This window comes from Varroa jacobsoni, unplaced genomic scaffold, assembly GCF_002532875.2.
Source record: "Varroa jacobsoni isolate VJ856 unplaced genomic scaffold, vjacob_1.0 contig00125, whole genome shotgun sequence".
NCBI lineage: Eukaryota > Metazoa > Arthropoda > Arachnida > Mesostigmata > Varroidae > Varroa > Varroa jacobsoni.
Genome location: NW_019214413.1, coordinates 59,377 through 203,047, shown reverse-complemented (window position 1 = coordinate 203,047; position 143,671 = coordinate 59,377). Strand labels below are relative to the sequence as shown.

The window sequence follows — 143,671 nt, the reverse complement described above, 5'->3', positions numbered from 1 at the left end:
AATTTCGGGTTAGCTGAAACGAACAATAAGTAGTGATTGTATCAGGACAACCCTGGTCGACCCAGCGTTTTCTTCGAAAGCCGTCTACTTGATCGGCTTCTGCGTCCGTAAGCTTCTACTTATAAAAAGGACTGTTACAAAGGTACATTGCAGGTGCAGCTGTGGCACGTAGACGGTCGTGATGTGTATAGACAAAATCTAATAGCAATGCGCGTATCTAGGAATTAGGTCTGAATGCATTAATGTATGACTTCTTCTAACAATGTAATTTTGAATAAATCGTACGCATATTACATATTTTATAAATAAATAGGCCCAAAAGGGGCCTTGATTGAATAAGCAAAAATATGTGAGCAATAAAGCTTAATATGCGTATACGAGTTTATCGGAAGTAGTTTATGAACGATACTAAACGTTGTTTTTATGGACGCCTTAGGTCATATTGTGTTCGTCATCAACGATCCCTAACGCCTCTGTAAAGTTACATTTTGATTAAATGCTCCTGTTAGTTAATTTGGCTAAAATAATCAAACGCACTCTATAAAAAGAGAATATTACTTACTAAATATCGAATTATACTCTCACGTAAAATGCGCCTTTCTCTGGTTTTGTGATACTCCATGAATTGTCACCTTGATCGAATCCAACGTAAAATACTGATTTGTGCTGAAATGTAGAGTCTGTGCTTCAGCGCACTCAAGCCATTGGCGGCTACTACTTTTTTGTCGACCTTTTGATTCCCTCCCTAATTTATCTAACCAAAAGTTCTAAGGGCAGTTAATTTCACATTGACCCTTGGAAATAGTCGTGAAGCTCACGATTATCCTTACGGCGTCTGGGCTTGTATCGGTACTCAGAAGACGTTTTTGTTTACACTTTAATGAAGAATAGAATCTGTTCTATTGATGGGCCATGGGCCAAGGGCCAAGCGTGGCATATTGCTTGGTGCGGTAGATCCTCAGCCGATAGACACAAACTAAAAGGAAAAGCCTATAATAGGATTTGCACTCCTCGTCTTGTTCAACGTCCCCAGATAAAATAACGCCATCCATATTCCACGTTCGTTTAATGAATCGGCTCCTATGAGCATGCTTGAAAGTTTCCATAAAATGAATCACCGAGACTAAACCTTTGGAGTTTGTTATTTTCGTTATACTGATCCATACTTCATAGTGATCTAGGCACAGTTTCATCATATTAAATGTGTACAAATGAACAAATGCGCACTGGTGCACTTTAAAAATATTTGTATTTGTATGCGAGCTTATGACCTGCCCGCTGTTTTACAAGGCGGTTGTTAGTTTCGGCTAGATACAGCCACAGCCAGCGACGTTTCGCCGGCGATACTCGAGCGTCCGGATCGTCAAGTGGGTATAAAATCAACCTGATATGGTTTAATATATCATGAGGAGTTACACGTAAGCGGCGTAAAGCTGATGCATGTTCGTTCTCTCACCTGACATGGAAGAAAAGCTTCTGCCGAAAAATTAGCACTTTTTCTTCTCCTTGGAAAGGTCGTAGAGTTTTATATATATATAACGTTAAACATGTATATAAATATAGTCTTGTTGAAGTTCCGTGATGCAGGATATGCCGGACTACAGGGGACATACATGTGCGTCTAGCAACCATATCGCACGGTTTGGACGGCCAGACGTTAATATGAAGGAGAAAAGTAAGAAACGCTGCGGAGTTAAAAGTACCTAAAAGGGCCCGCCACGAATCTCTTTGTTCGCGGCACCTGCCTCGCAGTAAGGTGCGGATGAAAGAGTAGCTGCTCCTCAGACATACACGAAGCGCGCGTGCATAAGGAAACAATTGGACAAATTTACGATTGTTTTTTTTTGTAAATTGAACAAGGCCCGAATATTTGCAAGCGAACTTCTGAGCCCCACTATGTGGCCTTAACAAAATAGTCGAGATGATTACAAGGACGAATGCTAAACAAGCCGAGTAACTTAGCTGTGAGACGAAGGTGTAGCTGGAATTAATATCAACCGCATACATGAGAAACAGCGTATAGGCGTATCGATTCGAAATAATTTAAATGAGGTACCATAATGTTTCATTAGTCCACAGGAAGGCTTGCATTGTTTGATGCTAGCTTAATGCTAAATACAACGGAAGTCAAATTGAGAGGCTTCAATGATTCTGGGTAGGCGTCCAATGGACTGCAAAGCCCCGTGAAAGACCCCATTTTGTCTTGCTACTGAGCGTCAGCGCTTATTCATACGCCCACGCTTCAATCGTCTTCTGAGTCGATTTCAATAAAATTTAACAACCTCAAAGACGATTTTTCTTGAATCGGCTATTGTGATCGTTTATTTTTTTTTTGTGTAATATGCTCACCGCGTAATACATATATGCTTGACGGGAAATGAGTCAATGTTCCTTGGCCTTTTTTGTATAGGCTGAGATTGATGTGTTTGTAGTAATCATAAGTACTGGTGATTTCCAGTTCAATTAAAACCGTGAGGAGCCGATGTGGTTTTTTCTCCGTTTTCGTTTCCATTTCGTCCGAAGCTTTTACTACCCTAATTGCTTTACTGTCAAGAACATCGCGAATTTTTTCAAAAATCTCTATATGCATTGTGTGTCGTCTGCTCTCGGCACACCGGAAACCTACCGTTCAGAAAGCCCCTCTGCTAACTGTCTCAATTATGAACAGTTTCCTCAGCAGTGGTCAAGTCACTTTAATCGAGTTTATAATGACATTGTTCCTTCAGACAGAGTTCGTATATACCTGCGCGTACGTTCTATGGTTACGACGACACTCTGCATGGATTCTGACCTATATAGTTAGTAATGCTCATTCTAGCAAATATCTTGGTAATAAATTATTCATCAGAATTTGATTATATCGTAAGTGTACAGCCCTAATTGCTTTGCTGTGACTTCAAAGCGGCGGCGATTTGGTCGTGAGTCCAACGGGTTCCGCGCTTATCCTAGCGCGCACAACTTACGTTTGTGTATACTGATATAATTAGGGGTTTTGAGTGGTTGCCTGGCCACCCGGCACGCGTTCACTCATCAATGCCCATCCACCCTACTTCATCTGCCCGTCTGATGCTACCCCAAACCATCGATTACTTAAACCAAAATTTGGAAAACAGTCATCGCTATATCGTGCAATTCGATGTTAGGAAACGTGCACGTTGGTTTCGCACATCGATGTAACAATGGCATAAAATCCTGTATCTACTGGCTTAGCGACGAAACATCGTCACATTAAAAATTAATCTATTTTTTATAAAGCTTGGTACGTTTAATTCATAGTCTTTCAGATACAATTACATAATAGCATATAATACAGTTAAGCTGTTTTTTGTTAATGCATGTTTTAGGAAATCGTGTATACACTCTTACGTAGTGTGTACTCAGTTTTTTTTTTAAATTTGCAAACGTATTTGGTTCTTCGTACAGATAGCAGGTATAGGAATATACCGCACCTAATTATGTCCTACACAATACATATTTTTCTTGATTTGATAAGCTCATTCACAACGGATTGTTTTTTCTGCAACAATTTTCATCTCTCTTGTGAGTAGGTTTATAGTGTTCTAGAGAGAACAGAGTAACGACAAATACACCATTTAATTATATTAACTCTAGTAGGGTAGTTCTACCTAATTCGGCCACATTGTTATGGCGCATACTATACTTAACATATATTAGTACGACTAGGCTATATCAGTGCGCGTACTCTCTACACCTGCAGGTAGGTTCGATACCTGAATATCGATTATGGATGATAAGAAGCTTGCTTTGCGGAGATAATTACCCGTCATTTGCTTGGCGTCAACAGCGATTCGTTGGAATCACCGTAGTTTCACAGAAATCAGATCCGCGTGTGGACTTTTTAGGTCCATGTTTAGCGCTGGTTTTTTCTATGAGCCTAACGTAGCGCACTGGTGATATAGGCCCCCATAATTGGATGCTTGCATTGTTTCATGTCCGCGTCGCCGGTGGCGTTAATGATGTGAAAGCCTCTTCTCCCTTATGGATTGAAAACACCTTTGTACATAGCAAAATGTCTGCGCCACGTCCAAACCCAATGGCAAGGAAGATAGATAGACGATAAAAGCAGGCTTCTGGTCAGAGCAATCACTTTTTATTATGTCGAGTGCCTAGTTAATTGCAATATGCTGAAGGAGACATTGTACTATCCCTGTTATTATAGGCGCCGTTATCGTCTAGCCGAAACTAGCCAGACTCACAATAGCTGCCAGGACTCTCCCCGACTTTTCGTTTCTCTTTTAGTCGTGCCATCGTCGTATGTATCTATATATGTACGTATGTGAGTGCACTGTGAACGCATATGCGACTCCTCCCTCCGGTTCCTGCGTGCAACTGCATGATTGTGCCCGCCATATGGGTAACGCATCTGTTGGAGTCTTTACGGATTGTAGAGTTTTTCGACATGGAACGTGTGCAAAAAAAGCAAGGGGGGAAAAGGGTGACGACTCGCGAATTTGCCAGTGGACGCTCCGTTGGTCGACTGCTAGGGATCGACTGGGAGGTCTGGCAGCAGCCGTGTGATCGTGTGTCATTGCCATCATCATCACGTGGTCAAAGCATGTGGCAGCAGGTCCACCGGTGGCTGTTACGGACGAGCTCTGTCACCGTACGGAAACCATAATGTCCTTTGCACTTTCTACTTCTGACTCCCACCTTTCTCGCCGTTAGAACATGAGCAAGCGGACCCGGTCAGCGCGTTTCACCGTTTCCTCGAGAACGCGCGAACTGCATTCAACTCGTTTGCGTTGGCCGTACTACCCGCGGCCTCGACTGAAAACTCACGCATCCTCTAATGGTTTGCTTTGTCAGTCACAGGCCACTGGCGGTTCTGTCCTATCGGATGCGATAGCCGTACAGAGCAGCGGCCGTCGTAACAACCATCAGCGAGCTCCGCCAGAGTCAGCTGACGCCAAGCCCCCATCGCAATCAACCTCTGACCGGCTTTTTTCTCTGCTGTTACCTCGCTATATAATACAGTAGGAGCAAGCACAGGAGCACGGCAACGGTAGCCATCTATGCTTTGCTACAGAAGCGCGATAATGCAGCAATGACAGCGACTTCAACAGTAACGACGAAAATGATGATAGTTCTGGCGATGACTGTCGCGTCAACCTAAGCATTCGCAAAAAAACAGGCAATACGTTTTTCACTGACAGTTTGTCCTAGGGAAGAAGAGTCAGTTGGTCGGTAGATCACTCGCTTAAACAACATAATCAGGCGCTAAACGGAACATCAACGGCAGGACAGATATTGCTGCATTTCCACCATAAACGACAATAATTTCCAGAGCAATAGTGGCAACAACACAATGAAAAAGAGCCCACAGTTAGAATTTAGCTCATCCAGAATAAGTCCATATTCCAACAAAGGCGGTGTCGTAATGCAGTGGGCGTCGTACACCCCTATGCCCCATCCACAACTACCAGACCCAAATGGGAACGAAGCAAAAAAAGAACGGAGTTCAGAGTATGTTTTGATTAAGAAACCCAAACAGCACTGGCGATATATTGAGCCTGTAAACAACGATACTATAACTACGGCCTACAGCAAAAGGGTATAGGCTATTGGAAAAATCATTGCAGGATTCTAGCGAGTATTCAGGCTACGTAGGCAATGTAGAATAGATTCAAATGGATTGCTGAATTGTTCAATATAGGGTTTGCTTGATCCATCCAGTTACGGTACCGAGCTCGTAGTAGCGAGTATGAAGTGAAGAAGTTTTCCTACACTTTGCGTGAAGTTGTGGGCACGTGGGTTTGGGTAGTTAGGTACTCGACTAGGTTAGTTGGGTGGCTCTCAATTATATACGCCGTGCACATACGCTTATGGGCAAGCTTTTGCTGGCTCGGTATCCTGTAACTAGCGCAAGCGAAACAAAGCTACAGTACTGGAAATCCCACCTGATCGGATAGAATAGGATTCATCTTGTACAAGCAGACACATCGCTGTAGCAACAGAACCCAGACAAAGTAGACTGACCGACCGACGTTGGTTTGTGTCGTCCCGTATCAGGATATTTCATTTAATTAACGATAGATGAAATAACGCGATTTGTTGAGTCAAAGGAATAAAGCACACGCGTAGTTTTTCTTTGTTCGCTATGAAATCAATCTGGCGCAACGTTTAATTTTACCTAACAAAATAGTCTTCAAACAGATGCAATCTAATCATGTATGCTATATGATAGTTGAACGCCGGCCGGAAACAATGTTCCCGTCGGCCGCCCGGCGACGAAATCTGGCGACGAAATCGATCGCGGTCACAAGGCCACATGTTGTCAATGCGGAAAAACACTGAGCCATTAATGCCAGCATGCCGATATCCGTCCATAAGACAGCCAAGCACTATCGTCTTATGGTGGCTTGTTCTTTGTCGTTAACGCTGTGTTTTGCAACACGGCAATAGTCGATTGGCGCAGGGTCGGGCAAAAGCACATCGAGACGTACAAATGGGTCTGCTATTGTCGGTAATCTATCGGACTGGGCCTCGTATCGGGCTGTTATTTTCGTCTTGCAGCCTGTCTAATGCTTGTGAAAGTACGCCGGTGCATTTGGATCACTGCTCGTTACTCGTGCCGTTTTTTCCGATCGCATTAAAGTTGCACGTCGGCTAATGGCGCGGCACGCGCTCATAAGAATATACAAAGTTTTGTCAGGCACAAATTCGCTATCATGATTACGTTGTCAACGTATAGTTGTTCAGCTGTGAAACGAGGTGGGGAAGGAAGTTCTTGTACATCTTCGATACGATATTGCTTGTTGGAAGTTACGTAGCTAACCAAATACACTGTTGTCCGCTAATCTTACGAGAAGGTGGATCACCATGCGTGACGCAAAAACACACGAGATGGTTAACGGTTCATATAGATTTCTCATACAAACTATTGTATAAACGAACAGAGAGGTATAACTAAGCAGGAGAGATTTGTATTTTGGCCTAGGCTAAGGCAACGTAAAAACGAGCCGATATAACGCTAACACAAGAATTTACTTTGTACAACAATACTTCTACGGAAACAATTACGTAAAGTATTATCCATTATCATTTTTTGTATGTGTGTATTCGGAATTTGTTTCCATTACGTTCGAGATGATACCGAAATGACTTAACGGTAGTTCTGGAATATATTAATTCTAGAATTAGAAGAATTACACCTTCTGTATAAACTGCAGAGAAATTAAATAGTGTTTCATACAACTACTACGTTTCGGAAACTGTCATTGGCGTCGCTAAACCTAATTCTAACAATAAAATAACATTGAACTGCCTGGTATAGCAAGCAGCCAACCTATTCAGGATGCTGCAAAAGGGCTGTTACGGCGTTTATACTATTCCATTGAGCTAACTGTGTCTCACTTACTTTAAATAACGTTTTATATCTCGTATTGTTTTTTACATTTAAGAAAAACATTTAGTTTCACCTTATAGTCAGACTTCATTTTGCTGAGTCTGTGCTTTCTTGAGAAGTTCTTGTCTATGTAATTTGAGTTTTTTTTTTTTACGTCTTTCTTATACAAAGGTATAAATCGAGTTTTACTCACATCCAGATAATGGGAGATTGTTAAGTTTTTGGTTCGCTAATCTCCAGATATGATAAGAAAATGACCTCGGCTCGAATTCCCAAACTTCATTGCCACATCTAGCCCCTGCGACTGTGCTGAGAACATTATTGCACTAATTTGCATAAAAGAGTATTTCAAACTTGACTCGAAACTCAGCTTGTGTCGCCGGAACTTCCTTCTTAATAGCTCAAAAAAGATATATTCGTAGTGCAGGTATTTGGGGTATCTAAATCTTGAAGATTTAGAATTTGAGAGAAATCGAATGTGGGAACGCCTGGCGATCCGCTCATTTCTTCTAATTTTTGTCAGTGATGTGAGTTGCCTCAGGCAGAATCTGCGTAACAGTTTAAGCTGAAGGAATCCTGTATTAATTAGTGTCCTATACCATTATAGAAATACCCATAGTAGAATAACAACACAATTGGGTATTTAAAGAATCTACACAACATTTATCATCTACAAATATTGTACAATGTTTTCTGGCTGTCCTAACCATACGATTAACCAAATGGGTGAAAGTGAAAAAATTGGGAAAAATTTATTGAACTGTGGTCCTACCCGTTAGGTTAGGTTAGGTTAGATTAGATTAGATTAGGTTAGATTAGATTAGATTAGATTAGATTAGGTTAGGTTAGGTTAGATTAGATTAGATTAGATTAGATTAGATTAGATTAGGTTAGGTTAGGTTAGGTTAGGTTAGGTTAGATTAGATTAGATTAGGTTAGGTTAGGTTAGATTAGGTTAGGTTAGGTTAGTTAAACAGCCGAATGTAGAAGGGATTAAACTTACTAGTCATTCGTCGAATTAACAATGAAGCGCTAATAGAAACGTTTGATACGAGAGCGGGAAGGAAACGGTACAGGACCTGAATGAAGATTGGTCGCTTGTCACGAAAAGTAAGAAGAACGAAGATTTGAAATATGCATTGCTCAAAATCTGTGAGCCGGTTAGTTAAGTGCCAAGTGTCTGCAAAAAGGGGCACCAAAGCATATTAAAACGATGCCTTAATCCTATGTTAAAATTGTTATAATATATATCAGCTATTGGCTAATTAATCGTATGTATATTGAACCTATCTGAGTGACTCATCCTGTGCGCTATGGGCATATCGCTCAAAATAAAATGTCACAGGAAATACTAGTAAGGCTATTAGAAAACCTTGGAAGCTGAGCTAACCAGGTAACGCTAAGTAGCTTAAGTAACTGGAAAGCTAATAAGTTTGTGCTAGCATACCTTAACGTCATGTTATATTAAAAATCGATTAGATATTGGCCAAAATACAGGACGGTTGACATAGTCAAGCATTCACTTTTTGCATTGCATTATCAAACGGTCCCAACCAGAAGGCAGTAAATTTCCCTTGGAAGCACTTTTAGGATTATGCACCTATTACACCAATCTGCGGCTGACACCCATTGCTGCGCTTAGGATATTCTAAGCACTTGCCGAAGGGAATAGCCGTGATGTTCGGATAATTACTGATACGACTCACGGTACCTTACAAAACGAAAAATTCGGAATGCAACCACCAGGCCTCGATACCTCGCCCTACAGATATTTTAAACAAACCTAAACGAATGACTCAAGTTTCTACGTTCAGCACACCCGTTAAACATTGCATTAATCAGCTACCTCTCAGCAGTGCTCATCTGACCAAACTTGCCATAACATTCGCCTTCAGGGCAGAATAATGAGCATAGCACGAATTACATAAAACCAACTGGAAAACTGCCTAAGAGGGCTAGATTTCACTTTGTCTATTTAAGTCTGAATGTTTAATGAGGTCCTCCGTCCCATTCCGCGGCTAACTACCATTGTGGGGTTCGGATATTCGTACCAACATGCCGCTCAGGGAGCCATTCCTCAGCTACAAACTACTACCGCTGCTGTTACTGTGCTATGTATGTGTATAAATGTACTTCTGTGTGAGGGGTCGATAAAGGACGCTAATCCTGTAATCGCTATATCGTCCAAGGAGTCCACTTTGAACGAACTATGTATGACTTTAACGAGGTAACTCTCCGAAGGCAAATTTCCCACCATCATGAGCGAGTGCACGTAAGCTTCTCTACCTAAATTTCTACACACATTTTCTATAACTAAAAATACGCACTTCGTGACTAAAAGTCTGCTCCTTGATTCTCTCGGGATAAGCATAACTGACGAAAAACAGTGGCCTGTAGACCTAGCAAAGGCTTTTCAAATGCCTTCGAACACACACACACACACACACACACAAACATTTTGCATACTATATAAATAGCGACTGAAAAATAAACGACGATTGAAAAGTCGACTTGATGCAAGCGATGTAGCATGTTGATACTTCCGTTGAATCTTTGGTTTGTAGGAAACTCCATTATTTGGTAAACGTAAAATCGACATAAAAAACTATAGCTTAAAGATCATATAGATAAATGAACTCAATATAGGTAGGTTGATGCAGTAATGTTCGGTTCGACTTAAGGCGAACTTTGCTTGCCCAATAAGGGTTACATATGAGTTCTGGTATGAAAAATCGTACCATCGGTTTAATTCTACACAGCTCCTGGATTACACAAATAAGTGCATGTAGTAAGCATAGGAAACAAGAACTAGGCCATTTCAATGGCTTGTACATAAATTATAACCTAAAAGGATCACTTTCTTTTATCTACTGCTACGGGCGCTACTATCAACTTTTAAATTTCCTTTGGCTCAACGATTGCGTTTGATTTAAGTATGAATGGTGGATTTTCGTCTTGGAATAAAATATAGATAATAGGTACGCATCAATGTATGTTTCGTAAACTCCAGATTTCACAAAATGTTTCATGTTCGAGTAACTTCAAGCGTGGAGCGCTATACTACTGCTAAACAGAACTTCACATACGCAAATCTATAATAACATATGAGGAATATGTTAATAAACAAAGGAGCAAAAGTATTTATTCATAGTAGTTACCTTAAAAAGTCATTACAAACAGCCACTAATACATATGCACGTTGCTCTCCGTGCACATACATATCTGATTCTTTATTATCTTCCTAACTTACTTAACAAAACCCTGACCCGTTTGGGCACCCCATACAAATCAGTTTGGATTATAACGAATCGTAGCTAAGTGACTCTCATGATGAGTACGTATCCAATACCGGCTCTGCTACGCTAACTGATCATCGGCAGTATAACGACAGCCTGAAGGTACGATCCAGTTGCAAGGATTTAGCCAGGCAAGCTTACCTTCGAACTGGCTTGCCAACTTACCGAATCTGTCAATCTACAAGTACGTCTGTCATTCAGTTGGTCATTTATCACAGCTAGGCAAGCACGGAGGCGGTCGCCATTATTTTAGAATGTGGGCCCTGATAACCGGACAACTACCTCGTACACCTATAGCTAGATTCAGCCGGCCTGCCGAAGCGGCAAATATGCTTGAAGGCAGGCTCGTTATACAATATCAGAATCAAACCGTTGGTGATATTTGCAACGCCTGAGCACTTCTGGCCCAGGCTTGTCGCCCGGGGAGTGGAGTGGAGAAGGGCGCCTCCACAACGAAGTTACCAGCTGCTTAGTGGGATGATCTAGTCGTATATCGTGGCGGTGATCAGCTTACACGATTGTCTTTCGCACGCATACCTCATGCAGTCTTTCCCAGTCTGTAAGCTGTATCCGACGCGACACCGGCGGTGGGAACAGACGGGTGGAAAAGAATTAACCTACGAACCACCAGGGCTTTGTGCATGCCTAGATTCTTCCTTACATTTCTATCCGCTGGTCTCATACTTAACCCCATCGTAAACCGAGGTAGCCTGAAATGATCGACGGTAGCGGCACATCGACTATCGTCTTTATGGTGAGCGCCACACCGTAGGCAAAACACAATAACCTCACAAATCCTTTATTTACGCCACCGTGGTCGGCGTCAAAGGAAGTAAAAGAGAAATCTCCTTATCTGCCTGCCTACTCTCTCTACATGTCACACAGCCAGGAGATGGCCTTAGTGCATGCATGTAAACAGTACCGCCCTAACGAAAAGACGGCCCAATAACAACCACGTCAGAACTTCAAATTAGAAGTGCAGGATGGTCGGGAAACTAGTTTGCGAACATTGTCTCATTCTATGCAACTCACTCTCCCGTATTTCACCTTTTTCGAGTATGTCTCCCCCTGGTCCCATCAAACGAGAAGCTGCGCAGCAGTCTCCGAGTATGGCTGTGTGTAGTGAATAGAGCGAAAGTAGGTGGCGGAAGGGACTTAAAATTTGCTAATTAGAACGAGCTTCAACTCCCGGTTACTGAAACCCCTAAGCCGAATAGGGGCGAGCGGGCGCACGCCCGGACACCATCTCAGCTTCCTCTAGCGTTCCTTCGACGTCAGTCTAACAAATCAGCTCGTGGCAGCTGTGTGCCAATAACGTTCCACTGGATCCCGAGGCTGCGTTAGGGAGTTAGGAGAAACCTACTGAAGCGCAGTGTGGCAAACCCCGTTAGAGGAAGTGACAGCTAGGTGAAATATATAATAGCATGTATATTTATGAGTAGTGGTTAATCATAAAGGCGGTTTCCGCAACGCGGCGACAGCCTGAACACAGGTGAGCTTCACCAGCATCATGGTTAAAAATGTGTGGTAAAAAGTATATGGAGTCTCTTCCTCGCATTCATTAATCTTAGGCGTAGTTGCCGCAAAATCCAAATACAACCCACATGAACGTACGCTACTTGCAGTACCCTCCCATGGCCAGTGAGTAAAACAATGTTTCATGAAAATAAATGAGCACTTTAAGCAGGTTTGTCAGACGAGAAGAATTAGCGAGAGGCCCCAATTGAGACATAGCCCTGCGAAACATTTGATGATTTCCGTGTTCTTTCTTCGCTCCCGTAAGTACTCGGCTGTAGGAACTAAATATATGTTTGCTTCCAGCTCGGCCTCCACACCGGGAGGAAACATCAGGAGTCTTGACCATGAGCTGCTGGTTAACTTCCGACCGCTGCCGACATTACTATCCTGGGGTGGCGGTACAAGAAAGAGGGCAAACAGCGCCATAAAGCGACGTCCGATTGCTGATTCCTTCCAAAAGAAGACCGCAGCGTTGATGGAGATGAAGGACCAAGAGCTCACATTGACTATCCACTGCTTTTAAGTGGAGGCCGTCGCTACTTACATCCCATCGACTCAAATAATAATGATGCAGGCCGCTGCAAGTCTTAGAATTGTAACGCACATCTCGGCGTTATATCCTTCCGCAGAGCCACTTTTTCAACATGTGACAGTTGTGTCTTATATACAAATACACTGTTTATCACACATGGACGTAGCATGGTATGTGTATTCGTGTAAGCATCTTAGTTTGTAGTAATATAGTAGCCGAGAAGAACGAAGTCATATTTGTAAACCAAGGGATGACTAGCTTGATTTGGCAACGGCTACTGCCTTGGACTTGTCGCTAACATGAAAACAACGATGGCAACGATAGCACTCATATTGAGCATGTTTCTGTGCTATTCATTTTTTTCGCGTTAACCATATATTTGGTCAAAAGTCGAAAAGTATATCCAGCTAGGAGCAGAGTAGAAAAAAACACTAAACTATAGGCCGCCATGCATCATCATGACTTTATATATAATATGAAATCCTAGTGTTTAACGCGGATGGGTATCGTTTTGCATGTGTATTGCCAAAGTTGGCCAAACCGGCGAAGTAAACCAGAAAGAAATTATTCGACCGTCGGGAGTTCTTGACAGTTTTTTCTTTTTTTTTTTTTTTTTTTTCACAGCAGGAAATGATCGCGTTTCCGCAATATTGTTCAAAGGGAAATATCTGATGTCCTGCTTAGCTATACTGCCAGCAGAAATTTGTCTCTAACGGTATCCAAATCGTCTGAACCGAAGTGCCGATTTTACGTGAGATTCATACGTGTAGACGAATATCATACGCTATACTTGTCAGCTATACGTTTTCAACAAGCTGTATTTCCGGTAGGCTTACTGACCTCTGCGTTTCCCGTAGGAGTAGTCGAGGTACGATGGTGCAATGGTAACGTATTCTAAGGATATATAGAGTGGTCTAGATCTGACATCGAACGACGAATTCAAGCTTCCAGAAGAAGTGCTTAACCGTATGTAAGATCTACTACTCTCATTTAGAAGTGGATCATCTCGACAGTCGGCAAATAACAGTCCTTTAAAAGTACTTAGCGCCTAAGTGTCAATCAGGCCGATTGGACAAACATTGATTTTTGCGAGCTAACGCTTTTCAGTTGTCGAATGCGTTGGTTGAATAGTAGATTGACATTTTCTAATGAGCCCAAAATAAAAATATCAACTAGCACGAATCCCATTTATCACCTATTAATGGTTTTTTTTAAGTAACTCGCGTCTTGTAATTCGTATTGCTCATAGTTTCCTGCGATTTACTTTAAAGACGAGGCCCTTATTATCCTATCAGAGATGGCCTGCAGACTTAAGCCACATATGAAGATAAGTCATCATGATTTTCTCGAGGCACTATTCAAGTAGCTGACGAATTTTTGTTATCGAATCGTATAGAAGCGCTCGTACCTACTACACAGGTTCTGTTCAGCCAATCATCTGAATTTGTTTTGTTTCTGTACCTTTTCCGATTTGTGTACTGAGGCTTGACTAAGCCTCACACAGGATCAGAGAAGACAAGCCAGCTGGAAGAACCTTGATAAAAACCATATTTTGAGCCATCTTCCGGTCGTCTTCACCAACGTGCTGTCACCTCCCTTCTAATGAGTTCAGCTCCAATGGTAAATGGAGTTCATCCTTTACAATAAACATGGCAACCGGCAACATAGACTGCCAGAACTCACCAGTAGACGATTATGTACACGTGTTCCAAACATCGTCGTCTTGTATATGCCCCTCCCAGAGGCCGGATGCGTATTTAACAAAATTGAGAAAAATAAGTGTCATGAAAAGACGGGTTACTATCACACTCCAGATGCAAGGCCAGGATCTTATGCGCTATATGTGATATTATAGGCTTCTTTGTGTGTGTGTGTCGACGGCCCAAGGCTATGGCGTGTCTTCTTCAAATGGCCAATGCGACAAGACTATTGACGCAAAAAACAGCTGAAGAAAAGCGTAATGCCATAGAGTTACATGAAGTCTATTATTGATCGATAACTTTAACTGCATCATTTTATCGCTGCATTAATAATCGTTTTATATTGAAGCTGGAATTGCTTGAAAATTTAGCTCAGGGCGAAATTACGGTATTGATAACACTTGGTCATGCATCATCTCTTCCAATGCCATGACGAACCGCCCATTATAAGTAATACTTGCCTCGGAGTTAACTATTTCAAACTAGCTATTACTTGGACAGTCTCATTCGGTCGTTGTAAAATTAATAGTGGCACTGGCGTCGCATAAAAGCACGAGAAGCACCTGGATGATTTAAAGGACCTCCTGTAGAAGGACTATGCAACGAATCGTAGGCACATAAAATTTCTGCATCCAGTGTGTTTTGCACAGACAGCGTCTCCCTTTTAAGTGAGACCTGGTTTGGACGTTCAATGGCTTTTGTAACGTAGAAGCTACTGCATTGCGCTGATCTTGGTAAGTATACGGCTGTCCCTGAGGTTTAGGAACCCGAAGATGTGAAGAAGGTACTGGAGAGGCGCGCTGATCTCGACAGGCTGAGCTGGTGGTGTCTTGAATGCCTAGACGCAGACTTTCACCCTGTCACGCACGTTCTTATCAGTCCACATTCAAGTATGTATGTAAAGACGTTCAACGTGCTAACAGGAAGGCCAAAAGGAAACTAGAAGTGGCAGCACATAGTCAGATATAAGGATTTCGATAGAGGTGTCTAAAAAAGAGACGGGCAGTCGTTTTTTGAAACAAACGAGAATGTACTACGTACGCAAAAAACCTACAGAACCATTCTTTGTGGATGCCGGATACATAGAGAGATCGCTTAACGTTTTAGAAAAAAATATTAGTCAGACAAGCGATTCCAGGACTAAAATATTCGGCATCTAAGGCCACAAAAAGCAAGTCCATTGACACACTCCATTGAGCCATCTGTGACTTTATCTGAATGCTGCTTCCTGTATGGATCCTTCATCCCGGGTGTTCCTGGAAAGATCACACGTTCCATGTTAAAAATTGAATTGATGTTCTGCACTAATATGCATATACGATATAACTACTGGATAACTGCCGAAACAGATTATTGGAACAGATTCAGCTACGCAACTGTGTCGCAAATGCACCATCGTTAAACATTGTGTCATAAAGTTCTTTTATAATCGCTATTTGTGTATATGCGTTGCACATAAACAACTGACAGTCTACTGATTACTTACTTAAACTTTTATTGTACGTCCCTTTTATTTTGCGTTCGTTTCAAACAAAATGAATTATATATTTTTATACTTATTTTATTGAGTTTTGGTAGACCCTTTGCTCTTGGCGGAATTCATCGTTCCGCGAAGCTGAGTAGTTTGTGGATTATCTTCTTAAAGAACGGGGCTAAAAATGGGCCAAATTCAGAATTCTTTAGCCTGACGTAACTTCCAACGGTTGATAATTTATATTGTGGCTTTCCTCTACGGCATCGATAGCACAGGCAGGACTATTAAGTAATACTCCTGCATTCAGAAATACGTTATATCGCTGGCAACGTAATGATAGTAGTCTGAGGCTGCACATATGGCAATGATTTCTCATTTGTTATTGATTATACACTCTATTTAATTTCAGATCTTTCAATTACTGAACATAAGCTATCTATCCTCAACAGCAGTAAATCTTGCCATTTCAATCACTCAGACCCATCACAATTCGACTCGCGTTAAATGTCAATATCTAAAACAAAAGTTCTAATGGAAAACATTCTTGGCCTTTCATGTCACTGTGTATTCTAAAAAACAAGTACAAGTTACTATAGCTTACTAACTATTGCAGTTAATATGTTTAGTGCAATAACAAATATTAAGCGAACAACGTTGACTGACAACGTCCCGCCAATTTAACCTCTAACGGATTAATTTATGTGAGCATACGCGACATAAGGCTTACTCTGTCTGTACGTATAGGATCGATGAAAATTAAGAAACGGGTAAATACATCCTATAAAGCACAATCATCCCGCCATCTCGTTTCGGACGGCCGAGCGCGCGTTCTACAAATAGCCCTTTCGTTGTACAGCTAGAAAAGACGACGGTGGCTGGACTATTAAAAAAAAAACAACTATGTTTGAATTCTCAATGTGTTATATAGCACACGACATGCCAGAGTGCCCAATACGACACATCCGTCAAATACGGCCATCATACAAGCGTCATAGTTTCACTGAAGGTCGTATCCCTACAGAAAAGGGCACTCTGATGATAGTCTAACCCCTCATGTTTTCCCTCCAGCCTCTGTTGTTTCTCTTTCCTTGTGGGAATGAAAAATATGAAATGTCCTCTTTCGTCCAGGTTCATGAGGAGTGAGAGCATAGTTACCATGGTGAAAGATAGCCGTAACGGTGATACAAAGCTGCAAAAAAGGCTTGAATCAGTTACTCGTACATACAAGTAAACAGCTTGACCGGTGTTGGATTTAAAATTGAACTTGTTCGTGTAATAAACGGGATCAACAAAAATGAGCGTCGTGGATATAGACCTTACGAAGTTATACAAAGACGATATCTGCAATCGAATGTTTAAGACTTTATGTTACGGACACACAGTACAATAACGCGTCATTTGGGTTTCAGAGCGATTTTAGACAAGGTTTTCTCAAGATTAAAATCCTGCTCGAAATTATAGTAAATATGGAATAGTTTGTCATTCTGTCGTCCAAAACTCAGAAATTCGGTGCAAATTAATCCCATACCTGAGGGTAAACGATGTTTCTCAATGGGATTTGTGCGAGGAGTCCCTTTGCCCCTCGCTGCTTCACCTGTTAGCCTTTTGGAAAATCGATGTGAGAAAAACTGAGCTTTCTCATTAACGGACAAAGTCACGCATCGATTTTTTAGTGATTAGGTAGAAAAGAATAGTAATATTTAACATGATGTAACTAGCATGACCTTCGACCCAAGTGCACGCAATCGCCCACTACACGAATTGCGTATTAGTTAAAAAGATTTTTACGTTTCGTTCAATGTATGTATTAGCTGATCATCAGGAAGCAAATCCTAAACCAGATTAGCTCAGCCTGATGTCTTGGTAGGATAGGATGATAAAGGTTATGGCTCATGACTTCGTTACATTCAAGTACAACGAATACACTGAATATTGACCAGCATGACGCCACTGCCCTTTTGGATTACATGGAGGTTAAGATGACAAAACGTCGGACTGGCCATAGGCCGCTTTATAACTCCTGCCTGGTCTGTACAGTATCCCTTTTCGTTGCCCTTGTCACGTATAACCTAATCCGTTTGCAGAAATAACATTTATTCGGTCCCCAATAGCAGGTTACTCGAGCTACTGCAATTGCTTTCTTTTAATTGAAATTCGGCCTGAATAAGCTGCTAGAGTTTTGTTTGCAACTCCAAGTGAACTATTAGAGCAGATTCCTATAAACTCCAAAAGATAATTCAATGTAAATAAAACAAACAGGAGCCTAAGTCCTATGAAAAGCGATATAGGCGATTGCTTGATTATTTGAAAAGAAAAAATATTCGAGCTGATGCTTGCATGGGAAGACCTTCAGTGACAAAAGCAGGGAAGGAGCAAAAATTACATGCGTGCCATTTCCGTGATATGTTTCACACATGCCTTATCGACCTCTGTGTTGCGGTATATCTGCCACGAGCTTGAAGAGAATTGCGTGACCTCATCCGATACCCGGAGTCTGAGCTCGTCTCAGCGAATCTTTGCGCGATGAACGGTTGGTCAGTATTCGTCGCGATTGTAGGATTGACGCTTTTACCGGAAATTTCGATCTTCATCTTTCTCAAAACGCCGGTACCACTCGAGCTAACCCTGACAGAATTAGGAAAAAAAATGAAGTAAACTGAATAGAAAACCACTAAACTAGCGCCACTTGAAAAATCACAAAAAATTGTATTTTTTATTTTATCGATACATTAATAGTATGGAGAAAAAACTTGCTTAGAATTGCGACAACTGACTGTTTCATTATTAAGAAGTTTTTTTCATTGTTTCATGTACGATGCAGGCTTTTCAACAGGTATCGTGAGGGTACAGATTCCTGTATATAATGTGTCCGTGCTGACTACGTGTATTACGTATTGCATCAGGAACATAATGACGATACCGCATGTATCGTGACAAAGTATAAAATCAGGCTATTACGTGGTGGGTATCATTACATCAGCAATCCGTAAGTATCTGTCTCTGCTTTAGCGTAAAAATATTTTAACTCGCATAGATAGAAAAAATGTTAGAGATTATTGTTATCCTCACCCTAGGTATCACGCAATGAATATACAGAATGAATACAGAATTGATTTCTGCTGAAACCGCTGGTGAACTAGTTAAGACTATCTACAGTGTTTATCGTGTGTGCAGTCTTTAAATAATGATATCGATTTAATTAGATCCTCAAATAGCACTTCATTTAATACTCATTGGGCGAAACCGTGCAAAACCGCAAGCTGATAATTGAACACAGTAGTGCCTTCGCTGAGACGGAGGTATGCCTCGACGAGGTCTCGTTCAAATTCTTCGACGACGTTCTTGGGTATCGACTGGTAAAAGGGACACACAGCCACAGCTGACTCTGTAAATAAATAAAGTTGAATGCTGAAGTCCGCCGTTGAATCATTCACTCGCACGCATACTGACCGTGTGGGCTCAACTGAACCCGCGTAAAAATAAAAATCTGCATGTATATTGTTCTCAGCAACCATGTGTGCCCTTTGATACCCGAGATCTTCAAAACCGCAAAAAAGATAAACTCTAATTTTTTACATTAAAAATCTGCTTAGCGTTCTTCGGATGAGTATAGCTATCATCATTTAATCAATAGCACCAAATCCACCGAGTCCAAGGAAAATATCTAACTGGAACAGAATAGGAGAGATTGTACTCGTATAAAGTTGCGTGCATGTGTGGTTTTATGTAACTCTGCGGGGTTGTCACCTGTCACTTTCTCTATAGTGATTGCTCTTCCGCATATATTCCACGATAGTTCACGTAGCTTTCTCATTCTAAACACCCTCACTTTAAAACGGACTTTCACTCAATCTGACAGCCTTACATCGCAGCGTCGATCTCGAGCAATCAAGTAAATTTGAGCGACGACGTCGCCGTCCTTGACTGACTGTCAGCAGCTTGGCCAAAGCCACGCACTGACCCCCTCGTCAGTTAACCGATCTAACATTGTACTTCCTGACAGTTCAGGCCTAAAGTCAATCCAAACCCTACCTACCCGAAGCTTTGCCACGGAGCCCAAGAACCAACTTTTATATTTCTCGGTCCTTGAGGCCTGTGAGGTTCAAAGTACGAAGCCGTCCGAGAGTTCGCCCTGCCATCCCTTCCGTTGCCCCCTCCTTCTTTAAGTCGTCCGACACTGCCTCCCCACCCTCTGTATTGCACGGCTCAGCGCGCTCATTGTGGCTAAAATTAAGCTCACTTTCAACTATGCCTAGCACCCCAAGCGAATATCCTCTTCCATTTCTTCTCCGGTTTCGTCCCCATATACTCATAGCTATAAGAAGGCCTTATCCCTTTACTACGCCCCTGGCCTGCTCGGTCCCGATCTCCAATTTTGCCCAACGCGAGGCCAACAGCTTGTAAGAGGCCCAAAGGTTCTGCTACTGCAAAGGTCTGCGCTGCGAAGGCTTACGGCAGCGGGTCAGGGGTCTGAAGCTCACAAGTCAACCGGCTCCCGACCCGTAAGTACAGAGCTACTTGAACTGCACAGACATCCACAAACTGACGTAACGGAAAAGCAAGAGAAAAACATGGAACGAGAACAAAAGGAACTGCCTAGATGGACACAGCAGACTGCAGCACGTGCTACCAACAGAGGATCGGGGTATGGGGACTATGAGAACGACAACGCCACCGCTGCCACGAACCTGACTGGCTAGCTGACCAGCTGACTGACTTTGGCAAACGGTCGGAGCTGGTACTCGGGAAACTTAGGACAAACGGTAAATAAAAGTGAAAAAAGGCGGGCTAGCAGCAGCGTTGGAAGGAAGCAGGCGAAAAGAAAGACGTCGAATATATTATCCCATCGCTTCGCTTGGCAATCGCCTCTCTCAAGATCCTCAGTTCCCTACACACGGTGCTGCCTCTAGACAGAGGGCTGGTAGCATCAGCGGGCTGCGTTCTGAATACAATGCCCTACGCTCGTTTTATTCCAGACGGGCCTCTCTCGCCAGACCTTCTTTACTAACGTAACATTCCCCTCCAGTACAGAAGTAGTACCAGCAGTAACTCTGGCGATCTCCGCACAGGCTCATCTTTCTCATTCGAGTCGGACAACCGACGGCTGGTGAAGGCAGCCGCCTTCAAAAACAAGACTGTCTGAGTACTGGCGACATCAGACTGTGAAACATGCGCTCAGATAAATATAACGGAGGTATGTGCCAGTGTGCCTGCTTCTATCGATTTCAACTACCTGAGATAATGCGGATAGATTGATGAGGTCTTTTTGCCACTTTTGTATTAGCAGAAATTCTGCTTATTCAATAGCGAAAACTATCTAATGCGGAACTTTTGTAACTGCTGCTAAATGTGCTGGTTAATATATTAAAAAGTATTGTATTTAGTTGACTGGGCTTTGCGAGTAGATTCCGTATCATTTATATCAGAGAGTAAAACGATTAAACAAAAACGATTAAATAAATCTGCGTAGAAATAAGCTACAATTCTGATGTAATTACATAGAATGCGATGCCTAATACGAGAGCAGACGTTGCCAAGCCCAAATCGAACATCACACGAACGCTGAGCTACTTTGTACAAACGTATACACTTTGATATTAAGGGCATTTGCTAATCCTTAAACTATTCACAATAGGCAGGCTGTATAAATGTACCTTTCTTTACAGTTGACATGCAACATTTGACATGTCTACGTGTTGGTTCTTCGTCAGTCAAGAATCTGTAAAATCATCTGTAAAAGATTTATCTGCGCGACCGGAGTTCAGAGTTTGTCCGGAGAGAGAGTGTAAAATACGGTTAGTTCCAATAAAATCAAAGCAGTATAATAGTTGTATATTAAGAAAAAAGCTGTATTTCTTAGAAGGATTCACTATTGTTGAATATCGTACACTGTGACATGGCAACTGGAAGCACTATAAGGAAAGGCTGCTAATAAGCAGGGGACCTTCGTACACGACCCGTTTGTGTTCTTACTAAGAATATATAGTTGAACATCGTCCCGTCTCCAAAAATCTTCGTTTAATTAAAAAAATTAGATCTTTTCCAACAGTATGTCATTAAATTCAGACACAGTACCAACATGTATACAGGAAACGTTCCTAAAGTAAACTATAATATATGAGGAAGTCAACAAGGTCGATTTTAGAATATTCCAAAATACATTCAATTATCGCAACAAGTAACCACAGATGATAACAAATAGATCCTGTGCTGCAGTGTCCAAAAATAATCCAATTTGCTGAAAAACCCGCACATTATATAGCGTTTGAACCGATTGAAGGATTCGGTCGTTTTATAGGTGTTACAAGCAGGTGTAATGACCTGCAATAGCGGGAGAAATGAGTAACTGCTAAGTCCTTGGATCTATTGCTAACGGAGTACTGAATGAATTTGAAACTGACGGTCGTCTGGAGTAACGTCTTACAACTTAAGGACTTAAGCAAACAGGGACTGAGGGCACAATTCTATCATAAAATATCCTTTCTTAACATATCAATAAGTCTATTTTAAGTGATTCGTTGGCTATCAGCAATTACAAAAAAAAGATATGAATCTAAATATCTGACCTCTAAGCGTCTCCATTGATGGATGTTGACATTCGAGGTTCAGCACTTCGCAGCTACGAAGTCCGAGACCACTGCTCGCGGCAAGTCCTTCCAGGTCTTTCTGGCAATAAATTTCACCAAACGGGATATGCGACTCATTCTGGAAAAGACGCATAGGTTCATACGCTTCTTCTTTACTGTAATTATCTATTGGGGAAAATTCGGTCGACACTAGCGAAAACTCTTGTCCGTGTCCCTGAACAGATATTATTTCTCTCAACTCATTTTTGCACGCAGCTGAAGACCATGTTTCACTTATCAGAGCGGCTTTGTTAGACCGCGTCATAGTTCCCATCTAAAAGCTTTTCAAGTATATTTAAATTGACCTTCGATTTAGCTTAAACGAACCCACAAATCACCATTTTATTATTAATGCGTTTGCCAACGATCTGAATTCATGGATATAGCCAATTCTACACAATAAGCCAACCATTTGACCAAGCCATTGTCATATCTTTGTATAACATTCTGCGTTTGGATACATAATGACAACTCTTTTCTAAGCACGACTGCCTTATCTGATGATTCAGCCCCTTCTGACGAAAATGTAAATATCTGATCAAACGTCGCTTGACGTACACAGCTCTAACAGAAGCTATGTGTTAGATACCCGCTTCATAATCTCTTTAGCTGGTAGCGATAGTATATGATAAGAAATCGAGGTACTTTAAATAGTAATTATGAGCAGGAGCGCGCGCACGGTCCCCAGCATTTCGCGTCCGTGTATAAAGACAGCAGCAACCTATGGGTAATATGAATAAGCTGGGCTAATATTATTCAACCTTTGTCATCCGGAGATAACGGTGTAATTTGACGTGTCCTGCGGAGTCACGTAACGACGATTCTGTCATTTGCTACCGTGACTGGCCGTTGCTGTTGCTAAGCTTATGCATCACGATTCTAATCATATATATATATATGTAAACAGAATGACGGAAAAATGCTTAGTAGCGATGAGTAGTAGACAAGTTACTGCTTGGGCGTTTCTTGGCGCTCTCAACTACACGCCCACGGCTGTCGCTTACCTTTCCGTTTATTATCCTGCAAGCTTGTTTGGTCAATGTTTGAAAATGCTTAATACATATGCATTACCTATTTACATGATCTTAGATATCGCATGGTTTTAATCTATGAGTTTTCCGGTTGAATTAATATAGAGAAAAGAAAGTTAATTATGTAGAAAATAGTTAGAGAAAGTCGGCGCTGGCCTTTCGTTAAAGGTTTCGTTTCAAAAGCGACAGGTTGAGCCCAAAAATGGGGCTTCCTCATACAACTCAAAGAACCCTGAAGGATTCAGAGAAAATTCAGTGCGTTCGTTCAAACTTTTGCCCATCATATTAACCTACGATCGTTTTAGTCGATATGACTTTTCATATCTTCTGTGATCAGATGTTAAGCTTCAAACCACCCGAGTATCTTTGACTCAGCTCGCACAATACTAACAAGCAAGGCTTCTATTTGTCGATTGAGCTTGTCAGATCTGATGCTGATGCGAATCTGACGTAACTCTTCAAACGTTTACTTATCTTAATCGACGGTAATGACTTTACGGTAAGCAGATCCATATACAGTAGAATCTATAATGATAAGCCAATTCGGGCATTTGGAATCAGTGGCGCGAAATGTGAAAGAATCTTGGAAACAGCAAATGTTAACTGTATCTTGCCTTGTTAAAAATAGCTTGACACATATTTAAGTAAATGTTAATTTAGGCCCATTTTTGTCGTTAGAGGGCATTACTTACGAAATACTTAGCCCATCGCGGCTTTTTGGCAAGATCGTGGTAAACCAAAACCGCAGGGTTGAGCGCCAAAAACGCGAGAAGAAACTCCGAATCGGACCTCGCTGCAACGAACGCCGGTGAGCTTTTTGGCGAGTCTTTGACAGATCGGGGGGGTCTGAGGAGTCTGCGGATATTTTTCAACGCTTTTCCAAGGTCTCGTACCCAGTGCAGTGCGTACAGGGAAAATACAACATCGAAATAGCCGTACTTCGACAACAATAATTCAGTCGATTCCCTGTAACAGAATTAAAAATCTTAGTGGTATCAGCCTTTAAATATACGCTGTTTTCGTTCACCGCTATTAGCTACATTTTTAAAGTATAAATGTTTGCTTTAAATCTTGACAAAAAGAAGAGCAAACCATTGCCTGCATAAAGTGAAAGGTTATTTCGCCATTTGTTTTGTTCTTATGAACCTTCAAAAATGTATTTGGGTTCTGTTTCTTTTATTTCGAAGACTTTATACGGGTTTGTGTTTCTTGATACATTCTGCTTATCGTCGGTAGCTCACTTGTCATTCACCAGGTCTCATTTGGGCTTGATCCCGTCTACAAGTTCAAATCGTTAGAGCTCATTGCAATCTCATCTGTAAGGTGGCTCAACAGGTAGGGGTTTTGCTCGACTTCGTCAACCATCTGCACCTATTATCGTCACGAAGTAAGATCACCACTGTTTGTACGAATCGCTTGCGTACTCTTTACCAACCCATCCGCATACAACGTACATGTAGACGTAAGGATAGACACTTGGCACCGCGTCATTTTTCTCCATCGTGGTTCCCGAAACCTGGTTGGTTCGCGTTTCGCCAAATGCCTTTCCCGTTTCCCTACCATTTGCCCCGTTTCATCGCTCCCGGACATTGGCTGCCTACAACAAGCTGCCCACCTGCCTAAAACGCGGCACCCGTAGAGGCATCATGCTTTTGCTCTGGTTCGAAAATAGAGCCCGCCCGTGCCTTGACTGCTGGATGTTGATATCACGACAAGGCCAGCAGCAGCGGTGGTGGCGCCAGCGGTGGGTATAACGGCAGGAGACGAAGTAGTGACGTCTGCTTGTCAAACTTTCAAAACCTCTGGGATTCGGAAAGCTCGTTTTACCACTCATAGCTATTTCTTGTGCTTTTGCTGCTGCTACCATTACAACAACTACTTCCACCCTGCCATGCCTTGGTATCGTATCAGATTCGAACGAACCTTAGGACCTATACTCCGCAAGGATAGATCTGCCTCTCGCCGTGCTTTTCTTTCTTCGGGGCAGTAGGAGGAAGCGTCAATAATAGCCGCATCCTTGGGGTATTACGTCCGAGATTCTTACACTGCTACTTTGAGTGGCCTGGTGCTGTTTCGAGTGCTAGACACGTTGTGTCATGTTGCCTTTCGAGTGCACTATACCAAACAGCCTCCAGCGTCGAGGCTTTCCAGCGAATCTTGGACTTGGAGGCAGTAATCGGGAAACGACCAGCGTAAGTCCTACAGCGGCTCCTCAGGCGTCTGAGGGACGTTGGGAAGTCCATGGGGGCATGGCAAAAATGGCGACATCGCCACCTCCATCGGGCGAATTGGAGTCATCGTCAGTGCCTTCACAGATGGCAACGCTAATGCTGCTTTTGCTGTTGCTTGCCAATCTATAAAAGAAGGCGGAATGGGCAAGAAACGTCGGCGGATGCCTACGCTTGGCCTGCGAACCCGTGTCATCACAACCCTGCAGCAGGCACCATCCACCGATCAGAGCAAGAAGGCACCAATGGCAACTAGTGAGCTCTGTTACCTCCGGCCCAGTTTGTTATTTTTCTATCTTATTGGCGTAAGGTTTAGCGCAACGTAACGTAGAAAACGCCCGCCAGTTTATACGGGTAAAGGATTACACATTACATTAGAGGTTATTACACGCTAGAAGCAAGTTGATGCGTTTCGGTAACGGGTAAATAAATGACACTTCTTTGCACAACATCAGCGATACGCAGCTTCGCAGCGTTGCCCTATGGCCATCCTCGGTCAGACGTATTCCATCATGAACAAGCAAGCAGCAGAGGTAAGGACTCACACCCTTAGAATATAATACTATTGACAAGGCATATTATGCTACTTTCATCGACGGTACTGGCCTTCTGAAGATGTCTGTTTCGATTAGTCAATAGGTCAGGTAGGCACGAGCCTGGCTTCTTACCCTGTCTGTCAATAGACAAATACTAAAAAGCAATACAAATAATAGGTTCACCGCACATACTTCAGCCGAGTCGAACGTACTGTGTTCAATGTGCAGGTCACGCAAACATTTCTATAACACTAGGTAATAGTATATAGCCTGTACAGAAAATCAAATAGTATATAATAGACCGATACCTAAATTCGTGTCTATTATATACTATTTGATTTTGAGTAGCTAGGACTGCTGCTTTAATTTGTGGTCAGTATATATTCGTATATATAAGCGAAAGTTGAGCAAAAGAGAACATTTTCCTATATCGATCTTATAACATACAGTTGCACATTTTAAACTAAATGATGATACAATCAACGCCCCCTGGCGATTTTACATACTATGTTTAGATGTATCGATTTTGACGTCACTAAAGGTTTTTTTTTTTTATTTTCAGATATATACGGCTACAATTAGCATTTATCAGAAGATCGCTGAAAAAAAACTTTCGAAGGCTTCCCAAAACGCGTTTTCGCCTGACTGTTATAGAAGAAAGCGCAATTTGTTTTTGCTCATTTCCACTTAAAATATAGTTAGATAAATTGCAGTTTTACTCAGATCGTTAATCTTCCTATTAGTGTGAACAATTGGCGTCAATCAAATAATACCTTACTTGTAGAAAATATGCTCGATATTTTAGTATTTTTTTTAGATAATATTTTATAAAAAAAAAATATTGGCTACACAAACTTTTGAACTGACCGATATCGGAAAAACCGCTTGGAGTCCTCGGCACAAGTTTTTACTCTACCGGTACATAGACAAAAAAAAAACTATTACATTCGTTTTTCGCCCATTTTTGTACGCAAAAAATGTTAAATGTCCATCAAGATCTATCAGTTAAAAGCATATAGCACCCTGTTAAGCTTTGAGCTTTTTAAAGGCATTTTTTACTTGACGATTGACATTTGGCTGTAGGAACATCTTGAAAGCTTCATCGCAATATATCCCCCTCGACCCCTATGATTCTTTCACATATGTCAGGATAAGTGATTCTTCAAATAAACCGTCTAAAAAGTGTAAAAAGAAAAGATGTACTTGATAGTCAAACAGATTGAGAAAGAGACAGACGCGACAAAGTGCAAAATAAATAAACTAGAATTAAAGTTGGCGTCGATAGCTCATTACAGGTGATGGAAGATACGCGTAGGGTGTACATACCGTAAAAGACTACGGCGCTGGTCGGGGAGTGACAATGTAGCGGCTAGCGGATAGGACTTTATAGCCTAAATGTGTCCGAACCAGCTGCTGTTCATCGGTCACTTTCTGACCGTAGCCCTATGAATGTAAGGGATTACGATACCAATATCTTACTATGCAATAAACTAAGCTTCCATCGGACGACCCTATACTTCTCGCGTTGACGCATTTCCGACTTTGTAATTTGCCTAGCTTTGTCGAAGCGGTCTAGCCGTATATTTCCTACACTAGCACATAGAACACTCGCATGTACAGTAACATCCTTTATCAGAAGGGACTCAACGGTTTCCTCTTATCTCGGATGCCCGGTATCTGCAGTGAGCTCTTCTGCTACATAAGTGAGGAACCGAAACATACAATTGGCTATGTCGGTCTATTTAAGTGTAGTGCGACATGTCTGAATGTTATCCCTGGCTTTTGTGACCGGTCACGAAAAAGCCTAGGAATAAGGACCATTTTCGTTTTGGTAAATTGGAATGATTCATTGGCACCGCCTATTGACATTTTGGCCCAAACTAGAACGACACACGTATTTGCTTTAGGGTCACTGAATGCAGGCATAGTTCACAATGTAAGCAAGTATTTCTACAGTTACTCGACCGTGATTTGAGAAACCTCTTTCAACGTGCGAAGTCAACTTATATAATAAATTGTTGTCTGTTTATGTGGAGAAATCTCTTACAGATGAAGGATGTCCAACCTTTCAACATCGACAACTGCCAATTCGTTCGTCATTTGTGAGGTGTCTAGCTTTTGATCGGCATTTAGCTCTTTTGACAACTTTCGTAATACTGTCATCGTTTATCTTCAAAACAGTTGCACGTTCGGTAGTTAAGTAAGTTGATTTACTTATTTATAGGAGAGTGGTTGGCCAATTAAATAACCGCCGCTATAGTTGCTACACATGGCTTCGAAAAGTGTATCATGTAGGTATTGGAGTTCCCGTCTACGTCGACACTATCGCCTACTCACACAGTAATAATTCCTTTGACGGCGCCATGTTTTCGTTCTGCACGCGCACACTAGTTCGTAATCCGAAAAAAGGAACGAAAGCATTCAATTATCGTGTTCGACTTCAAGCGATAGCAATTGGCCGAAATCGATTCCGCTAACGACCTCGTTTTTCCCCCAAAAGGAGTGCGGTTACAACTGCATCGATCTGTTACTTGGATGTAAAATTTCTTCACGAATCACACTGAGCCCTTCCACCAGTAGTATCGAAGCATCAAAATGCCTAGCCTCAAAGTCTAGTTCTATTGTATTGTATTTCTGGATCTACTTGGCAGTGCGCAGAATGCGATTGATAGGTGGTGTCAACCAGTAAGTATCCTGCAGCCTCTGCAGTTCATGATATAACTATACGCATCGTGGGACGCATAAATATGCTTTGCCGTCCCATTTGCTCCGTTAGAGGAAAAACATACGCGCTCTTTGTTTACTCGGACGTCTGTCATGATCTTCTTGAAAACTTTATTTTTGTTGTCAGTGAAATTTCGTCGTCGTTCATCACGCTCGTTTTTCGTATCTGTAATTAGATTGCCGGATCGTTTAGTGGTACCTTGGCGCCAGCAAGTAGGGCTATTCATTGGGGTGAGGAAAGATGTCCTGTCTGCTAAGTGTTCCCAGCGAATGTTCAGTGCGATGAATCCCTATTTGATGAGACAGTTAGCACATAATATAACGACTAATAAAAAATCGTCACATATTTGGTCGTTGAAAATGCGCTATAGCCGCTGCGTTAATTCAGGGTCATCCGAGTTAGTAACAATCAAAGGAAATAACTAGCGAATTTTATCAGCCATTTACCTAACTATTGTTTGTTACACTGCTCCTACGAGGTGTACGGTGTTTTTTTGAAAAATCCTAATCAGGTTGCGATCTCTGCATAGCTGTTTCCTGTATGAGCGTCAACGGTGCGAAATTCGGTTACAAACCGTGGCCCGTAAACGAGTAGAAGCAGTGGCTAAAGAGGATGATATTATAGCGCAGTTATGTTGGGGCAAATAGGGTATGTTCCTTCGAAGCGTTGCCGCATATATATAGTTCGACCTTCGAGGCTGTGACTCAGTCAGTTGTGTCTATGAGCATAGGAAGGTATGCATGCCAACTCATTGTAATAGTTGAATTGTAGCCTAGCAGTGAATTTGGCGTGTAGTCGTTCATTTTTTTTTCGGTATCGGGAGCTGTATCATTGCAAATGTCAGTTAATGCATAGGCGCCACAATGCCTCTTAAGTGGACAACCATCGTACCTTGACAAAATCATAATCTAAAGTACTATTTTCATTGTTATCATCGAAATTATTTTTACCACTCCACCAGAACGCTTAACTCGGCCTGTTATATGAATATTGTTGCAGAAAAAGAATATAAAGAAAAGCTTACGACAATATCATTTCCTACCATTTAGCCATACATGTGTGAAAGGAGCCTAAAAAGGAAGCCGTTTAAAAGGCTCATTTTATAAACGGACTCCATTGTCAAACAGATAGGTATTGTTAGTAATAATAATGGTATTAAGATAAAGATTAAAACCGGATTAGCATTACCCCTTCCTACAGGAAAGAGAAATTATACTTTTAGAAAAAAAAATTACGTACAGCCAACAATATAAAAAGCAACGATCCATATTGCATTAATAGTCTGGATAAGACTAGAACTATTTTGAGTAAAAATCGCTATTTTACTGTAAAATCGGGAGAAAGTGAAATATCAAAAATTACTTTTTAAAGCCGATTCTCTTAAAGCCTGAAAAAAAAACTGTTCATCCGATCAAAGAAGATGAACAAAGTATAGCGAGATCGTACAAGTTCTACCAAAAATTTTGCAAATTACCAAATTAGCATTAGACATCCTATAGAGGAAGGAGGTTGCCTTATGAAAAAACTGCACGAAGAGAAATGAAGATCTTTTACCAATTTTGAACTACCTCAGTGAAGCCGCTATTTTACGTAATATAGGAAGTACTTTCCAAACCGAATGCTTCAGTTTTGTAGAGTTTGATAAACAAATAGTTCTTCATCATAAACCTCCGCAATAATTCTCAACTCTTATCGAGCAAATGGTAACAAACAACCCATTTTTCTGTATTCTTCCGGGAACTCCATCTTCCGCGCACATTCCTAGCATGGGAGACTTTTCTGATCACGCCATGAGGTTTGGGTATGAAGATTTGGGCCGGATAAATCAAGGTTCAGAAATATATGGACATAGAGAGTAAATGATCCATATTACTCCTTAAAGTAAATAGTCGTAAAATACGAACTTACGTTGAACTAACATCATATACGTCATAGCAGATTGAACGATGTGGGTACGATTCGCGTGCAAATTCTACCATGGCCGGTGAGAGATCTGTGGCGACCAGCCTCTGAGCACCTAGATGCTCAACAGCCAAAGGCAAGAGCAGGTCGTGCGAACTATCTCCGCTGCCACAACCAATGTCGAGCACTAACGAGATCAATGTACAAACAAAATAGGAAAAGGAAAGTAATTAAATAGGCATTCAGTAGCAAAAATTATTTTTTAGTTTGTTATCATTAGAATAGTGTTTGAGTACTTCGTATGGGCAGCAAGAGCGTCTCGAACAATTAATAACTATTATTTTGCTTTCTTTAATTAATGTTATTAATCCAGAATTATTGAACTGCTATTAAGTTTTTCAAACTGCTGATAGTTCTAAACATTTCCGTCGAGGACACATGCTCCGACCACGTCACGCTACATGGAAAACGTACGTTTTATTGAATCGGAGTTACTATACGTAGATTTCTTTATTTCCACTTAAGCACATTAGCACAAAAAACGATGCAGGCTACAAAGGCTATGTATGGCTCCCGTTCAAAATCTGCGAGTCTCACTTCGTATGGGAAGCTCGAACGAATTTTTTTAGGACACTTAAAAGACAATTTGATATCTTCAGCAATGTTAACGATTGCTTGCCGAATCATTGAAGACTTTATATCCCTACATAATATCCAGTGACATGAAAAACTGCTGAACTGTTCTATAGCGAAGACAATATTAACATACTGACCTTGTGCCGACTCGAGACAGAGGTTTCTTTCGAGAGTGTTCTTGTAGAAATCCAGAATCATTTGGTTATCTCTCCGTTGAAGGTCGTGGGCACTCTGATACAGTCTGGGATTTTCTAGGCCGTGATTGCGCATGCGGCGCGAGTACAGTACCACCTTACTTAGCTGCCGCGCCTGATGCACAGCTACCGATAGCCACATCGTTATTTTGCAATCCTTCGCTGAGACTATTCAGTCGCTATTGAACGATACAGAATGGCGTGACGATATACCACAGTCTTCGTCTGTGCACAAACGAACTAAGCAAAAAAGGTCAGGTCGAAGGCGGTTTAAATAGCTGCAGGTAAGCAAATGCAGGAGTAGTGATTTGTTTTAAGGAAGACCACCCCGCTGGCCAAGTCGAGGAAAACTCATTATTTCGTTACGCGCCTTACTACTCCAGCTATCATATTGTGACGTATACTATAGCTAAAGGAGCGCGAATAATTGAACATTTTGGTTTAAATTTCATATAACCTTACGCTTGAGTGTCTTCAACGAGCTAAAAGTTGCTCGTCGACATATGTGGGCGTTCGATGCCTGAAATCGCTGAGGCTCTATTCTAATTATAGACAAACGAGCCTATACTTTATATCTTCAATGCACCCGATATTTCGATTGACAGGTTTTCATTCCAGCTGCGAACGTGACAATTCTATATTGTTCGTTTGGCCTATTCCATAATGGTGAATAGATATCGTCCTTCCCGCCTTGCTATAATCATCTTGCAGTGTGTTATCGATGACACACAGCATGAAGGAGGCGTGATCCTTATCATCCTATAACATATGGTCCTGCGTTTGTCTCCGACGTGATCCGAGTTGATATTGGCTCCTGTTTCATTGGTGCATACGTTGTGATAGAATGTTTACACAAATAGTACGTTGTTGTAGATACTATTTGCTTGTTTTTCGTGATTTATTTTCTAAATGACGGAGTCATTTTCATTCCATTAGTATCTCTTCAATTTCATTACATTTATATCTCTTATGTGACGATCTCGAGAGCCAGACGTACTGCTTTTTGACGGCGTTTCTATCGTTGCTAACTAATATGTGCTAGAAACGATCTGATTCGGTCCCGCTGAACGGAATCGCGTTTACAGGTCAAGAACACTGATACATTCGCCGTACGTATGCGCATATAATGTATTAGTAGAATACTAAGTATTATGAATTGAGTTTATTAATTGATCGACTGCAGAAGATTCTCATCTGTAAGGACTGATATCAGTGGCGGGTGCACATAGTACACACGATCAGTGTCGTAAAAAACGTTGAACAGCTTAACCGTGAATCGCTTAATTATTTTTAGATCAGAGATTGTTGGAAAGTCTACACTAAGAACAGAATAGTCTACAAGCAGGTTATCGCATGCTTTCGTGAGAATTTTTCAGCTGAATTGGGGTATTTGAGGAAACAAGTGGGCACAATGACACCTAAGAGATTCGGTCACGTACGTGCCTCTCTTTGTTCGCCTTTTGCAGATAGATATAATAATTATTCTATTATTTTCTATCTATAGAGGAGTCGAAACACAGAACGCGTACTGTTTGTTAAGAAGCGAGCTCTTTTTTGATAGGTAATTGATTGCTCCTAAATTAGAGCGAGATATAAATACAATTGCTTCTCAGATGTCTATAGGACAGACACTAATGGGTTTTTGCTAAAGAATATTATATATAGGAAGAAGAAGAAAGACGACGATTGTTTATTAGGTGCTCAATAACGTCACAGTGAGCTATTTTTTGTTATTAAGAAGCTATCCGAAGTGTTTATTACTTTGGCCCTGACTGCGCTGGCGACGATTCATTATATTGTGACTATTCGTGGGGCTCAGTCTTCTTTATTACGAGTACCAATAGTTGGCCAATATGGTATGACGGATGCTGACTGTTTACTGTTAATCTCACTCATTTCCTATGCTAGTCATCTCGATTTGACTTGATCCGTCTTTTTCTTCTTAAACTCTTCCTTCAATTAATTTTCCAGATCACTAATTAACCATGGCACTTCTCTTTTTTGCTCATTTCCCTTTGGGTCGTCCAACGTTAAACAATTTATAGCTAAAGTCCTCGCTAAACTTAGTGCCAACGACCACTAACGCCAATTTAAAAAGTCATCCTTTCAACGAGATGGTGCGTTTAGCTGATGCTTACGAACAAGCACCGGTGTTTTCGTCTAAAGTGAATTCTCTTTACTGATGTACATATGTGTAGCGCATCATAATAACAGAACGTAAATAAATTGCATACATTCCTATAGTAATAAAAAACTGCTCACAACAGAGGTAACTCCATTCGAGTTAGAGAATATTACGAATATTCGAAGGGCCCTACCACAACGAGGTTCGTGTTCGGTCCCTAATGCAAGATTCTAGCGAGGAAGATCGTTCAGTTGTATATAAATTCGTGCTAATCGTTCATGTATCTCTAAAAAAATCGTGACTCTTCTCTAAAACATGAAAGAAAAAGCTGCTTTCGGTAACCTTGACAAGTTTATATTATCATACGTGCAGGCATTATATATATGTATGTATATAGTCGATATGAAGAATCGAATGCTTTTCGAGCTAAGTATATCGGTATTAAGTTGTTGGAAAAGTTACGGCATTGACTGGTTTGCTAATTTTACGTTCGCTAATGATCAAGTATTATATACCGTTATAAGGTTCTTCTTACCTTCTTCAAAAATTTTACATCGCGATTGTAAGAATAAATAAATTTTAAAAAAATAATCAAAAAATAGACACGCGCAATTAAATAAAACGACGCTTGCCGCACCCAAATTTCTCTTTACAAGTTTTCGAAATATCACCCTGAATTGGTGTGCCGTATACGAGGAACACTCTAGAGCTGGCGTCTTTCTTAAGAGATTAATGCTTAAACTACTTCCGACCCAGCATAACCGGGGGCGTGAGGGGCCATTTATGGTGCTAGAAAAGCTTTTGCACTAAGAAGAAGTCCCCAAAAAATTTTGCGCTTCTCAAGGGGCTGTGTATACTAGATTAATGACTGAAAAACCGAAAACATAATTCTATCGAGCCTTCAGTTGGGGAAGATTTAATAGTTGTTCGCGTTATTCCTAATCGGCATACAAAGGCGCCCTTATTTGTAGTAGTATTCAGCTTCCTGATAGATTTTTCCTTTTTCGTACCTGTCCAAAATCGTGTTTATTTATCCATTAGAATCTGGTATACGCGCCAGTTTATACTCCATAAAGAGTCAATGTTCGATTAATATCTGAGCCATACAGAATAAAACTGGCCATGTTTTTCTTTGTACTAGAAAATAATACATTTATAAGAATTCTGACCACTCTATTATAGTAATGATTTGTGAATTAGATTGGGTGGCTTGCCACTTGATTACTTGATACTATTAAAGGTGTAAGGTTTTTTCAATCATTCCCCTACTACTTTAGTACTACCCGAGTACTTAGGCGATAGCCTTACGTTACTTAGCGCTGCTTCGTATGAAACAGTTCTGAAGGCTTCAGCTGGTCTTGGTACAGTTGAAAAGCCTCTTGAGTCTACATCCATTGGTTTTCCTTCGCGCGGCAATATTGGTCCGTAGTGGTCCAGTGTACAAGGTAATCGAATCTGGGAATAAATTAGTATTTTTATGGCTTCCGTATTAAGGACATAATACACGGGCTGGATTAGGACTCTGGGCAAAGTCAAACATCATGGCCAAAGTTACAACTCTTTCTTTGTTTTTTGCCTACTGTCAGTTGCTCACAGTTAAACGCAATCCTTTCGCTTAAGAAAGCCGTCTGTCGGGTGCTCGTCAATTCGGACTCGTTTGAAATTATAATCAGCTCGTTAATGTTCTGTACGTTTTCACGGCAGCGAGCGTTTTATTATGCCAGGAAACCCAGTACCACATCAGTCCACTCCCAGCAAGTTCATAGCGAATGCTGTCGGTATCTACGACTTCGCCTATCTGCTTTTTCGGCCCCAGCTGCAGAGAGCTGCCCGCGTGTAACTATTTTTAGTGGCAAGCCAAATGAGGCAAAAAATTGCGATATTCCCACGTGACATCTAACATTTCTTACTTAAAATAGAAAATAGATAACTAAATATTAGCCAGAACGGCTTATAGTAATGAGCGCCTTTATGTTTTGATTTGTTCTGAAACATTATAAACCTCTCGCTGTCTAAGCTTTTATTAAAAATTCATTTTCTGTTTCTTTGTGAAGCAATTCGCAATTTTTTTTGCCCTTTTTCTTGCTGTATATATATAAATAAGAAATAGCACAATTGTTTGTTTTAATTTTTCTGGTATCTCATAATCCATATGTCTGTGCATTTGCACCAGCCTATTTCACCATCCTCGCCGTCAGCACAAAACCTCGTGCGGGGCAAGACACAGAACGAATTAGGCCACGCAAATATTTTGCTTGCTCCTTTTGTTCTGATACATGCGTACCATGAAAAGCAATTATGTAGATTACGGCATACTATGGAGTCCAATGAAGGTTGTCGTCAACCAGGGACCCTGACAATCGCCCGAGGGCGTCCATATGGCGCTGATATCAAATACTCTTTGCTGGACGAGTCTGTGTTTGTACTCGCGGGATCTATGATGTATGCCCTCCTATAATGCTCGTGCTAACCAGCATTCTTCCCCTGGTCGGTATTAGGGAGTATCGGTGTGTAGAAAGAAGCAGGTTCGCGGTAAATCAGTACATTTCTTCGTAATAAATTGTTGCACTATTTCCGGCGCAAAAAAAAGTCTAGCGGGCATAATGGATAGATATAAGTTATTACCTCTTATCTAAACAATTTTTTCATTATGAAATTATTGCCCTAAGGTAACTTCGGGAGCCGTTATAGAAACCACCGTTCTCGATTTATGCCATGACTTTCCATTGCATTGGTAAGAATCGCAAATACATCCTGAAGGGAGTTCTATATGGAAGTACAAACGTTTCTTCAAAATCGAATTGTTTTTCAATTCAGTTAAAAAGATTCTCGTTTTTTAACTGTTTTTGGATCCAGTCGCTCGAGTTTTTCTAATATTGTCCCGTTTCATAGGTCTTATTGCAGGCCATCTTTCCGCTATTAGCTATTCCGCAGTTCGTATCAAAGCCACTACAGCGATTTAGTAACATCAAAAACATGAAGTCCACGGATATTTTTATTTCAGTTCTAAGCCGTAATTTTGATCTGTCTCTTATATATTTGAAGTACGTCAGAGCGCACCAAACAAAAAGTTCCGATGCCCTTATGGCCTGACATGTTTGTTCATAGACATATTATCCCTTTCCGTAAATCCTTATCGACAAAAAAGTCGCGAAGGATTATCCTTTTATGACTGTTTTGCCGCAACTCATAGCTTGTGTTGCGATGAACTTTGTCCTCACTATAAAAATACGAAACGGGTTCATTGTTTCAAGGGTTGAGAGCTTAGGTATAACTCAAGTAGGCCGATGCTGCCATCTTACAAATATTATTCGACTCAAGTCTATATTATCTACGGTTGATTAATTGTCCTTGAAGAGCGATTTCATATGCTACTAGCTGTAGCTGCTCGATCTAACCCTTTTGTACTTGTGAACAGACGAGGTAGAGTAAAAATCTTATATTTTGGATTTGCTCATATGCAACATTCAGGCCCAGTAAAGGACTACGTACACTATAGCTTGAAAGCTTAATTCGTACGCATGAAGGAATTCCATAGTCGATTTGATTCAGGGTTAACCATCTATTTAACTTTCGAGACGCTATTTCCTTGGAGATCTCTCTAAGTTCCGGCTACTAAGATACTTTTGGCTAGCAAGAAAAACCGAAAAAAACTGCACGATAACAATAGTGACATTATCGTGCTTTGTTCAGTAGAAATAGTAAAAACGTTCCTTGATATGCCTCCAATATAAAGTAGAAGTGTTGACAAGGATTCGGAATACTCGATAAATATATCAGCTTGGCAAACGCTTCTAGTTCACTTTCTGTGATTGAGACAAGATTTTCTAAAAATCATTACCTCCATTAAAGAGGTAACAATACGACGAACACTAGCCACAATTATAATCATCTTCTGCCATATTGCAAATGCCGTTCCTAATCCCTTCCTTAATCGGCAAGCATCTCCGATTTGGTAACTTCCTGATGATAAATTTAAGTAGTATGAAAATAGATACAACCTATTGCGGAAACTGGGCTGATATTATCCTACGAACACACGCTGTGCACAATGATGACTTTATCTAGGTAAGTTACGCGCTCTGTACTATAGTATATCTATTACAAGCGCTAAGGAACGAGGAAATTCCGTCGAGCCACATGCAAAAACCAGTAACTCTAGCACCTTAGCATTATTGGACGTTGCAACGGTAGGGCCATTATTCTGATCACTAACTTATTCGATAGTTCCCTTTAACCACATGTGTTATGGATGAGTCATGATATGTCAAGGGATCTCACTGCATCGACAAACGCTCTTTCACCAGACTAACTAAACAGATAAAACAGAATCTATTAAAAATATATGCTGTAAAAGCCCTGAAAGGGAAATGCGATCGAGTGTGCACTCGTCACAGCGGGATTATATCATAGTCAAGGTATTATTCATATTGTATCGTGGTGTGTACATAGGAGTGTGTGCTTTCTCTATCAGTAACAGATGTTCTGAGGCTCTTTCAAAGACCCTTTTATATGTGGTTACTTGTTCATTGTCCCATTTGTGCTGTATCTGCGAACGGCTGTGTCGGCGTCACGAATCGGCCGGGCAAGATCGTCTCAACACTGGTGCAATTACTACTGACGGCAGCACCATCGCCAAGCCTCGTCGGAGCGACACTGCAAAGACGCCGTCATGGCGACAGATGAACAGTGTACACTTGCGGTACTCGAAGCTATTTCCCTTCCCCAGAGCCTTAAGATGATGACACTACGTCAAACCGACAGCTACTGCCCAGGTGCACTGGCCCTCGAGTATATATGTCTGCTGCAGTACGCACACACACACACAAATATCCATCGTATACGAGCATATTTTTTTATGCAGCGGCTTAGCCGGATAACGGCCTTCTTGCTTGTTCAGGTTGGTGCATACGGTCGTGGTCGCAACAGTCGCCGCCGCCGCCGCCGCCGCGTGGAAGGCGACCGTCAGTTCCTTAAATGAAAATGATTCTGCTGATATAGCTGGACACCCCTGGATGCCTTTGTGGTCCTTTGGGAAGGCACAGAAACACTTATACAGCGAAGAAGCGTAGTTAATTAAAGGAAAGCGGTCACTCCTTCACAGTGTCATCTACCAGTTACGATACGAGCCAAGGATACGAACGAAGAAGCGTACGAGCACTAAAGGCTTCGCTCGCTTCGGTCTGATGATGACGTCTCTACATGGGGTGTGAAAAGATTAATAACAGAGACAAGTGGCATGCTTAGAAACCACGGCCTATTTGGTGCATTATATGGGACAGATAACAAGCCATCGTCAAACAAAGACAATCGGCGGAAACTCAGTGTATTATGACAGCGAAGTATTGATTGTAGTGTGTTTATCACTATCTGGATTTCAATTTTCATTTTGTCAGGCATACATTGCTGCCTGTAAAATCTGTAGCATAATCATGTTTGAAGAATCACTGAAGCTCGGTGATCTTCTTTGAACTGTTAAATTTTTTAGAAAGTACTGCCTAGTCTAGCGGTGCCGACAACAATCCTAAGCTAAATTTGATCAATTACTTATATTTGATGCTAACGTATATCGCACCTGAATTTTCTCAAGGTGCGTGCTATTGGTAACAATTAAATGCCGTTTCGATACTGGTGAACTTCAGCTTTCGGATTAGCTCCGGAACTTATTCACCCGCTTATATTATCAGTTTAATGTAACAATCAAGTGTGCATCCACTATTCTCGATGGCCACTTCAATTTGCGCTTCGCTAGTGTCCAACTTCATCTGAAGCAGCTGAAAAATTTTACACTACATTCCATGCGAGGCCCACATTGAAGGTGACTATTTAACCTCAATTTGCGCAATTCCAAAATGGTTGTCCAAACCTAAATGAAGAAATCTTGCCTGGACACAGCCGTCTGAGATCGAGGGGGACCGTCTCGTGAATTGGCTCAAAGGATGAACGTCTGCCAAGCGACAACGGTCACTCATTAAGTATTCAATAGAATATGCGCGCGAGTTTTCCAGCGCATGTTGGTGTTTACAATAGGTTCATGGGTGACATTGAACTACAACCACTGCTGCGAAGAGTACCACAATTATCAATCAATCAATCAAGGGACTTAGTAAAACAACAAGCAATTCAAGATACAATAAAATACGCAGGACCACCACTGTTAACAGCAGTAACAGGGCCAAGCGGAACTGGATTGTTTAGAAATTTTGTTTACGCGCATCAACGGCTATCCGTAACGCTACTCGTATGGCACGCAATAGAACGCGTAGCACAAAGGTACAACGTTACCGTCGTAGAATTATTCGTGAACGTAATGGAGGGAGGATTTATCGGAATAGATTATGTCGTAAAAAAATTATCACCGAATATGATGGAACAAATTTACCATAGTTAATTAATTATGCAACATCCAGAAAAATTCATAAATTTATAATCTCAACTGTTTTACTACAAGATTTACTACAAAGAAATAGATGATGATTAGAGATATTTAGAAGTGTTAAAATATTTATTTCGTATTACACCGGAAACAGTGGCACACCCAACAATAGAAGATATAGCAACATGTTTCAAATCATATCATATAAGATTAAATGTATTATTAAATGGACAAGGAGTTAAACATTATAATCCTCAACATAATCAATTTTTTTTAAAATAACACCTAAATATTTATTAAATATTCAAGCAGCGTCAACAATACCACAAAAAATAGCAACACCTATGAATTGACCTATAATAGAATGGCCTAACTATGCAATGCCCGATGACTCAATTCCTACATATATGTATCGATTTAAAGTAGTTATATCTATGCTAAATTTAATACTTATAAAGGTACACCAAAATCATCTATAAAACCAACACATTATGTTTAAATAAGATTTAAAGCTCTGTTTATTAACATTAAATCATTTACATTATGATAAGTAACAGTAATAGGAGTACTGTCGTTATATGTTTGCACAAGTGCATTAATCCGGTCCGATAAAAGTGGGGCTACGTTGAACCCAGGGAAGCGGTAGCAGACCAGAGGGTGAGTATTTGATGTAATGATAATTGTTTCAATCGTAAATTGGCCTCGACATTGGACGGGTAGCAGGATTTTGGAGGATATGTTGAGGAGTTCGTCCCATTGAAGCCAACCATAGAAGTCGTCCAGTATAACCGCCTCTTTCTGTTGGTAATTGTGCCACCACGGCGAACGATTCTTGTAATACAGGCTTTCGGTATTATGAATGTTTCTTGTTTCATGCTGTGAAGGCTAGAAGGTTATGATAATGGGTGTTGCATACTGTGACCTTTCCCTCACTCGATTCAGCCTCAGCTTCTAAATTCGAGCGACTATGTTCGCTTCTTTCATAACGTTACGCATCCTTTCGTGGCTACAAACCTATACGTTTTTTGATTGGAAAAGTCTATACTGAAAAGACAGTTGCCTATTGATCATGGGGCAAAAGACAGAGCGCGCTAGGGAATCACACACACTTCTAGCCAAATTCAGTGATCCGCTAGCGATAATACGTTTAAGTTACACTAAGTTAAGTAGCAGCTTACAATGTTGAGAAAACAGTACAGATGACGATCTGTTCAAACGAAATTGATGTTCGAAAATGAGGAAGCTTAGAAAACAAGGCGTCTCATAGGAAAGATTATTTCTTATTGATAAAAAGAAATATCGATAAAAATACTTTTGTATTGCCGAACTGATAATGTGAATCTTTAGATCTGTCTGACCGGTACGTACGTTATATGTTCTAAGCTAGAAATTCAAGCGGATACTGTGGATTTTTCAGTAAAAGCTGAGTATGGATAGTTGGCTACGTAGGAGATATAAAGATGAGATAATCAAATTGGTTATCGCTGTTGTTGCAGTCATCTAGTGCACCACCTCCTAATTGCCGTTATGGCTTAGAAAGTCAAAACCGCAGTGATCTAGTAACGCTGTTTCCGTGAACTGGGTCAATAACTACCCTTTTGGGGATTCATACTGCTTGACCGTGTTCCAATTTACTAAGTAGAACTGTTATAAAGTGCGGCTGGTAAACGTTAGATGTATATGAGTTGGGTGGAAGCTAAAATAGAACACACGAGGATAGTACATACGAGTTAATATCAGTTTTTTTTTTGGTAATGTTTGGATATCATGATAATTTCTAATCGATTCACATGGATTGCACACGTACAAGATCCTGCGAGGGTTTTGTCCGCGGGAAACAAAAAAAGTTCTATTGGGGGCAAACGAACGAATGTAACATATTTGTGTTGATATTTTTTTGTTCTTGCACTTACGAATGAATTCTAACCAATTGGACACCAATTAAATATTCTGGGATTATAAACATCCTAAAAAAATCGACCTGAGCCAGATGTAAGATTCCCTATTCCGTCTTTCGCTTCAGCAATGATCGCAGCCATCGTTATCTAAACAAAACACGTAGCGTAAGCTATTCTATCCGTCTTTCCTTAATTAATAAATTTCTCTAATTATTTCACTAGCTAGTAGTACCGCTTCTGGTCAGTGAAACAGTCTATGATAAACTTTTTCCTCGTAGGCCCCAACGCTGGTCCTGGAAATTCTCAGACGCACATTCCCGTCTGCAATTGACTGCAAACAGTAATTAGCATTATCATAAAATAGGCCATATCATAGTAAGTAATGCAAATGCTTAGATTCTATTAGTTTCGTCTGGTGACACAGTTATAGCTGTGCCGTTCTAGGAAAAACCACAAACGTCGTGACGGTGGGATCGTCTGTTTGTTGAAGCGCCGCTATGTACGTATGAACTTTTAATGCTCTTCGTCGTCTTCGCCTACCTGTGAGCCATGCCAACCTCTTCATAGTATTTCTTCAGAATTGCAAGGTCTTCGCACGCCTCGAAGAATTCACCGTCTTCTACACACTCGCCAGCGCACCTGTGAACGAGAGCGCGCTCTGCGTACATTAAATCAAATTTGCGGTTAAGTATCGAGTAAAGTTTCGACGATTGCCTTTGCATGTAGAACAATGACGAAGTCGGCAATTTTAGAAACGACCATTACCGTTGTCAACTAAAAACAAACTCATCATAAATAGTATAATAGATATGTAAAAAAAAAAAAAAAGATAATAAACACCAACTGCACAAGTGCGACAATTACGCGTCAGCTTAATCACAAACCTACCTATAATACCTACTACTGTATGCGCATACGAGTGTATACTACCTTGGCAATATCTTCTCCTGGAACGACCGTCGACGGCTTATAGTTGATACCGGCCTTGAAGCCAGCCTAGGACACCAATCTATAAACTGGATCGTACGTTCCGTTTTAATCGTTACAGCCGCCGCGTTGACGCCTTTCGGCACGACGTCGCCACGAGTCGATAGGCAGCAGGCCATGCATTTTTCTTGGTGTGGGCCGCATTTAACAATCTGCAGGTCAGAATCAAAGCATGCTGCGGATATCCCGGATACGCTGCATGATAGGCCTTCTTTGTGGGGAAGATAGGCGCATATGTGACGAGCCGAAAATGTATCCGTGGGTAAGGAAACAGGTTGGCCTGAAACTCTCTAGGATCGAAATGCAATGAGGCTGTTATCGAGGAGCTAAGGTTAAGGCTAGCGTAGGTCGGCCCCGTATGTCGAGGTACTTGCAGCAGGTGTCGTATACAACTTCGTTGTCGACCATGGAGGCGCAGTGCTCCAAAGTGTAGTGAGCTGTCAGGGCAGACTTGTAGGGTTCCGCAACAGCGGTCGAAATTTGCGGCCCTGAGTATTCCGGTTCCATTTTTTCCCTAGGAGAGTAACGAAAGAAACTGACAAGCCGGCCGACGAATAAGAATATAACATGGAAGTATTTCATTAGTATAGCTGCATAGGTTCGTTGCATATATACTTATATGGATAGGCCGTGCAATATAGGTACAAATAACATGTCCAAATCGGTGCATTTATTCTCACACATCTTATGCATCTGTTACAACTATATAATGTTACTGTTGTTATACGTAGATGTGTGGCGATTATAAATATACGAGCATTTGATTGAAGGCAGACTAATACTACAGGTAAATAGAGCTAACTTAGTAAAAAAGTAGGTTTTTTTTTTTTTTTTTTAAATAAAAATCAATACAAAACGACTGCATCGAACAAAAGTGATATCTACCCGAATCAATAGATGCAATCAACTAAAAAAGAACAAAAGTAGCGAATTTGCCGATGGTCTCATAGTTTTTCTAGGTATATACAACTGTTTGTTAGCTATTCTAAAGGAGCATTGTCTCATTAAAAAATACTAAGAACTACCAACGGTTAATACTAGTCAGTGGTCATTTGCGTTATGGTGTATGGACAGTGGTACATTTTTCTTTCATTTCAAGGAATTGACTAAGTATTAATTCGAAACAGAATGTTCGTAGCAGGATTTGCTGAGAAATTTAATGGACGCGGAACTAGCCAGTCACTGAATCGCAAACCTAATTGTACAAATTAGGTCCTATTACTGCTGGGGATTTGCAATAGAATACAAACAAGTTTCAAATCATTAATGTTAAATTAGACACATTACGATATCTACATACTCACCATGGTCGACCGAGAGGCGGTCGATAGGAAGAGACGTAAACCCAGAGCAAGTATTGCCTCCAAACGAGTGGAAGATCAAGAAGCTCCTCAAGGCCCGAACATAAGTCAGCTTCACTTCGAATCCTATCGAGTAACGAGCCGAAACTTCTATTACGCAAAAATACACTGATAAATAATATATCTTTGCGTAAGTAGAATTAAAAGAAGATTACGAGGTCAATGTAGTGCAGGTCAAGCAAGCTATGCGTAGTGAAAAACATCTGAGAAGTTTAGTGGGGTCGCCGAAGGGAAGTAACAAACGAATGCACCTCAGTGGTGCATTTTGTACATTCAGGCTATGCTTGAACATTAGCTATTTCGCCTAAGCTCGGCAGTTTCTTATTAGAGCTCATACATGTTGATCATTCTATGGCGTTGTATTATATCTAGTAAGTTTCTCAATGACACGGTACTGTTTTTGAACTATTGGCATTATTTTAGCCTGCATGCATTGATCAATACCGAGGTCAACATGTTAAAAATCATGTGTGCCGTACCTAACTAAACGTGTTGCTAGAGTTCAGGATATTAGCAATTTTTTCCTGCCTTCTCGCTAACGTGTCAAGCGCCATATCAATCAGCTCTTTGCGATGGGCCCTTGCATAGTTGTTGGGCAGCATCCTCTTCGGATGGAACAGTCGTCTCTGGAAAATAATAGCATAGATATTGAGAAACTGCTCTTGATAAGGTGTTGGAGGTCGTTTTCATTCCATTTCCAATACCTCAAACACATTTTTCACCACTTTATCAGAGATCAACCAATATCGCACGGAGAACATGCTTTCTGCTGCCCGTTTCCGGGAAGAGCGCGTCAAACGGATTGTCGCGATTAGACCGCGCTGTGTCACCTAGCATTTGAACGGCTACTAGAACGTGGCAAATCGTCATGTAACATGTGTCTCTGCTCATTGACAAAAGATCTATGTATCGTAACAGAGATAATGTCAGCAAAACATTTGGAAAATACAGTGTTTTTTTCACGAAAAAAAAACACAAACACCTTTTTTCCGTTTAACTGTATTCCATGTTTGATGCAGTCAAGCTCCCAGCAGCCATTGCCGATCTGGCAACCTGCCTGGCCGGCGTCATGGGAGATAATTTCACGCATCTTTAATGCTGGCTCGTGGTTCTTGCGTCGACGTAAAGACAATAGTGAAAACTCCTTAATAAACCAGATAATCAAATCGTTTATATTAATGTAAAATAAACAATGGTATATTGATACCAAGGGTCAATATTGCAACATGGAAACTATCAAAAAGTTTCGTCAAGACCGATTTTTATCGCATTTTAACAGTATCACAATATCAACATTTATTGGTAGATACGCTTCTATATATATACACACCACATGACCAAAGCAGAGAAAAGGACTTAGTTTAACAAACGCTTATAAAATTATGTATGGATTTTTTTAGCATTAATTTGCCTATTCCCAATAACACTTAGCATGTTTAGATGGTGATTTTCTAAGATGTGTAGTAACTAACCCATGTGAACATCTTTGTTTCCAAACTTCCACAATAGCAACTACTATAATAGTGATCGAAATAGTACCAAAAACCGGACCAAAAACATTCTAGTCCTGTTTCCCTATATTTGAAATTACCTCTTTTTCATAGGAATCCTACCACTGAGTAGTAGTAGTAAATGTCACATAAGGAATTTCTGAATAATTTCAAACAGCGTGAAAATGCATTTTTCTTTCTTAGTTAAATTTTCCATTTAATCGAGTATTAAAAGTACGTCAACCTCTATACGAAACATTCAATTTCTCGCCTTAATCTAAAATTCAAGTCTTGAAGTTCAACTTAGCTATAATCTCGATGTTGGGGGTGGCAGTCTCTTGTGATCCGGATACAGCGGTTATAGCCAAATCGTGGCGGTAAAATTCATATAGGAAGATGACTCTCACCAACTTAATGTGGAAACATCTTTTGAGCCAGTTGAAATCATTCGGTCTAGTGAATGCTCGTGGTCGTATTAAAGCTAACGTATATATCCCAAGGTGACAATGAAGTTAATGACAGGCTTATGATAGTATACATGGAAACGAATCTGAGGAGTTAACGTACGAAATTCATGTAATTTTATTAGCCGATCCTGAGGCGTCAGACCTATTTAGGTCCAAAGGAGTCCAGTGCGTTATAGTTTGATCATATAAACGCATTCAGAGAAGGGGTCATTTCCCGTTTTGACTCCATGCAAGATTTGACGTTTGGAAAAACATTAGGCATTAATCAGGCTTTAGATACTTAGTGCGTAACTTGAAAATAACTGTCTATAGTAACTTGTTGTTATTCGTTTTCTGCACATCTTGTAGTTAACGAAGCGTTGGTCCAAGGAAGTATCTACTTTAACGTTTGATTATAAACAGTAGTACCATGTATTGGCTTTTGCTATTAGTCGATAGGCTCAGGCAATAATTTCTCAAATCAGACGGCCAATGTTGATGAATTGTGGAACCGATTAGCCGAAAACATTTCTCAGCTAATAAATTACATCATAAGGGAAATTCGTTCGTACCGTCACGTGGTGAGCTCATGTTCGCTCTCGTAGGTACGGTCGACGTGACGGGCATTGTGTTATACTACAGGATGAACCTGTCAGACTAACTAAGGGATAGGACCCGAAAAGAATAAAGTACTCTTCCGCCTTTGGTCATCAATAACCGTTCCTCTCGCAACACAATTAAGCGCTCTTCACTACTTCATTCAAATATAGTGCCTTTTGCTGACCTACACATTTTAGTAGATGTCATCAACTCAATGAGAATACAGTCTGATGAACGATCAGTTTCATCTAAGCACGGTGTATGATACAGCGTAGGCTGTTGCGCCAGGGCTTATTTTGGTTTTTTTTTCGTCGTTCTTGGAACAAGCGCAACAGGTGCGTGCACCTGGCGAAAACGTCCACCCATTTTAGTCCATGTTCCGCCGAGGATGAAAGCAGCGATGATGGCCATAGCGACGTCGTGGGCCAGACTGAGAATCGCCCAGCGGCTCCTGACCAGCCATAGGAAGTCGGACTACGCAATCAATCTGTTACTGTCCCTTGTGCTGGTGCTGACCGAGCTGGCTCGAGTTCTCACATGCTTATAAGCTTAGGCAGTAGCCTGCAGCGCTTCTCGATAGTTCGACCACGTTGCGATAGCAACCAACTTCACATCAACAAACGTCCCGGTTTCAGCGTTCCAAAACATGAACATCTGTATAATGACGTTACGAATAGTAACGTCACTGCGCTATGCATCGTCGCATACACTGAATTTATTATGCAGCATCGAATGCGTCACGTCTACCCCCTTTGTTATGCGGTACTGCGTCTTCAGCATTACTGGTTAGTATAGGGCGATCGGCTTTTGCCTGTCAGCGTAGAACAGGGCCTAAGATTGAAGCGACGAGCAACTGCGAAGTGGCGAGGTTCTTATTTAAGCAGTGAATACTCCCTGTACGTAACACTAAACCGGTTCGAAGCGCTAGAATCGAATCTACAATTGACTTAAGCTAGGTTCATCTTTGTGCGTATACGCTAATACGGATTATAAGTACTGATGAATACAGCGGAGACGGTCAGAGTAATGCGCCCCCTATCGACCGATGGCCGATCTTCCCTGTTTCAGCAGCGGGCGAAATCGGAAAAGCGTAGGGAACAGACTCGGAGCGAATCCTGTTACGTATTTCTACTAGACGTTTTTAGAAACGAACCATAAATATAACTGTAGAACAGAATCGAATACCGTATTACTGATGAGAAAATTCGTTAATCAATTGTAATCAACAGTAAACATTAACACAAGACTGCTACTTTGTTTACTGCATATTGTGAATTTAGTTATATTTGTTGCTAACGGTGTCGATTCTTCTATGAAAAAATATTTTTTTTTAGTATAAAAATCTTTTTGGCGCACTTACCAGTTGCATGGCACCGATACTTGCTTTCATTTATTCATCTGCATAAAAAATGCACCATCAAAGCAATAGGTCACATTGAAATCTGGGTTATACAGTTAAATAAGTGGGGGGTAGGTGCAACCAGTAATGTAAGACCCCTACTTCGAGATTTCAGGACACATCTCCTTTTTTTTATACTCGCTGTTCATAACTGCCGACTAGCAGAACAGATCAGCTATCGCTTCTATTATGATATATAAATTTGCACACTTCAAGATATGAGATGTACCATAAGGTTTTTAGATTTTATGACAAATTGTATAGTATTCTTTGTTTAAAGTTTCGCTTAGTAGCTAACTCAATAATGGATTACATGACCACGGTTAATTTCGAAAAATGTAAAATTTACGTTTTGCATCAGCGGTTTTCTAGACTGTCCTCACGAAGCTGATGTTCTTCAAATGGCAGTAGCTTTATCCGGCAGCCGAAGTCAGTTTAGACAATGCGATGCAGTCCATTGTTCGAGATCCAAGTTCATAACTACAAATACTGTATATATCAATGCTTGGATTAATCTGTTTCGTCAAGTGGCGATGACTACAAACAAGTCTCTGATAGTGTTTTCAACGTGGATTTTTCTATTCCAAAGGAAAGGACCGTTATAAGCGCAAAGCGGTCTTGGGGGGATGGGAGACGTTTTGGATAACGACGTCAAACGATTAGAAACAATTATCAGTAGTTTCATCGGAGGCCTTGTACACAAACAAAAAAAAGCTTATTAAGATAGATCTGAAATTAGCAAGAAGACTATCAATGCAATTGATGCGTGTCGCAGAATCTAACGTTCTTCACTAGCACGAAAATTTCGTTTTATTGTTTGAGGCAGGCCGGCAATAGCTTGTGTTCAATTGTTTATATTTAACATAAAATAACGATACCGAATCAACTGCCGAATGCGTTTTGTTATCAAATAGATCATAAGCTAGCCCATTTTAACTTTGAGGCCATATTAGCCTTGAAGTGTTTACATTCGTACTGGTATTTTAAGTGATACACGCGGTGAATCAAAGTCCTTAACCCGTTTCTAGGATACCCATGAATCCTTGGTTCAATACCCCTGGCACACACGGACGCACGCGCACACTGTTCTTTTAATATTTCTTGTTTTCAGAGATCTGCTTTGTTTTTTTTTAACCTATAGAAAGACTTTTTTGTTCATAGTATTGAAAATAATGTGGGGAATTTGACTTTAATAGTTCGTCCTGGCTTATCATTACGCACTTCGTGATATTCGCATTTCGTTACAATTTCGTTAGACCTTAAAAGCCTATTTGTAGTTTTTCAAAAACTTTGCCCCAACCGGTGATCAGCCAAAGACAAACAGTTGGGTATTTCAAGAAATAGTTTGTGAAGCTTTTCAATCAAAAACTAATTTAAATATATTTAAATTTTGGGTTTAGCGGTAAAATCCTGACTTGATGCGAACTGCTAATGAGATTTAACATTCATAGATTAGGTGTTCCGATTTTTAAGCCGTTGAGCATTGTTTCAGACAGCATACATATATTATACGTGTACATATTAATCAGCTATACAGGATGAGCGCAGTACTCCTCCTTGGTACTCGACCAGCTGGACGATACCAAATAAGGATTAGCTAAGTATAAAGCGTACCATAAATTTTACTCTCGGCAACGAAACGTCTTATTTCTGAGTGATTCTATAGGCCAACAAGTCAGGCATATTGTTCGCAAATCAACTGGAAGCTTGCAGCTGTACCTGAGGTATCTGCGTAGGTAAGCCTCCTCGTCAGACGAGATCTCGTCAAGTGTATTTATTCCGCCAGATTATCACTTCCCTCAATTGTAAGGCTAGCCTATTTACTTAACAAAGATATTAATAATGACAACTAAGCCAACCTAAACTCGAACCCATATTTTGTTTCAAACTTTGCATTATGTTCAACATGTGAAATTATCTTGCTACACAACGCGTTCCTTCATTACTACGCTCAATTTATTTGAGGACTTGAAGACTCTGCTAGTTATGCACAAAATCTATTGAAGTTACAATGTTCTACGTGTAGCGGTGTGCACAGCGGCATAGGTGCTCGCATTGGACGGCAGTCACATGCGGCAGTGCAGCGAAATGCTGGGTAAGAATGGACACGGCGATTCTAATCCGCTCCTCACTTACGGTGATATATCGCGGGTTTAACAACAGCTCGCTGAGTTTTCCCTCCCATTTCGTATTACTACTGCTTTTCTGAGGAAAGGAGCGACTAATCCTAGAACTCTTCGATGTTACTTAGGCTTCTAGACTTGTAATTATTCGTTTATTGTTGCTACTTCATGTCCGTCGAATGTAAGGCAAAATGTCAATTCCTATTTATGCTTCCTGCTGAGTAGTAGTTTCTGTGTACGATAGCCCACGTAATCTTGTCTACACTTTTTATCCAAAGCATCGCTTTGCTGCTACGTACGGAGTGATCGGGTCTCACTCTTCATTCTGTTCAGCCTGTTTCCGTGCGTCCGTCCGACCGCTACTGCCTCTGCGTCACAGATTTACTATCTATCTTAAAGAGTGCAGGTGTTGAGTGTTTAACAACGGGTCAGCGACAAGCGAGAACAGAGAATCCGTTCGGTCGCTAAAAATCTAAGATTTTCTTGTAGATTTCTTATTCAACCCATCTTGCAACGTTCTCGTGTTAGGTTCAGTCTAAATAGATAGTATATGATGGGCCTGGACGCTACGGTGCGAAAGGTCATGACCAGCTGATTAGCGCGGCAGCGTCTACTATCCATTATCGGTTTATGAGTATGCCTTGTTGCAGCTGCCAGCAGTGGGCGCGGTTCGATTCTTCAAGTAGATAACGCGACAGTCAAACTGAATAGAACTGCCAGTATTGTTGTTATTGCTTGTGTCCGTTTTTGTCTGCAGTTCACTTACCACTGCGGGGCTCCACCTCACTACAGCGACCGCTGTCGACAGTGAACCTGCAGAGACGGCTTTGTACGAGCTACTCGTGGCCGTGTGCTTCTGTAGGACATGACAGGTGTATTGGTATCAGTGACAACTCGAACCGGTGCACGGAATTCTACCGGTAGCAAAGCAGGCAATCTAGTTTTTAGCTAATCAATCATTTCGTTATCAACTACGAGCCAGCTTTGCCAACTTTTGAATATGCTACTGGCGCTGGCCGCGGGAGTGTCGCACTGCCTGCTTTGTTGACTATCGAACAGTCGGCGGACGCTATCCATGTAGCCCCTATAAGGTGAAAGAAAGAGGAACCCCGACTAGATGCTTACATTTGTTGGTGTGTTGCGGGCTGTCCACCTAGAAGCTGTAACGTCAGAAACCTGTATGGCAGTGGCCATAGTATAGCCAACTATGGACATAACGTTGCTTGATATTGTATCGCTCGGCCGGCGTAACTCTCACCTAACTCTTCATGAACGACGCGAGCGTTTGCTCTAGAAACAATGATCACGAATTGATTTCGTCTCGATATTTCATAGATTCTTTCAGTTACCCAGTGGCCCGAATACGGTCAGTGAAGTTTATTCATTGCTTTACTCGATACCGTTCATGGAAATCATCTTCGCTGTTGAAGTGCTTTGTTGTCAGCGCCTCAGCTTTGTATGCTTGCTATATTAGCACATTATCACAAGACCCATCAAAATAACTCAAAAAAATCAAAATAACCAAAAAAATAATAATAATAATAATAAAGTAGCGTTCTAACAGATATTACATTGACAAGATTGATTAGAAATGGTTACAAATACTTTCGCTTATTCCTCAGTCGACTTTCATAGCAATTACTGACTGTGGGGAAAACGCAAACATGAGTGAACGATTCTACGCGCTGTGGCATTGTACTAGGCAGAAGGCATACACTGTTCGAGCGAGGGCATTTCGGTACGATCAATCGGGTAAAGTAACCTAAGGTTATAGGCAAAAAAGGAACGAAAGGGTATAGTCAGTTTTAGAGACCTCTTATATTACGAAATCAGCTGACCAGAATGAGGAGTCTATACGGTACGTAGATTCAGAAGGGTGGGCTAGTCGCCGCCCCGCTTGACGTGGCAAAGTATGATCTGTTTAAGGATATTTCGGCTGAATTCACGGCTGAAAAAAAAACGCGCCGTTGACTAGGCATCACAGAATTTCTAGAAAATGTTATATTAACTATAGCTCAAATATCAAACGAGCTGAAGCCGACGTACGCCTTCGTCCCAAAGGAAGATAGCTTCAGTCTGTTATGAGCTCGCCGTTTGTTATAGAAATATTCGTCTACATCGATTCCTGTCATTTGTGGGCAAGAAGGGTTAGCAGTCTGTGACACTACGCGAATGGTGCCTAAAAAACAATGTTTTTGACTATTTACCCAGTGTATCGATCATTGTTTACAGAAAATAGCAGATATCGATCAAGAAAACAGCATCGTGCTACGCAGGAACGGAGTAACGTTGTTCTTAACGTTTCAATAGGCTGGGCTTCTTCTTGCGTTCGATCGGTTTACACTATACACGTATTATTACATTTATTTATTATTATTATTAAACTTTTACCATACAAGTTGAACTAGACGTTAAGTATCCTAATAAATGAATAAATGTCAGAATTTATGTTTTTAGCTATGGACTATTATATACGGTTAGAAAGCATGGTCCTTTGTAAGTCTTTCTAACTGCTACGGATGTCTTAGCTCGATCGTTGCTTCAAGCTCGGTAACGATTCATATTCTTCATTCGTTTCATATCCTAAAAGGCACACCTATTAAAACTTCATTTAGGGCTACAGAAGCTGAAAACTAAGGAATATATTAGTTTATTAAGCCAGGTCTATAATGTAATTTGACGTACATGGTTTCGATAAGGAGCAGTGTAAGTTATGCGCCGCCTGCAGCTGGCTACGAGGCATTTTACTTGACAATGTGCATCACAACAATTGTATTTGCTGACCACTGCATGAATCTTTGTTCTTTGCATAGATTAACGAAAATAGCCAATATTGTGTCAGCCATATTGATAAAATCAGAAGCAACTGTGAGCCGCTATCCGCGCATCGCTGACCATCACATGTACCGATCACCAATATATTAATATTGCACTATTTTTACGTGCTTCTACTTTCGCGTAACGTTCGCCTTCGCCTCACAATTCTGATTTATCTTAGTTTTCGAAAAACTTTTAGACATATGGAAACAACGTGTCCTTAGGCTTATCAATGCCTCTTTTTATACAAATGGATTTTGTATCGAGCTTGCGCTGTTGATGCGAAACTATCACATATAGACAGCCATCATAATCGTCGTTATTGACAGCCACTGAAATGTGTTCCTTTATTTTTTTTGTGTTGTCCGTTTCGAAGAGTTAACCTTTTCGGTTTATCGTCGTGCAAAAGACAACAGATATAGACAAAATAGCAGACGACAGCAATGGCGGCAGATCAAACCAGGGAGGCAACCCATAGATACTGCACATGCTGTCGCTAGAAACGACATCGCACTCATTGTCGCGTTAGCGTTCGAGAGCTGCCAAACCCTATAGAAATACAAATAAACAAAGAAATATATAATAAATAAATAAATAAAGCCATTACTCGTGCGAGATTTTACAGGTAATGAGACTAGTACAGTGCTGTTGGACGATTGATTATAGTTTTAATCTGAAAAAAAAAACAAAACTAGACGGCGAAGTACCTCTGTAGTCTTCTGAGGAAGACGTCATGCGCTTTATGCGATTTTTTCTAACAGGGCCACCCGCTGTCATGTTTGGAGTTGCGGAATATTACGTGTTAAAACCATGTATGCTTGCTTTAATTGTTCCGCTGAAAGAACACTTGTTTCTTGCTTGTTATGTATTACACTGGAGGGATCCTCGTATGTCATTGACGTGCCACATATCTAAACTGTTCTGATAGAACGTCAGAGGGGCAAACAATTTCCTCCGTACTCAGGCACTTTTGTCATTCAGGTTTGTCCATGTATCCGGAATCCAACTGGTGTTGCCAAATATTTAGCCAGTGGTAGTTTAGAAAGCTTCTGAAACGCACCATTAATATACTCTGGGGAATCTTCTCTTGCGATGACAATGACAGACGGTATCTTGTCGTTCCGCAAATCTCGATTGTCATCCCATGTATGTATTAATTTTGTCTTCCGTACGTCCTCGAAGAAGAAGTCTAATAATAAGAAGTTTTTAAGGACGACCCACCAGCTGGGTCCTCAAAAAAAAAATTCTTTTGAAGAAGCGCATCTAATGGGAGCTCAGTTGTATTTTTTCTTTTTGTCACTTTTTTATTATCACACAACAGTGTATGCATATATAAAAGCAACTCAACAGAAACTCTTCATTCATACACGTGTAACAATAATAATTTAGAGATATTTAAACACCCGATTCTTGTCAGTAACAAGAGCGTGAAGCGGCAAACAGCCCTCTCCTGGTCAGTGACGCGTCGCGGCCGCTCGCTACAAGGTCTTCACGACACGTTCTTTCCCCGCCTCTTTCAATATGCATTACACTACGCGTGTAACCGTATCTAACCAGCGAACACAGTGTTCAGAAATAGACCGCTCGGCGTCGAAACAGGGCTGCGAATCGGCTTCTGTCCAGGGTTCCAACTGCTACAATATCTAAGCCTTAACAAGTTATAGGAGTCATTACGGTCTACCGTTGCACTTCGTCTAACAACAAAAACAACTTCGGCATTTCGGGATAGGTGGACTTCGCTAAGTGGACGTTTGGTGCCTTAAGTATATACCCGAAACGAGATCCAAAGGACTATACAATGGTGGTGATGGAAACAGATTTCTTGTAGGAAGTCCTAAACGGATACGCCTGTGATGCTTCTGAATTTCTCTAGGCTGATTTTTTGCTCGTACATATGCCGTTGAGCAGATCTGTTCACATGTTTGAGAGTATTTCGATGTTGAACACGGCACGCCAAGATATGCATACGGTTAATACTGACCATTGATTAAGATAGCTCAGTGAAGATTATATCGTACAAGTGCAAAAGAAGACTATATAGTGTTAACATCTATTGAAATTTCACTGTTCAAAATGTGCTGGACTACAAAAATGATTCCGGTATTGCTCTGGATGAGCGCCATGTTCATCTCCTCGAATGGTAAATGTTGACCTTTTTTTTTTTTTTTCTTTTTTTTTTGCTAGAAACACGCTTGTCGAGTGTTACGTAAGCTTAACTATCACTCACAACTAATAAGAAATTGTTCTGTACCCAGTCTTGTTCTTAAATAAGACTTACTGCATTTCGGTAACGATTAGCGATGAGTAGACTGCCGTATTTCTGACACAGGGAAATGACACGGAATGGTTGATTTCAATGAGAACTATCGAAAATGAAGGCGTTTTGATGAATGAACGCCTTTGGTTGGGTCAGAGTCGGATGATCCAAGGATCCAATTCTCCTCATGTACGTGCCTTTCAGATATTCGATTCATGACGCTTTGCTTTCTCAGCTTTTTATTGAAAGATAGAGTATTTCTCGTTTGCCCTCAATATTATAGATTCTGTATGCCAATACGCAGATAGATCTTTTTTGAACGCTTAAATTGTTTGAAATTCTGAAGTAATCATTTATTTGTATAAGTTCTAATAGCTAAAATAGTAGACGAGGTTTCGACGTCCAGTGCCTATCGTATAGTTGACACCCGGAGAAATTGTTACTGCTATTTCTTATTCGGCATAACAGCCATAAAGCGTAATTCTGTCCATCGTATTGTCGACAGAACATTTGGCCGACTTGAGAGGGTAGGGTTTTTCAAGCACAAACTCATCTCTTACGTTGATTAACTAATATCGAAATGGGCTTCTCTTCGATCGGGTCACCGTTGTCACATTGCTATTTAGCGTAACGCCGCTGGCAATTCTCGTAGAGTCGCTCAAAAGTGACAGCTTCGTTGATAAAACACCTCGCGTTTATAAAAAAAATTACAGAGCAAACAATAATTAATTAAGACCCGAAGCAGATGTCCAAACCTACTCCAAATTTGTATATATTTTTATATTATTTTAACTACTATAAGTTCTCCTTCCCTAATATAAGTATCCTGACCTTTTTGAGAATTATAAATAACTAAACAAAAAAAAAAAAGATCTGCATAAACTATGCTGGCACAAGCATGGAATACGAACATTTTACAGAAATTGAATATGAAAAGCTTTGTGGTTCTGCAGTGCGTTTCTTTATGGAAATACCCATGTGTCCATCCCAGGAAGACTGATGAAATTGAAATATCAGTACTATTATTTCAAAGACGCACGCGTATGAGAGCAACTCTGTCTTTCTATCTACAGCCATTCACGGTGCCCGAGATCTACCTGATTCTTGCTACTGTTCAGCCGAGATGTTCCTAAGAGCGATGACATTTTGCCTCTTAATGTTATCTCGGAACAGACTATTGAGATATGTACCCGTCAACGAATAAAAGGTGAAAGACTAAATTTCGTATCGGAATGGCTTTGGTGAGTCCCGCATATCGTGATATTCAGCACGTTCTAAAAGACAACGCTTGTTGCACGTACAACTACGCATTTACTACCCAAGGAAAAAAAAAAAAAAGCGACTTCGATGCGTAGCTTTGTTTGTTGTATTCGGTATGCTCTTTGCTCCATCAGCCCGAATTTAGGTCTGGAAACTTCGACCGGCCGCATTCTGAGGCGCAAAACGTGTAGGCATCTATCCATTATTGTGTGCAGATCGGAGTGATCTCTGAGGTTTTCATAAGCCTCATTTGAATGGAAGTGTTTTATCGTCAAGTTGTATATTTTGCTTATGTCGAAGGAAAGCTTGCGACAATAACCTGTAAGGAGTTTTGATAATCTCCATTTTGTGAAGTCTGCACGTAACACAAAGCAGTTACTTTTACCTCGTCAGTAATCAGTTAAGTGCATTTTTTCGCTACGCTGTAGTATTACAGGGGATCGATTTATTTTTTATTTATTGACCGACCTACAAGCGGAGTATCGACTGCCTGAGAAAGCGCCCTGTCCGCAAACGCTGTTTCGGGTTTACCGGTTCACATTCAGTTAATGCGAACATGGGAAAAATATAAATAAAGCAACGATTTCGTCCACAAAACACACGAATGGCTCGAAACAAGAAGATCTGTGAAGCAAATTATCATTTCTCAACTTATCAAATAAGCAGAAAAAAGTTGATTTTCAACATGCAGAAGAATAAATGCGGTTTAAGAAAAATGCACATCTACGTACCATCATCTCACGGTATGGGGTATATGGGGCACTTTCAGGATTAGTAAACAATATTGTTATGGTAACATTTTTTGACTGTTACATGTCGCTGCTGGCTTATCTCCGTTCCATGCTGATGACAGCTTTTAAGTATAACATGCCCGCGTTATGACGTCAATGTTTATGTTCTCAATCACCGTTTGTTATCGATACTGATTGGGTGATGCGACGAATCATTCTCATAATATCGTGGATACTCCCGACGGAGATCTATTGTACTAAGTATGACTGAGAATCGAGCTCCATCGTTAACACACAACTTTGCTTTTTGCATTGATTCAAACAGTTACTGCACGACTAATCGAATCGATAAAAAATTGTTTTTTTCTTAGGTTCCCTGTTACGGCCATTAACAAAACTCTACAAAACGTTATACGAAACTGTACGAAACTGAAGATACAATAGCCAAAACATTTTATCATAGTATTTAATAGTTAACCACACTAACCATCCTAGGCTTTATTTTTGCATAACTCGCCATCCTACCCGGACATCTGGGGTATTTATAAGGCCCGCATTATCGAAACCCTAATCTCAACAACAAAACCATAAACAGTAAGTTGTAGTGCAACATACTACAAAGTTCTCTGTGATTTGGCACCGCCCACAGCTTCATTCTTTGCGTTGCTTGACTTTGAATGGACTTCATTACTAACAAACTAAGATTTAGCAAGTCGGCCGAATCCGAAGGCCGACAGGACATAACAAACAAGGCTAATTTCGTAGTTCCTGCTCTCAGGTCCAGTCTTCCCTGTTTAATGGGTAACTATTATATCTCTTTTTCTCGTATGTTGAGCTTGTTGCCTAATCATACGTTCAAACATCTGTCTGACACTCCGTGGCTGGAAGTGTATGTAATTTGCACGCAACCTTAGGTGGACCTAAACCGCTTATTCAGATACATAGGTCAACTTCCTGATGCATAGACTTCGAACGCAGGACCTGTAAAAACGCGTTATGATGGTTAGCAAACATCTTGGGAATTTTTTTTCTTTAGCTATAGAAACCTGCGTTAATCCGTAATAGTTCCTCGAAGTATATCTGCTATAGAATTATATGTCATTAGTCTTTCTGAAAGCTCTCACCAATGACTAGGAATTTACAATTTAAAGATAAGCAAATATTTCATATTTTTTATTCAGTACTGCTATAAGGTATTGTTTCCGAAAAAAAGGTCGCCTGCAGCTTTGAATTAAAGCACCACCTAAAAAGACAACCTAGTAATGTGCCAATGAATCCTGAAATATTAAAACCGAAAATAGGGCTGACATAATGAGATACCTTACTGCACATCGTTAGTTAAATTAAATGGCCCCATTATGTTTTAGAATAATACAATAGGTTCCCTGATCCTCTGGCTAACTATTGGGGAGAAAACCGGCACTTTTTGCTGTACTTTCCTTTTTACTACGACGTTGAATTCATTTCAGAAATCAGGTGTAAGTGAGGTCCCGAGTAGGCACAATGAGGCCATACAGGTTACTGCTTTCAGCTCAACAACTGTTTCAGCTTCAGTCGTAACAGCCATACCAACTGGGTTAGTTTTTTTCGAGTACAGGAATAACTTTAGCGATTAGTCTGCGCCAGTCAAGTCCTCAAGTCACTCGTCTAATCCAGGACTTTTTTAAGGCATGCCCTAAGGTTTGCAGCGCCTACCACAAATAATAGGCGAAAGAAGGAGTAACGTGCCGTTTCAAACTGTTTCTACAAACGTGCGAAATTCCCGTAGAAGTTTTATCACTAAGGTTATGCTGCTATCTAACACATCCTGAAAATGGAGAGAATCGACCGACCTACCATGTCCAAAAGCTGAAGCAGGTGCTAGGGATCAAACTGCAACAAAAGCTTGTTTACTATGTAGAGTGTGAATTTGATTTAAGTTTTGAAAACTTGTCAAGGATTGCGTTTGTTTTATAAAGGTTGGCGTATATTTCTCCTATTTTTGCGCCTACACGTGCGAAACAGTCAGTGCAAAGTAAAACGCCACTGCGCGTGTTACTGAGGTTACTGCGATGCGTTTTCTTTGGCTAACTTACGTTCTATGAGAGTTACTCTTTTTTTTTTTGTTAGTTGACATTGTCGGAGCTCTTATGGCTTCTTGGAGTTGACGGGAACGCGGCGTTGGAAAGCCCTCGCAATGTCCTTTTTTGACCTTATTAGGTCGCTCCTAAACACTTGACCCAATGTAGGAAAGACGTGAGACTAATCATGTACTTATTATTTAGCCTTGCTTAGGCCACCTAACAGCGCTCAGTCCTGAGCGTGAAGAAGGTCTAACGCGAAACGAAGCTATTCGTACTGTATATTATATATTATGAGTATACAATAGTGGGTTTATGTCATTCGTATACCTAGGAAAATTTGTCTATTTTATATACTGACCTATACGTTAATCTTGAGATTTTTATGGTACGGAAATACACGTTCGCGAGTTCAGTCAGCATGTTGCACGACGTAGCGTCAATAACGAATTGCCAATTATAAGCTTCAAAATTATTGTCCCATTTTTGTCAATGGATTTGTACCTCATTTTTATTAATCAATCTTATAAATTACAGACAGAATGTGTATTTACGCTAAATAAATTATAGCCTCTTTGATGAAAGCATGATCCAAAGTTACCTGCGGAGCAATGGCCTGGCTGATAGATATGGCAACATATATCGTGGGCATTGTTTTGCAGTAGGATTTTATCACTGTTCGGAGCCTTTACTGTTTTTACATATAACACGTTTTTACCAGGTCCAAACCACTAAGGTAAGCCTCTTGTTTATAACTTCTTTTCACCACTATTTAGAAATCCCTCTTGATATTGCCTAAGCCACCCAAGGTTGACCCCACATTTCAGATCTTTTTTTAGCCCCCGTAATCAACCGACAGATCTATATAGCTCTACCAACGATCGGATAACACAGCCATATTAATTATTATACTATAGAACTGAGCCACCGAATCGATGGGTCTACCGAGTTGATGTTTTTCGATACATATTTTACAATAGTATGTAAACCGCGTCCATCCTGGCGTCATAACAACACATACACAGGACCACAGACCTAACGTTACGTCGGCGTTTTGCATTAAATCAGTGGCTATCGTGAAGACGAAATGCACGATCAATGTCGGTCTCTTATTGTTAGTAGCATGCTTGTAGTAGCTATTACCGCTACGTTTGCATTCGATATAATAAGCAGTCGGTGTTATATCGAATGAAAACGCTTCGCGTCACTTACCTTACAGTTACATAAACAGACATCGTAGTCTTAACTACGACAGGGGCTGCTTAGATCAGTCTCCCTATACAGTAGCTCATTCTTTCTCTGTGTGCCATACGCACATGGCATTCGTTCAAGCAATTACGCTAGCAACGCCCGACTTACGCGTAAATACTGACTGAATTAGGGAACCGCTGTGCACGAAACCGGCTTAACGTCAGATCAGCAGTGGCTAGTAGCGACCATCGCTAGGATCGCCGGCAAATTTATCAGATTCGGTTCGAAGCCCCTGCCCCACACAATGTATCACTCGTTTCATTGCCGATAGCCAACCACCGACGACGGCATGGGCAACAGTGTTCAGTTTCTTGGTGACTGGTTGTTTATTAATACGCTTGTGTAGAAACACAGCACAGCAGTCGAACAGTAAAGAGCTTGCTGATCGCAAAGACAGTTGGCAGGAATCGGCAGCTTCAAAGGTCAGTTAGCCTGTCTGCGGCTAAGCTGCGTAGATTGAATCATTGTCACCATAGCTACAGTAGGGCCGCCAAAACATTGGGAAACCTCATGCGTCTCCCATTTGCCGTCAGTCCCCAGAGGCCCCCCTCTCCTTCTATCCTTTCTTGAATCCTATTTTCGCGCTTGCTTGCTACGACGATGATCATAGATATTGTCTCAAGTGGCGTTATTAGGCTTATTTAGACCCAGTACTATTTACGTATGTAAAGCATGACACCGAAGCCGGTTCAGAGGCAAACACGTTAAGGGCCCGACCCTTAACACCGATTGAAGAATGTGCCTTTTTTTTTTTCGAACTTGTTGTTGTTATGATATTGTAGGCGTTTTAACGGCGCGATAGTTGTTACTAATGACAACATTACAGTTGTTACCGTTGCTTTCATCTAGTTACGCTGCCGATCGCGACGAAGTCGTGTGGAAAATGATATAGGCGACACTTCTGGCCTGACCACTAAGCAAACGAATTTGTCTATCCGTACTACGGCTTTGGACGAGCCCAAGCTCGCTGATTTGCCCGTAACCATGCCTACATAAATAATGAATGAATGAATGCCGTCAGGCGAAACGCGGTGCTCCCATGATGTACCATTCATCTCAACGTACGAAATTTCGTACATGCTCTTTAGCCATTAACAACAAGTCATTACGGTCTGCTCATTTACAATCGATTTCAATAGCAGTAAACTGGAATATATAATAAGTCACTGGCTGACAAGCCTTCAGAATAAGCGGGTTGAGTCATTTAAGCTCATGGCCAAGCGTCAATATTCGGGCTTATTTCGACGCTTAAATATATAATATTATAAATTTTACAGCAAAAGTAGCCGAGTCCAACAGGGGTAAATTAATATTAACAAGTGTCTGTAAATATTGAAATTACTAGATATCGAACTGAAGTGAAAAATCCGCGATTAAATAGAAGACAACACTGTTTCCTATCTACATAAAACGTATAGATAAAATGAATGCAGGAGGAACAGAATTGAATCGCATAAATATGCGCTCATAAGTTGTTCAAAGTTGAACATACGATGATAGTAGCTAACTACTAAGTTTAACTTTGCGACCGGTAGTTCTATCGTCCATACGACGAGACAAAACGGGTCGATGAATAATACTGTAGCTGTGACACGGGTAATGAATAACATCTTGATAGGACAAACAACGATAAAAACAGAACTTCTAAATCATCGAAGAGTAAGTTCAGTGACAGTATAATAGGATCAGTCTAGCGCAATATTCGCAGATGATTGGTGTCGCCGAGCTGCTTCTATCAACATAATGATAAAAATAGTTATTCCATTTTATCTGGCGTACATATCCGTGCTGCAGTGATACGGTCCCTCGGACGTTCGGGCGTACATATTCGCGGTAGAACTTCAAATTGTAGCAGTTTATAAATATATGAACGTTTTTTGAACATTTTTACAAGTCGTAACCATCTAGTAGTGGTTCGACAGATAAAACTATCGATGAATATCTGGCGACATAAGATCATTGGAAGTTACAGTGGCTTGTAGTTATTAATAAAGTGTACATTACGATCGTAGAACGGGTCGAACACAAAGTAGTCTCTAATAGAATCGTATTAGATTTTTGATCTCTAATACCGAGCCGATCTGCTTCTTGCTTCCGTACAGTCGTAGCTGCCTGTTTCTGGTGAAAATGTATTTCCGAGCGCATGTAGATGATGTTTTTCATTCACCTTGTGTCCAAACATTTCTCATACGAAAGCTAATGGCTCCCCCGTGCCTGAATGTCTCAGTTCCTTTCTCATCTTGCCAAAAACCTGCGACCATAAAATGTCTCCTAGAGGCACTGCTTTTCAAGTTATCTATCGATATTACTGCGATGTTGATAAGAGTCATTTTTCGCTTAAACTAAAATAATAACCCGTACATTTATATATCGTACTGCTACCGTAAAACTGCTATAGAAAGCGATTCAGCAAACCCAGACACCGCTTAGCAGTTGTCTATAAACCGTTTGATTTACCACCAGCAGTCCATCCAACAGCATTGACAGTAGCTCCGCCATTTACATTCATATGTCACAAATACACGAACATGTTTACTCGAAAGCAGTCCCTCGAATGAATTTGACCGGTAACTTGTACAAGGTGTACGTAGATTTCAAGTTAGCTCTTACCAACTTGCATATTTTCTATTCGCTTAAGCCTGTGATGCCAGCAAAGGCGCAGTACTGTAAAGAAAATTTGCAAAAAGGCCGGAAAACAAGTATTCCAGATTTGCCAGTAAGTATTTCACTGAGCTAAAGCTACCCACGTATCGCAGTCGACTCCGATTGGGGTTATCATACAAGAACGCTTTAAAAAAGCTTTTCAAACTGTTCGCGCTCCGCTATTTCGAGTCACTTGTTGCTATAATGCGACAAATAACGTACTCAATGAGTTAATATTCTATTTTTTGTAGACGAAACTTATCGGGCCATCTTCTATTTTCCAACTTCAGCAGTTTTCCTAAACATTCAAAAGGCGAAGCATCTTAGGCGCAATACATCAACTGCCTACAAGTAGCTATAAGGGAAAATTAACGTCGGTTCTATAACACGTTTCAGATAACAGGCTCATCAGCGTTCCGTTTAGACCCTACGACGGTTTGGTACGGTTTAGATAAAAATCGTGATTTCGCAACTTTCGTTTCGTCTCTCTCTCTCTCTCTCTCTCTCTCTCTCCCTATTATGATACACAGTATAATTTCAAGACAAATAACTTCAGTGGGGTTGGCCCGTCGTTAGTTTTCCTGCTCGCCGGCCCATTTCTACTATTTAGTTCCACGGAACGGACCTGTGCTCGCCTTTAAGTTTCTATAACGTTAAAATAGTTGAATACCGTAAACGAACACCCGAAAGAACGACGATTGGCTACAAAACTATATCATTTAGCTTACAATTGCTTTCTTCTACACATCAGAACTATAATTCTACATATCTGCTTATTCTGGTCTAGTTGTTATCCTATCGTTATCGTTGGCTGTCGGCGTGGCCGAACAGGACCATACGAACGGTCGGATAGTTTGCAACGCCTTGGTGTTTTATATAGAACAGTGGCAAAATGCTATATTCGATCGTAACGTATATATTTGTAACTTGCTGATTTTTGCATCGATTTTATGGTTCTTGTTGTTATTGTTGTGGCCACCTACAGTGCAACAAGGTATAGTAGTCCGCAACAGCGGTCTTGTTGACGAGCCGATGCTGTGTATTGTACCAACATAGTAATAATAATGATAGTACTCTACAGTATAACACTTGTCTGCTTTTCAGTCTCTTCCTGTCCTTTTTCTCGACCCAGCTCGTTGCCGCAGAGCTTAAAATGCTAGTTCTGCTTATCCGTTCTACGTATAGGGAAATCTGCAAGTTCGTCTTCTGTTTGTTGTTGTACTTATAGCTTTTAATGGAGCTAGCTGGCTTCTTTGCTAAACTCAATATTGAAAGCAATGTAACGGTGATAATGACCGTAGTATTATTAAGTGATTGCAACTGCGTTGGCTCAGTAGTATTCAGATCTACCAGCTGCGAATTGCAAAACCTCCATGCTCGAATCCTTTTCATTTTCGGTAGTTGTTGTTGTTATTGCTGTTTTGTTCAGACGAGCATTTTTTGATGTTTCCGAAATCCGATTTTCACCTATCATCGTGGCAGACCGAGTGCCTTGTCTCTTTCTGCAGCCTGCCCTGTTTCATCCCTAGCATTTCGCCCTCTGATCAGCTTTTACTGGTGCCACCAATTTACCATATTAAAGCATACGGCACTGTTATGGAAGCTGGTCACACTACCGATCCGGAGTGAGCAACATAGATGCGCCCATTTATCAGTCCTGTGCCTGTCGTGTCGTCTTTATCGTCCTGAAGCGTCGTTGTGCTTATGGTAGGTGCAACGGCGACGATAACGAAGATACTCTTGATTCGGCTATGGTTTTTGATCAATCGCCGTCAGCAATCAGCTTTTCCGACTTTTTCCTTGCCGTCGCCTAGAAGCGGAAGATCGGTTAAACTGACGGTGCGAAGCTCACCGTGGTCAGTCTGTATAGGGCACCGTTCAGACAACAACTGGAGAATGTTAGTAAAAGTAGTATATGATGGTAATGTTAAGTAGGACAGGTTCGAGCGTTACTGGTGTAGATACGTAAACGTCGCCCTCATGCCGACGAGATCAGATAATTACGCCAAGGAAGGGCGTCTATTTTTTATTTCTTAGATGCTTTTCCCTCTCTGTACGACTAATAGAAAGACGAATTTGACCGCTGATGATACTGTCACCAATACAGCAGTCATCAGTAGCGTAAGACACTCGTTCTTACAATTGTTTTTGTTTATTGTTTTGTGTTGAGATAATGCGCCGCTGAGGAGTTCAGTACCAAGCGTCATGAGCAAACAGACGTAGTTAATAAATAGTGATGAAAAATGTTGGGAAGGAGTCTACACCTGCAATCTCCCTACAGAGAAAACTAACGTAAAAGCCTTAGCCGAGCAGTAGACAATATGATACACCCTTAATGAAATGGACGGAATCTTCTTAAGATAACAGCGAAGCTTGGCAGGAGTTGATAACGAGAACCTTAAGCTAAGTTTGAATTGTTGCGTCTGTATGTACGGATTAGCCAACAACATCCGAGAAAACTTGATTTACAAGGTCGTACATAACGCGCAATCCGCTGTGAATGTGTGTTGTTTTTTTTTTATGTATGTGTAATCAAGCGGTTTTCTTAAATAAAGGACTTCTTGAATAGCCCAACATATCGCCACATGGGATTCGTAAACAAAAAAACAATTTCCTTTAATTTTCTGGACGATATTTTATAATCGGTATGATTATTAGTATTAATGTTACCATCATTATTAATAATATTAAAATTTATTTTCTCCAAGCCTAAAAGTTATGCTTTATTCTATCGAATTTTTTCAAAAGCTTCGTAATAAAGAAACAGATATTATAAATGGCAAACATAAGGAGGTCATAGCAATAATGACGACAATACTTGCAAAACGAATACACCGCTAAATATGGTGCCATTGATTGAGTTATCAAATGCATTAGAACAGGATGTTGGGAGCTCCCTCATATTTGTTCCTTAGTAAAATTGTACCACGGACATATAGAGCGTCCAAGCTAAACGACAATAGTAAACACCTACTACAAAACTAAGATTTTCGCGAATCAATGCGAAAGTTAGAGCTCATTAGAGCGATCTATTTTTGAAAATCGTTCGCTCTATTATCGTTTAAATTAGCATCTGTGTGATTGGTAATCTGTGTGCCCTACAAACGTATTGTCGCTTCGGTATCGAAATAAGATAAGTTAACCGTATATGTCCGCTTCATATTAGATTGACCTATATCCCGTGTCTCCGAAATCTGTGGAAGCAGAGGGACAACTGAAATTACGTTCAGATCATTTCGCTTCAACTGACAAAAACCTGGCTACAAATCAGTAGCAAACTGAACAATGAGGCCCGGATATGTTTGGTTGATTCTAGCCGTCGTCTTTTGAGACCTGTCATCGAATAATTTTACGACTGATCAGTGTTGTCATTACACGAAGTTCACTGAAGCGTTCCCTTTTAGAGAGAAAAAATTGTAAGCATCTATCTAGGCATCGAAATCGAATAGATCACCTGAACCTTATATATACTATTATTATTATATATACATATTATATATATATATATATTTCAACTAAGCGACATTGACGCAAATCAGAAGCAAGCATAAATCCTAACATAGGCGGTTATCTTTCAACGGCAGCTATGTAACTATTATAACAAATTACTGTTTTTCGAAGGTTAATCAGACGAACGGTTACGTATGTTACGTTGCGGCGGCAGCAGTGTAGGCAAGAAAATAGGTTATATAAATAGGCATTCTATGTAGATTCACAAAATGTACAGTTCAGCTTGAAGTTCAAATGATAGAAAGGTTACATATTTCTGTTACTAAAACGTCGATTGTTTTGCGGTGTCCCCCGCTACCAGTGACCAAAAGGCCACAACGATAAAGACATATCCGCTATAGACACTCTTTTGTTTCCTTTTCTGTCTCTTGGTACCCCTTATTTTTAGCTGGTCATTCACCAGTCAACTCAGTTTTCTGCTGTTTTACCTAGGAAAGGTGACAGATATCATTCTTATCTGTTCAGATTACCGAATTCGACTGATTTTTAGTTGGTCGTGGTGAAGAAATGGAATAGGAAGACACAGATGTACTGACCAATCTCGAACACAGGAAACAGATCCAGAAGTTATTTTGAGGGAAAAAAATTCTCAAGTATTACATACAACACGTCGTGAGGAGCTTAAAGATAAATCGGGACAAAAGATAAGAAACATATCTTTTCTTGGCTATCAATAAACGGCCATATTTACCACAAAATTTTTCGTTATACTCCGATATATCTGTCTAATTTTTTTTTGTTTTTTGTCTATCTTCTGGTTAGCATGCGGGCTTGGTACCCACTTGCTTTGCATAAAACGCAACTGGTGGCGTCCCCCATGATCTTTGGCACATCACTTCAGTGACACGAATCAGCAAATAAAAGAAAAGGTAGGAACATCTACATCAATTAAAAAAATCGTTAACAGACTTCTTGAAATTTTTAAAAGTAACGCATTTACCGCTGTTTGTACAATCTATCCTATCGTTAAATTTTGTTAGCGTTTATTAATCTGGTGTTATTATGGCAGCAATGTTCAACTAGACGACCTCGAAGGTGTTTGTCTGTTCGCGAATAAATTATCCAACAATTTACGGTGCTGACTATATTATGCAGCTGTCGAAAAAGAAATTGCAATTCTCTCAAGGTTCGACTATTGAGTTTTACGAACGATTGTAAGTAAAGGAAACGCCAGTGCCTAAGGTATGCTTCTGTTTCGACATCTGTAGGATACCAATGGTCGTTGTGAGAACATGACGCTACACAATGTCGGAAAATCAGCATAGGTAAATGGTTAATTATGTTTTTTTTTCTTTATTTTCTTCTAGAAGCTCTATTTCTGGCCATCTTAATTATAACTTCCACGGCACACAAAATCTAAACTTGCCCGCCTGCTAAAAGACGTCAACAAATTAACTTTAAAGCATCAAGTTTACGGGACACACTTAAAGGTTATGTGTGATGCTAGTACATTGATTACATTGACTAGGTCTGGTAATACCAATGCTCTACTGCACTTCGTCCAGGCTCTGAAGAACATCACTGCCTTTTAGCATTATGCCAAACGTATTTGTAATAATCCCTTATTATAGGGTGCACAGCGTGTTGTTTAGGAACGGGCCACTCAGCGTCTTGTACATATCTATCATTATATTCTAAGCTGTTCATTTATTTATTAGCTACTGACAAGACCGTGATGAGGGATATTACGTGATGCACTTAAGGTACTTCAATCAGACATTGGAGGTAATTATAATGAGCGCGTCGCACCACCTCATTTAGTGTAACGCATGTCCTTTCTTTCGTGGCAAACCGCAATCAACCCAAATGACCATTTCGGGTTGTGATCAAATGATTAATAGTATCTGTCTTCAGTGTACCAGACTCTAAGTCCTCGCTGTCTCTTCACTCCTGAAGTTCAAAAGTCTTCCGTAATAACATGTGGGATCATTTATATGGCCGTACATGAAAGCCATTTGCTCAGCTGTGGAAAATTTGTGCCCGCCTATAGACAAAGTGTTTTTGACACGACAGATTGTTGATTGTGCGGAGCGTTTAGCTAAAACATTACGCTGAATAGGTCTTTGTTTAAGCTAACTATTTATTTTGCTCACGACATATGTGCAATGATTAAATATTAGTTGCACAAAGATGACGAAATAAAAGTATATGCAGTTCACAAGTACAGCTTAGTGAAGTGCGCTTGTATTTGAAAACCTTTCGGAATATTTTTGTCGGCCAAATTGCTACAGAGAACGAAGGACCACAAAATGATTGTGAATCTCGCGATCGGACTTTCATACATGTAATATCAACGATTTTGCCTCTAAAACTAAACTAACGTTGATATCCGTTCAAGAAACTAGTATTGATTAGGTCCTAAAACATCAGGTCAGTCCCATTCTAAGTCCGCCAGAGGTTGTTTGAGTCGTACACATGTACATTAAATTAGGCCTAACTTTAGCGAGAACAGAGGCTTAAGGCAAATAGCTCCTATTTTCCATTGTCAAGTAGCAACTTGTTAACTTCATTAGACAGGTACACTGATATATCATTCGTCATCATATGTTAACAGCTGACAAAAATAAGAAAATAAATAGCAAAAAAAGCTTTTACTGATAGCCTTTGCTACCGCATACATATAAAATGTAGACAATCGATTTGACCGATACGTGACACGGAGAACAGTGGATGAGAGCTCTGAAACGTTCCAGATTTATTTGTTGACCATTGACCGTTTATATGTATTTATATCAGTTAGGAAATTGTCGTCCACGAAATTTAAGCAGAGTTTAAGTGGAAGTTGTATTAGTAAGGCTAACACAATTGAAAAAATGCAGATTTATGCAAGAGCAGTAGCGAGGGGTATCTTGTAGCATTGCGAATAATTAAGAACATAAAACTAACACGTAAAAAAAATAGGTGATTTTTGTTTGCCGACCCCTTTTAGCATTTTAAATTCAGACTGCAAACAGATATATATATATATGGTTGATAATTAGTTATGTAAACGTAAATATAATACATAAACATATGAAAGTAAAAAATCATGAACATATAATTACCGGATGCTTTATTTACCGTGTACGTCATGTATTGCAGCATAGGTACTTATTAACATCAGAGCAATCTTGCAAAAATAAGCAGATGCTTGAGGCATTCATCTATTACGTAAAATAGAATATTTCATCATAATAAAACTGCTCCAAGCTATGTTTTCTACTGGCTTGTAACTGTTACGACCTATTGAATTGATACCGAGCATAGACTGTTTTCTTATTTAATTTTCGGCTAAGGGTTCTTTTGACCGTAATAGTATTCATTCATTCATCTGTACAAATGAGCTTGTGATGTACTAACATTGTTCTGTTATTATTTCTATTCTGTGCAATATATAGTGTGTTATTTAATAGCGTTTATTTGTTGATAAAACGCGCGCTCGATTACGGAAACGGAACATAGCTTCCTCGTTGTGTCAATCCTTATCTAGTATTCGCCTTACTAGGCCTAATCAGACCGTATCTTAGCCTGAGTCAACATTGAACATAAAACTAAAATATGATAATACCTTCTATTCTACTTACCGAATAGCCACCTTCGCGGTGGTTTAAAGAGGCAACTTCCGTGAGAAGATTTGTCAGTTTCACACCGATTAGTAGTTTTTACACACCGTAACTACCCCAGGGTGTTCGACCTGCCATTGTGATGATGTGATTAAAGACATTTTGATATCGCAAAAATACGATATGAAACTCGTTTGACCCAACTTTATTTAGTTTTGTCAAACACGGCTGCGCTGATGGCTGGCCAACGAACAAAGAATTAATTACTAGAATGACGATCAGCATATATATATATGTACAAGCTGCCTGTACTATGATGTGCTCTTTATAAGGTGGTTAACTTTTATAACTCAAAAACATTTACAGGCACCGTAATTGTAAACTATCTTAGATTACATTGATGTCAAGTACAGATATTCTTATTTGTTAGGACTACTTCTTCTACTCATTTCTCCATGATCTAAAATCAGTATAAACCCACGTATAGTAATATGTCGAGCATATGATTAGGGATCATGTGCTAGGCAAGAATCTAGTATTTCTTATCGACATACGGTATTGTACATGGACAAAATAATTCAAGAAGGTTGCAAAAAGGTGTCTGTAGGCCAAACAACTATTGATTCCTGACATATTTGTTTCGGCTCGATCGAACGTGTAGCCATGCATGGCAGCGGTAAAGTACAATACTTTTGACAAATACATAGTTGGTTGTGTTAATCTGCCACGTAAGCCTTTCTATAAATAAACAGTTGGCATATATCGATCTAAACATCGAGTTTAAGCTTTACTAGGACTCCAACATAATGAAATCTACATGTACAGGTTTTCTGGAAAACTATAGTTATTCTGATTTTAAATGACAAAATTAAATCATTTTTTAAACGAGAAAGTTTCAAAAATCCGCCGTCAGGTATCCTTCCATTACTAGAAATGTCTGTCTACAATAGCAGTATCAAAGCAAGCAAAAAGCACTAGCGAAACGATACAAATAACATATAGGAAAGACTAGATGCTATGATAACCTTATTTCTTCAAGGGTGCTTAAGCTGCAGTTATGTGTATTGCTATATTAGCTTTTCATTTAATCCGATGTCTTTTTTCATGCGGACAGTATACAAAAACTGCTGACTGTATAAAAAAGAAATTTGAAGAGATACTCATAACCTATATACCTTCTCTGAGAATCAAACGCACTAAATTACAATAGTGGACTAATTCCAGTGTTGTTCTATTAATTGACGAAAAAATGTTCATGACAAAACGCAAAAGCCAGAATTTTTCGCAGTACTACTGTTATTATTACGGCTACGCCGGTGGGATTCACCGTTGTTTTTATCGATATTGTCACTGGTCCTGGTTTATGGGTTATTCATCGCAGGACTTAACGATGCTAAATGGTTAGTCGCTGCAGCGGTCGACGGATGGCCGTGTTTCGCTTCGTTATTAGTGGTCGGCTATCCACTGTTTAGCTTGACACTTTCATCTCCACCTGACTGCTTCTTCTTGCCACTGTCGTGACGGAATGATGCATGGTACAACATTTACTACGCGCGCCACCAAGACTGCTGGTGTACAGACCCGTACGTTGATCCGGGTCTGGCAAGCTGTTGCAGTTATACAACGTGGTCTTTTTGTATGCGGGCATGATATGACCTGACGCTGAAGCCGCTGCCGCCCATGGTGAATCAGTATAATTCCATAGAAAACTAAAGCACAATTGCATCGCTTGCCGTTAATCATTATGCACCGTGTCGGGCGCACGAGAAATATAGCCCTCTAGAATACACTGCACCAGACCAAGGGCGGTGATGTCTCAATTCTCTATCGACACGTACCCCTGGTTATCGAGACTGAGAGGCAGCGTCAGGCTCCACAAGCAGCCGATAGCACCGTGGGTATTTTTTAAAAATAAATAATGTGTATGCGAAATGCCGGTAGAAATACGCCGAAGACTTTACTTTTCATTGGTTCGGGTTCACTGCTGTTTTAGTCGTATTTCTTGCTGTTTGTACGGCGAATAAACTTAGATAACAAATAAAAAAACATTTGTGATGAGGGCTATTCATCTACATCTTTTTCGGTGCAGTAAACGAATACGACAGTAAAGTGCCTGCAGAAAGGACAAATTGGATGAGAATGAAGCTTTCCGTTCCTGTTGAGTAGCTGGGAAACAGTATGATAAATAAAGGTAGTCTGGTATTGATAAGGACTTTTGTCAATTTATTATTCAACCCATAATCTTAAATTATGTCTGAATAGCAGACTCATAATTTACACCAATTCTAACATATGATCGGATGATTCGATCGTCTGGCCCGTAACGATCTTCTTCTCAAAGATTATTGTTTTCACTAAATTGAACCGTGCTCTATCAAATTTGTATACAACGATTATCGTTAAGGACTACTACGTCAAGCCTTGAGTAAAAGTACGTTGGAATAGCCAAATGTAATGATGGCTGCTCCCACGACAAATTACCCGCATTTCCTACCACTCCTAGTTAGTGCAATCAATGATAAACGTCTAATTGTTGTTTAGAATGAATTGAACATGAACATAAGATGATCGAATATACAAAATACGACACGGCAGGTCCTGTCATTACCTGGAACTCGAGAAAACCGAATTCATTTTATCAATTCTGTCTACCATCAGCCGAGCAGCCATAGCCACCGATTTACCCACTGTAGTACTTCACTAATGATGTCCATATGTGACGATGCTATACATAACGTCTTTAGAGCAATTAAATGCTCGTAAAAGCGCTAAAATTCTCATTATTAGGTGATGCTATAGATTTGTCTTCCAGATAAATCGTAGATAATTTCTTTTTCGTCATTTGGGTTTGGATGTAACATACTGTATCAGCGGCAATTTTTTTACCAATAGTAGAACCAAGTAATTGCTTCAATAAAGACCAGCTACGGAAATGGTCTGGTCAGCAATCGATCGATAAGTATGAAACTGCCTTTGGATTCAGTCCAGGGCTGAGCTATTGCACGACGTACAGGTTCTCATTCAAAGGCTGTCTAACCTTAATCACCAATTATTGCTTGAGTATGCGCACGTGTTTTTACTGTTTTCGATGCTAATCATTTCCTTAATTTTGCCCTATGCCTTGGTTAGTCGAGGTATATCACAGCAAAAACGCTTTTATTTTCTAATTCGACAGGGCTCTGGTAAGCAAGAAGGCGGAATTATATAAATATACTTGAGAAAAGGTCCTTTATATGTACTTACGGTATGTGATCGAATGGTTCTGGTCAACAAGGCAAAAAAAAAGAAACGAACACTGACAACAATGGGTTCTGCCGTAGGAACGTAACGTATAGAAAACAGCGATTTCTGTTTGTAATATTCTGGGAAGGTCTTTGGCTGAAAGACCCGTATTTAGCTTTTCGTTGTGCTCTACTTCTTACCAACTAGCAATTCATTTAAGCACTTCAGCAATTAAATGAACTTTATATACTCCAGGTGTAGCAATGATAAGTATCGTTGAACAAGAAGCATGATGCACTAACACAATTAGATATATAGATGGCTTTATGGAGCTGTTCGACGTGATTCCATAGTTACTACTACCTAGCTTTTCTCTAAATCTAAATGGATTTATTGAGTTAGTGTATGAGCATTCAGTTTCGAAATGGTTAAAGAACATTCAAACAATGTTTACGGCTATCCATTTCATACACTGTTGTCTTTTAATTAACATTAAAACGCCATATTTTTCAAGCTAACAAAAACAGGGTCTGATGTACCTCACTGCATGTGTTTCAGTCTCTTACGCCTTTTTTTTCATCTTTTTCTACCTGAAGGTGTGATCCGTTTCGCAAGCGCGTCGTTAACAGCCGCAATCGACTGTAATTCGGAGGCAGTAACAACTTGCGTCAAGAAACTGGAGGCACTCGTGTCCGAACAAGAGTTCCCACATGATGACACGTTATGCGAGTATGTATTATAGTTAAACAAGAAAAAGACAAGCCACATTCAATTAAGTTGTTTCTTAGTGTCTAAGAGCGAAAAGACGAGGTCGATATCCCAGGCTTTCGAATGAAACGTGCGTCCAATTTAAACTTGGAACACGTTTAAAATCAGCATTATATTTTCACCGATCGAGATTGGAGTTACACAGAAATGCGATAACCAGTGACGTATATTTGTCTGCTTGTAGATGAGAAGCGAATCTATCAACTGGAGACGTCTCGTAAGGCCGAAACTAAGTCATACTGCTACTATAATGCGGTCTGAGTTTTCCCAAAGTTTTGTCTTTTGCATTTTTTCTCCAGCGCAGAGTTACTAGCGAATATAGAAAAGGTAATAGCTAACCCATGACATGATGGTTAGAGAGAGCTCAATAGGAATATTTGTTCGCTCGATCTGTCTGAACAGCCTGAACAATAGCCTTGACACCCTTCGTTTCTCCCTCATAGCGAATGTACAGAATGCCCTCTATCTATCTATCTACCTAATATCGAATAATGCCAATATTATCGAACCAATTTAGGTTACTGTTATTCATACAACCTAGGTTACAAACTGGAATATACCGTAGCGATGTAAACACATTGCTAGATCGAACTGTTCGATCGTGATTTGACGTGATCTGCGTGTGGTAATTTTAACGCATGTTGAAAAAAGTCATATATATTTGATGCCGTCAGGTGAAAAACAGCCTATAACAACGAGTGTTTGTTTCTATTTTTTGTTGCGTCTATCGATATACTATTACCCATTGCTTGGGTGTTTAAAATTTTAGTATATCTACTTTGAATGTAAGTGTTAACGGTATGCAGTGGCGCGCGTTTTTGGTTGAAAATAGTATTTTTAAGTCGAATTTTTAAACCACCAGCTGGAAGGCTAGGCTATTATTCTCGCCTCCAAAAAAGTATATATATATACATATATATATGTAGATCTGCTAAAATAATATGATCTTTTTTACCTGGCTGGCTGTTCTTAGTCTTATTGTGTCTCACAGTCGAATTGAATTCGATCTATGTGATACTTCCGGATGAGAACTTCTGTCCGTTCAAATATAAGGCCACGATTTTTTCAACAGCAAATTAACTAAATTCAGTAACTTTTTGTTACCAAAAGTGTTATTTAGTAATGATGGTGTTAATATTTGTGGGGCTGATATGAAAAATTAACGGTTTGTTTCAATGGTAAAAACAACCGCAGCAAATAAGTATGTGAGTAAGTCTTTCGAGTCCTTTCGAAGAGTCCATTTACAAAGATTCTCAATAAACCCGTCTCAAGTTCAATTATGAACGCTAATCATTGCGATTCATTCGGGTTGGTGCTATCGTAGGCATCTACCACAATTGCGCAGGTGTAACAGTATTTATATACGAAAAATATGACCTTTTTTCTTTTTAAGATAAACAACAATAATAATAACAATACATACTTTTTTACTTCAACATAGATATAGGGCAACGTATATAATAGTAGGCTGAATATAAGGGAAACATAAGAACCGTAAGCCAGAATGTAGCACAATTAATTATTACTATTATTCCACTTCCTTATTTTCCTTTAATGATTACCATTGTCTTGCCTCAGATTTAGTAATCTAAACACATATTTTTCTGAGAATATCATAAACCGCTGGGTATCGCTGGAACCTCTGTTAACAAAGGGCAGCAATGAGTCCTATGTGTCCTTAAAAGTCGTTCCTTTTCGTATTTATGTTTTTCGGTCGCACAATCTTGTTTATCCAAGTGTTAGAACCTACTGTTGAGATCGAAGCCTAAGAAAGAGGAGCTTCTATATTACAGCTTGCAACAAGCGGAGTAAATGCAATGCAAAACTGGCCATTACTTTCAAATCGAATCTAATATAATGCATCTATTTTAGGGCAGGCAGTGTAGTCCAAGGGTTTTTGTTGGCAATCTTATCGTTTACCCAATGCTTATTTGGTCCGCATGTCGCTTTTCGTATCAGACGAACATGTGGCATACTCAAGTCTTATAAGGTACTCAGTTGCAAAACGGTAAACGTCAGGCGTTGAGTTTAATTTTCTGAATCAACACAGTATGGCGTGTGTAATAAGTACCCGATCGTATTCATTTATAAAAAAAAAAAAAGAAAAAAAAGACAGGAGTTTTATTTCACCAATCGACATTAGGCCGTTTGATAACATAACATTAAGTAGACTACTTTGCTGTCTCAAATCGCGCGACGCACTGATTCTTGCCCAAGGCTGCGCCTGAAAGCTAGCTTATGAAATGGAAGGTCGAATGGCAAAGACAACCCTTACTTTACGGGCTTTTCAAGCGCTCTAAATCTAGCTGAACAGAATTGTACGAGGAAGATTAACTGGTCTATAGCAAAATATCTATTCGTACAGATAAAGGAAACTTTAGGAAACTATGATCTCACCTCGTTGGCTGAGTTTTTGCCCATTCACCGCAATGGACGGCAACGGTTAGCCTAGGTACAGTCAATAAGCAGATAGTTTACAGGGTCAGAACTCACTCGAATGTGTGCCACTGCAAAAAAATCTTCGTCGCAGAGGCTCAACCACTTAGAAGAAAGAGAAATTATTTAATAAAATTAACAGCATCATATTGGCGGAACGAACCGGTAACAATTCTATAAAGCTTCGGTAAGATAAAACGTCTTTTCTTAAAAATAATACCTGTCAATGTTCGAAGAGGCCATCTCATTATTATCAATAATTATAATTTTTTCTTGTTTGGATTATTAAACTATTCAAAAATTGTCAAATATTTCTCAAATACCTAATTAATAAAAAAAAAAATAGTGGTCACATGTATTTTGTCGCTAGTCGACAGAGGTTGGGATTTAGAGGTTACACTAATGAAGGTTGATTTAGATTGCTTATTCAAACGTCTGTCTTCCGCACATGATTATTTCTAAGTATGCTTTTTTGAGAATATCATTTATAGACGAAGAGATCAGCTACGTTGTGTCTATTAGGCGTATTTAAAGTATCATTTTTGACTTAAAGCCCTTTGAGTTATGGTGTTTTAATGCCTTTATTCTATCCCAATCAGTGATAGACTCCAGCAAACTCTTTGACATTAAACGCAAATATTAAACACTTCGGACTAGTTCGTTCAGTTACAAAGGTTCCCAGGTTTGCAAGGTTCCAGATCCTACGAATCGGTCATAAAGATCGAGAAAAGGGTCTAATTCAGATCACTTTTTTTAGGGATTCGATATAGATAGGAATCTAAGTGTTACAAAATGGAGGTTACACGTAGATGTAACAGCTGAAGATGTTTAAAAAAAAATTCTTTTAAACTTACAGAAGCGGAATCGATAACGCAACTATATATCATGTCATTTTACAGAAAAAAATTCTTCAACAAAAGCTGCGAATGTTCTAAGCCTTATCATATTAGGACAAAAAAGCCCTCACCCACCGCAAACCCCGTCTTCGAACGAACTTTTCTACCCGTGAAGTTATTATCGAACTTGTAGCAACAGCTTAGTTAGCTGTGTTCCGCTGGTACTTATCAAAAAGAGAGCGCCCATGCTTCTCAACATTCGGGAGGGTAGCGCTATCGGAGCAAATGATCTTACCAACTGGATCAATTTCAGCGATAATACTCGTATCCTTTATCAAGTCCTTCACATCTCCCGCTGCAATTATTCTAGAAACATATTTACTTTGCACAGCTGTCCAATTTCAATTATCACTATCAGATTTTACCACAACACCATTATGAGTCGTTCTTGCTTCGTGCGTTTTTCCTAAATTCAATGTTTCAGCCTAAATACCGACGTATCTAAAATATAATAAATTTGCATGAATATCTAAGTAAACGCAAACGCGTGTCCGGTGTGCGTATTTCGTAGAATAGCTCTATGTTCTGTCAGCTGTGATTCGAACACAAACGGACACTGCTTGATCCGGTCAAAGCGTTATCCACACCAGCAGCAAACTGTGTTAAGAACCGATTGCAGATTCATCTCGCCGATTAGTTTTGTTATAAAGTTATGCTTACATGGTTGGAACACATCACCTAAGTTCTTGAATGAAGGTGAAGTCTACAAAGAAAAACAGATTATTAAGGTGTCAGACGCTGTCGAATTAAGCATCGCAACGGACCGATGCCTAACGGGGTGAACAGCGGTTCGAGTGGATGAACGAACGGACAGCAGGCGTGCTGGGGTTGAAGCACCTGCAGAAGCCCAAGATGGGAAGATAGCAGAAAGTGAGAAAAAATGCGGCCGATATCTGAATAGCGTTTACGCGCTGTGGACACTTTTAATGCGTTCGAATAGAACCGATTTTCTGACGCAAAGTGGCTCATTTGGCGAAGTAGGTCCCGCATATAAATTTTCTCCACAATTAAAAATATTAAAATTCGTCTAGTGACAACAAGCGGCATATTAGGGGAATAACACACATAGTTCGCAGAGACAATTTGTCTAGATCGGGTTTAATTAACTGTGATTAAAAGGTAACGCCGCTAGAGAGAAATGAAGACATGCTTCAAGCCAAGGAGATTCTCGAGCCACTCTCGTTCATGTTACAATCATTTAAGTTATTTAAGTTTGCCTTTTTACTCCATGTAATAATTTATCTGTAGTCATACCTGAAAACTGGGAAAACAATTGCGATATTTCCACAGTGTATAAGTACACTGCACAAAGTTCTCTGGAAAGCTTGAAATAAACATTGTTTCCCGAATCACTGTACAATCCCTTGGGATGTTGGCTTTTGAGATCGTTTTGCCATCGTTGTGATAACTGGTTAATTTATATATACATATGTTAATTTATCGGCCTGACATTACAGAAGGCCCGTCAGAAAATAGATCAAATAGTTTCTAGTCGTTCTTTCTGCGATTAGCCAGCACACGGTTAATTGGATATCAAACTGTATTCTGCAAAATGTAACTCATATGAGACAAACCAGTTTAACTAAGACCGTTCAGTACGTTTTCGAAATAAATAATGGCAGTAATCCTTAGAATGAGCTGACGGCAACTCATAGAAGCTAAACTGTACCCGTGTATCCGTCAGCGACATTATTATTCATTGCTACACTATATGTTACATTACAATTTTTGTTACTTTTCATTCGCGCTGGACGACTCCGTCTATAAAAATTCCCGATTTCATTTATGGGACAGATAGCTTCGCATAGATACTTTAAAAAGCCCCAGAAAATCTCCGAATCGAAATATACTACCTCAGCCTACTATTGGCTCTGCACTGGTAGAACTAGCTTATTATTATTAACACTGCAAAACGTTACATGATATACAGCGGCTTTCTATTCAGGATGGATAGGCTTAATTGGATTAACTGTATTTATCGAGTAGACGTTTCTGAATTTCGAAACAGAATCATATTCTATCTATCTGAATTTCGAAATAACGCTACACGAAACTTTGGACAGACGCTAATAGTAAACATACGTTTATTTAGTCCAACTCAAAGCCGAAGTGTTTACTGTCTGAATGATATACTCATTTCGCAAAATACGGCAAGCTAAATTTTCCTTGAAACGTCTAATTGGAATTTTCGTAAAATTTCAATTAGTAGGTAAGGACAGCAATCGACTCATGTTCAAGTAGGGCTTGTACTTCCTGTTATATCAACGCATATATGGTGAATCATTTAAATTGCACAAGCCAGTAGAATTTGAATATATATAATGTTGAATCGCTGATAAATTTTTCGCTGAGCTAGCTAGTTCCATTACTATAATGAACACTCATCTAAGTTTCATGCCATTATAAGCTGTTATTAGCGTAAAAGGAAGTTAAAGCTCAAAGCAGAACTGTTTGTGTTGCTGCAGAGAAAAGGTTTCGAAATGTGTTCAGTCTCCCGATTTCGGTTGGAGCGGATTTTTATAGGCTGTGACAGTCGGGTGAAACTGATTAAGTTCATAAAGCGATTTAGGCCATGACATCTCATCCAAGTGGAAATTAACGCCAAGAGACATGGCTACCACCTTTCTCCAGCAAGTAGTCACGTAGTAGTTTACCTGACTGATGCGTTTATGTTATTATATGGCAGGAACTGCGTATATTTCGCCGGGGCGCCACGCGATGGAGGGTGATCAGAAACCTATGATGTCAGCAGAATGAGAGCATCTAATTAAAACCGAAACCTGACCCCTCATAGCACAAAGTATTTTCTAGAGTGATAATATCATTTGAATTTATTATCGTAGCACAAACGAGACCCTGTTTAAATCGTTCGTCTAGGTGTATCTGGGCATTCAAGCTAATTGGCCTATGTGTCCTTTTAAAGGATTTACCCTGCCTATAATGATAACGTTACACTGTGCAATGTATTGTAACCACCAGTTAAAAGGCACACACGCATACGTAATTCTGGAGGATGCAAATAATGCCATTTATTTTACGAATCCGCTCTTTTTCTAATTGGCTTTGATTATATACTCCTTCATATAGAATACAAGAGTACATTAGTAAAAACATAGTCCTACACAACAACGAAAATATTCTTTGCAATTGTGGGCCTATCGGTTACCTGCCTTAAAAGCAGAACAGTTAGAGGCACGCGTGTTCGAATTCGTACCACGAAAAGAATTAGTGATAATATTAAAGTTCAGTTTATATTATAGTTTACAGACCCTTTATACAAAATGCAGTCACCATTCAGGCACTTGAATAGCTACACAAGTTTGAACTTTACACTTTTTGAAGTTTTAATAAAACTTCAACTAGTCTAACAAAAATAATATAATAAATAATGAAACGTATACGAAGCTGAACCCATGTGTTTGACATTCAAGATTCATACTCGACATACTATTAGATCACTGGCATTTGGTTATATCCAAAGTTGCTGTTTCTGCCTCATTCGCATTGCGATATTTGTAGTAAAACAGATAACATGTTTCTATGTTATTTTTTTTTTATATATGAGGAATTTCGAAAAATCTTTTATACTTCAATTCTTAGTACTGCGTCTGCAATTAAACGCACTCACCTGGACACTGCAGCAGGGTCGACCTAAAGCTCTAAACGACAAATGCTTGCAGGTGCAGTTTCTGTAAAAGACTGATGGTATCAATGTTAAGTTTTTTTTTTGCTCATAGTAAAAACTTTTCTATCTTTTGCTAGACCTAAGTGTGTTCATTTTGTATGCTAATTTCAATTAAATAGATTTCTTGCCAAATCAACGCCGAAGTCCGTCGTATTATAGACAGCCTAAATCGAATATGCGTTATAATAAATACGTTGACTAGCATCAACAAACAGCAACGAGGTAGCACATCTGTATAAATGTTAGCCGCTAGAAGGACGAATGCTATATAAACCTATTACTTAGCAACTGTAAGAGTTTAAGTATATGTGCCTTTGGTGTTACGGCCCTCAAGCGTATATAACTCGCATTGCTCATAACGGCTTCGGAGGCCGACGGACGTATTTTTGATGATTCACCGATTTCTCGCTAGTCCAGATGCGTCAACAGCAAAAGATCAGCTAATCTCGCGCCTCAAATTCCCATCCTTACTTTACTATTGCATCGATGGGGTACGGGTCGTCGCCTGCAAGTATGTGCCAGCGGTGGCATTCGAATGTTCAGCCCAGCTTCAGTGCCTGTGAATAACGAAGCTATAATAGTCACTTTCTGTCTGGGGTGCTTACGTGCACAATGTTTCTAGCTAAATGACAACCACTCGAGACGCCTGAATGCTTTTAGGAATGAATAATTGACTAGACAGGGAACAAAGAAATACCTGGAATAGGCAAACGGTGAGAAGGGGCAATTTGAAAATCTTCCGACACAGTACAGTGTTTTCGATCCAGCGAGGCTGACATTATTCCAGGCATGTATTACTATACGCACAAGCGTTGTATGTACTACGAAATTTTACTTAGATCTGACATACGATATTATAGTATCCGCTAACGGGGTGCAAAAAAACAATGCAAACATTGTCCTAACTTAGAAACAATTGCTTATAGTATATTTAGTAAACCATAAAGATGGACCAGTGATAAATTATAAACGTACTATATATATATATATATAAACATACGCACTGATATGAAAAAGAACTTTGCGTTTATGCTTTGTTTTACTCTGCCAGACATGTATATACGTATTCCATATTTTTAAAGTCGTCCTTCTGAATCATCTGTGGAAGCTATATTTTTCCACATGTATGTGCCGTAACATAGTAAATCAGATTGTGTTGCGGCAAGCTGGCTTGGCCCTTTTCTCGACCCCGTCCGTTCAGTCTTCAGCTGTCAGTGGTGCGTTTTGATATTGATATGCATGTGTATTATTTAAAAGTGAGTTAGTTTCCGTACAGTTTCTATTACTTAATTAACTTAGTTCCGATCGGAATTTGAATAAGTCTGTGGCCAGATAGATGTCGACAAGTCAAACAGTGGCGCAATGGCTTTACCGGTGTGCTATAATATGTATTCGCGTTCGCCCAAAACCAGTAAGTTGAATTATCAGAGTCACAATAACTTACTGCTATAGGTTATAGTAAACTTCGTATGTGCATTAATATTCAAAGCATTGCGATTTTATTTCAGTTGCAATCTCCTTTATCCTTAAACTATATCAACTGATATATTCAATTGTACAATGGCAGGCCTATTACCAATGAAATATATATTATTGATATTCTTTTTTGTGCAATAGCAGCTGGTGATAAAATAGAGCAGCATATCACAAGATACCGCTAAGATTTACAGATAGAATAGATTCGAATAATAAATCACCTAAATAAATTTCGACTAGACACAGCCTCACTGAATCCAGCAGTTGCACTCAAAGGGACGAATAATACTTTCGGCGCTCGAACGATTTCTACGCTACGTAAGCGCGCTACGTAAAGCTACCCTGAGAAGCTGCTATTTAACGTGTATCACGACTAACTGCATGCATGACGTGTTCCTGGAGCAAGCCATTATTGGAACAACAGATATATTTAAGAACGACCTGATCGTTGTTTCGTAACGAGTCACTCGACAATTCCTTCCGACTCGTGAACGTTCATTTTTGTGCATTTTGTGTAACTGTGACGTGCAGATTAATCACCCAATATGACCGCACGCTTTTATTTGCTCGCGTAGCGAATATTAAGAAGCGCGCAAAAACTAAGTGGAACTATTTAAATCTGATACGAGTGAGCCTAATTCAATTCTCGGCCTAACAAATACTAAATACCGTGACTTTGTAAAAAAAAAACATACTTTTACCATATAGCATACGTAAGAGATCACCACTACCAGGAATATATAGAAGGAGATGTAGAAGTAATAGTATAAAATTGTGAGATGTATGACAAAATATTATCGCAAGTTGCTAGCACTTTAAAAAGCAGTGACTTACGATGATCACTATTTACGATGGATTAAAGGTGACTTCATTTATAACCCCTCACGACATCAAGCGTTTTGCCGAACTGTTCAATTACACCATATATATATATATATATATTCATCTATCAAACGAGGCGACTTTTACTTTGCAGTACCGTATCAACGCAGCAGTCAGGCATTTCTCTTTGCAACAAAAGAAACTTCATTGAAATGCTTCCTCAGCTTTCGGCAAACCAATCCTTTAGATAACATAAAAATAAAATCATTACTGTCACGTCTTTACCCAACACGACACCATTGAAGCGTTTCACAAAGTTAGACAAAAACTAAATGTAATAACTAAATGGTTCCGATAGTGTGTGTATATGCTTGGTTTCCGAGTGGATAAACTTGTTCAATTATCGCTAGTCTTTAAGTGAAGGATGTATAATAAGATCGATGATTCGCTCGCGGGCAGCACCAGTGATGCGCCAATTTTCTTGCGCCAAAACACTTCGCTTGAAAGAATCAACTAAGGGTTTCGGCACTTCAGCTGTGTATGACCATATGAAATAACATGCTCTGAGCTACAATAAACTGAGGCAAACACATGTGATACGTGTATCAGGTGATGTGTTTTCCTATCAATGTTCCAATGTAAATTAGAAGTCTTTTGTTTGTCTGTCTGTCTGTCTAGCTACCTACCTATATTTATGCATCTACCTATCTATCTACCTTTCTAAACTATTTATCTATCTGAACAAACATTGTCTTTTAGAATAAATCAGAATCAGACTTGAATACACAAAAATATTGACAGTGCTCCAATATTCCAACTATTTCATCAAACGATTTCTACTAATTATCGTATAAGAGACGTACCCGTAAGAGTTGAACTGGGCACTGGAAATAATGAGCTCGTCATAAATGTCGTAGCGATATCAACGGTCGCAGACCACGTCCATCACGGTGCGATTCGATGAGCACTTTTGTACCTAAAAAAAATATTATAACAACAACACTGTAGATTGGCTCTTGACCTGCTATACATAAAAAGAAATCATTTAGACACAGCTAATTATAATATTCAAAGAGAGACTTTGGTCCCAGAGGATAGTATTATTAGGCTTATGTTTTTTTTTTGCTACAACCTAAAAATCAAAATTGTCCCTTTTGAAATTCACCTTTTCAACAACAAAAAGGATGCTCCTTAATCCTGAGTTTGAAGCAAACTTCTTATAAACGCCCTTATTGCCTTGTAAGCTAGAACATAAATCGTTCTTACGATAGTTGATGATCTCTTTACGTCAGATTAGTTAATACATCGTATTAACAAGAACCAAGTTTCGAATTAGGGATTCCGGATCTTGCATTGGCTTTAGTAAAATTTTGGATATACCCTAATTGTATACTATGCTATTTAATAGATTTCACACAGGATTTGTTACACACAGTTAAATATTACAGATAACCTTATTGAATTGTCACGTGCACATAACGTTCGGATGAGTTCAATTACAGCATCGACAGGACATTAGGAAACCTGTTACATCTCGCGAAGAGAAGATCTGAACGATATTATTTGATGAGACCGCTTTCAATCTTTAATATTGATACTAACCTCGTCTGAGTAGGTCTGGTAGAGACATCGGCGCAATAAGTGGGATTCGTTGTTATTTAAGGCTTGCGGTCAGCTACAGTAGCCTTCGAAGATGTTCCTGTCTCAGCCTGTAATCGGGATTCTCTATACTTAACGCAATCTGAACAAACATAAGACACAACCCCCGTGTTTTTTTGTTAATGTCAAATGACTTAACAGATCCTATTTCGTCCCTTGATACAAACAGGCACAGGCATATGCTTAATGACAGAGAGCGGTTTGACCACAATTAATTTCGAGCAACTAGCTAACAGAGCAAAATTGTTAACTCTCGAGTCACAAAGTTAGATTAGTGGATTGTACTTTTCACTGACAACCTAAAAAAGGTTCCCGTAGCGTTATTAAAGTCGTACTACTACTATGTGATATACTTTTATGTACGTTTTGAAATCCATGTGGAATCGTCATCTACGGGTAAAGCACAAACCAACGTATACACCTAAGGTCATAACAGCGAGAAGTCGAGTTTACCAGTTCCTTACAAAGCCGGTTACAGGGTATCTTCCGTTTACATTTAACATCCTTGTTATATGCGGTTGATACGATTGGATAGCATTGCTATAGTGGATGGTACTTCTCACAGATAATTTCAAAATGTTTCTTCTTGGCCGCAGTGCATTAGGTAAACCCGCAATAATTCTATTAGTAGAACACGATGTACTATGGCTATTGATAATTTTATCGATTTTGTTCATTGAATGGATCACCGCAGTGCGTTTATATCAGCAATAAGGTCGTTACGACCCAAACGATAGGAGAGAAAGGGATATTATTGACACCGAATGGAGGTGTGGTAAAGAAAGCATTTAATTAAGAGACGACGCAATGACTCTCGTGTCGCGATGTGACAAGTCGACAAAAAAGGTAAACGAATATTCCTCTTACCATCTCGTAGTGAGAGGTCACTAAAGGTCGAAGCAAATGGATCACGAACGATTGCTGTACCTTTTAGGCACTTTTTATCTGCATTGCTTGAATCGAAATAGAGAATATCCAACGCTGTGGCTTTTTGAGACGGTGAAGTGACAAACGTTTATATTGCGTTAAAGGGTTTCTTTTATTGATCTTAGCGAAGATTTCCATATTGAGGTCAGTGTGAACTCGTTTTCAGTAATGGACGAATATCGTCTTTTGCTTTACAGAAAAGCCGTAACCGCAATCTGAACAACTAGTCTGAGACAGAATATTAGACACAGTCGTCACACTTTGGAAATCCAAAATTTGTAATTATGCCATTTCTTCTAATTCGAAAGCTTAAAAGTTAATTTAATTCCAAAATTAATGTGCATCCATCCTTGAATTATCCGTTGCAAACTTTACTGTATAGTTCAATCCGAATTATGTTCCTGGATCGAATAGCATTAAAAGATGGCAGAATAAAGACGAGGTTGCATTTCATAAAAATATAAACGGGCGTTTGCTAACGTCCACACCTGCCACAATTTATTCTGTAAAGAATCAAACGACTGCTCAGCTTTTGTGTAAGTTTACCTAGTCAACATGAACTACTATTTCATTATGTCTGACTCTGATATATTCTGTTGTTTCTGTATAATATGCTTAATACAATCTGCAAATATATACAATTGCACATTAATATCGCCCAAGTGTTCGTCTTTGCACCAACAGCAAACTCTTCATAGCGTTCTTATGTTGGTGCCGTCAGTAAAATATAAAAAAAATAAAGGAAAAGTACTACGGATGTAATAATAAACTGTCCGAGCGATACGGGTAATGAAAGTGATTGTATCGTTCTAAGCGATCAGGCCAGGAACACCGACGGAGTTTCAGTTAGTGACGTTGAGACGAAAATTTAGGACACGGGGTGTCCATTTAAGCGGTTGTAGCAGCATCGTATTAAGTCCGTTATTCCAAAACATATGTTCGAGTATCAGAACAGACAAAGGAAACGTGTTTACCATGGCCAGTACCGCCTAAATTGTCGCTGCTATGCATATATATATCTATGTATATAACAATCAACCAAAAATATATTATTGGCCTCTGTCAGCAGTGCAGGCATGCTTTGTTGTGTTAGTCTTTAGCATATTTCCTTTTTAAATGTAAACGTTTGGCTACCCGTTTGCAGTCGAATCCATTCACGGTTAACGGCAACATTACGTTAGCAGCGTGCTGATCGCACCACTCGTCACCATTTCGATACAACAACGAAGAAAGTGGCAGTGATAGAAAAAAACAAATTGGCAAAAATGAAGACGATCAGTTTTCTCTGCCTTACATTCAATATGCCCCAAATGCCCTCACTCATCGTCGTAAAGAAATACAACGACTGAAGAAAGCGTTTGACCATATTGATCGTTATAAGTTGACGCATCACGTATAGATGTACTCGCACACACGGGAATGCTAAGCAGGACAAAAGGACAACATCTAGGCAGATAAAGAAAGCAGATAGGCTTTTGTCTTTTTGATAGAAATAATATCGACAACACCGTTGCGGCTGTTAGCAGTGGCCAGTGGTGACTTGAAAATGATGTGGTTGGCGACGTCCTTGTCGAACGCTGTCTGATGTTTTGCCGAGTAACCGGCCAGTTACTACTTATATAGACGTTTACTAAATCGAAGCCTAACAAAGTAACTTTTCCTGACATCTTCCAGAGCTGTTGGTGCTATTGTTATTGCAGAGAAAGCACTTTTAGAGGGACTACCTTCAGCACATTTTTCAAGATTTTTCAGTTTGCACAATAAATTACGGTGTATCTATAAGTGACCCGGTTCTGTCCACCTAAACTGAACCCTCATAATTCTGATATCTTTGCCTATAAGCGCGTTCCATATAACCAAAAGAGGATACTCCGTGAGACTATAACTAAAGGAGTGGCTTTTACGCTCCGCGTAATAACCGAATTAATCCCCAAGGAAACTTGTTGAACGCATAAACAGAATTATTTATTTGTCAAAACGGGTTTCTGCTTGTCATAAGGTTCTGCAACTCGACAAAGCAAACTAGCCAAGACGCTCTATTTAGTAATACTATTTGTCCTACACAATGTGCCTCAATGTATGAAAGTTTTACACACGTACCTGCAACTCCTCTTTGTTCTGTTATGATAACGTTTGAGGAAATGTAAGCGTCGCGTGACTTTCACATCAACATTTGATCGAGCGGAGAAGACGTACCATTCAATGCGTTCCGTTTATTCTTCATTCACGTTCGACAATTGAGCGTAATTGATGGAACAATGACGATCTTGCTAAAGAAAAAAAGCACATGGATAATAAAGTTGTTTGTGCTGTGTTACGTAGAAATCGGCGGCTACAATCCGAAAAGAATAGAATACTATTCATTGAAACGGCGGCTGTTGTGAACAATCGCTTCATAGTTACTGCTTGAAAACCACAATTATTTGACACTTGGCACCAGAAATTGATGCACCAGTGTTATGTGTGCGGTCCTGAATATTGAGCCAGAACTGCAGGTTTCTTAATTACTTTTGAAAATAAAATGGCGGTAGGAAATAAGATAAAGCGAGCCAAAACAACGCTCGGTTACTGCCCGCCTCAAGATGCGCATTGTCTTACCGGAACCGCAAACCGCAGAGACTTATACTTGTTTGGGATAGAACAACGTGAGCGTAGAACTGACGTCTCTGTCAGCCCTCAGTGTTTTTGACGATGAACGATGTGCGTAATGTGACTAGACAGCGTCGAAGCCAAACAGACGTATTACACTAGAGTTCCAAGTATAATTGCTTTTCACAGTTTTTTTCGTAACGACTTCAAATACAACTTCGAGACGTTCAGGGCTGTGTGCTGATCTATTCAGGTACGCGAAAACCATGCTAAAATTTTCCAAGTATAAAAACTAAGAGGGAGAAGATTAACTCAAAAATGCCAAAAACGAATGGAAAAGTGTAAAAGGGTTTTTATTATGACATTAAAGTTCAATTCCAAATTCAAACGTAAGTTTTCGCTAAGGCACATCTCACCATATTCACGAGAGTTTCAGGTCATTTTCCAGCACCATTAAAAAATCAAAGAGATATTTTCTGAAGATGCGAAGCTCAAGAAACTTCCTTGCTGTACTGTTTCCTAAAGCTGTTTTAAGCATGAACGATCCGATTGTCGTCGACTGTTCCCTGATGAGAAACTCTTTGCCGCTGATGCAAAAGTCAGTCAAAGAAAGCCACTCTGGTCTGTCGTGTGTTCCAAAGGTCTCTTTAATTTAACCTGAGCTAAACTTTCTTCCGCGTGTTGATGTTCTGAACAACATAAACCAATAAAGACGGCATGTCGCCACACCTTCTTCGTAAAGACGAAACAGGATCAGGATGGGTTGAGAAGTTGCTGTCATTGTTAAAGGCGTTGAAATCACGAATTACCATATTCTATCGAGCAGTACCCATCTTTGCGCGAAATGGAAAACCAAGGCATAAATGAGATCAAGTCCAAAACTAGGCTTTCCATTGGTGGACTGAAGGCTACATGTTTGGAGAGCTTTACAGTCTATAATGACTTGTGTGCATAGTTATGCATTCTGTACCTGGAACAAGCCGCTAAATGCTCAGAGATGATCTTTCTTTAATTACACTGGCGGGTTCGTTGCTTCGCGTATGATGCGTTTTATATTCCTAGGGAAACGCTTGGTTCTTTGAAGTTACTCGGCATTTTGGCGGAGTGAAATAATAAAACCGTTTTGACAATCGTATCTTCATAGTACATAAGCTAAACTGTACAATGTCGCTCACGAATCTATCAAATATATTTATATTCAAACGTCGTGTCTCCTTGATCAGTCCTAAATCCTGTGTAATTACTTAGAATAAGCCATTTTACTACTCGTTTCCCCCAGTGCTTGTAGAAACCTAATCGGGGCCGCTCTAAATGAAATTAATGATAAAGTGCTGGTCGACTCGCAACAAGGCGTTTTTGCCAGCAAACAACTGAAAGATACAGAAAACAGCCAAAGGCTGTACAAAACTAAAGCTGTCGTTAGAAAAGGTTCTTCCAGTAGAAAAGGAGCTAATAAATTTGGCATCAGTAAGCTCATGCCTATTAAGCGGCAGCTACAATCCATGAAGAAGCCTCTGTTATTGATACTCCAAGCAAGACTAGTTTACATGCACTTGTCTGCTTTAGACACAAGCTTTTTGCAATATCCAAAAATCGTGTAAGACCCCATCATGCATAAAATAGGATCAATTGCATACGAGTTAACAAGAAGCTCATAGTAAATGCATAATACAAGCAAGGCGGCGAAAAAGTGTAAGAACAGATCGAGTGAAAATTTTTAGCGCGGCGCATTACTTTTTCTTAGTGGCAAAGTATTGGCATTATCGAAGTATATTTTGAGCACTTCTTCGTTGAAGCCGGCTGTAAATACAGGGACATATTTTCGAGTTACTGCAAGCGACGGTGATTATGTCATGTTGAGAAAGCAATTTTCCCATTTTTTGCTAAACTGTTTTCACGATCCTAACCGTCATTGTGCGTCAATTTCTCATTTTTCAACTTTATTTTGCAAATGCATATCCAATGTACCCTCTCTAAAGAACGGTCGTCCCTTGCATGATCTTCGCACGTTGGCTAAGATCTATTTCTCACGTACCATATTGAAGTGTAGTAAATACAAAACACGATGACGTATATCGAAGAGATTTCGCTTCAAGTATCAGCAATTGCAGGTTCTTCCACAACATTAGGTTGACGATAGAAAAAGGCCCTGCTTATTTCAAACAAAGAGGAGTATCTATCAGTAATAGACTCGGCTACATTGTGCTGCCTCCGTGACTCCTCCTTGCTTCGTTCTAACTCCTGTTTACAAAAATACGCCATTCCGTGTCTACACTCACTTGAGGTGACACTATATAGTCTCAATGATGCGCCGTGGGAAATACAGTTGTTGCCTTTTTTTAAGACATGCTGTTAAATCAAATAGCCGATTGAGCTCATGCCTAACTCAAGCATGATATTTGAATCCCTAGAAGGCTGTTCTAGGTAATTGGATAAATCATAGATTCTAGTTCTGATCACTAACATACGGCGTTTGACCCACCCACAAATGTGATTTACTTGTTCCTCCACAGTCTGTTATCAAAATATTGTCGTCTAGATTTCTCCGAAAGGGAACATTTTCAAATAGGGTTCAACAAGTACCCTAATATGACACCAAGGTTTACTATGACATTAGATATATATAAGCTCCACTATTAGAAAGTTGGTTGAGAAAAAAAATCTAGTATTACGATTTATACTAGATTTCAAATCCATATGCGTTTGATGATACTCTTCTTTGAGCGAATATTCCCTTGTTATAAAAAAGTGGTTAACATAACTAAATCACCTTCGAATTCGGAGACGCCATCCAGCACCACAGGCATAGTAAGTACCCGGCCAATGTACACATGCCGACGAAGATCATAGCAGGCTAACTGATCCCATTCCATTTAGGAAATAATAATCAAACAACGTAACCATTGATGCACCTCATATTAAAAAAATAAATGCCACCCGTTAAGATTTACGATTGTTATTTGAACAGTATAATAAAATTATTGCATCTTTTTATTGTAACTATTTGTCTTATCGAATGAACGATAATGATAATAATAATGTGATCATTATCGTTTATTTTTCATATTATCAAGTAGTTAAGTCGACATATATATATATCGACATATATATGATACACATCCGTTACCTGAGATATGCTCTTTGCGAGCCTAACGTTAATATTGTCGCTATGAACCGATTTGAATTACGACCCTACTAACGAGCCCTCTTACTTATTACTTTTTCATGTGATCTATTTGGCCGTTGTATTTTTGGCAGCGAGCTGAATATGGCTGTCGAATGCGTAAGCAAATTTGCCGAAAAATGCTTTAACGAACGCCAGAGACAAAGCTATTCGCGGTTCACAAATGGAGCAATGCAGATGATATCCGATTTCTGTGACAAACGATCATTCTTCAGAAAAGGTATAACTTCATCTCTCCTAAGGTGAATGAGTTTCGCGAAAAGGTATGCTCGACTCGTGCATGTGGACTCCTTCTTATCAGTAAAGAATCTCCACGATTAAAGGACATTGGAACCTTCATTATTCCATATGATTTTTATCATGGTAATCTTCTGATTCATTAACAGTCACATACTTTAGATTCGAGTGAGCATAAGTGTTTTTAAGAGATACAAATATTTATTGCATATTACATGCATAGATAAACTTTGTGACTCCTTGCTGACTATTTTATAATGATAATCTAATAATACTGATAAAATTATTGATAATGTTTGTTGTTGCGCGGAATCCGCACAGGCAAGCTAGGTTTGTTATTTATTTTAAACAGCTGCTATTATCTTGGTATGCTTGCAGCGTATCTCCAACACTCGAGTTGTTTCTCAACAGTGCAAGACGATTATAGGCGCTGTGCAGAAAGGCACCTCTCCACGCTAAGCTTGAATCATTCGAGTTCAACAACGGAATCGAATGATCTCGGTGAAGAGAATTTCAACCAGCGAACGAAAAAAATCTGTTGGTAAGTAAGAGGAGTCGTTTGCTATCAGTAGCTGGTAGAAACAATTGAATTTCATCGCACGTATTCGCACGCCGTCTATGGTTTTGCATGAGCGTGAAATAATTTAGCGTCTAAGCCAAAGGTAAACATACAAGCAATACCTAACGGCAGTACCTGACAGGAAATTCGAACTATTAAAAAGAAACCTCGCAACAGATCCAAACCTTAATTGTGTTCATTTAATACTCGTGACGTTACAGTATGTTCCGCGATCACATCCGCTGTACCCGGGCTATGATTGAAGCGCGGTGTGGGGCTGAGGCCGCGGACTTGGCAGACGACATTATCACTAAAGCAACGGCAAGACTTGTACATCCGTACTGTACAGAGCTACCAATTGGAGACGGAGGATGTTCAATGGCGACGCCGATCTGTCGAACTAGTAAAACACAGTGGACTTTACTCAGTGGGCTAATTCTCACATTGATATACTGGTACTGACTAATGTTAGCTCAGCTTATAAAGAGCATACGGTTGATCGAGAATAAAGTTCACAAATTAATTGACCATCCCCGACAAGTTAGCCTAGTCTAGATCTGGACTCAATATTTTTCTTGCTCTTGAAAAAATAAGAATGGCTTCCATCGAATCTGATGCGCAAATGCTAACCAATGCAGCAATTTAGTAAATGATCACATTGGAGTCGAAAATGTATTAGGTCTCAGCAGAGTAGAAAGATGAATATTGTATGATATCAGATATGATTGAGTGAAACAAAACCTGATCAATTAGTTTGGAATGAACCGTACGACAGATAATGATAGTGAAGCATTCTTGAATTTAGAGAGAGTAAAATTTTGAGTTCTATCCTCATTAAATTGTGACCGTTAATAAAACGACCACACGATTATTGAATGAGGATGGTCCGTCCAGATAGAGTAAAAGGACACATATCGTTGTATCGTTGTGATATAATGAGCTAAAACCAATGATCTGTGATGTATTTATATAGTCGTACAAGGGTATGTTTGTAAAAGGTGATGGCACATCGAACTCGCATTTTATTTTTATTATTCGAATTTATACGCATTTTTTATGTTACTCGAATGCTTGGTACGGTAATAAATAAATGAAATCTTATGTTTGATTGGCACAGCCACATACTGCTTCACTTGATAGTATGGGACATACCTAACAAAAATAGCTCTATAAAAATCAATTTTTTACTAAAAAAATTTCAAGTTGCACTAAAATGGTTTTGTAGTAGTCGTATTAGGAATCATACTAATTATATTAAAATAAATTTAGAACAGGTTAAAATAAACGATTAAAGAAAAAATGCTGGCTAATTCTCTTCTAATTCACAAATCCAAATCTGTTAATGGTTTACTTCGTTTGATAATCACTTATGTTTTCCAAGCTCACTTGTCACATAGGAGGTTAGCTTAGTCAATTTGGAAACCTGAATTACTATTCCGAGGCATAGCAGCTTGCGAAGCAGAGGGGGTTTGTGTAAGCACCAATTTCTTGCCGACAATGATCAGAACTGTAGCCTTTAAAGAATAAGAAATACGTGGAAAGCTACGGGTCGTGTTTTCCAATGCATTAACGCCATCTTTAAGTCGCGGACCGACCTCCGACGTTGCAATCCAAACCGGGTTGAAAACCCGAAGAACGTGTAGCTTCCCTTATTTCGATTACGTCAAGTTTCTAATCAGCGGTAACTGTAACTTGAGCCGCCCTAGTAGTCCGCTTACCATGCCATTCTTCGCTTTCCAGTTGGCCCTGAGTATGACAATTAAAGCGTCGTTTAAACGTCGTTACACTCACATTGACGTATTTCTCGCTCAACAAACCCCAGACAACAAATGGCTGTACCGTTAACCACTGGTAACTCGAACGCTGTAGTGTTGAGTGGGGAGCGATGAACTTCTTCCCTCGCTCTTTCGCTAATCATACCTACCAGTTGCAAAATCAATGTGCATCTCAACCTTCGATAAGTAGATTCGTATTTTTCGGCGTTAGTGCCCGTCCCTGTCGAGTGAATCAATATAGTGCCAATAGACGAATTGGGAATACTATTGGAGTGCATGAAACGCTGCTCCGTTGAAAACTAACCACAGTCTTGATAAATCGACTGCATGTTTCTGCACCAAAGATCAACTCTATATGTTGTTTTCTAGTGGGAACTCGACAACATGGCGAACCTGATTGTAAACAATGGGATCTCCTTTGTATGCATGCACCGCACCAGCAGCCCGATACAGGTGACTCTTCCAATGTTTTGAGCCATTTTCCGCCGCTCTTGAATTAGGGCACACTGGCAAAATCTTTTAGCATTCTCAGTTAGAAAGAGTTCGCTGAACTTTCTTGATTCGACGTATGAAGAAGACCGTTTGACGCATGTCGCGTCCACTCTGTACACGATCTGGCTTAGTCTTATTATCCTTTCATTGCCTATAACACTTTGGCATTTGAGAAACAACGTCTCGAACATTATATCAATGTGGGAGTCCTAAATTAACATAAACAAACGAGCCAACATCAAGCTTATCGCATGCTCGACTCTCAACATTGATCCACCACTCACAACGCTCGTAATCGCAACGCCTTTAAGCTGTTTGACAAAAATCTGATTGCCCTAATTTCCTAAATTTCTTATTGTTAAAAGATACGCTCGATCCCTTCGGGATCCATCTTTTAGCCTAGGTTTGAAGCCTTTATCGTCAGTTATAAGTATTCAATCGTCCCAAAAGTTCGTTTCGAAACTGTGCAACTGAAAATGAAAACAATTTTTTGCCCAGGCAGCTTCAATCAGTGATATATTGGTAGTTATGAGTAATGAACGTAGCTTATCATTCGCGAAGCTGTTCATCATGTGAGGCTGGCATCATAAAACTTACCTTCTCTCCTATGCGCTATAACCGAGCACATTTATTTTACGGTTTCCTCTAAAGAGGAAACCGGTTCACAATATTTAGTTGACTTAACGTTTTAATAGTTTGAGAGAAATTCATAGAAGAACACTCCATTGTAATGTCAGCAGATGCGCTGCATTACTTTATATTATATTTGGACGAGGTCCGGCTTTAGCTTTTCTTTAAAATGCACTACGTTTTACTGTGAGTAAAGCTATCAGAACTTATGTACTTTCCATACGAGAAAAGTATTACCTTTGTTCGACTTTCGAGTATGTTGGGTCATACGCACACGGTTGAGCAATTGATCATCAGTCAAAGGATGTCCGTTTGATTGACGCCCTGTTTGCTCGTTATATATCTTTGAATGGATGTTTATGTGTTCCTCCGGTCTAGCAAAAATTCATATATACATTCTGATCAAGTAAAGTTAGAATCTAAGCGTCCTTATGGTTAAAGGATCGACCTGCGCATGCCTCACCCTCAATATTTGAACTGTTATTTCGAAAATGAGCTAATCCCCTCCTGACCGTGCAATCTTTTACAGTATTAAGTCCACGTACCCCGTAAATTTCCTCACGAATTCGGGCCGCATTTAGCTCTTGCCAAAATAAAACCTCAAAATGGACTCTTTTATTACGCTTTTTACATCTCCATTTGGGAAGTTGGTGACTTTACTGAAATCTACGGAAACAAAAGAGAATTAGAAGATAACACCCCAAAAAAATGCAGCAAGCAACCGCTTTTCTTCTCTCACCTACCTGTGTTCATAGCGTCAGAATTTAAACCGTTTTAAAACCCGGAACGAACTTGAAAGACGATACAATAAAATTGCTCCTTACTTGTATAAGTTGTCTAGCATGTAGCGTTGACCACAGCTAAAATAGCGACCAACAGTCATGCCTCGTGGTAAAGACTTCCTTCATAACCATTTTCTGTCAACTGCGGAGAAAAGCTTGGGTCAACCTGCATTTAACATCATAATACCAACGAAGTAATATACGCCAAAAAGTCGCTCACACCTACGAAACAAATGTGGTTTCTTACAATGGTTTTGGAGAAACCATTATGTGCAGGCCTACCGCCGGTTGATTGGAAAGAATCAGACATAATTACCGGTTGCAATTAGAATACGGACGAATGGGTACAAGGTATGGCAGGAAGTGTTCTATCTACTTCAATATCCATCGGCTGCGTCATCCTCGAACTGTGTCCGATCGAGCCGACTTAGGCTGCGCCGCAGGTGAGATCATAGTGCTAGCTCCAAGAAGAACGGACCTGTCCTTGATGCGAAGCTTGAGTAGCATCCGGTATACCCTCACCGGTTGTTAATAGTTAGTTCAGAGAATAACTCGGAGAAGCTCAACAGTTTGTTGCGAAAGTGCTGGACACGTATAAACTTTTCTATCTGTTGATTGCACACATTATTCAAAAACCATTTCATATTTTTCGGCGCGTTTACCTTTACGCTCTAGGTGACTTATGCCAGAGCAAATCAGCTGACTGCATCTAGGCTGCAGTTATTATTTCTAGACGCAATAACGAAAAAACAATATTTAATTTAATAACAATCAAAGTAAGTTTAAAGTATTAACTAGTTTTGGCTTTCTTCATATTTAATTCGATACGAAGCAAACACGCATCTTTTCACAGTAGCCATGAAGGGCTGTATTGGTGTAAGTGATCGGTCATACTTCCTCGATGGATGAGTTCTTTCCCAATTGCATGCAAAGGAAATTCTAACGCTTTAAGCAAAATACATAATTCGTTATCGATTTATTAACACGATATTTACAAATGAACTGTTAGGTTTCATTTTGTTTTCACGTCTTTATATAATATTTTATATAATATTTATATAATATTTTATCACATATTCTGTTCTCTTGCCAGTTCTCGCTAACTAGCTCAGGTTTCATAGATATTTCTTTTCTGTTCTATGGACGAGTTTTAAAAAGATAATAGCTAATGGTACGCTCACCCATTTAGCCTTTTCCACGTGAATACATCCAGTATACCAGGCTGAGTTCGCCGTATCGTATTATTGTAATTTCCATAAAGGGTCTGTGGCATCACTAGAAGCTAAAGCTGAAAATTCTCATAGAAACTATATCAGCCGATAAAAGCTATCGAAGATTTGACGGCGTCGTATCGGGTAGATGATAATAATCTTCTTCGGATATTTTCATCAACATTGAGTTCTGACATGGTCAGGGCAGAAAGCAACATATGCACAGCGAACAGTTGCGAGAGCACGTTCTACGTGTAGCCAATGGCCGTCTACTGCAAGTCCCAGATATGCGCACGTCACTTCCAGCAACTTGACGTGATTCTTTACCTTGCACACACACACAGATCATTCTCCACAATATGCTCCTCATTCCTGCTAAAGACGAGAGATAATGGAACTGAAGAGATTTGTGAAGATTCATGCTTAGTAAAGGCTGGCAGAAGCTTCGCTAGACGAAACAAGCTCCATTTATTAGTCGACTCTCCAGGAAGGCATTTTGCAAGGTTATGCGTACGGCATTGCACATAGGAATACCACGGTCTGAATATGAATTTTGATCAGGTTTGTCTGAGCACGCGTGCGTCAGTGAAAGCGCACACTGACTTCAATAAGCATATCGACGCTGACGTTGTTTGGACGCAGCGATCTTACTTGTGTTACAAGTCGGCCTTACTTCCAAGTAGCGGGATCGCCTTCATTTCCGTTCTAATGCAAAGATACTCCGCCAAAACGCACATAATTGTTGCGGAACATATATTAAGTAACCACCAGCCAGGACTTGATGGAAACCGCCCGTTATAGCACCAACATGCCAAGAGGTGGTAAAAATGAGTCGTACAGCTGAAGTCAAGACACTGTTTTGTGCGAGCAACGAAATACCATACGGTGCCCGCGGATATACACGCATTTAGCTGTAAAGTAATAGAAAATTAACAAAAAAACAACAGAATTAGTAATCAAGCTGTCAGTGTTTGTGGCAGTAGTTTGGGCCAACAACGTAAAAAAGTTTCGTCGAGAACTTTTGTCATTGCTTACCTGTAGCAGCCGTAAAGGGTCGTAGTAAACTCAGTAACAGGCCTTTATATAGACTTTCATGTAATGTCTGTAATCACAGTTCTATGTTAAAGCCTTCGGGTGTTCCAAAACTTGATAAGGTCTTATGTTCATATCGAATCGAGGAAAACTACAGCTCTTTACGATCACGGAATGGCAAATAATTACTCTACACTTATTATCGTAATTCTCTAAACAAAAAACAAAGATTGACTTACCAAGTAAGCGGTAACTGTGCAGAGACCAACAACACTTTTAAGGTGGACGGCCCCGTAAGAGAAGAGTTGCTCGAGAGATATGCTTTGCTGAAACAACGTGTCGATGATCCAAAAGATTACCCCCAAACCCGCGTAGAACGCGCATTGTAATGTCACAATCTGCGAGATTATTAGCGGGGGATCCCAAACCGAATAACGAAATCCAGCCATTTTTCGAAAGATCCAGGGAGAAGCACGACAGCCTGATTTCGCAGTCGGTTACCGCAGACACTATCGTAAAATGAAACAGACGGGAATTAAACAATTAATTAGAAACGAGCGCCATCAAGCCCGCACGATTTCTTAGGAAAGTTTCAGTCATAATCCAGAATTGTTAATAATATGTTCAATAATAATAATAATATTAATAATGATTATTATTAGTTATTATTACAACTTAAATATGAAAAAATATGATTACTATTTGAAATGATGAAGCGTAAACGTAGAAAAATTATTTGTTGAATAATGAAGAAATACTAAAATCTGTTACCCTTATTCAAAAAAACAATGATAGATAATAAAAGCGCATTGTTAAAAAAACCCACAGAATAAATTTCAATGTGTTCTTTGATTAAACAATGTTTAGCTAAATAAGTTCAACGAAATTCAAGGGATACCTAAGCTTTTAATAACAATGTAATAAAATCGCAATATTAAGTTATTCGTATTATGGATTACGTTGCTTTTAACGATTCGCAATAGCATGAATAGTTTGATCTTGACTTGAACAAGTGTTGATTCGACAAGTATCGAACACTTCCATCGTACAATATATATTAATCTATAACCGACATGATCTATAACGGTATTGTTCAAACATTTCATTATCTAAATGTTTGCCTAATTTTGCCCATTAACCCATAAAATAACGATAAAACTGATTCACTACTAGTAGTTCATTTCCTCACACATTAACGAACTGCAGCAGAAATCGTTGCAGAAAGATATCCTAACTGTTACTGCTAATTCCAGTTAATTGCTCAATTTCGATTTTTTTTTTCAAAAAGAGACAGTCTCATAAAAGTCTAAACTACATGTTACGTATATGGCTCTGGATATCTGTATCTGACACATCCGTCAGTAAGGGCGACGCAGACTAACAAACACACATGCGCTTATGAAAAACTTTAAATTGTCGTCGAACAAAGTAAGAAAATTTTAATTTTTTTTAGAGCTAAAAGCGAAAGTATTAAATAACAGATGTTTCCATAATTTTAGCAATAACATGAATTTCCATCATCAAAGGGAGTAATATTAACATCTGTCCCCAAGATGTAACTGATACCATAGATAGACAATGCAGATTTCGAATTTCATATGATTTCCATCACCGATATATATAAATATATACACATATATATACAAGGAATGAATGTCAATCTGTTGTTGCAGCCATAGCACACGACACAGCGCTAAACTGAAACCTACGGTGCAGATAGTTGTACATAACTTCAGTTGTATGCAATAGCTTTGTGCGCTTATATTTTTTAAAACCATGGGGCACTTTTAAATTACATCTTATATGATCTTGAATAACTGCTCAATTTATACGCCATGTGTCACCTACTGCGGACATCTTATCCCGAAGCACGTTTCTAGATATCGTCTGCTCTTGAAGACCTTTAGAACAGTCACTACTAAGCCAGTGTTAGTGCGCAATCAATATAAAGACATCGAATAATATTGTGACATTGATTAACGTTTTTCTGCAGTGTTTGCACTAATCACTGATGACGGGTAATCCTTATTGCAACAGAAACTCACTTATTGCGAATGGCTGACGCAACATATGAAGCAACCAGTGAAGGATTTCGAAGGGATAGGGAGTCGAAAGCACAGTCTCAAGCCGACGCTCGTACTTACCGGCCAAGGCGATGACATCGCCAAAAAACACAGTCGACTTCAACTCGTTTAACAGCTGATCCTGGCATCACAAACTGACGTCATTTCCTGCGCCAGTCAACCGTTGACCGACATTTACACGCCAGACCTTACCAATTGGCTAGATGGCACATCCGACCTAATGAAGTGGCCGCTAACTTGGCTGGTCCAGCGAATGTTCTACAAGTTGTTGAGTGGCCGGCTTAGCGGAGCACCGGAGAGAGGGTTGGTACCTGACCGCCAACTCGGCGGATAATCACAAGGAAATAACGCTGTTATGATCGGCATTGAGTCAAGATTATTAAGCGATTTGCAAAGTGGTGAGTAGTGACTTCACGTTCGATCCTGTTTCAACCCAAAGTGTGTGGTATTTGCGGGGCTGGGAGGACGCGTGAATTGAGCCCAGCCCGTTCATGATGAAGCTAACTGTGAAGACCACGAAGGACAAATATACAGTGGAGGTGGAGGACGGGGCCGATGTCAAGATTTTGAGACAGAAGGTGGCCGATGAGGCAAAGGCTCCTCTGGAACAAATCTGCCTTATATTTGCCGGAAAAATCCTTAAAGATGGCGAAACGCTCGAGTCACACGGACTCAAAGAAGGACTCGTGCTACATCTTGTGATCCGTGGCTCGAACAAAGCGGCTGCGCCCTCCTCTAATACCGATAATTCATCAACAACAGGTACTGGAACATCGACACAGCAGCAACAGGCCACGGGCTCAGCCGCGTCTAATTCAGGCGGTATTTTAAACTTACTTGGATTAGTAGGTCTGGCTGGTTTAGGAAATCTGGGCGGTTTAAGCAGCGTAGGAGCTGATGGTGGCTCGTTCCAGGCAATTGAGCAGCGTATGCAACAGGAGGTTATGAACAATCCAGAATTAATGCAACAGCTTATGGACAACCCGATAATACAGAGCATGATATCGAACCCCGAATTCCTTCGTACAATGATTAACGCTAACCCGCAGATGCGTGCGATCATTGAGAGAAACCCTGAGTTCGGTCACGTTCTTAATAACCCCGAAGTGCTGCGGCAAACGATGCAAATGGCCCGTAATCCGGCAGCATTCCAGGAAATGATGCGCAATCAAGATCGTGCTTTGTCCAACCTTGAATCAATTCCCGGCGGCTACAATCAGTTACGACGAATGTACACAGACCTTCAGGAGCCCATGTTGAACGCCGCTTCGGAACAGTTCGGTGGAAATCCCTTTGCCGCGCTCAGCAATAACTCGAACTCGGATAGCGACAATAGTACAAGGTTAACGCCGTCGACGACAGAGAACCGTGACCCACTTCCTAATCCATGGGCAGCCAACGCGCCCCAAGCCGGAAGTACAGGTGGAGGCGCAGGCAGTCCATTAGGTGGAATTAGGGGCGGCATGGAATCCATGATGAATCAGCCTGGAATACAGTCACTTCTCTCTCAACTGCAGTCAAATCCCGAAATGATGCAGAGTATGATGTCTTCTCCGTATATGGAGACCTTAATGCGGTCTCTAACTAACAGTCCTGCCCTAGCCGAACAGCTGATCGCTAGCAACCCCCTGTTCGCTAATAACCCCGCAATGCAAGAACAGATGCGGCAGATGATGCCCGAGTTTCTTGAGCAGATGCGTAACCCTCAAATGCGCGATCTACTGACGAACCCTCAGGCATTGGAAGCTATCCAGCGTATACAGGACAGTATGTCACAGTTAAGTCGTATTGCACCCGGAGTGTTTCCAACTGGACAACAAACTACCCTCACCGGCGGCGCTGTTGCAGCGAGTGAAACCGCTGCACCCGCCTCATCGCCAAGCGCAAGGCCAGCAACAAATGGGTCGCCTTCAGGTAACACAGCTGATCCCGACGCTTTGGGTAGCCTTATGGCAAACCTTTTACAAGGTGGGCTTGGCACAGGGGCTCAACCACCAGAAGAACGATTCCGTACCCAATTAGAGCAGTTGGCAGCAATGGGCTTCGTCAATCGTGAGGCCAACATCCGCGCTCTGATAGCCTCGTTCGGAGATGTCAATGGTGCCATTGAGCGACTTCTGCAGTCTCAGTGATAAGTGACGACGACAGTTACTCACGTTTGGGGGTTGCTATATAGCCCAAAAGCAACCACTTTACACGTGGAGCGAACTCAGCGACATGACGATTTGCGGTCTCTCAATCTTGTTTCCAATATATAATGGTTAATGGAGCAATGTCGTTGGCACCGGTATCACTTCCCACCGTCGTGATTTCGGAGCCCAAAGAATTTTAACAAGGAACAGAAAAAGGCGCACGTCTCCCTTCGGTAGGCCGCACTAATATTTGGTGCAACCATCCACCTGTCGGGAACCGTACTGCGTTGTTTGGCACTAACTAAGGATGAAAAAATGCCAGGACAAAAATTACGCTAAAAAATAAAGCAACAAAATGAACTTGTACGGGAAGGAAAACTCGAAAATCGCCGAAGTAACTAAAAATGAGTGAAATGCAAAAACATAATTGAACATAAGCCTCTATATTTATACCGATTATTACAAGCGATATATAAATACATTAAGTAATTATGCTGCTATTATATTACCTTCAAATTGAACCGATTTTGCGGAGACTGATAGAACGTGCAAAAAAAATGATAAATATAGCTTATATAAGTAACACAGAGACATATATATATATATATATATATATATATATATATATATATATAACAAACACACAGAGCCAAATACACACACACACGCACGTAAAACCATATATCTGAACAGATTAACTGGTTGATACGATTGATCGAATGCTAGAAGTTGACTTAGTCAACGTCTGTGAAGCATTTAATAATACTACATGGCTACAATGAAGATCCACATTGATCGCTACTGATGATGAAGATAAAGCTTACTTCTGATGGTCATGCATATTGATATGAACAATAAGACTATTTAGACAGTGTCAATAACAAGTTCTATTATTATTATTATTATCAGCTTATAATTATTGCAATTACTATGATCAATTACGATTATTTCCTGACTGAGTCAAGTTCAGTTAAAGCTGTAGGGTTGTAAGATCTTGTCAGAGATTGGAGGCGTCCTTCAATCCTGCTGTACGCAGCTGTTGTGTATGTGACATTTTGTTGTAAGCCTTTATCACCAGTTTTTCCCGTCGAGAAAAACAACACCAAGACGAAGGGGTATTATCATCACCTTTTGTCTTGAGTGTGTTTATTTACTGGCACAATTTTGCTACGGTTCAGCGACGGCATATGAAGTGTACAACGCAACGCAACGAGATGTTCGAAAATGAATGCAGTCAATGATTGAGAACTGCTCGCGTGTAGTCTTTATTTCAGTAATACATATTAGCATCGCAACATCAAATAGTATAATCATAACAGTAAGTAAACGAATAGCGTTTGTATCGTTTTGGCTTTGCATGAACGTTCTATTTTCTTGTCTTGCTATGTTACACGCATGTATGATTTTACTTGGCGTCTTTTGAGACGTCACTGAATAACAAAGGACGTATTAGATACATGCATTTGTCTAGTTTTATTTTCTTTCAATATGAAAATGAACTCGGTCGTATTTATATTCATTCAACGATGGATTAATAGAGAGCAACGTAGGCTATCGTCGATTCATGTTGGCGATAGCTAGCAGGTCTACTTGTAGAAGCTAATAGTACTTTCCACCAATGCAACAAATCTTGCAGGAAATTCCACTTCCGACCACCCATTTCGTCCGTCTCTCTTCTCCGTATATGACCTTCCTAGCTTTCTCATACTAAGGAAACGAACACTCGTAGATCCCAGCTGATAATGTAAAAGTCGCAAAACTAGAGGCAGTAATAAGGTAAGAACGTGCAGACCTGTGGTGTGACCACTGATCAACGGAAAAACGCGGCGAAGAGCACGATATACGCCATAAAATATCGAAAAGACTCGTACACGATATACAAGAAAACTAAAAACATTTATAGATACTGGCAGTTCTTATTGACCCACGTATGGTGGGAGGGACAACATGATTACTATATTATTAAAAACAATAAAAAACGAACTCCGTCAAAATATTACTGGTAGTGATAATGAATAGACGATAAAAAGGACATCAAATAACGCAAACGAAATTGAAAGAAATAAGAATGAAAACATAGTAACAAGCATAGAGATGCGAGTGGCAACAAAGAAGATGAAGAGAAAATCTTATGTTGGTTATGGTCGAATAAACAACGTTGATGTTTTATATACGTAAATTACGTGTTATTCATCTGTAATATACATCGAAAAAAGTATCAGTAGCATTGAACACAATTATAATAATTCTGTCCTTACCGGCACATATAACTTCCATTAAATGATATAGTGAACGTTAACTCGTATGTCGTTGTCGTATACAGCTCGTCTTCGCCACTCCTGTTTAAATGCAGATGCTCTCATTCTTAAGATTCTTAGTCGTCCTGCATATAGCAACAAATACAAATCCACATCCAGAAACAAATTATCACAAACCCGCTTACCTTTCAATACATACGTCTGTTGTAAAATAACTGATGATTCACGTCTTTGGTTCCATTAGTCATCCTGGCATACCCCATCATATATATACATATATATATATATATATATATATATATAATGGTAACGATTGCCTGAACTAAAGAGAAATGTATATTTCTCTTTCTTCTCTCTCAGAAAAAAGTAATGTATTGTAGTACACAACATTGCCACTATCACAAAACTGCGATAGCATGGAATCTGTTGTATAACCTCGATATCAGAAATTAACACTTACTATTTTAAACAGTTACTGCATGCATTAACATTAAGTATTAACATTAAAACTAAGTAAGAAAAATTGAGAATTATCTGTCAGAATTATCTGTCAACAACTATCAGTTTAACTTCTCAATTTTTCATGTGCACATTTGAAAAACTAAATGTGATGAAAAGTGCCTTCGATGTGCACTGACGTATCAGGTAAGGTAATTTAAGTCAGAATATGTACTTTATTAGTTTATTGTTAAGCATTCAGGAATTACTAACTACAGCAAAATGTCACCTGGCAACTAGCAAATCAGCTAAGGTATTGAAGAGCACTCGAAAATTTCGATTTAAACAAGGGAAGTTCAAACGTACAAATATAGTTGAACTTTTAGAGTAACCGGAGGACTGGTGGTAACTTGATTAACTACTCCTCCAAGAACCATAGAGAATCCAGGCGTGCAAAGGGGGAAATATTGTAATGCAAGGATCTATTGTAACCCAGTTTATTTAATGAAAATGTTTACCATGAAATATACCAATCAGTGATAACTAGCACAAAATAAGATACTTTTCGTACTTCTAACTCTTTTTAACTCTTTCAACTAACTCATGTTTATTTATTAAATTATATTCATGTTTTGAACAACTAATTTTAAGATGCTCTTATTGAAACCTGTCATTCGTTAGTACATTAGCTAGCATATCGGAATATTTAAACCGGATATATCTTTATTTTTAGACTGGTAGTCGAACACGATCTCCAAGGTTCGTTGTCAACACGCATTTTACTCCACTGATACAAATATAGTTTACTGGCTACGTGCTAAAGGCTCTTGTGATTCTTTTGGCATTCAGCCATCATGTGATATAATTGCTAATCAAGCTAATATTGAGAAATCGAGTTAAGTTAGATTGAATAATGTACTAAAGTGGTGGCCAAATTAATAACCTTAATTAAATTAAGTGGTGTATGGTGGTCGCGACTAAATGTTTCCACTACTAAATATCTGTAAAGTTAACTATTCAGTTTCAGGTAAATAGGTAATATATCCATGCATATTCTTTAACGATTGATAATAAAGAGAACTCAAAATGCCACTATTAGCTCAACAATGCACACCCAAAATATAAGGATTGGTCCTGAAATTTTCTTGACGCAATTCTTGACATTCATGAACACGCTAGCTAACACTAAAACCAAATTTTTATCCTGGGCAGATAGTAGTTTTATCAATAACTTTGTTTCAGAAGAAAATGCTACAATTCACAAAGGATGGGCACGCTGGTTTTGAAATTGTATCCCTACGTCTATACAGAATCGCTCTAGATAGATTCAAACACTTTTGAGATATCGGCAAAAATTGCCTCTTTGTCATTTCGATTCGAATCAAACGTGCGAACAATGTTTTTGGCTTCGTAATGCTTGATGATAGGCATAGTATCGTTTTGATAGGTGTGGAAACGCTTCCTAAGTGATTCAATATTGTCGTCTGATCTTCCGCTACCTGCTTGTCCACGGCCCAGACAACGCTCCGTCGCAACCTGCCGACAAAATAAATAACATGTTATTTTGAACTGCAAGTTGAAATCACAGCTTCGTAGGCTCTAGAAACCCCGCTAGTTAACACATTTTTCATTTGTCACTTAATTCACTGAAAAAAGCCCAGATGCCGATTGAAGTTGAATAGATGTTGAATTCCTAATTAAAAAATTAGACACTAATACTTTCGTCAGTTCTTTGACCTTTAATTCTGCTAATCATAGCAGAAATGTCATTGTTAATAATAAAACTTGTATGAATTGTAGTTAATACAGGAGTTCTAGACACAAAATATATAGAATAGTTTTTATGACCTTCCACCGCTCCATAGGTACTGCGTGAGCGATCCTGACGTTAACAGAGCACTGGCCAGGCTGTGCAATTCACCATACGCGGTATTTGTCGATTTCAAGGCAGCCGTCAACTCCGTCCTAAAGATAAGATTATGCCCAGGCGGCAGAGGTAAATGTCCCTCTAAATGTGACGAGCCTTTTCGTTGTGATTCTATAGGAAAACCGAGTAACTATAGACGGTGAAGTGACCGAACTGCCTTTCACCCAATAACTGGCTTACCTCAGAGGCACAACCCAAGGCAGCTCTTATTTTCCGTCTTACTGAAGGGCTTACTGGATCAAATAGGAAAGCCCAACTCATCTTGTGTGCGGACGACCTGATGAGATATAAGATCGAACAGGTTTCAAGTGCAGCAAGATCTAGCCCGGCTCCACGCGGCAAACAGATTAGGAACTGACCGTAAATTTCACTGAGATGGTTCAGAAAAGACACAGGACGGCGGCCACTGACAGCTTGTATTTTGCCAGGTCGCCTCTTTTCTATGTAAACTGGTTTCCATCCTTGGGGTTGTTCCCTTCTGCAAACAGCAGAAGTTTCATTGCGCACGTTACCTAAATGATGCAAGAAGTCAATATTGACCGCATGGGCGATAAAATAGCCTTATCACTTGCACCTCGCAACTGCTCTCAGTTCGTTCGATGGCAAAGTAGTTCCGATCGCAAGGAGTGAGATACGTGTCATTTGGTAAAATCTTACAGCGGGAAACCTTGAACAATTAAACCTTGTCAAAGCGTCTTTCTTCAAAAAAGCATTGGGACTACACATAGTAACCCAAAATCACCTGGCGTATGTCCTAGCCGACTCGCCACTGCTGTCCAAGCGCTTACATCATCGCTTTGAACTGCCAGTAATGGAAGCTTTCAGGACAATTCTTAAGAACTGGGAGCCATTCGCGTAGATTGATTGGATTTTTTGGTCTCGGATGCGATAAGAAACAGCAGGTGGAAAGGGACGAACGAGGTGGTTAAGTAGATATGTCGCCACTTGCTTTGCCACAGACTTTAGCTAGGTTATACGAGCATGATGATGCGTATAAATGCTTTACATTCGAAGGAACTTCGAATAGATATCATGCGGTTCGTTGCACCTTAGTATTACCTTTAGAACATCTAGCACATTACTTTTTTTAATTAATTTTATAAATTAAAAAAAAAACTCATTTGACACAAACTGCTTTGAATGTACATATATTCTTTCTCTGATATTGGAATATTGTGTTGTCGGCTTATATATTTGAACTTTTTATGAAGTTCCCGGCTGCTAATAAAATTTTATTCTTATTTTCCATCAGGTTAAAATATCTTCTGTTATCAAAAAATTATAAACAGGAACCACCTTGCCAGTCTGTATAATCATTATAAGCGTTTTAGAGCAATTATGCACTCTATCCTCAAATCAACTTTAAAGATCTATCAAGATAAGTATTCTAATAAAATGTTTGTACGCATACCTCTTCACTGCAGGTAAGGAGGAGCACAAAGAGAACATCAGCTTTATCGCTCATTTGTTTTTCCCAACCCTCAAGGTTGTTCTGACTACGAGGAAAGCCATCGATGAGGAAACAATCTTTGCCTGACTCCTTCATAGCCTTTTCAATAAGCGAGCAGGTTATCTCGACCGGTACGATAGTTCCATTGCGTATATGACCTTCAATGAGTTCACCGTATGGCGAACCTGGTGTGTTTCGCTCTGCGCGAAGCAAGTCTCCAGCGGACAGATGAACAAAGTTGAATTTCTGTCGAAAGCCAAAATTCGAAATACTTATTGTACAATGACTGCTAAAAAAAAGTGTATTGCAAAACGTGTCAATTTTGCGCTTTATTATTATGGCCTTTACGTGGAATGACTTACTCGTAGCTGACTATGTTGCTTTCTTTGTATTGGCTACTCAACGGCTAAATAATGCTTCTACTGATAAACGTCCGCTAGAGACGCTGCCTATACGTCGCTTATTTTTGAAAAAAAACTAAGCTTTTCAAGTGCGTCTACTAAAATTCTAATTAATCTGAAAAAACTAAATATGTTGCTACTACGTTGAATGCATATCTTTAAGTCACTTTGTTTCAATAAGCAGATCCGTAAACACATCCATGTGAGGTACAATTTATTTCACTATCCAGACCAAAAAGGTAGATTCTAGGACTGAAAAATGGCGATTGGAGTATGCACGTAATGTATCTTCAAAGAACAGCTGAACAAAGACGTCTTTATACCACAAGAAATCTAGTATTTTCAGTATAACCAGCACTTGAGATAACTTTCTCAGAATGCGAGATGCAATAAAAAATTACAATCGTAAATATAATTTAGAAGACTCGAGTGGTCGCAAGATATATGCAAAATCGATAAAGAATTATGCCATTGCAGTATTTTGTTTGTAATACATACGTTGACAATTTTTTCACATTGAGTTCCCTTGCCGGAGCCGGGTGGGCCAAGAACGAAAACAACCTTTGGTTTGTTAGCCATCGCGGTAACGAGCGTGCGTTCTTGATTTAGGATACTATCCTCAGATCTGTCCAGGCCCAGTACATCTGGCGTCCGAAGCAGTCGATCCCTTTTTATGGACACCCGAACTGGCTGGAATGCTTTTCTGGAATTGCCCAAAGGTCGCAATTCTGTTTCATTCGCTAATCAGAAGTGCCCATGCCTGTTTGCTCGTACCAGACATACTCATACTATAAACTAGTATTATCGGCACCAAATTATAGCCTACAGCTAGATTCTATCGTCCACTGTCTTTCCTATCGTGTAGCTTAATTGTTTATGTCATAAGTAATGGAATGTCCACCTAAACCGCCTTTATCAGGACGCATGACTTACATCGTTCTCATCGGGTATAAAGAGTACAAGCAGAACACTTTCCTGAGAGTTCCATGCCGCTCTTTTATGTATAAATGATCTGAATTAAATTAACATACTAGAAAAATGTATGTTTTGCACCGAGTATATTTTTCAACTACATATAGAACGCTGTCTTTTAAACAAGTAAATATTCACAATGCTACATATTTTATTTTTATACAGTACAAATTTACAATAGTTATTACATCCCTTATTTCCTTCAGGCATTACGTCCATGAACTTCCTTGGTGGATCCTAGAAACCATACTTTTGTTGCGTTTCTCGCTTGGTCATTTTATTGACGCTCCATTGGTTTTTAAGTTCATTCTCACGTGCTTTTGCCATAAAAGCGAGATGTGTAATATGATGTTTAGACTTATGCCGCCGTGTCGGCTCGTTCTCTGTGGGCGGCGGGGTTTTGTCCTCAATCGTGATATTCTTCACAAGGTTCGACCTGGCTTCCACCGTGAAGTCAGCAGCGTCAATTGTGAACATTTCGATCTTTTCTTCACGACGGCCGCGCAATTGAAGAAGCGCCTCTGGTGGAAGATCATTTGACGCTAATGACACTAACCCAGGTTCTGGATAAGCTGCCGGAACTGACGGCTGCAGCATGGTTTCATAGGGTTCATGTTCTTGCTCACTAACCGATATTTTCGAAGGACCAATTATCTCTGGACTAACGCCACGTTTATTACGTGGTACCAAGTCCTCTTTCTTAAGCAGGTCCTTAATTTGGTCATCAGATAATTTCGGTTCCTCAAAGCTGAAGAAGCTGTTGCTCGAAGAACCAGCTCCATGAGCATCATCATTGTCATCATTAGAACTGGTCTGGTGAACTTTTTTTTTCGGATCAGCCGTTTCCGATTTAGACGAGGCCGGTCGTTTTCCTAACGATTGGGGCATTAGCCGCGCTAGAGAAGTTTTACTGTCGACCGGCATTTTGAAGGCAGCGGGCTTGGGCAAGAGAGCAATAAGGCCAGACCCAGCAGCAGTCCTTAATAATTTCGGCTTCGGTTTTTCCTCTACGTTGTAATCATCATCATCTTTAAAATCCGACAGTTTTGGCAACACGATTTGACGTTTTTTAGACTTTGTAGGCTTTAGAGAAATAATGTCAGAAACGTCTTCCTCAACCGCCTCCGTTGGCTTAGGCACCGGCAAATTGGCAAATAGGGCTTCGGGAAACTCGGGCGCGTGTTCGCTTAGCACAAATTCGTCTTCGTCTTCAATGCTGTCAACCCCGAAAATCTGAGAATTTCGCACATTCTCTGACGCTCTTTTTTCGCTTGTAGAAGCTCTATCCGGGTGTTTCATAAGAGGAACGGCCGGCCCAGCACCAGCGGTTTGTGCGATCTCCGCATCGCTTTCACTGGAATCATCGCTATCAGACGCATACCCTGCCAACGCGGCGAGAGACATCGCTGCAATGTGTCATAATATAATAAAAGTACCAGCCTAATGAAGACTATAGCAAAAAAGCATGTCGCCAATTCACTGCTCCTGGGGTTTTGTCTACCAATGTAAATTTGTAGAACTGAATATTCGAAAATAAATTATTCGACTAAGAGAGTAGGTATTTGCACACGCTTGAGCAGACACAACATCTGATCACTGAGTCTAGTAGAACACATCTTGCTCGTCACAGGATGTTTTGAGAGAGATAAAGCTTCGCTAGTGATCTTTCCAAGCAAATATCGTTTCGAAGGTTCGCGATACCACAATACAGGCCATACACAATATATGTTCGGAAAAGTGCGGTATGTAAACGTCTACTTTACTTTGATAACAGTAACATAATTTCCCAACAGAATATATTTTATAATGGAGGTTGCATAAACATTCATATATATGAACACTGTGGTTTTTCCTGTCTTAGGCACTATCAGTGTTTCTTTCGAGAAAGATTCGAGAAGTTTACTTCACGACAGGAGGCGATGAAACAGAACGCTAGGTAGGTACAAAGTGAAGAAGTGTTGCAAAAAATCTGGGACGAAAATATGTGACAAGCGTATCCAGTAGTAAATACCCTACAGTTAGCCCTATAAAACCCGTCGATTATTTAATTAGTTTTGTAAACCACAAACACCATGACACTTAATTAATACCTGTCGATTCCCTGTTGACTATTGAAACTGGCAATTCTGCTGACTGGCGGATTGACGATACGCTGCGATAATACAAATGCCGTTGCTGTAGCTGACGCTCGAACGATAACTGCGGCGGGAACAGCCGCAAAGACTTTAGGACAACAGACAATCATCCATTCATCGGAAGAGCCTCTGAGCCTTTTCTGAACGAAAAATCGGTAACAGGCACACAATTCAAATTCTTGCTGTGTTCCCGCATAAATATAGTGCACATGCACCACTCAAACATAAGTATTGATAGCACAGTATCATTAATAAATGCTGCGTTCGGCTCAAACTTGAACATGATACATCCCTGTCATGCACATAATTTGCTGTTCGCTTACATTGCCGTTTAAGATTAAACGTTTTGGTCATGTCGAGGACCGATCGCGCATCCGGTTTCGAATCGTCGGCTGTATTTGTATGTAAACAACACATCTACCGTGACATCCCGCTGACGTGTTTCGACAGACAAAGAGTTTCCAGAACGCCGGCAATCAGATAAATCGTAGCATGACTGTTGGGTAGATCGTAGAGAAAAAATGATGGCGGCGCGATTCGTAGCTGCATTTGGCCTAACTTTGGCTTGTTCTGCGACGCGGGTACAAGCTTCTGAAGACAACCTTCAGATAACGCGCGTACGAGGGATCTCTCTTGAAAGTAAGTTTTTGTTTCGTTTTGTCAGTACAAATTGGTAATATAAAACAGTATGAATAGTATTTCTACTGCTGATTATCTAGTTGCTACAGTTTGGGAAACTCAGGTTGTCATGAAGTAGTTTTAGCAAAAAGAAAAATCATTCCTGTCTAGATGTTATACTCGTGAGTTCGGAATGATCGTGAAGATTAAATAAAGCCCACAGTATAAAAAATTGCTGTAAACAATCTTGTTGATTTGTTACAGCTAATTCACACGAAGATGTCGCCTACAACGAAAAAAATATTAGGTAAATTGATCGGTTTATTAAATATTGATAGTTGGTGGTTTTTTTACAATGGTTACAATTTTCGTCTATATAATTATTTTCAGTGAAGGCTCTGTACGATCCGTTGAAGGATTTTCAATGTCTGGATGGATCGATGAAGCTACCGTTTTCATACGTTAATGATGATTATTGCGACTGTCCCGATGGTTCAGACGAGCCAGGAACGGCAGCATGTTCTCGTGGGAAATTCCACTGTGTGAACTTAATGCATTCTCCACTCGACATACCGTCATCAAGAGTCAATGATGGCCTTTGTGGTACGAAATTGATATACTTTAAATTAATACTGGTAAACTCTGTGGCACTGCCTCAGTCAGCAACATGATAAAACACGGATACCACAACCGAGAGTTTGCTAGCTTGGAACCCAATATTCATACACACATTCACACGTTTTACATAAACCATGCAGAAAGCTTATGGCTAGAAGGGTATTGAAGAATGAGGTGATTTCAGTGTCGCACGTATACCTATTGAATTTGTCGTTCGCCATGACGGAAACGCTCGCACCTGACATGCGATTCATTGGGACATGTCATTGTAGCAGAATAGCTCTCAGGTTATCGATAAATGTCTCGGTCATAGTTTAGTGGTAAAGTGTCTTTCTGTTAAACGAAGGGACAGGTGGTGGTATTGGTATAAATACACATTGTTTCGCCCTGAGAGTTACCCATCTAAAACAATGAATGTATATTCGAAATACTTAGATCATTGGTAGGACGCTGCATCTTGTAGTAGTACGCAATCAGACGCAGGAGAAGTACTTGTAAGGCAACCAATAAACAGAGCGTGTCACTTTTTTTTCTGCTTACTTGTAGGACACACACGAAAGTACACACAAATCAATACTACATCTATGTTATGATTTTTTCAGATTGTTGCGATGGAAGTGACGAATATGCTTCCGTACTGCCCTGTCCGAACACCTGTGAGGAGTTGGGTCGAGTTGCTCGGGAAGCAGCCAAGCGACGGGAAGAACTTCTCAGCCAGGGAGGACAGCTCCGACGGAGCATGGTTGAACAAGGAAAGCTTAAGGTGAGCGGTGGCGAAGTCTTCTGTGGCAACATTAAGTGACATGATTTACTCGTCGTATTTTCCTGTGTGACGTTTTTGTATTGTATTGAACTTGGTTTTGATGTGATTTGTGTATTATTTGTCTCTCCACAGGTTGTCGAGGCCAAGCAGAAAGTAAGTGAGTTGAAGGGCCGCGTGGAAGATGCTAAGAAAGAGCGCGACGACAAAGACCAGGCCCGGAAAGATGCAGAGGAGTTAGAGCGTAAAATGCTCGATGTGGAAGCTGAACAAAAAAAGGAGCGGGAGCAAAGCAATAAAGATGAAGCAGGTTTGTGGGATTGATTTTTTAAAGGTTATTTTGCTGTCAATAGAAACTAAAGTAAAATCCTAAAATTTTCATGTGGCAAAGTGTAACTATGTATTAAGTATCGCTGATTGGCTATTAAGATGGCAGCCTTACATAATGCATTTGTCAAATTTAACTGCGTTCCAGCTACGAAAGGTTAGTTGAGCTAATTCATTGTTGCTCATTGCAGACAAGGCCGAAGTGGCAGGCTACATTGAAGAGGACAAGAAGCGTGCCAAGGAAACATTCCAAGAGCTGGATGTGAACGAAGACGGTCTCGTGACCTTCCATGAAATCAGGGCACGCCGTCAGTTCGACCAGGACAAAAATGGTGAAGTTTCGGAAGAAGAAGCTAAGGTATTTAATCATACTCTCAATCAATAAATCATACGATATCAATCGCGTTCTGATTAAAAAATGACAAAAACGCAGGGGATACACCGCATTATATTGTACCCCTTTTGTTTTTTCCTTAAGTAATTCACGTTTCAAGTTCAAATTGTACTTTATTCGGAATATACTTCACTAATTCTAGCTTTCCTGAATACTGAATTTATGTCCCATCTACACTTACCCTTTTTATATGTAGTTCTTCCTCGCCTACCTTGAAGAAGTGGATGTTGATGAGTTTGCTTCTACGGCTTGGCCCCTCATTAAGCCTGTCTGGCTGCTCGATAAACAAACACGAGATGCTGATAAGTCAGCTTCTACTCTGGTACATGATTCTATTTTGACGCCCACGTCCGCTGATAAAGAAGACGACCTTGAAGAGTTCGATCAGATTGCTGAGGAAGGCGACGACGACAGCGATGACAGTGGAGACCATGAGCAAGTTCCTCCTGAATTTCCGCCAGTTGAAAAGGAAGGCTCTGAGGATGACACCAGTAAACAGGAGGAACGTGACCCAGCTGTAAAAGCGGCGGTTGACGCTGCTGATAAGGCACGGGCAGAGTATCATGATGCAGAACAAAGATACAAAGACATGGAGCAGGAACTTGAGTAAGTTTCTTTTTTTGTGCATAACCTTAGCGATATTTTGATGTTATAGCTTTAAAAGGCTTCGTTTTTGTTGTGTTACTGTCGATAGCCTGTATCATTGAGGGAAACATAACCTTAGTGTAGTCCCAAGGCCACCAGTGATATCACATTTTTCTGGTTTTTGGTTGCTTGGTGTGTTTTAAGAACAAAACTGTTGTCTTCTTATTATCATTAAATAGATTACTTCTAATTACATTCAATTTTAGGTATTTACAGTATGCTAACTCCAGGTTTTCGTAGTTTTTCAGTAGTTTGGTAGATAAGGATGGTTTAGGAACGGTGTCTCATGTTATTCTATAACAGGAAGATAATGGGATAGTAACTAAGATATACTTATGACCATGTTTATTTGTATATCTTAATAACGCATGTATCACTCGAAAAATTGTATAACAAAATAAATATTCACAACCTTACCTGTAAAACAAACCCAAATAGTCACTAAGCCTCAGTGACTTCTTTCCAAGAACTTGTTCAATGGTTGACGGTCGTTTTTTCTTTTTCGAGTTATACTACGAGCACCAAACCGGGTACAAACACATAAGAAACGGTCCATACGAGTAATAATGAATCATAGGTTGGGCTTTTACGTTAATCATCATAGCCACTTTCGAATTATTATACTTTTACACTGTTTGGACGAATCGATTTGATAGAAGCCTTTATTTATTTATACAATTAATGAATTTATGACTAACTTTAGTACAATATACTGTTGTATTTACGCGTAATCCATGAATGGTGACTTCGATATTGCGGACGTGATAACTTTGTGATTACAGGAAGTACGAGCAGATTATGAACGGTGATTTTGGTGACGAATCGGAGTTTGTTCCATTACGTGGCGAATGTTTCGAGCTTACAGAGAAAGAGTACATATATAAGCTTTGCCCCTTCGATCGCTGCAGTCAGCGACCTAAAGATGGAGGTTCGGAAACGGCTCTTGGCCGCTATGTACACTGGGATCAAAGAGACGGCAATAAATACGCGGCCATGAAATTTGAAGGCGGTAAGTTGACCTCTATATAGGCGAATTACTCAAACGCCCCGACATTTTGTTTATCCAAATATCTACTTATTTCTTTTTTTTTTTTAATGAATAATCGTTAATTCTTTCAGAAATGGATCTCATCATATATGAAGCCATGAACGTCTGACGTACAATACTAATAGATTTATATTTTATACGGAGACATTGTTTTCGCATTTTACTTTCAAAAGGAAGACAAATGAACTAAAACGCTTAACACACATTTATGTTGATTATCTATACTGATAACTAAGGCAATAATCATAAACAGCCAGTAAATAAGCTAAAATTAGATATCATCACTTTTGATAAAAATGCGTTTTCGAATTATTTTGTTAGTAATATTATAATATTTCAACCATCTGCTGCTCTTTTTTCTGTGCAGGTACTGGCTGCTGGAATGGCCCATCGCGTTCGACCGTTGTCATCATGCAGTGCGGCCTTTCGAATCAGCTCGTGTCTGCAAGTGAACCTTCTCGGTGTGAGTATCAGTTCGAATTCTCAACTCCGGCTGCTTGTACGACCGGCATGCTTACTGCCAACCAACAGAGTCACCATTCGGCTGGAACCGAACAGGCAAACTCAGCTAACGACGATTTGGACCACGACGAGCTCTAATCGCAAGAAGACAGAACGTGCAAGTGCTCAGTTGCTGACAGTGAAACCATCAGACGACGCCTAAAGAAGGCCCGGTTATCTGAGGGGTCTTAAAAAACCACAGACAATGTCCGATACGAAACACTACCACTGACCTGCTTTTTCACAAATGCACACCAGGGTTTACTGTTGGTCGTCTTTCCTTTGTTATTTGCTACGAATAGAATAACGAAAACGATACTGACGAGTGTAGTAAATGAGTTCGTTGTACTTGAGGAATGAGATGAATGCGAACGACGTCAGATGTGTTAATATGAAGCATTTGGTCATTCGTTTTCGGTTCCCAGTATTAGTATATTAATTCGAATATACTATTAAGTAATGTAAAGCTTAAGTTATTGCCTTCCAAGGAAGTCACATTGACGCATGTGCATGTATTACCGTTTTGTCAGGATAATCGGAGGTGGTGAAAAATTTTCAGTAGAAAGGGAATAAGCTTTTACGCTCGAAAAGATATACAACAGGAGATACTTCGAAGACAGGATTCATCATTTAACGTTTTTATTTTGGCCTTCATTGTTCGTATCTTTGACATACTTACTTTTCCAATAAAAAGTATATATAAATAGCCTGCGTGATGCCTAAGTGTGAAATTACAGAGCCACGCAATTAGATTAAGGGTATGTAAAGTTACAAGGCCACGCGACTAGATTAAGGGAATGTGTATGTGAACTTTCTGCTTTGAATATACGAATACAGCAAGTAAATGACGGGTAAGAATGAATGTTTGAACTGACGAGAAGCATCTTCATTTATTTTGATACTGGATTTGGTAATATTAAGAAAGCTCATTATAAGAAGTATACATATGTACTTTAATAGGTCAACATAAAAAAATAGGTCATGAGCATTACTTTACAGGTTCTGACCTAAATAAGGTTCTTATATTATTCCGTTTATTCTTTCTATAGATAATCGGACGTTTATCATTCTACTTGGAGCTGTGAGACGAGCTTGAGCAGAATACTCATGATATTTGATCAACTGCGAGGTCTGCTAGAGATAATTAGCACTGATGACTCTTTTTAGACTATAGTTTATATATCCCCGGGCTAGCTTAGTGGGAGACGTAATTGTTTACTAATTTTAGAGACACGTTGTGGTCTAGGCTTAAACTTGGGTATAGATAGACTTCGTTTCGTGCTTGAAGCCAGTCGTCTGTTGGAATGCCTAACAGCGGTACCGGACGTAATACTCGAAACATAGAGGCTATACTGTACACAAAGGCTTCTCCCGTTGACAGATATCTATTTATAACAAACAATCGAGAGACCTTAATATAAGAATGGGTATGCGCCCTTTGCCTAGGTATCTTCCTACCTAAGGTACATTTCCAGTGCACTTGTTTGCATTAAAGGATACGAGAAAACGATAATATGTTGGTAGTGATGTGTAATGTGAAACTAAAAACGCGTATTGATTAGGTCTAAATAAAACAAGTTCAATTTATCAACATTGTGAAAGCACTCCCTACATATCGGGAACGTGTGTACAACCTAACAATTAGATACATATAACAGACTCAATGCCTCTGCTCATAAGCGTATTTACGTTCGACGTCAACTAAGACAGCCCACGCTTGGTCCTTGTCTATGGCCAACTTCTTTTAGGGTCGTCAGCATCGCCTCTACTCATAAGCGTATTTACGTTCGACGTCAACTAAGACAGCCCACGCTTGGTCCTTGTCTATGGCCAACTTCTTTTAGGGTCGTCAGCATCAACAGGAGCCCCATGTCAACCGTTGAAGGTGGTCCATTTTTCGTGTTGTCGGCTTCACATAACCTAAGACTTGGAGTTCGCGGAGAGCACGAAGAAACTCCGCGATTGACACTTCCGAATCATCCTCCCTGACAGACTAATATTACCAGATAAATGGCCATTAAAACAAGCGATTAGTTAAATTGATCATACATCACAACGACAACTCACAGTTTATCTTTAAATACTTTATTTAATTTTGTGTGTTTAAATGTGATTTAAATGTGTTCAGCAGTAGCTCGTCGTAGTCTTCTCGGTGTTACTGCGGATTTTAGCTGTTATTCGGATGGTCATAAATAAAGAAGAAGGAAGAATAAAGTTGTTAACACAGACTTTCATGTGATGCCACAGTGCTGTTATAGCAATAGAAACAAACGATCAACTATGACGTTTAAAAATTATTCAACTCTTTGTTGACTTGCAACGCAGACATTACCTGGTAACTCAGCAGCATGTCGTAAACGTTTATCATTTTCCCACACTCAAGATGGAGCTTGTATACGATGCTAATAGGTGGTAAACAGGCTGATGCTTCAGCTGATTTTACTCTACAACAATGACATGATAGAACACTAGACGGGGTTGCCAGAGCTCGATTCAAGGTGGTACGTAGCGTTGGGGCAAACATTGCACGAAGTTCTGATACATTCCCTTAACAAATGAATATATATAAAAATTACTCTCAATCCGGATATATGCATATAACACAACACAATATATAACAGTACTTAAATATGGCAAAATTATTAAAATAGAGGTTGAGGCTTTTTTGAATTATTTCCAAATCAAATGGACGTTCACGCTGAGATCACTAGATTTAGATAAATTTGCTAATTGCTTCCTTAGAAAAAAACAAAAACGTCTAGTGGAGTCGTTAGCGGAACGAAACGTATCTTAGTGAACTGGTATTCGTAGAAACCTTTAGTCACCTTGTTATCTCGGCGTTGATTAACCAAGGTTGCCGAAAAAATAATTTAATTTCTGTCTTTGAAGGTAGTTTACAATACTAACATTTCCTTTTACTGAAATTTACGATTGGTTAATCCATCTATATGTAATTCTTTCATACGATCTATTTTTTAATTTAACATAAGCATACTCTATAGTGTGCATTTTTCTAGGATTTCAAAAGATTTTTTCTGCGGATATTGATCTGGAAAATATATTTGAAAAAAAAACTGTAATTTTTATAAAAAGCTGTAAAGTAGGTAAGTCCGAAGTAAAATATCATCGTCTAAAACACGCCCAAGCTTATTTTTTACCAATTCTCTATTTAGTTTTGTATCGGGAAGTTAGCAATGTTAAGTTAGTTTTAAAAGCCTTTTACGGTTTCTATACTGTTCGAATCGATGCATTCGTACCGATATAAATATGTTCAGCGTGAGGCAAATCTGCAAGCGTCAGCACATTTTTCGCTTGGTCTTTTAGGAAGCTGATGATATCTTCGCGTATTAGGTCAAGTTTTGTCGTGCGTTTTTTCCTTGCGCTTTCCAACATCGCTTGTTTCCATTCGGACCTTCGAAACACAGTAGAACCATTAATCAATCAACAACTAATTATTATATACGCTTAGAGAAAAATTTAATAATCTTTGCTTACTAAATCTTTTTAATTTTTCGTCCGGCACTGTAAGACGGCTGGCTCCCATACCGATACGAAGTGTGTCGACGCCTGGATTCGAACTTATACCACAACCTGCCTTTAAACATTACAAGCAAACATCTATACAAGAGTTTATCGCCAGCACAGGTTTTAACTACTGTACGATTCTTTAAAAGGTTTTTTAAATGATCGACGGAATCGCTATTTATTATTACGCTGCCTGATATGAGAGAGAAAAGTGTTGTTGCTTTTCAAGACGAAAAATGTATGATAATTACAATAATATCCGAATTACAATCGATCCTCTATTCAAATTTTTTGTTTTGTTCATCCTTGCTATTGCTCAACTAACCTCGAAGTGAACTGTTTTGAGTCGTTTTCCGCTGCCTCTGACAAATTCTCGTCGAGACCATCTTGTCCGAGGCAATCGCAAAACCCTCTAAGCTTGTCGGCAATTTCTCCACTCTTACGCGGTGCCACATGCTCCTATGACAGAAACCGTGATAAAAGAACACTAGTTTAGATCAGCAACAACTATGGTAGTTGAACCGCACATTGAGAGGGGAGCGTATTTTAACAATTTCAGTAGGTTAATACGGAAGTTCGTACAGAACATCGGATAAGGCTCTTTACAGTATGAAAACGGTTCAGAATAGTAGATAACTAAAGATTTGTCGACGCAGCACACAGGAACTTTTTCAAATATTAGATAACTATTTTTTTTATAGTACTTACAACAAAAGTTTTTCGGTGTTCTACACATACTCATTCAACCATCAGTTGTTAATATTACTATACATAGGTTAATTTTTTCATAATTCACCCTTGGTCAAAACAAGTTTGTCAGCGTACATTGTAAAATAGTACAGCAGCACTGGCAATTGAGGATTACTAAAAATATACTAAATAATTAAAATATGACTGGACACAAACCTGAAGCCTCTGCCGAAGCTCGTTAGCGGATAGAAGCCGAATAACTTGTTCAGTTTTACGAAAAATAGCTGAGTCAACAAAGAACTTCTTCTGTAAGCTTAAGAAACAGTTCTTGAAGATCCCTGGTCGTAGACCCGCCAGACTCACCAGGACATTAGCAAGATTCTCACGCAGAGAGTCGTTGTCGCTGTTCAGCAACATAGCTTTATCTATTTCATGATCTGAAACAATGCAAAAGATGTTTGTATTACCTGCCATATGATGAAAATGACGCATGTAGTACGAAAACGTATGCGGTGTTAACCCAGATGCTTATTATGAAAGAACTGCAAAAAAAAGTACACCATTGAAGTAAGAGAAAAATATAAAGTATCGTATCTGCTGTTGTTAATCAACTTCACAAAATCACTTCATGATGAAATAATGCATACATCAGTTCTTTTATTACCCGGACCGCCCTAAATGAAAACTAGGATCATACCAGTTCCCGGGTTGCACATAGAGTATATCGTCTTAGGGTCCACTTTCTCCAGGTGAATTGTCAGAGCTACCCGGAGGATATGCAGCATTGTCTTCAGGGAAAAATCATGGTAGAGAACAAAGTCGGTCATCCAGTTGAATAGCTTAGGGAATAGAATAAATGGAAAATGAATACAAGTTCCACACGTTGTGGTAGTACTGCAAGTTTGAATTAATAACATTTTAACAATTGCTACCAATGAATTAACAATATTTCGATATGAACATGCTATATTTAAGTGGTGTTGCCGAGGGCTTATTACTATGTTACTAATATATATGTTAAACATACTACCGCATGTACCTTAGAATATGCTGAAATCGCGATTAGTAAGGAAAAGCTACGTTATCATATGTCCTTTGAAATTATATGAAATATTGTAAAACCCTGTACTCATACCTGCCTGTACAATAACTTTCTGTGTGAATTACTAAAAAGAGAAATCCTTGATATGACACAATAATCATTAACTGAAAAATATGGTTACATACGTAGCGCTTTAATATAGTGCATAGTTTACTTACCAACTACGACACCGCGAGTTAGAATAAGCATGTGCTATGAAATAATACCCTATAGCTGCTGATGCTCGATCATCTTTTATTACTCCGCGATTTACTCTATAATAGTGTATATGACTTCACTGACGATTCTTCTCATACATATTCAACACTAACTTCAAAGGTGTAAGCCTTACGAAAGAGACGGATATATAGAGCTACCAAAGAGTGTCGGCTTTTGGCTCAGTGGGCAAGGCATTTGAAGGAATCTTACCTCTGGCTCCAGTTTAAAAGGAAAATCTCTATTGAGGACGAGTAGATCAAAGATCCCATTGAGCGTTTCTTCAACGGGAGGTGAAGAAAACGACCGGATAAAAAGGTTTGAAGCACATCGTAAACTTAGTATCTTGTGAATATGCTGCGCCGTCGACGAAATGCCTGCAAAACAAGCACCCGAAACATGGTCATTGACTATGCTCGGATTCAACTCTGTGCATATGTCCTATATATATACTTTATTTAAAGAAACAAAAAAATAATGTGATAGAAAAATTCCTTTTGGCAATCCAGTACACGCACATTACAATGTGGCGATAGACATCCATCAGTACACACACATGTACATACACATTATTAGAAATATTTATGTCCGTAGACTGAGATAAAGCCTATCATTTAATATAGCTTTAGGAACTTATTAATTGTAATTGTTAAGAAAGACATGATGTCATAGTACACTAGTATAGGTCCAAAGCGTGAGTAGTTAAAGATACTAAACGCGGTAAACATACCGAATACAAGACAGGTATCCATCTCTTCGAGGTGAGTTTTCAGAATCTGGGAAAGGTCCTCAAGGATTGTAGTTTTTACCGAAGTTACGTCTTCAATAATTATAATAAACTTTTTTGCGCCCAGACGAAATTTCGAAGCTGCAAACGATTTTGTCATTTTAATGGACGAGAATTGAATGTCAACACTGTGTAGAATATAGAAAATTATTAAACAAGTAATATTGTTCAAAAATCCGCTGGCAATAGTTTTTCGGTCCTCCCAAAGTTTGACCGATTCAACGTTTTTCTTTATCTACATGCATTTATCATATTATTGTATAACGCACTTTTCCTTTTCCTGGGACTTCCACATGTCATCCCTGGTTGCTCACAAGCAACGAGCTTATATATTTGGACCAAGTTCTCAAAGCTGATTAACGCCCTTTTGATTTTCGGCTCATCGTCGAGGTTAAGCACAGCTATGAATTCATTAAACATTTTTTGAAGGATTCCAGAAAGCGAAGTGCAATCGACAGGCGACAGACGACAAATCAAAGGCGTGACTTTGTGTAGCTGATTCGAGAGCTCACCAAAGACACCTGCAATTTATCAATCAATTAACATCATGTTCGAATAAACACGAAGAAAACATTCAATAATTTGATCAAATCTATACCCAAAATTAAGTCTTTGACAAATATTTAACTAACTGTCAAGAATTTTTCCTCTTTAATGCCAAGGTTGTACGCCACTTATAATCGTGCATTTCTCGTTGTGCATTCTAAATAACAGCTCGGAATGTGAAGACGTCAAGTAGTTGGTTTACAAGTCGTTTCCAGCTATGAGTTGGTTAGTTAGAGATCGACCCACCGGAATGGTCGGAAACGCTGGAGCCAAGTCGAATCATGGCAGTTGGTATGTTCTCCTGCTTCTGGTCACATCCGCTTGAAAAGAATTGCAAAACAGATCTAATCAACTGCTCGTGCTTTTCAACATGATATGCCGTCAACTGTAACAGTCGAAAAAAGATAAGGTTCATTTATAGTTTCTATAATCATTACAGTTCGTCTGACCCTATCCGAGCCGTTTAAGATTACCCATGTCTAAATAAAACCGTCAAAACAAAGGGAAAATGGTGTACCTTTTATATAGTGTACACATAATAACGGACACTTCTTCTTATAGGAGTCCAGTGTAAACGGTAGAATGATCATGCAGCAATAAGCAGTCTTTCTAAAAAAGCTTTCCATGTGAAGTGACTAATAGAGAAATTTTTTGTCGTTGTCCAACAAACCAAACATTTGGCAGGAAACTATCTCCATACTAAATGAGCATGAATTAACTAGCAGATTATTGCTCAATGGTAAATTACTGTTTGTTTATTTTATGTAAGTGGTATAGCTGTCCACAGTGATAAATATTTCATTTTTATTTATCGCATAGTGACTAAATATGTATCATTGTAGTCTTAGAGCGTCTCCAACATTCTTACAGACATCCCACTGAATCGACTTTGAGAAAACAGGCTCATCATTAAGACATTTAATGTAGTGTCAAAGTACCCTGAAAAAAATTGAGTACAGAAAATAAATGTTGCAAGTATTAGAAAGTCGTGTATATTAAGGCATTTTTGAGTGTGTCTATAATTGTGTTATTCAAGGATTTGGTTTCCCATGTTCGCTTCCAATACCATGGGACATCTTCACAAGTATCAAAGCGAATAATGGTATCCTCAGAGCGCCTCAGAGATCAATGGCCATGCCTACCTCAAGTGCGTAAAGATCACTAACAACTAATAACTAGTTTTTTAGTGAATTTACCTTTTGTTCCAAGTTTTGCCAAATTTGGGAATATTTCGAAATGGGCCCCTTCTTTGGCCTGCTTGGTTTACGAACATGGCACGACTGGGAAATCAGAGGTGTGTCCATTCTGAAATTTCATAAAATAATTGTTTCAATAACTCAACTGTTTAAAACTTGTTAATGTGGATTCTTACTTCTCTGCTTATTTAAATGCCTATAGAATTGACTTCCTCGTTCAGTCCTCCATGGATTATAGGCGTGCTACTACTGTACGAGATTCATATGCGAAATTTAAATAGCATCAAGCATGGAGAACGTAACTAGTTACTATTATTTAAGAAGTTTACGTTAACCGTAAAAATAATTCGAATTTAATTAATGTATTTTAAAGTTGACATACATAAGTTAAAGTGGCTTAAAACTTCTTAGGTTAATTATATTGAGTATAGTAAAAAATAAAGCTGGATAGATTAAGTTTGTAAAGATAATCTATAGCTTAACTTACTTGACGGTAATCCTTGTCAGTTGGTTACAAACTATTTTGTTTACTATTCATTACATCAATCGCCCGCCAAAGCACCTTTTACTCGGGTGGCATAGACACTTCATAGAAACATTTAAAATAAGAATAATGGAAGTTTCATTCAGTGAAGACAGGCTCTGCGCACTGGATGTGTTATAGAACCCTGACCGTACTTTTTTTTATTACCTAGTTTTAATTTATAGGACAAAGTGTAAGTTTTATTTCGGACGTAAAAAATACCGATAAATTATAGCAGCAAGAGCGGTGGACGATGCAGAGCTCGTAAGTGGTTTTTATGTCAGGCAATAAAGTTCGTCTGCGACTGTGTTTGACTGGTGATAAAATTACGTAGAGAGAGAGAAAGGAAAAAATCAACGTGCTAAGGTGACGTTTCGCACTCTTTACATATGTACGGCCCTCACTTAATCCGATCCATCAGCATGCATTCAGTTGTACTAGGGTAGCCATGTGACTGCTCCGGTAAATGAACCCAATACCTTGATGTTGTATCTCTAAGGAAAAAAACACTATTGTCTTATATCTTAAAAGGTGTGTGAATATTGTGTTCAACTTTAGCAGTTCATCAGAAAATAACAAACAGTAAAGTTTTTGCTACGAACAAGAGCGCTCCTTACTGTGTGATGGCGACTTCTTCAGAGGAAGTATGCAAAGCGTCATTTTATCAGGAAGATGATGTTCAGGAGATTTCAGCGCAGCTTCATGATCAGGTGTGTTAAGTGACAATCTTCGAGTGTCAGGTTTTAAGACACTAAAAATACGAGCCCAAACAAGCGCCCATTTTTCTTGTCACCTCAATGACTAACAGCTGACCGAATTAAGTGTATCAATGAACCCTTTAAAAAAGAGCAAGAGAGAAAATGGCAAAGATGACGAAATGAAAAACGGACGACTATTATTAACATAATATCACAACACACATTTTTTACCTTTTAAATATGTGTTTTACGTTTAGCCAACATGTAGGTAGTTATGAGTTATCCAGGTCCCAACCAAAGGGGGGCAACTATTGAGTAGAGATCCTTTTCTTGACTAACATTTGTTACACATTAAAATAATGATTTGTTAGACCAGGATTCGATCTAGCCCCTTAGGCTAATTAATGTTATTTGAATTAAGTAGTTAAGTTAAGGAAGTAAAAATTAATGTTAATTGAAATAAATAAATGTATAGATATTCAGTTATATCCTTTTTGATATTGTCTCTTTTCATTTTTATACAAAATGTTACATAAATATAAGAATCACCACCCCAACTCAATCATAATAATCTAATCGTCGTAGCCTAACTTTGGCTTTATGCTTATTAAACTCAGAATTAATCCTCTAGGAGTGGACATCGACTATAGAGAAGGCGCGTTACATTTTAATAGATGGTGCAATCGAGAACAATGCGCGGGCTCTATCAAACGATATACGAATAGCAGATAAAATCGATAAACGGTTATAAAACGCCTCTAGCTGTCTATATAGTATTTGCTAACATTGAAATATAATAGTGACTCAATTTAGATGAATTTGACCACATAAATTGCCGTGATCGATGAAGTGATTCGTTGGTTAAGTTAATGTACTTATTTTAAAATGAGAAAGTAGCATATTGTACGACCACTAACGTTAATTGATAAGCAAAGTTTTCCTTAGCGGTTTTATCCTGTATATATATCGCTGTTGAAATCAAGAGTAGGTATTTCTCCACTTAAGAGGAAAATGGAAAATATCCACATACGAAAAAGTAGTGCGCTTGAACTCGAAGCCAATCAGGTAATCAACCATTGTTTATTCATTTGTTGGCCATTGACTGAAGTGTGTCTAACATAGTCTATTGCTTGTTAAAGTATGAAATTTGTTCTAAGGATGAACCTTCAATCGAGGAGCAAAGATTTCTGTAGAAACAAGGGTACTAGTGATATTTAAGTTATCGCATACTTCTCAGTTTATAATAGTGTTTTATTTCGAGAAGAGATCATTAACATTCACCAATCAGTATGTTCTTCAATGTCAGGAAGCTATCACTGTCTGCAATCGTCACAGACTCTGCTTATTTGAGGGGCAAATATTTTTACGGTGACCTTTCTTGGAATCATGGGCATTCTTAACACTTTATCGTATTGTTGTACTTGTTTCGTATCTGTCCAGTGGAATTTAGTTTTTTGAGTAACACTTTCTTGATATTTCTTTCTACCTGAAACTTTATTTGGTCAATTGCTGACGTCGCAATCGGTTAGTTAGAACTCAATGAATAACACTTGAAGGATAAGCTTCTTTGGAGATCACAATCGGCAAAAGTTCAGCGTTCAGGAGTATGGAGTATGGCGTTAAGGAGTTCAGGTGATTAGCTTTATCTGTAACGCTAACGGTCATGCATAAGCAGTTCGTCTTATGTGCAATGCGAGTAATGTGTTTAAAAACTATATTTTTTTTCAAGTTGTCGATATATTTTGTCTCGTTACCCCCCTCATTATATATATGGCTTGAAAGATTGCAGAGCCTTAAATAATGCCGGATTAAAGCCTGTGAATAATATCAGTGAAATAGATGCTTCATTTCTTACCTTAGGACATGGTTCAAAAAAAGTTTAATTCCGAAAATTTTGTTCAACTTTCTGATCATGCATGTATCATATTTGATAAAAAAAAACCCTTCAGTAAAGTTTAAGTGCAATATCTAATATATAAAGCGTATTTTTATATATATGAAATGTAATATTTAAAAATAGTTATAACGTCTTGGGAATTTGCTGGCTAAAGGACATTCAGTCTCACTCCTTGAACAATTTTTTTGCTGAATATGTATTCTCCTTTACGGGATAATCTGCAGTACTTGAATATTCATCTTTTAATATAACTAAATAATAATAAATAGTTAAATTTTTTGTTTTGACATTAAGTATAGTCGACATTACTACAATATAACATATGAGGTAATGAATTTTGAATCCTTCCAATAAACACTGTTTGACATTTATTACGATTTTCCGTTACAGGCGGATAATGCAAGTTTGTTGCGGAGACGTCGGACAAGTTATTCTGGGAAAAGGGAAATCCTTGGAAGTCTCAAGCTCATTTCACAGAAATATGAGGTATCTCTGCATGTTGTGGCTTGTGTCAGTTGTGCTTGTATTTTCCTTGCAATATGCGACGATTGTAGGATTTAAGCTACACGTTCTCTAGCATCAGCTAGCAGAGGTAGATGCCGAGTTTACGATAGTGCAAACAAAATTAGGCAAAAGCATTAATTAATTGATTGGATTGGTAATTATATTCTAAACGAAATGCACGAGATTATACATTCTAGTCATATTTGATATTTTCAGAGTCTGGACTACGATCCGTGCGAAAGTCAGCTTTTCATCGAAGAACATCACCGTATTAACAAAAACAACAGCTTTGTGTGTATTCAACTCATGATTGATTTGTAACGTGACCTAGATAAGTTCTATACTGGTTGTTTGTCGTTGACTTTTGGAGAACTTTCTCCCACACTCATGGTTATACGGACACTTTTTGGCAGCCTGTTTGTTAGAAAATATCCTACTGAAAGCCTTTCTAAGTTTTGCTAAATCCTACCTCTCGCACGGATAGAACTTATTGTACGTTAACGTCGAGTAACTGACATACATCATGTCCGAGTAACTCAGAAGCGCCATGTGTTGACATATCATCTCGCACTTTAATAGGATTTAAAAGAAATTTATTTAATAGAAACCTGCATATACCTTTTTAATTACATAATTCCTCTTCCCCAAAGTATGATTTCTTATCGAAAAGCAGTGACTGAACGTACTTTCTCCTGAAATGCTAAAAAGCCTGGAATCTATAAGAAGAAAATGAGTTGGACGTAAATGCCATTTATCATTGGTCAAATAAAAACACTATATGTACAACAAAAAAATGTGCGGGAATTTTCCTGCAGCTATTAAATAAGTTGCATTTATTGTCGGTCTGAGTAGGGCAGACTAAACATTATTTCATTTTCAAATTGTCCAATTTGCCTACTTCAAAGCCAGACATTTCTTGGCTAGCAATTGTTATCGCGGTGTGTATTTGCGGAAGCTTCTGCTGATTAAAAATACCAAACTAGCTTAGGTTTACTTTCATAAGTAGTAAGTAGTAGCATCAAGCCATTTTTGATTAACAGCGTTCAACGTGGATTGAGCTTCAACGTTGGCTAGTCATACTTGTCATCGGAGTGTTAACGGCTTTTACAGCTATTTTTATCGATGTCTCGATCGAAGAGCTTTCGTCGATAAAATTCGGCATTATTCAGAAGCTCATGAACAGGTAAGATTTTTAGGGCAATCATTGCATATTTCACAAAAACAGACGTGTTGTTACGGGAAAACTGTTTAGTAGCAGTAGTTCTGATTATTCGAAGTATTAAAATTGAGTGCGAAAGAATTAACCTAATTCGGATTTACTTCATTCGTTGTGGTGTCAGATGTGTACACGACAACTGTCTCGTGCAACCCTACCTGGCTTGGATTATGGCAAATGCTTTGCCTGTTCTCATTGGTTCATTACTGGTTACGTTCATTTCACCCGTCGCTGCTGGGAGCGGAATTCCCGTCATCAAATGCTACCTCAATGGGGTCAAAATACCTGAAATGGTCAGGTAATATTTTTGATCTCGAAGTCGTCGTTAATCGATCAGTGCTCCGATAGGGAGTCTGTCTAATGGGATTTGATGGCAGTGATAAATGGTCGATATAAAGTTTCGCTAATATTTTTACATAAAACCACCAGTAAGGAATAAGTATTTCCTTTTAGTCTTTAGTAGTACGCACGTCACGATCTTGTGATATCATCAAAATTTTTTGTACCACGCTACTGTTCGTTTAAAGTGCTAAATATGGTCTTTCAGGATAAAAACCCTAATAGTTAAATCGGTCGGTGTAATACTCAGCGTGGTTGGAGGGCTCGCTGTGGGTAAAGAGGGACCGATGGTTCATTGCGGAGCCGTCATTGCGGCGGGTATTAGCCAAGGAAAGAGTAGCACGCTCAAACGAGATTTCAAAATATTTCACGAGTTCCGACAGGACCACGAAAAGCGAGACTTCGTTTCAGCCGGAGCTGCTGCGGGTCTGTTAGTCTTTAGATTTTTTTTTCAGTCAAACGCTTACAATACACGCTATTGAAGAAAGGTTTTTGGCACTTAAAAGAGATAGACGAAAAAAAGGTCCGTCCATTTTCAATTTTGTAAAAAAAACATCATTCATCTAAGCAGTGACTAAACCCCACCTACTTTTATTGTAATTCCCGTCGATTAATAATTTTGTGATATTAATTTTCATCGAAATGGGCTCGCATATTCAATTTAGGTGTCGCTGCTGCTTTCGGCGCTCCTGTTGGCGGTGTGCTGTTCGCATTAGAAGAAGGTGCATCGTTTTGGAATCAGGCCCTCACGTGGAAAATATTCTTTTGTTCGACTGTAAGCGCATTCACTTTATCCTTCTGCCTGTCTTTGTATCATGGCGAACCGGGCGTGCTGTCTAGTGCTGGCTTGCTTAATTTTGGTTCGTTTGGAAGCGTAAGTTCTTTCTACCAAGCTCTGTGCACTATTTATATAAAGAAGATTGTTATTATTACTATTATCTACATGTTTTCTCTAACTTAATATTACCGCTTATGATCGGTTAATATGTTTTTCAGGTTTCCTATGAACGTGTCTTACCGTATAGTGCTTATTAATGAAAATAATCCCAGTCATACCGTTAGAAGTTAACTCAATCAAATAGAAATTCGATGTTCGAAAAAAAATCTGTAAGTTGTTTTTGTCTTTCCTTCTTTCTTTTATTTCTCTGAATTAGTCTGTCCACTGGGAGATTATAGAAATTCCACTGTACATGTTTATGGGTGCAATCGGCGGTGTTTTAGGGGCTTTCTACAATTATCTCAACTACAGGCTTTCCGTATTTCGCGCTCAGTTCATTCATCGTAAACCAATGAAGGTGAGTTTCCACGAAAACTTGTTTGCTCACTTTTATCCAGCATCATCAAATGCTTAAAGTTGAAAATAATGATGCATATGTGTCTTTTGACAACAAGCCATAGGTATCAAACCATTGAACTTCCCATACAAAAAACGTATAATAACGACATATAAAAAAACTTACTCCTATCGAAATAGACAGCGGCATCTCTAAAACCAAAGTAAGTCATGTTGTATTAAAAAACGCGCACATTCCGTAAAGTGATACGGGGCGATACATAGTTAAGTCGTTAAGTAATGTGTGTCATTGTTGGTTTGTTTGTATCAATTTGTATCATAGGTTGTGGAAGGTGTTTTGGTTGCCGTTATAACCGCAACTGTTGCATTTTTCCTCATCGAGCTCATCGATGATTGCTCAGCTCAACAGGATGAGAAGCACACTGACAACTCTTTACAGGCAAGCCATATTGGCTAAATATTCAATACTGTTGTTGAACTTGTAGAATCAGTTATTCGCGTATAGCAAGCGTCGGTCTGAGTCTTTTTTCGGAAACTTTATTATATGATCCAACAAGTATTTGGAATTGCTGTGAGTTTTTTTTTATCTAATTATCTATATGAGCAAAATTTGGCATTACTGTATTTAGATGTCATCGCTTCTGAAGCAGCGCTTAGTAATGGCACTAAGTTTAGATATTAGCACCTTAAGAGGAATCATTACTATTCTTTGTGATCGCAGGTACTAACGTCATTGTGCATTAATCAGTAGGCATATATGTTGCCTAGATTATATACCGCAACGAAAAATCAGAACCGGAATTAATGGTTGATGTTCAAGGTTAGCTTTGCTTATCATACCTCGAAAGCGTGTTTTTTTTCTAAACATAACCTTTTGCTTGATAGAGAAAAAAACAGCGCCAAACTAGAGTGCAAAGAAAGCGTAAAACTTTCCTATTTTTTTTTGTCTATTCCAGTTCCATTGTAAGGATGGAAAATACTCGGTAATCGGTCAATTATGGTTCCAGACTCCAGAAAAATCTGTGCGGTCATTGTTCCACATGCCTGAGGGAACCTGGTCCGCTTCTACGCTTTCGATATTCTTCGTTGTTTATTTCATTATCAACTGCTGGACGTACGGACTCAGCGTTTCGTCGGGCGTATTCATTCCGACCCTGTTAATGGGTGCCGTTTTCGGCCGGTTAGTTTATCGCCGCTCAATGATATACTGCATAGCGCTCGTTCATTTAAGACAAAATCATGAAAATATCCACATTTATGTTCAAACTCCTTTGCAGGTTGTTCGGGATAGCCACTAAAACTCTTGTAAGCCATTTCGATTACAAGTGGGACGTGGAGCCAGGCAAGTTTGCCCTGATAGGGGCTGCCGCCACTCTAGGCGGTGTTGTTCGAATGACGCTCTCGTTGTCGGTTATTCTCATCGAGGCAACCCGAGACATTACCTTTTGCATGCCAATTGTCATTACCCTCATTGTCGCCAAATGGGTTGGAGATTATCTCTTCGAAGGATTGTACGATTTCCATTTTCAGTTGTCTCGAGTACCATTTCTAAACTGGGAAGCGCCCAAGGAAGGACATCACATTTATGCCAGGTATGTTAAAGGCTATGAAAATATTACGGGATTGTTGAGATAATGTTATATATATTTGAAAGATGAATAATAGGCGTTTTGAATGTAAATCAATAATGTTTCATATGTATATTGAATAAGAGAAAGGTCTTCGATCATTGGTCCTAGTCAATGAATATTATTATTCATTGTCGTAACTTGTCTGGTTATAGCGAGATTATGGCCTTTCCTGTAGTCACACTGCCGACAGTAGTAAAAGTGGGTGATCTGATGGATATTCTTTCAAAAACCACTCACAACGGATTCCCTGTCACTGACGGTGTTGACCCTGAGACGTTATACCGAGGCGGTGGCAAGTTCGAAGAAGCAAAAGGCTTCAACGAAGTCGGTGTATCAGGAATCGATGGCACATCTAGACCAAAACACTTCGGTCGCTTCCGGGGTCTCATTCTTCGTGATCAGTTGATTGTGTTGCTTCAGAATAAGATCTTCAATGAAATGGTCGATGTGATCTGGACTCGAATGGGTAGTCGAGACTTCCGTGAGCCGTATCCGAGATACTCAAGTGTAAACGTGAGTAGAGCAGCCTATTAAGGTCTGAATACTTTGTAGCCACCACAGCACATTCGTTTTTTACAACCTGCTTTTTCGTAGGCGCTTTTTTAAAGTGGTCCGTGAATAGAGGACTACGGCTATCTACGTATCACATTGTAACCTCTACAGCTTATATGTATTATTAAGTAGCGCAAACTGTCCGTAACGCATCAACCGGTGTTATCATAGGCTGTATAGGTGACTTCCAAGTTGTCTGTGTCTGAGGCACGAATCGATTTATCTGTTTCGAGACGAGTAAAAATAAATTATCGACGGTGAATAAATATTAATTGAGAGATCCAATTTAATGTCTGTCCACTTTTCAGCAAGTGCACGTGTCCTTAGCAGAAAGGGAATTCCACATTGACTTACGACCATTCATGAACTTCTCTGCATATAGCATATCACATGTGAGCTAGATTGCATCAAATCCTCATGTTGTATTGTAATAAAGTCAAATTCTTGTTAACTTAGACTATGCATAGAAGAATTGCAAACACTTCACATACATTGCTAAATAGTCCATAGGTAACGCTTATTTCGTGTGGAGATACATTGTAACTAACCGTCGAAAACCTACGTTGACATATTTTTTGCCTCGTTTCAGAATTCCTCTCTCTACCGCATTCACAAACTGTTTCGTGCATTAGGTTTACGCCACTTAACGGTTGTGAATGATCAAAATGAGGTCGTAGGGATGATCACACGGAAAGACCTCGCTGTTTTTCGGAGTCATTCTCGTTTCGGTAAAACAACCCTCGAACTTTTGCACATATCGCATGGTTAACCAAGGTAGCCTCAAAGCCTGGTCATCAGATGTGGATACGATGCTTACTGCACGTTTCAGCCATAACGTATTTTGAAAGCATTGCGTGTATTACTGAATATCCAAACATGACCTTTATAAACCCAATATCAGCCTCATACATGACATCATTATGTTATGTTGGATTATATGACGTCTCTACTACTCTCAATTATGCGATTTCTACTAGCTAGGGCCATTTAGACGGATTCGCTGTTTCAACACTGTGAGGAATTAAGGAATATCGGATATTCTAGCGTAAGGTAAATTTGTAATTTCAGAACAGCTAAGCAGAGATTTCCAGGAGCAGTTATAATAATATACTGGTGTTTATGATGTGGCAAGTGATCAATTTACCGTTTTGCTCGAAAACGTTATATGCGTTTGTACAGTGTACCGATGACAATGATGGCAGATCGAATATTTTTATCCATGGAACGACGTAGTAGTCGTCGTCATTTTCTTTCTAAGATAAAACCTTTTAAAACCAATATTTTGCACAATAGGAAAATAATGTTACTATCAACAGAAAATACTAATATTGTTGAAACTCATGTTTTAAGTCTGTTTTTCATTACTGTTATCGCCAAAGTTGTGTATTATACAGTTGTTGTCTCTAGTAGTCCTGACTCCGTAGCTGTACTATATTACAACCGAGGTCCGGTTTTAACGCGATGCAAAATAAGGCTGAAGATTTGGAGAATTGTATATTTTTTTAAACATTTACTAACGTGTATAAAACCTGGTGAAATATAATGTACTCCAGAAAGCATAACTCTGAAGTAAATGAGCGAATGTTGATGGTCTCGCTTGATCTTAAAGTGAGGCAATGCTTGCATAATATTTATAGATTTATTATTACTGTCATCAGTAATGACGTTGTTTCAGAGTCACAGCTATGCGTATACGTATTAAATTGGCGCATAATTAACCACCGTTTGCTTGCTCTAAAAAGTTATTATTATAGTTTTGTCTAGATTACAAGACGTTTTGCTTTCCATTCGGAATTCAAAAATGGGTATGTTCAGTGGCAAAAACAGCATCCTTGACGCTCGCTATCAGCCTTATCCTAAAAGGAAAAAATGTTTAAATAGTACTGGGTAGTATCCTATACATTCGGATTATATAGGATTTTGTAGCTGTGAATATAGCTTAAAAGTGGCTTGGCTAGCTGGAAAGCGGTATTTTCTACCCACAGAAGGGAGGTCACTTTGGGTTTTATCGATGATCACTATAAATCACAGTTGAAAAAAGAAAAAGATTAGATGAAACAAGATTAAAGCAAGGGCGCCATTTTAGGATGTTTACGAAATGATAACAATAAAAAACATCTTTGACCTCCACATAACATTCAATTATTGGTAAAAAAAAATACTAGAAAAACAAAGAACAGGCCTTACATATACACAAACCTGACGTGTTAATAATAATAATAATAATAATACTAGTCATGGGAGAAATAAAAACTGCTTCAATAAAATTATCGGTTCTATGCAAATTATCTTTTATGCAAAGTTATGCTGAAAAAGATTTACACGTGTACCGTTTTGCTCTATTCACATTGCGCTATGTCAATATAATTTTCCAATCGACAAGGTTACACTACTATGTGCAAATCAAAGCATAGCCTGTATCTACTGCCTGCATAGACTTTAACAAGTTGTAACGTATATTTATTGTTCACATGTGACACTAGTCAAACTCATTGTACAATGGAAAAAATAATAAAACTGTAGTTTTTCTTATAGACGCAAGTATTGCTGTTCGGTCGTGCTTAGTAATTAGATTGCAATTAGCAAACGCCGCGTATTTAGCTTCGTGACATAATTAATTTTAACACATTTATGATTCGGATTAAATTCTGTGTCACCACATCGCGCAACAACTTAAGCCTCTCGTCAAAACTACCTTAAACTATCAAAGCCCCGCGTTCGTGTGTGGGTCATTGAATGAAACGTGTCAAATTAACCTGGATGATTATTAAGTCCTTAACATTCCACATTGGGCTGCATAACATCAGATGGCGGCATCAGCACTCCTTGTAATTAACTAACTGTCAGCTAAAGTGTCCTTTCTTAATAAAGTATTATAATAAGGCACATTAGATATTACATAACAAAGTAATGTGGAAAAACTTTTCATAATAAAAAAACTACGTGAAATTTGCTTATCAGCTGCTACAAATTGGCTCGAGTGATCTTCGGCGACTAGCTCAACTAAGAATTTTATCAAAAATAAAGCAAATGGATTGATGAATTAAAAATATAAATGATTACTGCCTATAAAACTTTGACCATGTTGCATATGTGCCAGCACTGAAATGACCAGTAACATGTTTCTACACGGTTTGCTTTATCACTACAAAGAATTACAACGCTACAACAGAATTAGTAAGACTGTATGATTTTCCATTTGTAGTGCACCGGTGTTATAGTTCGACTTTTGTCTAAATCTGTATCGGTATCTCTTCTAGTTCAATGACTCAAAACTCGGCGGTTACGATTCGAAAAATCATTCCGATGTTTTCGAAGCAACCTTTAGATATTGGATGACACAATGGTGGTTGTTGTAACGACGGTGAGCACATGAAACTGGCTTTTTTTAAAGCTATTCGACTTTGCTTATTCTATAGTCCTACGTTTTTTCCCCTGTTCTTTAGATATTTATTCTTCTTTACGTTTTCACAATAGTATTTTTGCATATTTTCTGATCTCATATTTCTTTTTATATATTATTTGACACTCGTCTTTATTATATGTTATTACTGTTCCTTGTATTCTTTTTTACTTAAACTTACAACGTACGAATATACACGGTCACTTTGATGCGGTTGGCTATTATCGGTTTGTTTGAGGCGTCAACTAAATGATACAATTTACGATGAATGATGAAAAAAACAGATTAAACTCAACAAAAAACCTGCTGTGACGTAGTTCTTGCTCCTGAAGATCGCCTGTTTACAGTTCACTCTTAAGCGTCGAATAAAGCTAAAATGATAAATACTTTCTTTGAACTTGAACTGAACACAACAATAAGCATTGAGTGTTAACATTTAGGTAGGTATTTTACTTTTTCTATTCTGAACAAAATTTGAATATCGGTAATTTAGCTATTGTCGAAACAGGAGTTAGTTCTCTTCTGCAGAGAACGTTGATGGAAATGATAGCGCGTAACCTGGTAAGAAAACCGTAGCATTTTGATCTCTAGGAAGCTCTCTGTATCAATCTTAGCTAGTCTGCGTATATACAATCTTACAATGGGTCTTTGGGTAACTCGATCTGGTGCTACGATACAGTAAATACGTTCTGCGTTTGAGCAAACTAAAATCTACACAATGACCGTATGTCGCTGTATAGCAGAAATGGAAGTTTATAATAAATATGCATTTTTTCATTAAAAGACAAGTGGTTTTTGGTACGCATTGAAATAACGAGCCCACAGCATTCATGAAAATGTTGGTTGTTGTGAATAAAAGTCTCATTTGACATTATCATTATTCTTGAATGAATAGATATTTATTTTGAATAGTGCACAATTCATTCAATCAACCGACACCTTGATTTTCAATAACGTAAAATGCTTACTGTTTTAAGCAATTAATTTCTATTAGTTTAGCTGTCCTTCTGATGTGATCATTTCAATCCCCTCATAGGTTTCAAGTCGCCAGGCTCCCAAATATGATAGATGATCTGAATTTTTTAAAACAAATCGTTGTAGGTTTTCACTTACACCATTTTAAAGATGAATTTTAAATATACTTCCAAATGGTTGAATAAAACTTCATTCTAACTTTGATTTTGCTAAATTTTGTAAAGCTGTGCAAAGCTTGTACAAGGCCAAGCTTTGCATTCTTTACATCTTTCAAATATAAGTACCATTAAAATGCATCCTGTATCTGCTGTTTTACGTAAGTGGATTCTATCGTCTACCAGAACAACGGTAACGAGCAACACTTAACAACTGTGAATTGCACTAACGTAAAGGAATAAGTGATGTACATTTGGGTCCCTCAAAGCTATGAAGAGCCCACAAATTATTTTCCCGCTTTCCAGATATCTTCTACAATTACCAACAACAGTCCCCTCTTCAAATAGGCGTTATGTTCTACGACAAACTAAGCAAAACAAGAATTGATCAACTTTTTGTCAGCGTAGCTAGATAGTGGCTAGTAACAACGCGGAATTGTTCCAACTGAAATAAGCCGACCAAACCAACTCTTCTACGCTCAGCCGAAGATGTTTGTAGCGATATCTTTTTCGAGACCTGAAGAAGTTGTTTGCTCGATTAATTTCGTTACAGCGTACATCAGCGTTAGGATACCTTGAGTATTCAATGTGGAAATCGGCGCGAATACCGAGCTCACCCGTATCGTCAGTAACGCATGTTAATTAGTCGCACAAGACTATCTACGGTGGAAAGTCAATAGTATTTATCGAAGTTTTGCCAATCGTAATAGTCTATAACTACAAACTTAGCGCTTACAAGTAAATGTACCTAAAGATCACATAATTAGAGAAGACATGTTCGCTTTCTGTTGTGTTCATTGCTTCAATGACCTTGCTGAATAAATTTACATTTTTGAGTCAAATAAATTTTTTTACACACATTTTCATTAACTGAAAGAATTAGGTTTTAGCTCTGTGTTATTATTATTTAATACATTCATTATTAGGGTGATCTCTCTGCTTGATTTTATCAAGTCATGCCAATGACGTCCGTGAAATCGTTCGACTCGGTTTTACAAGTCTGAAGAGTCCTTTTGCAGTTTCCAAAGGTCGTGCAGAAGATCATTCGATAATTTTTTGACAGCTCGCACACAGAATATATTCGGAGCTTTTGCTATACTTTTAGCTTTAATCTTTGCTGCAATAACTATACTACAGGCGTGCCCTAGCTAAGCGTCAGGCGCGCTGTTGAAGATGACAAAAGACGTTAATGAATTGCATCAAGTCCAGCGTTGCCTCTATTCATTTGCCCTCAGCCAGTATTGGTCCTCCCTAACGGTTAGCAGGATAGTGTATTTTACTTGGGCAATTTCATGTATCCGGGTCGGCATGGTATAGTGTGTTTTGTTTGTCAGCTGTGAGCTTGCGGATAGGTGTGGCAAAAACGTGCAACCTTAGTTTCACAACAAAAATACAACAGATTTCGTTTTTCGCTGATTTCCACTTTTTTTTGCGATAATACTTTTTGCGATCGGTGCTATACGTGCGTCGCTAAAAACGGCTGTTGATGGCGATGCGGATTATACCTTACGACGGCCTAAGAACGTTGTAATTCGAGTTATTACAAGCTCTACCTTCATCGAAGCGTTTTCAAAAGAAGAAACGTACTTGGATGGATCAACAGGAGGACGCGTTGTGTGCTTGAAGGAGAACATTTTTATGAATTTATACTTTGGGTATTGAATGGATTTTCGAATTTTTTTTATGTAACAAAACGGCTAGAGAAAGGTATGTATTATGTCGACGAAACAGAAATAGATGCGGATAACTGAAAATGAAAGCAGATTCACGGCTAATAAACAAGCTGCAGAAACTGCTACGCGAACTATACCTATTAAAACGATTTAACGATCTAACGATTAACGATATTGCAAATGAAGATTATTAGTTACCTTTATAATCTCTTCTAATAAAATGAATAGAATTCGATCATTCCCAAACTGCACGTCCCCGCACTGATTTTTAAACCCTAAGAACCTTACATTTGATTTTAAACAACATACACTGTATGTGTTAGCTTAACACTCAGATCTATCCATTATCTAAGTTCTGCAATGTTTGGCAATAAGAAACCGAACTTTGGATAATGTTTGCTTCTATATTAAGTAACGAAAAAAGCGATTTTTTTTTTCATTATTTATGGGAACGAAGTGGAGCAATAACGAAGTTGTACCTTTCGTTTTTATTTTCAAAATTGTTTAAAATTAGCATAAATTATTCTATGTACCTATTTCCTAATAGAACACCCACGCCAAGATGTGTAACTGAAATTTTTTTCGCATGTAAGCATTTTAAAAAAGGATGGTTATTCTGTCAGCACGGGAAACTGCGTCATCGATATTTGATCTGGAACTCTGAAGAGAGGAGATCTGTATATATATATATATATAAACAGATATATAAAACAGGTTTACCCATATATAATGTTTACAGCATACTGGTTACTATACAAATTAAGCAGTAACTTCGTCGGATAATTGTCGTATTCAACAGTAGCTTTGCTACATCGTTTTAAACGTCAACAGTACATAAATTACAGATCATGAAATTAGCTTGTTATCTCAAACTGATATGTCGACCTAAATTAAATGAGAAAACGCGCCACGTATTTAAACAAATCAGTGATTGTCCTTCCCACACTTTGCGCGCGCTTCGGCACCCCAAACCGATAGCATGGCTATGGAACAATTCTCAGCTGTTGCTGATCAGGTAAAAACACATGAGGGTTCGATAAGTAGGATCCTGTTGCTCGGTTAACAGTGAGTTTATTTTATTAACGTTTATATTTGTAAATCTATTGATGTCAATTCATCTTCATCTTGCAGGCGTATAACTAATTTAGAGCGAATTGTATTACGGATAAAAACAGACTAACTTTGTATATGGAATAGTAACATTCACACGAACAGATTCCTCTCAATAGCTATAAAAAAAAAAATTTATCATCTATGATCGGATGAAAAAGGCTTGAAATTAACCAAGAGCATGCACGTCAATTGGTTCAATCAAATGTCAAATGGTCACACTTTATTTTTAGCTGTCATTATTTGAAAGAGTAACAGAGGTTTTTTCACTGTTAGAAGAATTGTGCACTAACTGGCATCTCGAATCCTCTCCTAGATGAGCTCGCGACCGGAACACTGCAACTTTAAACCGAAAACGCTTGAGGACTTACTTAAACTCAATTTTGATGATACGAAAACGGTCGTTACATCTCAGGTATACAAAAGCATCAATGAAGGCTTCGACAAGCAGTACACTCATTGCTGCAATGGAGTGTATTACTGTAAAGTTGTATTATGAAGCAAAAACAAGAGCTTCCATTTGGTTTCCAATCTTTTCAGGCAAACAGTCTGATTAACGAACTTCTGGTTGAGATGGTTTTGGAATTCGCCGCAAGAGCACGCGAGCAAGCCGACGTGGAGAGTGGCCAAAGTGTTTCAGTCGAACATCTGGAAAAAGTGTTGCCTCAAGCGATGCTTGACTTTAATTAAAGTTGGCTTTAATTGGCCTTGGAAGCCATTATAGAGTAACTGGTATAATAAGACATGTTTTTATACTATCGTTATGCTTAATTTGGCCATTGTAGGTTAGATTGTTCCGATGTTTTGTTGTGCGTCGGAATCGTGAAAATAGGTTACATAAAATAAACTTATTTTTAATAAGATGAAATTGTGTGTTGTTTATCGATTGAACAAGGTAGAAGCCGAGTAAAACAGATACTCTGTTAAACAGACGGCTTCCATTCTGAGGACGCATCAGCCAATGGTCTCGTTCAGTTCAATAATTTGGGGCATCAATATAAACGTTCTCAAGTTTTCTGTTTAGACGGCTTGATATTGAATAAAATTCGGCAGAGTGACAAATCTAAGTAAGCTGCTGTCACTCTGCGGAAGTAAGCGTGTCGACCAAATGTAAGAAACAGCCTAATTTGAAAATTCGTTAAAAAGTCCGCCAAGTGCTCAGCGACATACTAATGGCTTGCGAAGTGTCTGTTGTGATGAAAGCGAACGGTGGACTTTTCGAATCGCTATCGTCATTTGCAGTGTTTTACTGTGTCTGTTAGTTAGAGTAGAAATCGGCAACACAGCATAATTAGAACGTTAAACAATATAATATATATTTAAACGTAAAAATAATATCGTATAAACTAAGTAGTCTAATACGTTTATAATTATTTTCTCACTGGTCTTATCGCTATATTTCATCAAAATACTTCTGCTACACAAACCAAGTCCCAGAAATTAATTTCATATCTCTATTGAATTACCCATGCGCCCAAAAGTTATAGAGCTCACTCAATGTGAAATGTCGCAAACCAATAGGCTTAATTCGAGATTCTAGCGCATTTTCGAAAGACAAACAAACTACGTGCCGCTGACCGATCAAGTTGCCAACTTTCTTATAATGGATTTGCGTGGATGGTGAAAAAAGTTACACTGAATAACAACTACAAACCTTGAGATATCATTATTTTGATTATGCTGTTTATGCTATTACAAACCAAATCGCCGTGAGATGGTGTTCCGTTAAGTCTAAAATTGAAAAAGCTTTCTCGAAAAGGTTCGTCTTTAACCGTTCTGCGAAACTTTTGGTAAAAAACGCCAGGTCTTTTCGGTATTATTCGTATTTCAAAGTCAGGTGTGTATTTAACAATATTAATATCCAATTATAAAATTCTTTAAAATTTCAATTCCTTTTTTGATCTTACACTGTTCGCTAAATTTACTCTTT

General features: G+C 39.4%; 10 protein-coding genes, 1 long non-coding RNA gene and 1 pseudogene across 32 annotated transcripts; 5 read left to right on the top strand and 7 right to left on the bottom strand.

Annotated features, from left to right (window-relative positions):
• Nucleotides 1-19,104: 19,104 nt before the first annotated feature.
• jhamt (juvenile hormone acid methyltransferase) lies at nucleotides 19,105-32,154 on the bottom strand. Its single transcript, XM_022851211.2, has 5 exons — nucleotides 31,708-32,154; nucleotides 30,941-31,121; nucleotides 24,236-24,509; nucleotides 22,453-22,591; nucleotides 19,105-19,271 (listed from the first exon to the last, which is right to left on the bottom strand). The coding sequence occupies exons 1-5, from the start codon at nucleotides 31,904-31,906 to the stop codon at nucleotides 19,117-19,119; spliced, it is 948 nt and encodes a 315-aa protein (XP_022706946.1). The 5' UTR covers nucleotides 31,907-32,154; the 3' UTR covers nucleotides 19,105-19,116.
• Nucleotides 32,155-40,765: 8,611 nt separating this feature from the next.
• Nucleotides 40,766-45,601, bottom strand: LOC111270800 (tubulin alpha-1 chain-like; annotated as a pseudogene). The gene is made up of 7 exons (XR_015315092.1): nucleotides 45,501-45,601; nucleotides 45,243-45,352; nucleotides 45,052-45,190; nucleotides 44,451-44,577; nucleotides 43,068-43,664; nucleotides 42,704-42,877; nucleotides 40,766-42,494 (listed from the first exon to the last, which is right to left on the bottom strand). The product of XR_015315092.1 is annotated as a tubulin alpha-1 chain-like (transcript).
• Nucleotides 45,602-54,920: 9,319 nt separating this feature from the next.
• On the top strand, nucleotides 54,921-94,222 carry LOC111270806 (uncharacterized). The gene is made up of 5 exons (XM_022851222.2): nucleotides 54,921-55,526; nucleotides 74,459-74,591; nucleotides 92,379-92,524; nucleotides 92,920-93,082; nucleotides 93,322-94,222. Exons 1-5 carry the CDS (start codon nucleotides 55,460-55,462, stop codon nucleotides 93,560-93,562), a joined length of 750 nt encoding a protein of 249 aa, XP_022706957.1. The 5' UTR covers nucleotides 54,921-55,459; the 3' UTR covers nucleotides 93,563-94,222.
• LOC111270807 (uncharacterized) lies at nucleotides 57,019-93,372 on the bottom strand. 12 transcript variants are annotated; one of them, XR_015315082.1, is made up of 9 exons: nucleotides 88,728-89,368; nucleotides 85,548-85,654; nucleotides 84,809-84,921; nucleotides 81,960-82,204; nucleotides 81,591-81,661; nucleotides 80,617-80,699; nucleotides 77,028-78,799; nucleotides 70,662-73,248; nucleotides 57,019-58,615 (listed from the first exon to the last, which is right to left on the bottom strand). It is a non-coding gene; the product is annotated as an uncharacterized LOC111270807 (long non-coding RNA). The 12 variants fall into 12 exon arrangements; XR_015315086.1 differs by lacking the exons at nucleotides 57,019-58,615; nucleotides 70,662-73,248; nucleotides 77,028-78,799 and adding an exon at nucleotides 93,286-93,370 and having other exon boundaries at nucleotides 80,352-80,699; nucleotides 88,728-88,801; XR_015315085.1 differs by lacking the exons at nucleotides 57,019-58,615; nucleotides 70,662-73,248; nucleotides 77,028-78,799 and having other exon boundaries at nucleotides 80,352-80,699; nucleotides 88,728-88,801; nucleotides 89,130-89,368.
• A 3,503-nt stretch (nucleotides 94,223-97,725) lies between the features above and the next one.
• Nucleotides 97,726-101,270, bottom strand: Sys1 (Sys1 golgi trafficking protein). 4 transcript variants are annotated; one of them, XM_022851244.1, is made up of 3 exons: nucleotides 101,167-101,270; nucleotides 99,262-99,531; nucleotides 97,726-98,901 (listed from the first exon to the last, which is right to left on the bottom strand). In XM_022851244.1, exons 2-3 carry the CDS (start codon nucleotides 99,469-99,471, stop codon nucleotides 98,647-98,649), a joined length of 465 nt encoding a protein of 154 aa, XP_022706979.1. In that variant the 5' UTR covers nucleotides 99,472-99,531; nucleotides 101,167-101,270; the 3' UTR covers nucleotides 97,726-98,646. The 4 variants fall into 4 exon arrangements, with proteins under 4 accessions (XP_022706979.1, XP_022706982.1, XP_022706981.1 ...); XM_022851247.2 differs by lacking the exon at nucleotides 101,167-101,270 and adding an exon at nucleotides 101,068-101,154; XM_022851246.2 differs by lacking the exon at nucleotides 101,167-101,270 and adding an exon at nucleotides 100,871-100,956.
• Nucleotides 101,271-101,472: 202 nt separating this feature from the next.
• Nucleotides 101,473-105,417, top strand: Ubqn (ubiquilin). Its single transcript, XM_022851242.2, has one exon. It carries the CDS (start codon nucleotides 101,598-101,600, stop codon nucleotides 103,236-103,238), a length of 1,641 nt encoding a protein of 546 aa, XP_022706977.1. The 5' UTR covers nucleotides 101,473-101,597; the 3' UTR covers nucleotides 103,239-105,417.
• A 1,834-nt stretch (nucleotides 105,418-107,251) lies between these two features.
• Cmpk (cytidine/uridine monophosphate kinase Dak1) lies at nucleotides 107,252-110,291 on the bottom strand. The gene is made up of 3 exons (XM_022851243.2): nucleotides 110,211-110,291; nucleotides 109,273-109,557; nucleotides 107,252-107,470 (listed from the first exon to the last, which is right to left on the bottom strand). Exons 1-3 carry the CDS (start codon nucleotides 110,289-110,291, stop codon nucleotides 107,252-107,254), a joined length of 585 nt encoding a protein of 194 aa, XP_022706978.2.
• Nucleotides 110,292-110,800: 509 nt separating this feature from the next.
• Nucleotides 110,801-112,896, bottom strand: LOC147752078 (uncharacterized). The gene is made up of 2 exons (XM_086972648.1): nucleotides 112,775-112,896; nucleotides 110,801-112,090 (listed from the first exon to the last, which is right to left on the bottom strand). The coding sequence occupies exon 2, from the start codon at nucleotides 112,086-112,088 to the stop codon at nucleotides 110,922-110,924; it is 1,167 nt and encodes a 388-aa protein (XP_086828774.1). The 5' UTR covers nucleotides 112,089-112,090; nucleotides 112,775-112,896; the 3' UTR covers nucleotides 110,801-110,921.
• A 336-nt stretch (nucleotides 112,897-113,232) lies between these two features.
• GCS2beta (glucosidase 2 subunit beta) lies at nucleotides 113,233-118,604 on the top strand. The gene is made up of 8 exons (XM_022851241.2): nucleotides 113,233-113,458; nucleotides 113,828-114,040; nucleotides 114,658-114,818; nucleotides 114,951-115,125; nucleotides 115,334-115,500; nucleotides 115,733-116,142; nucleotides 116,964-117,190; nucleotides 117,597-118,604. Exons 1-8 carry the CDS (start codon nucleotides 113,341-113,343, stop codon nucleotides 117,827-117,829), a joined length of 1,704 nt encoding a protein of 567 aa, XP_022706976.1. The 5' UTR covers nucleotides 113,233-113,340; the 3' UTR covers nucleotides 117,830-118,604.
• A 684-nt stretch (nucleotides 118,605-119,288) lies between these two features.
• On the bottom strand, nucleotides 119,289-126,350 carry Orc3 (origin recognition complex subunit 3). 3 transcript variants are annotated; one of them, XM_022851237.1, is made up of 12 exons: nucleotides 126,259-126,350; nucleotides 125,772-125,880; nucleotides 124,822-124,960; nucleotides 124,299-124,550; nucleotides 123,973-124,110; nucleotides 123,456-123,619; nucleotides 122,643-122,784; nucleotides 122,162-122,382; nucleotides 121,581-121,714; nucleotides 120,988-121,142; nucleotides 120,063-120,277; nucleotides 119,289-119,723 (listed from the first exon to the last, which is right to left on the bottom strand). In XM_022851237.1, exons 2-12 carry the CDS (start codon nucleotides 125,877-125,879, stop codon nucleotides 119,586-119,588), a joined length of 1,806 nt encoding a protein of 601 aa, XP_022706972.1. In that variant the 5' UTR covers nucleotide 125,880; nucleotides 126,259-126,350; the 3' UTR covers nucleotides 119,289-119,585. The 3 variants fall into 3 exon arrangements, with proteins under 3 accessions (XP_022706972.1, XP_022706974.1, XP_022706975.1); XM_022851239.1 differs by having other exon boundaries at nucleotides 120,063-120,265; XM_022851240.1 differs by having other exon boundaries at nucleotides 122,643-122,733.
• A 99-nt stretch (nucleotides 126,351-126,449) lies between these two features.
• ClC-b (chloride channel protein 7) lies at nucleotides 126,450-136,959 on the top strand. 4 transcript variants are annotated; one of them, XM_022851232.2, is made up of 14 exons: nucleotides 126,450-127,004; nucleotides 129,280-129,375; nucleotides 129,610-129,684; nucleotides 130,434-130,576; nucleotides 130,734-130,907; nucleotides 131,157-131,374; nucleotides 131,614-131,822; nucleotides 132,103-132,243; nucleotides 132,565-132,681; nucleotides 133,199-133,422; nucleotides 133,520-133,834; nucleotides 134,026-134,386; nucleotides 134,734-134,817; nucleotides 135,015-136,959. In XM_022851232.2, exons 1-14 carry the CDS (start codon nucleotides 126,918-126,920, stop codon nucleotides 135,192-135,194), a joined length of 2,424 nt encoding a protein of 807 aa, XP_022706967.1. In that variant the 5' UTR covers nucleotides 126,450-126,917; the 3' UTR covers nucleotides 135,195-136,959. The 4 variants fall into 4 exon arrangements, with proteins under 4 accessions (XP_022706967.1, XP_022706969.1, XP_022706968.1 ...); XM_022851234.2 differs by lacking the exon at nucleotides 130,434-130,576; XM_022851233.2 differs by lacking the exon at nucleotides 134,734-134,817.
• Nucleotides 136,960-141,558: 4,599 nt separating this feature from the next.
• LOC111270812 (centromere protein X) lies at nucleotides 141,559-142,609 on the top strand. Of its 2 annotated transcripts, none has more exons than XM_022851231.2 (3): nucleotides 141,559-141,646; nucleotides 142,058-142,156; nucleotides 142,282-142,609. In XM_022851231.2, the coding sequence occupies exons 1-3, from the start codon at nucleotides 141,611-141,613 to the stop codon at nucleotides 142,429-142,431; spliced, it is 285 nt and encodes a 94-aa protein (XP_022706966.1). In that variant the 5' UTR covers nucleotides 141,559-141,610; the 3' UTR covers nucleotides 142,432-142,609. The 2 variants fall into 2 exon arrangements, with proteins under 2 accessions (XP_022706966.1, XP_086828773.1); XM_086972647.1 differs by having other exon boundaries at nucleotides 141,591-141,696.
• The last annotated feature ends 1,062 nt before the right edge of the window (nucleotides 142,610-143,671 follow it).

Coding starts and splice junctions, on each gene's coding strand:
- jhamt (XM_022851211.2), bottom strand. CDS start 31,906: ATGTGGCTATCGGTAGCTGTGCATCAGGCGCGGCAGCTAAGTAAGGTG. Junction 31,122..31,707: donor CTGTCTCGAGTCGGCACAAG/GTCAGTATGTTA, acceptor TGATCTCGTTAG/TGCTCGACATTGGTTGTGGC. Junction 24,510..30,940: donor GTATATGATGTTAGTTCAAC/GTAAGTTCGTAT, acceptor ATTCTGTTACAG/GGAATCGACTGAATTATTGT.
- ClC-b (XM_022851232.2), top strand. CDS start 126,918: ATGGCGACTTCTTCAGAGGAAGTATGCAAAGCGTCATTTTATCAGGAA. Junction 130,908..131,156: donor AAAATACCTGAAATGGTCAG/GTAATATTTTTG, acceptor ATGGTCTTTCAG/GATAAAAACCCTAATAGTTA. Junction 134,818..135,014: donor CTGCATATAGCATATCACAT/GTGAGCTAGATT, acceptor GCCTCGTTTCAG/AATTCCTCTCTCTACCGCAT.
- LOC111270812 (XM_022851231.2), top strand. CDS start 141,611: ATGGCTATGGAACAATTCTCAGCTGTTGCTGATCAG. Junction 141,647..142,057: donor TCTCAGCTGTTGCTGATCAG/GTAAAAACACAT, acceptor ATCCTCTCCTAG/ATGAGCTCGCGACCGGAACA. Junction 142,157..142,281: donor AAACGGTCGTTACATCTCAG/GTATACAAAAGC, acceptor CAATCTTTTCAG/GCAAACAGTCTGATTAACGA.
- Orc3 (XM_022851237.1), bottom strand. CDS start 125,879: ATGGACACACCTCTGATTTCCCAGTCGTGCCATGTTCGTAAACCAAGC. Junction 122,785..123,455: donor CTTTTAAACTGGAGCCAGAG/GTAAGATTCCTT, acceptor CTATTCCCTAAG/CTATTCAACTGGATGACCGA. Junction 120,278..120,987: donor CGCTGAACATATTTATATCG/GTACGAATGCAT, acceptor TCATTTGTTAAG/GGAATGTATCAGAACTTCGT.
- Ubqn (XM_022851242.2), top strand. CDS start 101,598: ATGATGAAGCTAACTGTGAAGACCACGAAGGACAAATATACAGTGGAG.
- GCS2beta (XM_022851241.2), top strand. CDS start 113,341: ATGATGGCGGCGCGATTCGTAGCTGCATTTGGCCTAACTTTGGCTTGT. Junction 115,126..115,333: donor AAGCAATAAAGATGAAGCAG/GTTTGTGGGATT, acceptor TGCTCATTGCAG/ACAAGGCCGAAGTGGCAGGC. Junction 116,143..116,963: donor GACATGGAGCAGGAACTTGA/GTAAGTTTCTTT, acceptor TTGTGATTACAG/GAAGTACGAGCAGATTATGA.
- LOC147752078 (XM_086972648.1), bottom strand. CDS start 112,088: ATGTCTCTCGCCGCGTTGGCAGGGTATGCGTCTGATAGCGATGATTCC.
- Cmpk (XM_022851243.2), bottom strand. CDS start 110,291: ATGGCTAACAAACCAAAGGTTGTTTTCGTTCTTGGCCCACCCGGCTCC. Junction 109,558..110,210: donor AATGTGAAAAAATTGTCAAC/GTATGTATTACA, acceptor GGCTTTCGACAG/AAATTCAACTTTGTTCATCT. Junction 107,471..109,272: donor TCCTTACCTGCAGTGAAGAG/GTATGCGTACAA, acceptor TTTTGTCGGCAG/GTTGCGACGGAGCGTTGTCT.
- Sys1 (XM_022851244.1), bottom strand. CDS start 99,471: ATGGCTGGATTTCGTTATTCGGTTTGGGATCCCCCGCTAATAATCTCG. Junction 98,902..99,261: donor GCACAGTTACCGCTTACTTG/GTAAGTCAATCT, acceptor ATTACTTTACAG/CTAAATGCGTGTATATCCGC.
- LOC111270806 (XM_022851222.2), top strand. CDS start 55,460: ATGTGCTGGACTACAAAAATGATTCCGGTATTGCTCTGGATGAGCGCC. Junction 55,527..74,458: donor CATGTTCATCTCCTCGAATG/GTAAATGTTGAC, acceptor TTCTACCTGAAG/GTGTGATCCGTTTCGCAAGC. Junction 92,525..92,919: donor ACGATCATTCTTCAGAAAAG/GTATAACTTCAT, acceptor GTATGCTTGCAG/CGTATCTCCAACACTCGAGT.